The 140,830-nt window shown below is 38.6% G+C and overlaps 17 protein-coding genes, 2 long non-coding RNA genes and 1 pseudogene across 34 annotated transcripts in view; 9 read left to right on the top strand and 11 right to left on the bottom strand.

Moving 5' to 3' along the window:
• Positions 1-1,367, bottom strand: part of LOC121049786 — a 2,407-nt gene extending 1,040 nt beyond the window's left edge. Inside the window, exon 1 of the mRNA XM_040507930.1 lies at positions 1,014-1,367. Coding sequence (XP_040363864.1) covers positions 1,014-1,130 — 117 coding nt within the window. The 5' untranslated portion in view covers positions 1,131-1,367. The remainder of the gene's footprint in view (positions 1-1,013) is intronic.
• LOC112173145 (calcium uniporter protein 4, mitochondrial) lies at positions 189-2,182 on the top strand. Its single transcript, XM_024310715.2, has 2 exons — positions 189-832; positions 1,380-2,182. Exons 1-2 carry the CDS (start codon positions 257-259, stop codon positions 1,851-1,853), a joined length of 1,050 nt encoding a protein of 349 aa, XP_024166483.1. The 5' UTR covers positions 189-256; the 3' UTR covers positions 1,854-2,182.
• Positions 2,183-5,469: 3,287 nt separating this feature from the next.
• LOC112173515 (laccase-14) lies at positions 5,470-8,484 on the bottom strand. Its single transcript, XM_024311151.2, has 7 exons — positions 8,115-8,484; positions 7,739-7,890; positions 7,382-7,626; positions 7,128-7,259; positions 6,381-6,987; positions 5,929-6,290; positions 5,470-5,844 (listed from the first exon to the last, which is right to left on the bottom strand). The coding sequence occupies exons 1-7, from the start codon at positions 8,199-8,201 to the stop codon at positions 5,654-5,656; spliced, it is 1,776 nt and encodes a 591-aa protein (XP_024166919.1). The 5' UTR covers positions 8,202-8,484; the 3' UTR covers positions 5,470-5,653.
• Positions 8,485-9,250: 766 nt separating this feature from the next.
• LOC112169045 lies at positions 9,251-11,359 on the bottom strand. Of its 2 annotated transcripts, none has more exons than XR_005802302.1 (4): positions 11,130-11,359; positions 9,801-9,971; positions 9,584-9,667; positions 9,251-9,418 (listed from the first exon to the last, which is right to left on the bottom strand). It is a non-coding gene; the product is annotated as an uncharacterized LOC112169045 (long non-coding RNA). The 2 variants fall into 2 exon arrangements; XR_005802303.1 differs by having other exon boundaries at positions 9,801-9,935.
• A 20,419-nt stretch (positions 11,360-31,778) lies between these two features.
• Positions 31,779-32,445, bottom strand: LOC112169149 (agamous-like MADS-box protein AGL62). Its single transcript, XM_024306134.2, has one exon. It carries the CDS (start codon positions 32,443-32,445, stop codon positions 31,780-31,782), a length of 666 nt encoding a protein of 221 aa, XP_024161902.1. The 3' UTR covers position 31,779.
• Positions 32,446-51,832: 19,387 nt separating this feature from the next.
• Positions 51,833-58,316, top strand: LOC112172746 (leishmanolysin homolog). The gene is made up of 17 exons (XM_024310216.2): positions 51,833-52,355; positions 53,033-53,389; positions 53,497-53,637; positions 53,859-53,991; positions 54,117-54,230; positions 54,330-54,403; positions 54,476-54,550; positions 55,010-55,102; positions 55,243-55,303; positions 55,624-55,956; positions 56,068-56,194; positions 56,314-56,413; positions 56,590-56,659; positions 56,747-56,899; positions 57,010-57,105; positions 57,306-57,631; positions 57,744-58,316. The coding sequence occupies exons 1-17, from the start codon at positions 52,275-52,277 to the stop codon at positions 57,996-57,998; spliced, it is 2,589 nt and encodes an 862-aa protein (XP_024165984.1). The 5' UTR covers positions 51,833-52,274; the 3' UTR covers positions 57,999-58,316.
• Positions 58,317-58,912: 596 nt separating this feature from the next.
• On the bottom strand, positions 58,913-60,048 carry LOC112174251 (pathogenesis-related thaumatin-like protein 3.5). The gene is made up of 2 exons (XM_024311986.2): positions 59,839-60,048; positions 58,913-59,744 (listed from the first exon to the last, which is right to left on the bottom strand). The coding sequence occupies exons 1-2, from the start codon at positions 59,903-59,905 to the stop codon at positions 59,047-59,049; spliced, it is 765 nt and encodes a 254-aa protein (XP_024167754.1). The 5' UTR covers positions 59,906-60,048; the 3' UTR covers positions 58,913-59,046.
• A 749-nt stretch (positions 60,049-60,797) lies between these two features.
• LOC112169473 (probable 1-acyl-sn-glycerol-3-phosphate acyltransferase 4) lies at positions 60,798-64,721 on the bottom strand. The gene is made up of 5 exons (XM_024306500.2): positions 64,484-64,721; positions 64,321-64,377; positions 63,287-63,886; positions 62,707-62,837; positions 60,798-62,598 (listed from the first exon to the last, which is right to left on the bottom strand). The coding sequence occupies exons 1-5, from the start codon at positions 64,513-64,515 to the stop codon at positions 62,150-62,152; spliced, it is 1,269 nt and encodes a 422-aa protein (XP_024162268.1). The 5' UTR covers positions 64,516-64,721; the 3' UTR covers positions 60,798-62,149.
• Positions 64,722-66,506: 1,785 nt separating this feature from the next.
• On the bottom strand, positions 66,507-67,060 carry LOC112169457 (annotated as a pseudogene).
• Positions 67,061-68,821: 1,761 nt separating this feature from the next.
• LOC112171720 (plasmodesmata-located protein 1) lies at positions 68,822-69,646 on the top strand. The gene has a single exon (XM_024308859.1). It carries the CDS (start codon positions 68,822-68,824, stop codon positions 69,644-69,646), a length of 825 nt encoding a protein of 274 aa, XP_024164627.1.
• Positions 69,647-79,735: 10,089 nt separating this feature from the next.
• Positions 79,736-81,074, bottom strand: LOC112171875 (elongation of fatty acids protein 3-like). The gene has a single exon (XM_024309002.2). The coding sequence runs from the start codon at positions 80,760-80,762 to the stop codon at positions 79,851-79,853; it is 912 nt and encodes a 303-aa protein (XP_024164770.1). The 5' UTR covers positions 80,763-81,074; the 3' UTR covers positions 79,736-79,850.
• Positions 81,075-88,108: 7,034 nt separating this feature from the next.
• On the top strand, positions 88,109-90,650 carry LOC112173165 (E3 ubiquitin-protein ligase RNF185). 3 transcript variants are annotated; one of them, XM_040508109.1, is made up of 4 exons: positions 88,109-88,335; positions 88,825-89,275; positions 89,739-89,870; positions 90,161-90,650. In XM_040508109.1, the coding sequence occupies exons 2-4, from the start codon at positions 88,827-88,829 to the stop codon at positions 90,192-90,194; spliced, it is 615 nt and encodes a 204-aa protein (XP_040364043.1). In that variant the 5' UTR covers positions 88,109-88,335; positions 88,825-88,826; the 3' UTR covers positions 90,195-90,650. The 3 variants fall into 3 exon arrangements, with proteins under 3 accessions (XP_040364043.1, XP_040364042.1, XP_040364041.1); XM_040508108.1 differs by lacking the exon at positions 90,161-90,650 and adding an exon at positions 89,977-90,140; XM_040508107.1 differs by lacking the exons at positions 89,739-89,870; positions 90,161-90,650 and having other exon boundaries at positions 88,111-88,335; positions 88,825-89,684.
• A 2,339-nt stretch (positions 90,651-92,989) lies between these two features.
• Positions 92,990-94,911, top strand: LOC112173587 (probable galacturonosyltransferase-like 1). The gene has a single exon (XM_024311248.2). It carries the CDS (start codon positions 93,320-93,322, stop codon positions 94,460-94,462), a length of 1,143 nt encoding a protein of 380 aa, XP_024167016.1. The 5' UTR covers positions 92,990-93,319; the 3' UTR covers positions 94,463-94,911.
• A 2,728-nt stretch (positions 94,912-97,639) lies between these two features.
• Positions 97,640-102,888, bottom strand: LOC112174116 (putative pentatricopeptide repeat-containing protein At1g19290). Of its 11 annotated transcripts, none has more exons than XM_024311818.2 (5): positions 99,932-102,888; positions 99,528-99,773; positions 99,077-99,214; positions 98,571-98,681; positions 97,641-97,931 (listed from the first exon to the last, which is right to left on the bottom strand). In XM_024311818.2, exon 1 carries the CDS (start codon positions 102,730-102,732, stop codon positions 100,078-100,080), a length of 2,655 nt encoding a protein of 884 aa, XP_024167586.1. In that variant the 5' UTR covers positions 102,733-102,888; the 3' UTR covers positions 97,641-97,931; positions 98,571-98,681; positions 99,077-99,214; positions 99,528-99,773; positions 99,932-100,077. The 11 variants fall into 11 exon arrangements, with proteins under 11 accessions (XP_040364009.1, XP_040364007.1, XP_040364013.1 ...); XM_040508077.1 differs by having other exon boundaries at positions 97,642-97,931; positions 98,599-98,681; XM_024311823.2 differs by having other exon boundaries at positions 97,642-97,931; positions 98,571-98,658.
• A 427-nt stretch (positions 102,889-103,315) lies between these two features.
• On the top strand, positions 103,316-103,955 carry LOC112172229 (probable calcium-binding protein CML41). Its single transcript, XM_024309492.2, has one exon. The coding sequence runs from the start codon at positions 103,335-103,337 to the stop codon at positions 103,902-103,904; it is 570 nt and encodes a 189-aa protein (XP_024165260.1). The 5' UTR covers positions 103,316-103,334; the 3' UTR covers positions 103,905-103,955.
• A 149-nt stretch (positions 103,956-104,104) lies between these two features.
• LOC112172228 (protein DA1) lies at positions 104,105-109,288 on the bottom strand. Of its 3 annotated transcripts, XM_040508081.1 has the most exons (13): positions 109,093-109,288; positions 108,705-108,906; positions 107,915-108,066; positions 107,709-107,799; positions 107,123-107,447; positions 106,692-106,812; positions 106,391-106,474; positions 105,905-106,024; positions 105,563-105,775; positions 105,049-105,111; positions 104,836-104,954; positions 104,675-104,733; positions 104,105-104,585 (listed from the first exon to the last, which is right to left on the bottom strand). In XM_040508081.1, the coding sequence occupies exons 3-13, from the start codon at positions 108,023-108,025 to the stop codon at positions 104,269-104,271; spliced, it is 1,623 nt and encodes a 540-aa protein (XP_040364015.1). In that variant the 5' UTR covers positions 108,026-108,066; positions 108,705-108,906; positions 109,093-109,288; the 3' UTR covers positions 104,105-104,268. The 3 variants fall into 3 exon arrangements, with proteins under 3 accessions (XP_040364015.1, XP_024165259.1, XP_040364014.1); XM_024309491.2 differs by having other exon boundaries at positions 108,705-109,288; XM_040508080.1 differs by lacking the exons at positions 108,705-108,906; positions 109,093-109,288 and adding an exon at positions 108,457-108,523.
• An 848-nt stretch (positions 109,289-110,136) lies between these two features.
• Positions 110,137-112,259, bottom strand: LOC112172918 (type IV inositol polyphosphate 5-phosphatase 11). The gene is made up of 7 exons (XM_024310424.2): positions 112,152-112,259; positions 111,894-112,025; positions 111,489-111,800; positions 111,269-111,345; positions 110,951-111,076; positions 110,613-110,800; positions 110,137-110,526 (listed from the first exon to the last, which is right to left on the bottom strand). The coding sequence occupies exons 2-7, from the start codon at positions 111,929-111,931 to the stop codon at positions 110,218-110,220; spliced, it is 1,050 nt and encodes a 349-aa protein (XP_024166192.1). The 5' UTR covers positions 111,932-112,025; positions 112,152-112,259; the 3' UTR covers positions 110,137-110,217.
• A 1,798-nt stretch (positions 112,260-114,057) lies between these two features.
• LOC121049842 lies at positions 114,058-114,972 on the top strand. The gene is made up of 3 exons (XR_005801438.1): positions 114,058-114,229; positions 114,309-114,534; positions 114,648-114,972. It is a non-coding gene; the product is annotated as an uncharacterized LOC121049842 (long non-coding RNA).
• Positions 114,973-119,615: 4,643 nt separating this feature from the next.
• On the top strand, positions 119,616-122,221 carry LOC112170503 (F-box/FBD/LRR-repeat protein At1g13570). Its single transcript, XM_024307822.2, has 4 exons — positions 119,616-120,133; positions 120,513-121,340; positions 121,442-121,597; positions 121,724-122,221. The coding sequence occupies exons 1-4, from the start codon at positions 120,131-120,133 to the stop codon at positions 121,994-121,996; spliced, it is 1,260 nt and encodes a 419-aa protein (XP_024163590.1). The 5' UTR covers positions 119,616-120,130; the 3' UTR covers positions 121,997-122,221.
• Positions 122,222-123,512: 1,291 nt separating this feature from the next.
• LOC112170502 (protein DETOXIFICATION 33) lies at positions 123,513-126,738 on the top strand. The gene is made up of 8 exons (XM_024307821.2): positions 123,513-123,970; positions 124,294-124,489; positions 124,913-125,258; positions 125,355-125,441; positions 125,532-125,827; positions 125,946-126,064; positions 126,173-126,259; positions 126,354-126,738. Exons 1-8 carry the CDS (start codon positions 123,707-123,709, stop codon positions 126,411-126,413), a joined length of 1,455 nt encoding a protein of 484 aa, XP_024163589.1. The 5' UTR covers positions 123,513-123,706; the 3' UTR covers positions 126,414-126,738.
• The last annotated feature ends 14,092 nt before the right edge of the window (positions 126,739-140,830 follow it).

Below are 140,830 nucleotides of genomic sequence, written 5' to 3'. Positions count from 1 at the left end.
TTCCCTCGAATCTATTACTTTAACAACGTTAGATTAGATTTCCCCCCAACTTGCTCCCTGAAATTACCCAGAGGATACTTTTTTGTGCGCACTTTGAGAATAACCACATATTCCAAAAAAAAAAAAAAATTTAGCTCAATGTTCCCCCTACTTTGGACCCCTATAGCTATATAAACGAACAACTCACCTCAAAGAGTCATTCATACACGCCCATCGAGACCCTCAGTTATCGGAGCTCGAGCTCTCTCACTCATAAATGGCGCTCAGAAAAGCGCTAGCCAAGCGTTCACTCGACGCCGTCAGAGTGACGTCACTGACACCATTCTCCGTGGTCGTTCTAGGGCACCAAACCATTGTTCCACCTAATGCAGCCCAGGCAAACTTCCACAGGGAGTATCTCACCTCATCGGAGCCCGCCGAGAAAGGCTTTTTCCGGCGATTCTTCCACCACTCGGCCACCAGGATCCCGGAGTTCCTGTCCCTGCCTGTCGGAGAGAAGCTCCGTGAAAAGATCAAAGGTGTGAACAGGAACGGAGATCGGCTCCGGCTCGCCGGACTCAGCCCTCCACCGCCGGATCCGGCCACCGCTGAAGAGTCGTTTTACGGAATCTCCGTCAGCGATGTGCGAAAGATTATGAGGCTGTCGCAGGTGGAGAAGCTGAAGGCGAAGCTGAGAGAGGTTCCGGAGAGCTCCGTTTCGTATTCGGAGTTCCGCCGGATCTGCGTGGAAGGTTGCGAGAGCGAAGAGCAAGCAGCTGAGTTTGCGAAGCTTCTCGATGAGTCCGGCAACGTCATCGTTCTCGGAAATGTTGTGTTTCTCCGGCCCGAGCAGGTTGATAACGTTTTCTCTCTCTTTTTTTTTGTTTTCAATAATTATACGGGGAATTCCACTGTAGTATTACATAGATAATTACGGTATGCAAGTTATAATTAGTCTCTCTCTCTCATCTATTTATATCTTACATATCATTAATTACATCATGTGTATAGTAGAATTTTTCAAAATATATTACCGAATTAACCTTGTTGCTGTGGCCCTTGGCAACACTAATCTGTTCTGCCCCCAAAAACTGTGGCGCTCGCCCATCTCTAGGGTGTAACGGTGTGAAACGCGTCCATGGGTTTTGCATGTCTTAGTGAGTTGTCCATGAGTTAGGACCTTAATTTGGCGCAAGAGGCCTCAAAACATGCCGATCTTTGGGAGAATCTTTAGGCTAGTGTAGCTCGTGTCAGGTGACATGTCCGTTTCATGTGTTAGAAAACGAGATTATTGCTTCATATGTTTTGGGTGCAACTGGTGGTTGAAAATGCCAAGTTTTGGAATTGAAGTTTATTTCTAGTTTTGATGAGGTCTAACTTATGTCCCTCTAATCTTACAGGTTGCAAAATCAATGGAGAGCATAATTTGTCAAACCATGGGCCTGCCAAACGATCCAAGGAGGAGAGAACTGGACCAGCTAGAGAAGCAAAAGAAGGTAATAGACCAAAGGGCCAGGGCCTTGGTGCAGGGTGAACTCTACGGTGGGCTGGGTTTTATACTACTCCAGACACTTGGTGCCATAAGGCTCACCTTTTGGGAGCTAAGTTGGGATGTGATGGAGCCCATTTGCTTCTTTGTGACCTCCATCTACTTTGCTATGGGCTACGGCTTTTTCCTCAGGACATCCACAGAGCCCACTTTCCAAGGGTTCTTCCAACGCCGTTTTAAGACCAAGCAGCAACGGCTCATGGAGATCTATAACTTTGATGTTCGAAAGTACAACCAGCTCCGGAAAGTGTTTTATCCGAATTCCGATCAACTGGCGTCTTTAGATTATGTAGAAACAACCCTTGTTGGTGCTTTACATCGATGATGAGTGGTGTTTATGTCCTAGAAGACTCTAGCTAATTAGTTAATAATCTTTAGCACATACAAGAAAGTAGAAGAGAATTTTGGTTGCAATATTGGTCGTTTATCAAAAGACAACCAGTTGTTTCGTTTGGCAAATCTCTTATCTCCATGACGCTAGTACGAATTGAACATATGACATGCACGGTATTTGTTACACACATCAAATGGAAAGGTTTGAAGCCCTTACGAAAACTATTATTTGGACCTATTTGCAATGGGAATTGAGATCCTTTGAAATGATCCAGTTCTCATCTATTAGACCGTACAGTAAATAAATTTGCACTTATCCAACGGAAGCTTTGTTACTAGCTGAAACTTAAAAGTAAAATTTTCCGTTTAATGGTCCTCAACTCGAGTACTCTTTCTGTAAGGCTATTGTGAGTCGAACCAAAATAATGGTGGCCAAATCTAAATATAATAGCATAAACATCAGAATGATCTCGTGGATCAGTTGACAATTTTAAAGTTATGCTCGCTCCATTTGCATAACTGTGAATTCGAGAATCCAAGGGAATAGTACAGGGAGGCATATAAGCTGGAGGGTCGAGCACGCTAGTCTCAGCAGTGCCAATAAGTAAGAGCAGAATTCTGTCAGCACCGGATGCAGAACACACGCATTTAATATTTATACACACACCGCATAAAAAGAACCCATCTAACACCACACTGCCACGTGTCATGTGGCTTAGTTTTATTAATGCATTTTTTATTCTTGTCACTTTTGCCCTTATGGTATTCTCTCTCTTCTTCTCTTTTTGGTTACAGACGTTTATTCTCTTTCTTCATCATCTCGATCCTCTTCTGGAAAAACATCACAATCATGCTCTGGGTTCATCAAATTCATTAAGGAGAGAGAAACAGCAGATGAGAGAGAAAGCTCGAAAGGAGAGAGAACAGATCTGGGATCTGATTTCTCTGTCGGTAAACCGGAGCTCCACCGGCAACACCTACACCAACACTGTGCTCAACGGCCTTCGACGAGTCCAGCCCAGCCTCCCATGACGTCCGGCGACCAGTGTCGAATTAGGATATGGATCATGGATACATGACGAAATAGGACATGAATCTTTGCTTTATTTTGTGGGATCTCCTAAAGTTATGACATGACGATGGAAAATTGATGATTTTTCAAATCCAGGATTTGGGCATCTAGAAGCAAGAACCTACTATTTTGTGATACGAGTCCCTGGTGCTTTAATGGGTTGGATGAGAGACACAGAAGAAGAATTCGCAGAAGAGGAGAGAGGAAGAAGAAAGAGAATGAAGCAGAAGGGCAAAAATGACCAAGAATTTTTTTATTAATTAAGGATTTTGTTTCTGATGCCACATGACACGTGGCAGTGTGGTGTTAGATCCAGACGCACCCTCTACTATCCAGCACTCCAACCGTTGCTGCAGGACGGTCCTTGCATTCAAGCCCTTGTTTTTCTCAAGTAGTTGTTCCACCTATAGCTGTAAATAGATCGGATCGACCTAAATTTAAATCCGTTTACTTAAAAAAAAAATTTGATCCAAACCTGCTCTGTTAATCCGGTAGATTATTGATAGCTTGATCTAAATCGTTATCCGCCAGATTAACTGATACTCAATCTACTAATTCGACCCGTTTATAATTTCAAATATTTTAAATTTTTTAATATTAATTTATATCATGATACCTCATAAATTATTAAAACGACATGACAAGTATCACCAAAAGTAGAATTATATTATCAAAATTCTTAATACTTCTTAGAATCTTGGGTGATAGATTGTCTTTTAGATTTCTGCAAAAAATTTGTATTAGAAATTCTTCATATTTTATATTATATATATATTTTAAATAAGAATATATTAATAAAAATAATATTTTATTATTACGAAAATGGGTTGGATCATTAACGGATCGGATCGACCTAAATCCGTATTTGATCTATTAAATAAATGGATTAACGGATTCAGATCATTAACGGGATCAACGGATCAAAATTTTCGATACAAACCAGTCCAATAACCACGGATCTGGAGTGGGTCCGGATCAAAATCCAGTCTATTTACAGGTCTAGTTCCAACAAACTTTCATAAGTCAAAATCTCCAACAACCTTTCATAAGTCAAAATCTCCAACTTAGTTAACATGAAGAGTAAGTATTTTCTTTGACCAAAAAAAAGAAGAAGAGTAAGTATCTTCTATATACAAGTAAATCGGTTTTGGCTTAAAAGTATATGATAAATAATAGGACCAGAGATCATACTAGGACTGTAGTAGTACTAGTTAGTGTGATTTTCATAATAGGATCGGCTAAATTTAATTAGGACCACAGTTCATAATAGGACTGGCTAAATCTTCTGATCAATCCTCAATAATGTAGTGTGATTTGATCATAGACTTTTGAACAAGTGAAATTGTTTTCTTATAGCTTCCATTCAACACAGAAAGGAAAATTTAAATTCCAAAAAATGAAGGTTGGTACAGAAATTGCAATTTCACACGAATATATAGTACTAGACTACGTAGTGTAGAAGATCGCAGAGTTTCTGGCCGGGGTCCATAGAAGAGTCTACTTATGGCCTCCCTAATAAGTTCTTCTATCATAAAATCATCGAATCAAACGCGTACTACCAGTCTGCATGAGCCCGAAGCTAGCCATGAATGTGCCATTCGTTTTTTCCTCCGAGTTGAAGCTGAAGTTCTTCGCCAAAAGAAAATGCTTTCCATTTCTCCTAAATCTCCCAATTGATTAAACTATATGATGCATAATGTTTGAAGCTAGCCAGGCAGTTATTCACGGCCCGAGATTACAGAAGTTATATAACTTGACCAGCCAAGGTGCTCTAGAGCCACAAACCATTTGAAAAGTGAAAAAGCGTTAGATTTAGAAAGATGAGCATCAGCCACACCAGCTTCTAAGTAAGAAAGTGGGGTATAAAGTTGCGGACCAATGTCAACTGCCTTGAACAAAACTATAATACTAACAAAGTACACAAAACTCCCAGAACAGAAAAGAGAATGGACAATTTTGACAATCCATCCCCTTTTAAGTTTTTAAGCTTGCACTACAAGCCAGTCCACCACCTTCACTCTGCTTGATATGTATTTCCAGATGTTCTTCAATAGAGAAAGAGCTCCCAGATATGATAAGGAACTTAATTAGATAGGAAGAGCACTCTGAACTCGTAATCAGTTTCAAGAATCAATCACCATATTATCAAAATTCTTTCCCACGCCTCACCGTTATAGAGTTTCAAAGTGGGTCTAATCAATCTGATCCTCAACACAGATGAATAAAGCCAAGAAGATAAAAAAGTGGTCTAATCATTCATTCATTCTTGATCAAGTCTTTCAGTAAGGTGTTTGAGTTGAAGCTTAAGTTTTTGGCCAAAAGCAAATGCTTCCCTTTCCAAATTAATAATTCCACAGAAAGGTCCCCAGTCCACGTACATTTCAAATGGAGAGATCAATGTTTGATTGTCAAGTCAATGCAACAACCATTTTACATATAAGTTTGATAAAAATCGAATCGAAAACAAGATCAAATATCTACCATCAGGATTCAGGACATCACAAAATCCAAAAATATGAGATGAATACAGTCACAATAACCAAGGGTATCGAAGATATATTATAATTAGATAGAAAATACCAAGTCTGTTCATCCTCCACATCTCTGAGATACAAAAACTTCAATGGAACATTATAATTAATGATCCGATGACTAATTTAATGGAACAATATTTATTATTACTAGCTAGGAAACGGTAGGTAATGAATAGCTACATAAGTTTACTCAATTTGCTTCTCAATCAAGGCCTCGTAATTTTTGATAGCAGAATCCAATGGAACATCACAGGAAGGCATTTGAGCTGGTGGGGGTAGCATACTAGTCTCAGCTGTGCCTCCGTCCTTGATTATAAAAGCGGCCTCCATACCCCATGTCATATGTCTCTCTACATGACAATGCCAAAACCACACGCCTACAACAAAATCCAAATAATAAGTAATAGATAGATTGGGAGGGTGCTAATTAACTTGGGAAGGTGTAGATCATCAATACGTACCAGGATTATCAGCTACAAATCTTATTGTTAGCCATCCATTTTTTGGAGTAACGAATGTAGCCACATAAGGAGGATCGACCAAATTATAGCCTTTAGGGTCCTTCAACGGGTCAAAGGATCCGAAACCAAATCCTAGCACGTAGAAACTATGTCCATGCAAATGCATTGGATGATTCACGGCGCCTCCCATCACATTAGTCCCTTGGAACACAATCTCAACAGTTTCATTATACTCTAGCACCTTAACCTTTGTAGCTTGGACTGTCAACACTGTAGAAAGCGTCGTCCCTCCATCTGTGAAGTTATAATAAGTAGGCGGCTCGTCTGGAAAATCTGTTTCGTAAATCGGATTGCTTATGTTCCTGCAATGAAAATTTATGTTCAAATTAATTAAAACTATAACAAGCTAGCTAGGTTCCATCTGGTTCATAATCAATGGTTACAAATCTTACTTGTAGTAGGCTTGCAAGATAGAGTCTGTAGTTGGATTGACCCAGCTGATGTTATTGACGCTTGTAGCAAAGCTTATGTTTAAGCAGGTGGGGCCTAAATCTGGAGCACAGTAAAGAGAGTTCATGGAAGCTGTTATGAACATTCGTGTAGTAACTTCACTCTCCTTCGGGACATTAACGGGATATTCTGGTGTGGCTAAGCTTCTAATCTTATTGGTGAAATTGAACGCTTCTGCTTGGGACATGTACATGGGAAGGTGCTCGGGAAATAAAGGAGCGTCGGTTGTGGTATAGTTGCCATTATATTGAAGGATTGCAGTAGCATTCATATGGTCGAAGCCGGTGTCGGATGTAGTACTGAGGTATTGTCTACCAGCCATGTAATAGAGCCCCGGAGTAGAATTTGCATTCAGCAATACATCCATTGTTTGTCCAGGAGTTACCACTATGTATCTGGTATTGATGGGTTTTGTGTAGGCTCCGTCCAGTCCGACCACAGTGAGGTTGTGCTCAGCAATTGCAAAGAAAAACTCTGCATCGATGTTAGCATTCACCAGGCGAAGAAGATAAGTCTTGCCGTAGTCCACCCTACGACGCCATGTTGTATCTGCATAAGAGCATGCAATGTGGAAATTCATTATTCACCAAGTTATTATAACTAGCTAGCTCCTCGCAGATAGATTATCAACATTCATGAGACACGTTTAGTTATATATTACTACTGTTTAGAGTTTAACATATACATACTTATGGAGCATGGAAGAAAATCGCCGGGTTGGCCATTGATGGTGTAAGCATCTGACTGGGGTAGAGTCTCGGTGCTTCCAGGCTGCAAAGATTCCTCAACTCGTTCTCTCAAATTTCCCAGGTACCAAGATCCTGCAATTTGGTGTGTGTGTGTGTGTGTATATAGAGATGTGCTTGTAATTAGTTACTGCATGGTAAGAACTCAAACAACTTTGTCTGACTATACAATGTACAGTTCACAAATGTAGTTATACCGAAAACAATGATCTCCTCTTCATCCGGCTCAGGAAATGGAAACGTGGTTCCAAGAGCAGGCAAAACTACAATAGCACCGTGAACACTGGCTCTTGTCCAGTCACTATGAGCATGCCACCATACGGTTCCTTCTTCCTTAGTCAATTGCACTTGATAAGTGAAATTTGTACCGGGTGCAATTGGACACTGTGTCACATACTCAGGGCCATCAAACCACGGGTTTCTTGGCTGCTTTACTCCATGCCTGAACACATATAAGAGATATAAACGTTTCTGAACGTGTGGGTAGAAGTAGTGTACATTGTATGAGAGGAGGGTCGACAAGGGGTAGACCGTAGACATAAGTACTTAATTACCAATGAATAGTAAAGCCATAAAACCCTTCATTGTAAACATTAACGTATACTGTATCCCCTTTGCGAGCTTGGATTGCTGGACCTGGATAACTTTCGTTTACAACCAACATGAGCTTATTTTCACATAATCTGCTGAAGTTTACCTCCTTTACCTAAATAATTGAAATTCACCAAGAGACAAAGAATTTAGAACATAAAAATACTGATCAATTAAGCTGGACTCCGTGCCGGCATATAGTCATGTATTCAGCGAAAGCTGATTCCCAATTAAAAAGGTTGCGAGCTTATGCATCCATGTGTATCTGGAATGATAACTGAGCGAGAACACAGAAATAGAATAGCAGAAGTGGGAATTAACTAAGAAATAAAGACTTACTACAAAATCATAGTAATGCACTTCGGCTAGAGCCAGAGAGAAAAAGGGCAGGATAAGAACAGCAAAGACTAGAATCCGTGGCGACATTATCGAACTACTACTGTTTAATCGTTGTTACTCGACTCTTCGATTGGTGAAGTAAGGAAGACCACAATGTAATGCATGTATATATGGACTATCGCTATACTTGTTTTCTACATTGACAACTACTTATATTAATTTTGAAGTATATAATGAATCATGCATTAGCAAGATTCAATTAATTTTAACATACTATCAGAATTTTGTTATAAAAAAATTATTGACATGCTGTTAGTGATAGACTTTGCATTTTAACCGAACTTCATACATAGGTATGTCAGTCTTAAAAATAAAATGAAAAGCTCAGTTTCTTTCATTTTGGCCAAGGAATATCAGTTTCTTTCCCAACTGAAGGAATATCAGTTTCTTTCCCAACTGAAAAACTTTCCCAGAAAATCCCACCAGAAGGTCCAAAAACTAAACTTTCTACGTCCATAAATGAAGAACAAGAAAATCAGATAAGAATAGAATCAATATCAGAATGTGAGTCATTTTCAGAGAGATTGATCGATGTTGAAACTCAATACAGTGAGTGGATGAGCTAGGACAACTTTATACGCACGTGAACATACATATAAAGTATTTAGGGACCATTTTAATTGTGTGCGTGACCGGGAGGGAGCCCTATTGTTTTCATGAGGCCAGGGAGCGAAAGAGATTGTTTTCTTACTGCTTTTATATATGCTTTTATATATACTAGTAAGATAGCCCGCGCGATGCTGCGGGTATATTATCAACATTATTCAATTTGATGATATTGAATTTACAAACATTAGGTACAATATATAAATATCAGGTACACTATATAAGTGCGTTATACATCACATTAGACATTGTTTTACATGACCCAAAATCTGGTACTCTAGTCAGATTTGAAAATTGTATATAGTCATATATAACTACACATTATTTTAAATGTTATAAAATTTGGTACTTTAGCCAGATTTCAAAATTACATATATGTTACACATTATTTGAAGTCGGATACTTTACCTAGATTTCAAAACATGCTAACCAAGTAGGTGTATATGTGCATATTACAAAAAATGGTTAAACTTCGCAAAAAACTTGTCGACAATAGCAGTTCAGACTCCTTATCTTTAGCTGGTTCTTTGTTTTTTTTTTTCTTCGCAAAAAACTTGTCGACAATAGCAGTTCAGACTCCGCATCTTTAGCTGGTTCTTTGTTCTATTTACTGCTATCAAGTCCTCACAAATGGTCACCTAATTAGCCAAGACAAAGTAAGAATGCAGCAGAAGGGAATAAGAATGGATAACAGTTGAATATGTAGCAAGTAACGGAAAAACAGAGAATTTCAGGAGCTGTTTCAAACTGGAAAAACTTAATCAAAATTTGTTATATTAGAAACATAGAGAGAGTAGCTATACATCCAATGCTCTTGTTTCCAGTTAGTGTTGTCTTGAGTTCCTTACACCTTCATCAAAGTAGATGGCCTCCATGCCATATCTGTGCTGTACATAAAACATCAAGGCAATAAAGTCAAAAATAGAGACAATAGAAGCTGAAGAATCACTGACAATAAGAGTTGCTAATGCACATAAGCAGAAATACAATTAACCGTATACAAAGCAAAGCAGAACTTACTCAGAAAAATACGTGTTTAGGATGCAGCTGAGCTACTTGCCAAAACTTGGTACCGAACATATTTATGAAGCAATGAATAAGGACATTGCTTGCTGGTGTAGTAATATGTGGTTTGATTCATTACAACTCTCTCATCTGATTCAATCAAGACAGTTGCAAGTGCATAAATTCCTAGAAAGTACGATGACAAAATTAATCCAACTATTTCAGTCATTTGGAGAAAATGAATTGCAATATATATGAAAAGAGTAGTAGACATGTTACTTAGCCATTTCTAATTGCTTGTACACAAATTCATTCTCTTTGCTCTCTATTAACCACCATAACCAAACAGCTTTTCCTGGATTCTATGCACCCTTTCCAAAGCACCAATGCACTCACTGGTAACCCCAAAACCATAAATACTCTGAAACAACCAAATATATAATTTGCCTAAACATACTGAGCATATCAAATTTTTTTTTTTCATACTTTTTGCTAAAATAAACTCTGAGTACCATTGCATTGAGCCAGCAATCAAATATATGGTGTAAAGGCAAATCGATCAACTCTATAATTGTTAAAATTCAATTATTTTTGATAGCAAGCATATCACCGCTACCTTAAGCAATGAACAATCAAACTTAATATGAGCATTTTTCATTTCTATGGCCCAAGTCGTATATAGAACCAAAAAAAATCAAATGATAGATAAGGAGACAACAGCAAAATTCCCTGGTCCAAGTTCTGCATAAAAAGACACTAAACTGCTCTAACAGCTCTTTCCAACAAAAATGGCAGAAGTTAGGCCTTTAGGACATGGTAACTCATTGAATACACAACAAACCAAATCACACAGACGCTGAAGCCATTAGCAAAACTCAGTTCATTATGTAACAACAAAAAAATAATCATGAAACAATAGCATATGGAAAAAAAAAAACCATTGCAAACAATGGGTTAATGAGCAGAAATAGAGCAAAAAATCACAACCTATTGCAAGCCTTAAAATTGAAGGGTATATTAAGAAATAGGTCTTCTCCATCACCTTTTTTTAAGAATCTTTTAAGAATCCTAAATGAGTAGAAATAGAGCAAAAAATCACAGACCTATTGCAAGCTTTAAAATTGAAGCAAAGGTCCTTTTCGTCGAATCTATTCTTGCACAAAAGAACAACATGCATGAAAAAAAAAAAAAACTGAACAATTGTTGGTAAAAACCCAGAATTCGCCCACCTAATTACTTTGCTGATGACGAATCAAAAGCAAACAACTGGAAAAGAAAGACATAGTCAAAGACAATTGGAAAGAAGGAACAAAAGCAAAACCCCGATTATCTGACCACAATTACCTTGATCCAAATCCAAATTCGCAAATCGCAAGCAACAGCTCCTCTCTGCGCTAATAACTGTGGATCAACAAACAAACCAAAGCAGCACTCTTCGCTCTGAGAGAGATCCAAAAGCGTTTTCGGGGCAAATATTGAGAAGGATCGGTTTACTGTTAAGGGATGAAACACATATGAAGTAGAAAGATCGGTTCACTGTTTTGGGGCTCTGATGATGTTGAGACTCATATAGCGAGATCCTTTTCTTTTTTAGAGGAGGATTGATGTCTATCTCTTTTGGGGGCAAATCCGGAAAATCACTGTATTACTATTTATTCAACAGTACCAGAGACATTTTACTTTTATATATGTATAATGATGTTCAAGTGAGAAGAGAGATGTCGGTGGAGCAAAACTCGTTTAAGTACCATTTATCTCAAAACCTTCCTAGACATCATACTCATTTTGGATGAGCCTATGTGAAGAAAAACTAAACCAATGACATTTACTACAAAGTATATGAAAATTGCCTATTACATCTCTTGGAAAAATAAAGACTTACACATAATTGGCGATCTATATATAGACACACACACATTTTTACTTGCAACAGTTTCTAACACATGAATTAAATGATTACATATTCAATATGTATCTTAAATTTGAAAAATACAATTCATCAACAGTTCAACACCATGTATATATATGTGTTTTTGTTTAGTCTCTCCAAGCACAAATTCCTAATTTGGTTACAGGAATGTACGTGATTAAAAAGGTTTGCTATTTGAGTATGGAAGTATACATGGGTTTCTGCCAACTACATTTGGTGGTTGATCTCTGTGTCCTTGTGTATTAATGTGTTGAATAATTGGTGTAAGGTTTTGTGGACATAATTGATTCTTGTTCTCCATCACTTTCTAGATGCCATTGCTTGATCATACTCGTGCGTTTTGTTTTCTTGTTTTGAAAGAGACAACTCATGCACGTCCTGCATGTCTGTATCTTATTTTCTGATCCTGCTGGTAACTTCCGTTCAAACAGAAAGTAATTAATTCTTCATGTTCAAACTCGGACAGATAAAGAAGTCCGGTAAGTTTAATAGAACCTTTTTCGGTGGTCTTTGGCTATATTTCTAGCTAGTAGTGTTTACACATCCAGAATTCCAGATCGATCAAATTAAGGTAAAATAACAAGAGAGTATAGTTGATTGCAGAGTCATAAATTTATATATTAATGGTACAGATCTATTCCACGCAAACTTCATAGTCGATATGAAGACTGATTGTGGCCCAGCTGCTAGGTACAGCGTCGCTCACTTTTCCAGATTTATGGTTATGATCTCATGAATGGGAATAGCCACTGTCCGGCCAGGACGAACATAACTACGTGCACAGAAGTAGTCCTCATTTGTTTTTTCACGTACATGACAAAATCACGGAGCATGCAACATCATACTCATAGCCACCGACTCCCTAATAATTTCTTTTATGACAAAGCCAATGAGTTAAGAGTTTCCCACGTCCATACTACCAGAAGGTCCCGGGCAAACTTAGCGTTCTAAAGTGTACGTGTTGATCGATGATAAATGTGGTGGGGTTGTCTAGAGTACTTGGATGTTTATTATATACTCATTTACATCTAATTGAATCAAAATTACGACATTAACAACAAACTTATCACATTTATTTTACACATTTACACATCATCTTCTGGTATGACTTGGTGGGACACGCCCCCGGATTTTGTTCATTCACTTTATAATAGAGATAGGTCTGGACTTCCTAATTTTCGTTTTCGATAGTTTGGGTTTCACTTTTTGTATGAGAGGTTTTGGTGTTTGTCCCCCTCTCCTTTTTATCTTCTTCAATAAATAACCTCGTTCTTACGAGGGTTAAACCAAAAAAAAAAATCAAAAAAAATTTGAACCAAGTTACTGCATCGACAATAATTTGTTCATAAACTTGTAAAAATAGTAATTACCTGTAATAGAACTAAAATTACCTAAAAAATAACTCTATTTACCACAATGACAACAAAATTATTGTCAGATCTGTAAATGAGTGTATCACATACATACAGGTACCGTAGAATTTCCCACATCATGCAAGCTTATTATATATTTATGCACAACTATTTTGTATCGACTATGAAGTTGCAAAGAATCTTAATTATTTTTTGGTATATGATGTCGGGAAAGAAGTTGAGCCTAAATTGTTTCGGTGTTGAGATATATACTGATTGATCGGGAAGGTAGTGTCACTAGTGTGGACTGTGGACTTCTAGAGGACTTAAAAAGAACGTTTGTGATATATGTAGCTAGCTAATGTATAGCTGGTAGGTAGTGCATTTATCTTCTGAAATGAACTCCAACCGTTAGTTGAATTTTGATACTTTTGAAGTGAAAGTACTTTCTGACGTGTATTTTTCAGTACTGTTGGCTTTTATTTTATCAGGGTCGTCTATGGCACCTTAATATATGTCATACCCTTATTTTTTTATTTTTTTATTTTTCATAAATTAATATAATGGAAACCTATTGAACTGGTTAACAGATTACCCATTTAAATGTTGACATGTGTTATTTTTAAAATAAAATTTACTATATTAACAACACATTCTTTCTTGATATGAAATATTGTTCAGAAACATGTAACAAATATTGTCAAAATAATAAATTACACCTAGTATAACTAAAATTACGATTTATGACGACACTTATTGTGGTTATTGTAATTGAGTGGTCAAAGATTTAAATATCATAGTTAGATAACTTTTATCAAATGGAGAACATTGATTATCAAATGGAGAACCTCCTTACAATACTGAGCACTTACATATCTTTTGGTCTAATATTAATTTTACCACGTTTACAACACAAATGTTGTCGGAATTGTAAAATGGTCGATAATCTTGTAAATTATGTAGTTTTTGAAGTAATTACTACAAATAGAACAAAAGTTACTGCTTTTACATCAATTGTTGTGGGTTCTGGTAAAATGTGTAGTCATTGTAGTAATCATTTCATTAATGATAAAAATATAAAGATTTACCACTGTGTTGTCACACTTGTTAAATTGTCCATAAACTAGTACATTAGTTTAGGTAGAGTAATTACTATAAATAGAACAAAAATGACCGTTTTTACTTCAATTGTCGTAAATTGTGATAAAATGCATGGTCATTGAAGTAATCATTTTATTAATGATAAAAACATAAAGATTTACTACTCTGACAATAAATTGGATGTCACACTTGTTAAATTGTCCATAAACTAGCACATATGTTGTATATGGAGTACGTAATTACTACAATTAGAATAAAAATTATCGTTTTTACATCACTTGTTGTAGTTTGTAGTAAATTACGTCGATTGAAAGTAATTACAACTTCAGCGATGGAAATTACACAATATATTACTTAAATTATGCAAGGGAGAACTTCATTACACCAATGAGGACATACGTGCTTTTAGTCAAAATATAATGGTCTACCTATATGATAACACATTATGGTAACATCTGTAAATTAGTTCAAAAAACAGTAATAATAAGTTGTTCGTGAAATAATTACTACATCTAAAACAAAGATTATCTATTTTTACATTAAGAGAGGTTTTATTCATACCTCTAAATTTGGCATTTAGACCTCCCCACTTAATAGACCTCCAACTTGCTTTTACAAATAACCAACTTTCTACACCTCTCTAATTTTCCTATAATGCCTATCGTCCAATAAAATCAATAAAAGCCCTTTTTTTTTATTAGATTCTATTTATACTTTCAAAAATCAGTAGTTACCTCCTTCAGTTTTTGAAGATTTAGAATTGCAGCAATTTTTTTTTTTGGAAGTTTATCCTCCATATACAAGTAACAGAGGAATGAGCTCGAGCAACTGAAGGAATACCAAAATTTTTATGATCTTCAAGAGGAGCATCATATTAATTAGGCCAGTGATCATTTTGTTTGATATGGGTGATGAGGTATTTTGTAATATGTTGCTTCCAGATTTTGTACATGAGACCTATATGTGGAGTTATGTTTTGCACCTTATGGCGTGGAATGAATCTGTAACTATTTTTGGCCTAGATCATGGTATAACTTCTCATGAATCCTGGGGATTATGGGTGATGGACGACTTTGGTGGAGTTACGGGTTCTTGGATAAAGCAATTTTTTTTTTTTTTTTAAAGTTCATCCTTCATTTTACGAGGGAAGTCAAATTATGAAAATTTTGACTACAACCGTACAACATTAAACAACGTTTGGCGATATATATTTTAAGGTTTACAGTGGAGGAGAGAGTTTTCTCCAAATCGAAGACTATTACTGTTCGTAGAGATAATAAGAGATTTTTTTTTCCTTATTAATGTCTTTATTGGTAATTTGACATGAGTTGACAAAGTCAACTATTACTTAGAAAAGAAAAAAAAAAAAAAAAAAAAGAGGTCCAAATACCAATTTTGGAGGTATGAATAGAAGCTCCCTTACATTAATTATTGCGGTTGTCGTAAAATGCATGAAAAAAGAATCATATTTGTTTAAGAAAACTACTAAAAATGCTATAATTAATTAGTAATAAATACTATTTAACTAATACTAATTCCGTGAGCCTAGTTAGAAGGTTTTTGTTTTTAATAAGGAAATAACATAATTGTCAATTGTATAATTGTCAATTGATAATCAAGCATTAGTCAAACATTAATTGGCTAATGATAAAATTAATTAGTAATAATTACTATTTAACTAATAGTAATTGACTAAGGGCTAAACAAGTTTCAGCCATGAGATCTCTGTGAGGTGGCCGACCTCGTGTTGATAGATGTTGGGATTGACGGTGCGATTTGAATTGGTTTGGCAGCGTCGATCGGGGAAGATGAAATCGAGATGGATTTGGGGATGCAGCTTATGGCGGTGCTGGTTTCGTTGTGTTTCTTGTAGGGGTGTGTTTCACCGGGTTTTTCAGGTATGGCTAACTAGGGCCATCTCAGGGCGGCGGGGATATGATGGAGCAGGCACTGGGGTAGGGCTGCGCTGGTGATGCGGCTTGTTGCGGCAGTGGTTTTGTCATACTTCTTGTGGCGGCGTGTTTTGTCGGGTTTTCTGGCATGGTGAACTGTGGCTGACTCGAGGTGGCGGGATCAGGACGAAGCAGGCAAGAGGGCGGGGCTGCACTGGTGGTTGGATCTCAGGCCATGACATGCTTGCTGGGCCTTGAGTGAACCTTCCTCTTGGGCTACTTGGATTGTAGAATTTTGGGCTAGGGTTTTTGCCCTTGGCCCATCTTTATGTTTTTAGTTAGTCTAATTACAATAATTCCTTGTATTAGGAAACTTGGCATTTTTATGCTTTATGTCTCTCTAGCGTCTCTGAAGTAGTACCGAAAGAGGATATCCGCTATTTCTACGTAGTTAAATGTAAAATGAGTAGGACTATATGTATGTACCACATGTGGGTACTACCACTGGCTTCTTGTTTGTCTATGTCGTAAATGACAGTGGAATGGTATGTAACGGCCTATTCTAACTTGTGAGGAATATAAATGTTGAATTTCATTCAAAAAAAGGGCTAAACAGGTTACCAAATTTTAAATATTTTGGACCATTGGATATATTACTAATCCAATGATCTAAAATATTTAACAAAATAAGTTTATGGCAAGCATCAGGGTACCTAAGAAAATTCCTTATCGTATTTGCCAATCTTCTCTTACTATTGTGTATGATTTATTGATAATTCTATAATTCTTTGGACCATGTAAAGTTTAAAAATTTCAGCAATCAAATTTTGGTCATCCACCGAACTTAACCGGAGACAAGTATCATTTTGCTTCAGGCATCAAAGACTTCGTAATTTCTATTGAGAGAGAGCGAGAGAGAGAGAGTTCCAGTGAAATAATCTCCATCAAGCTCTTATAAAGAGTACATATGATCAATCCTTGTATATATGTAGACTCTATCCATTTCCTTTAAGAGACTAAAAAGTGAAAAGGTATCGATCGACCTGGGTTTTGTATTTATTTATAGGGAAAATTACTGGTCACACCCTGTACTTTGGGTGTGTCGACAGTTCAGTCCCTAACATCCTAATTTTAACAAATAACTCCGCAGACATTCAAATCTCACACAATTGGATCCAAAATGACTATTTTACCCCTCAATTCCTTTTTTTTTTTTTAATCTCTCTCTCTTTTAATTTTGTTTTCTGCTTCTCTCTCACTTTCACACTCTCTCACAATGTGAACCAACGCCCTAACCCGACTGGCGCTCCACCGTCAGGCGGCCTCAAGCAGGCGCACGGGTTTCATTCTCTTTGTCTCGCCATCGCCGACAGTTCTGTGGCCTTGGATCATCCATGCATCAAACGAGGGAGGAGCGAGAATCGACAATCCAAAGCTTGAAATTTTCCGGCGAAGTCTTCTGCGAATTCCGGCGACTCCGGCAGCCGATTTAACTCCATGTGGTATGAATCTTTCTCCCCTTGTCACGCTCTACTTGCTTGTATAAATGGTTTTCGATTTTGAATGGGTGCTGATGAATTTGAGTTTTGGGTGACGTCGTAATTCGCTACGATTCCGGTTTCCGACAACCGTCTGGGTGTCTTCAACTCGTTTTTCGTCGGTCACTGTGGTCCAAGAATTGGCTATGGTGAGCTGACTGCCTCCATTTTGGTAATTAGTAGTCATTGACTTGATCAACTTCGGAATCCACGTTTTGTTGTTGTTGTTTATATTATGATCTAGTGTAATATTCGAGCTTCGATTGCTGTTTTATGTTTCGAAATTGTTGAAGAGGTGGATAGATTAGGATTTGCTTCGGCTCGAATTTCTGGCTTGATTTTGATATTGATTTTTTTTTTTTTTTTAAAGTTCTGTCAAGGAGGTGAAAATAGTTCATTTCTGTTTTGGCTGTGTTGTAGAGTAGATTTTGCATTTTTACGTCATTCTCTGGTTAATGATGCCACTTTGGGTATTGTTTTGCGATTGTGATGATTGGTTGATTATGTAGGGATAGATCGGAGAGAGAGAGAAATTCGGTGACCGGCCGGAGTCGAATTCGATTCGGGCCTCGTCTCCTTCTTTTTTTCCTTTTTCTTTTTAAATAAGGGGGCAGAAGGCTTTAGGCTGGGGTCGAATTCGATTATTGTTTGGGTTTGGTCTTTGCAGGGTCAGTGCATATCTCCGAATGAGGAGATTAGAGAGACAGAGACAGAGAGACCAAGAGCATGAGAGAGAGATTAAAAAAAAGAAAAAAGAATGAGGGGTAAAATAGTCATTTTGGACCTAATTGTGTGAAATTTGAATGTCTGAGGAGTTATTTGTTAAAATTAGAATGTTAGGGATTGAACTGTCGACGCACCCAAAGTACAGGGTGTGACCAGTAATTTCCCCTTATATCATGATACACATGCATGAAAAAAATTATTAAGCTGAGTTTGAATGCATGATGGGGCACTGCACCTGTTTACATGTTGAATGTAATGAACGAAAAGGAGAATTTTGCATGTCTTGCCTTACGAATTTATGTGGTTAGTTGGGTGTCTCTCACTCTCAGGCCAACATCAGGTAAACGCAATTCGTAGCTTGTTCTTCTACTCTTTTACTGTAAGTTCCTGGACTTGGACGGTTTACTCTTTTACTGTAAGTTCCTGGACTTGGACGGTTTAGTATGTATGTTGGCATAGGGACTCCTTGGTGAGATTTTTGGGGGATTTTTCAGTGCCTTGGCAAGTTAAAAAATATAGATTTTCTTTTGCACATTAGCCAATCACTTTGTACTCGATCAGCAAACAAAATGCATGCTTTGCATGATCAATTGCAGAATGAACTTAAGATCGATTAATGTGATAACTTTGTTGTTAATGTTGTAAATTTGATTCAACTAAATTGTAATTTTAGTTCAATTAGATGTAAATTAGTGTATGATAAACATTTAAATACTCTAGACAACCCCTTTGCTACAATGTCCTTTGTAGTACTTGCATATTGTCTGCCGCCCATGTAATAGAGCACTGGAGTCGAATTTGCAGTGAGCAAGACGTCCATTGTCTGTCCAGGGGTTACCACTATGTATCTTGTGGTGATGGGTTTAGTATAGGCTCCGTCCAGTCCGACCACGGTGAGGTTGTGTTCTGCAATCGCAAAGAAAAACTCGGCATCGATGTTAGCATTCACCAAGCGAAGAAGATACGTCTTGCCATAATCCACCTTACGACGCCATGTTGTATCTGCACAAGAGCATGGAATGTGCTTATATAATTCACTAGGTTAATTAATAGTATATTTATAACCAGATACTTGCTGATGGATAATTAACATTCAATGTTAACTAATATAAATATACATATATGTACTTTTTCCCTACATCATTTGCCTCCGAGGAGCTAATATCGTTTAATCCCTTATTATTCAAAAAAAAGAAAATCGCTGGATTGGCCATTGATGGTGTAAGCATCTGATTGGGGTATAGTAATTCCCCACTGCAAAGAATCCTCAACCCGTTCTCTCAAATTTCCCAACTACCATGATCCTACAGTTAATTGGATCACCGTAAATGCATACGGAAAAATTAGGTTAATATATGCTTGTGGACTTGTGGTGAGTTAGCTTTTAGGTATGAATTCTAACTAAACAAATTAAGTACTTGAAATGTTTGTAATTAATTAGTACCAAATGCAATGACTTCCTCTTCATCAGGCTCTGGAAATGGAAACGTCGCTCCAAGAGCCAGCAAGACAACAATAGCACCATGAACACCGGCTCTTGTCCAATCACTATGAGCATGCCACCATATATATAGTTCCTTCTTCCTTGGTTCATTGGACTTGATATGTGAAATTTGTCCCCGATGCAATTGGACATTGGGTCACATACTCTAGACCATCAAACCATGGATTTCTTAGAGCAAGTCCACCCGTTGAGGTTGGCAGGTCAATACTATTCACTGTTTTTTTCCTTTCATTTTCACTATTTAGGTTGTTATTTCAGATACTGTTCACAAAAAGTCACCGAATGTCAGTTGGCAGGTCAAGAAATTGACTCAGAAAGTGACTTAGAGTGACATTTTGTGAACAATATCTGACCTGCCAACCTCAATGGGTGGATTTACTCTTAGTTTCTTTACTCCATGCCTGTATCATCATATTATATTAATCTACAGGAAAAGATCCATTGTGAGAATGTGGAGTAGAAATAATGATTCAAACATGTAAGTATATATCTATAAGAGACGAAAGGCATGATTAGTGGTGATCAAACATGATCAATTAATTTACCAATGAACAGTGAAACTGTAGAATCGCTGTAAATCTGTATGTAATTAGGATTTTATTTAATTAAAATATCCTGTAATTATGGAAAGATTGTTTCCTATTAGACTTAGACTACTCCTTTGTATTTGTGTATATATATATATATATATCCCCATTGTGGGATGAATAGATTTATCGAATTAACCCTGAATTGAAGTATTCTTTTCTACTTGGTATCAAAGCCTAGTTCAATCCTTTAAACTTGCGCTGCATCCTTTGAATCCTGAACCCTGAATCCCGAAGAATACCACAAACCGCTGCGTACCACCACCGTTGAAATCAAACCATCCTGAATTTCAAACCACCATCACCCTACCTTTTTTTCCAAAACATTCATATCCATCTTGAAACCCTTGAAAATCCAATCCTGCGAAAATCATGAATTTCTCAATGATGCAATCAGAGAAACAGGCTATGAGGCATTCGGTAACTATCGAATTTTCTGTTATGGCCCAACGCAAACAGGGTCCTCCTCCAGGCTTCTCAGGACCTTCTCCACATCGTCCTCTAGGTAAACCAAATCCATATGCAAACAAAAGGTGCATTATCTGTGGGGAATTAGGTCATAGCAAGGAGCGGTGCTATGAAGTGATTGGTTACCCTGATTGGTGGGACTTCACCAAGAAACCGCGAAAGAATCTGGGCAAGGCCGCTGTTGCTACTAAAGAGGAAGTTTACCTAGACAATGCCTCCACTAATGTAGCGGCAGTAGCGCAGTCAGGTATGAAGGGTAAGGTTACTTTTAATAGTACATGGATAATTGATACAGGTGCATCTGACCATATGACCAATGACCCAAGTCTTGTGAAAAACCTTAGACTTTCCCCTCAAGACGTTGTCTCTACTGCTGATGGTACTCCAACTCCGGTCACCGGAGAAGGTTCTATTGCTTTATCTGATACCTTAACCCTTGAATCTGTCTTAGTTGTTCCATCACTAGCTTATAATCTCCTGTCTGTTGGTCAAGTTATTTTAGCTCTTGCATGTATTGTGACCTTCTATTCGTCTTTCTGTGTGTTTCAGGACATTCTGACTCGACGGATTCTTGGTTATGGTGTTAGAAGGGGGAAATTATACTATCTGGATCTGACAGAGACTGGAAAAAAACAGAAGCATCTTTTGGGACAAGCTAATCAGATCAACGGGGTAGAGAATGCGAAGGAAGCTGTATGGTTATGGCATCGCCGTTTAGGTCATCTATCCTTTCGTTATCTTAAGAAGCTGCAACCTCAATTGTTTTCAGTTGTTAGTGATTTGGATTTCCACTGTGACATCTGTGAACTGGCCAAGAGTCACCGTATTTCATATTCACCAAGTCTTAATAAAAGTCTTGTTCCTTTTATGAAGATTCACTCCGATGTCTGGGGTCCTGCGAAAATTTCTTCTCTTTCTGGAGCTCGGTATTTTGTAACATTTATTGATGATTGCACTCGCATGACATGGGTGTCATTACCGAAGAATAAGAGTGATGTATTTGGAATGTTTACCGAATTTCACAAAATGGTGGCAACTCAGTATCAACAATCCATCAGAGTGTTTCAGTCTGACAATGGTAGAGAGTTTGTGAATGGCCCTATGATTGAGTTTTGCCGGTCACATGGAATTCGTCATCAAACCTCCAATTCTTATACTCCTCAACAGAGAACAGGCAGTTGATGGAAGTTGTTCGTGCTTCCTTGTTTGGCATGAATGTACCTCGGTCCTATTGGAGCGAAGCAGTGAAATCAGTAGCATATCTTATCAACTGTACTCCTTCCCGGGTGATTGAGTTTCAGAATCCTCATCAGAAGCTTCATACACTTTTGACCATCCATTCTATGCCTAATTTGGAGCCCCGGGTGTTTGGGTGCACAACTTATGTTCATATTCCCAAGTCTCAACGTAGCAAGCTTGATCCCCGTGCCCGTAAGTGTATATTTGTTGGTTATGCTGACTTCCAGAAAGGTTATCGATGTTATGATCCTCTTACTGGCACTATACATATATCTCTTGATGTCTCATTCCGTGAATCAGAGCCATATTACTCAGGAGGAACTTCTCAGTCTTCCCTTCAGGGGGAGAGAGGTTATGAAGGGAATCCTTGTTCTATTATTGATTTTGATGTCTTTGAAGACTTGGAAGATTTGGAGGAACGATTTGAAGGTAGAAATTCCGAAACAGAAAATGTGACTGCCGAACGGAGTAATGCGACTGCTGAACGGAGTGTTATGAATTCCGAAACAAGGAATGCGACTGCCGAACAGAGTTGTAAATTCTGAAACAAAACATGCGACTGCCGAACGGAGTGTTGTGAATTCCGAAACAAGGAATGCGACTGCCGAACAGAGTGTTGTGAATTCCGAAACAGAGAATGCAACTGCTGAAACTGCCGAACAGAGCGTTGTGAATTCCGAGACAGAAGAGACGACTTTTCTGGATAATTTGAAACAAAATCAAGACATATCTGAAGCTCACACACAAGATATTCCCCCTTCTGCCTCACCAACTGAAGATCCCAGTCAGAATGATCCACCTCAGGTATCCCTAAACTTTAATGAGTCTTCTGGGTTAGAAAGTGTCGAACCTAGGAAATCACAAAGGGTTACCAAGGGAATTCCTAAGAAACAATATGAACCAGATATCAAAACCAAAGCTAAATACCCTATAGCTAATTTTATGTCTAACCATAGGATTTCTGGGTCACATGCACTTGTTGTTGATCAATTATCTACTGTATCTATTCCTAATAACGTGCAGGATGCATTGACGAATCCAAAATGGACCAAGGCGATGAATGAAGAATTGGAAGCTCTTCAGAAAAATGCAACATGGGAGCTAGTACCTATGCCGGTTGGAAAGAAGACTGTAGGAGGTCGTTGGGTATTTACTGTGAAGCTTAATGCAGATGGAACTATTAATAGATACAAAGCAAGGTTGGTTGCCAAAGGATATACACAACGCTATGGGATTGATTATAAGGAGACTTTTGCACCTGTGGCAAAGATTAATACTGTCCGGATTCTAATCTCACTTGCAGCAAACAAAGATTGGCCCTTGCACCAGTTTGATGTGAAGAATGCATTTCTTAATGGGAATTTGGAGGAAGAAGTGTACATGGATATGCCCCAGGTGTTAAGAATTACCCAAGTGATGTTGGCAAGGTGTGTAAATTGAAGAAGTTTTTGTATGGCCTAAAGCAGTCTCCAAGAGCTTGGTTTGGAAGATTTTCAAAGTCCATAAAAGCCTTTGGATATAAACAGAGCAATTCTGACCATACCTTGTTCATCAAGCGCAAGAATGCTAAGATTACAGCTCTTATTGTGTATGTTGATGACATGATTGTTACAGGAGATGATCCGAAGGAGATAAATGAATTGCAAAAGTATTTGTCAAAGGAGTCTGAAATGAAGGATCTAGGACAGCTAAAGTATTTTTTGGGTATTGAAGTTGCAAGGTCTAAGAAGGGGATTTCACTTTCACAGAGGAAATATGTTCTTGATTTACTTGCTGAAACGGGGATGCTGGACTGCCGACCCATCGAGACACCCATTGAGATGAATCACGGACTTGCTATCTATCCTGATCAAGTGCCAACTGATAAAGGGAGGTATCAACGTCTTGTAGGAAGGTTGATTTATCTTTCACATACTAGACCTGATATTGCTTATGCTGTGAGTGTTGTTAGTCAATTTATGCATTGTCCTAGTGAAGAGCATATGGATGCAGTCTTTCGTATTTTGAGGTACTTGAAGAGGGCGCCAGGTAAAGGGTTACTATTTCAGAAAAAAGATGAATTGGAAGTTGTTGGGTACACAGATGCAGATTGGGCTGGTGATAAAACGGACAGACGTTCTACATCTGGGTACTTCACTTTTGTTGGAGGGAACCTTGTCACTTGGAGTAGCAAAAAGCAAAAAGTTGTTGCCAGATCAAGTGCAGAAGCTGAGTTCCGAGGTATGGCACATAGAGTATGAGAAATATTGTGGATTCGTAATGTCTTGAAGGACCTGGGTTACAAGCTTAAAAAGCCTATGGATTTGCATTGTGATAATACAGCTGCCATTGAGATTGCACATAATCCAGTTCAGCATGATAGAACAAAGCATGTGGAGGTTGACCGTCATTTTATTAAAGAAAATCTTGATAGAAAGGTTATTCGCTTTCCATTTGTAAACTCAGAGGAGCAATTACCTGATGTTCTTACTAAAGGAGTGTCCAGGAAGGTATTTGACAGCTCGGTTGACAAGTTGGGCATGATAGACATCTATGCACCAACTTGAGGGGGATTGTAGAATCGCTGTAAATCTGTATGTAATTAAGATTTTATTTAATTAGAATATCCTGTAATTATGGAAAGATTGTTTCCTATTAGAGTTAGACTACTCCTTTGTATTTGTATATATATATCCCCATTGTGGGATGAATAGATTTATCTAATTAACCCTGAATTGAAGTATTCTTTTCTACTGAAACCATAAAATCCTTGATTGTAAACATTGACATAAACTGTATCCCCCTTGCGAGCTCGAATGGGTGGTCCTGGATAACTCTCGTTTACAACCAACACGAGCTTGTTTTCACATAATCTGGTGAAGTTTACCTCCTTTACCTAATAAATCGCAACTCACCAAAAGGCACAGTAATTAATAGAACGCTGGCGAAGATAGATTAATCAGTTCATGACTTCTTGTAGATATCTTCAGCAACTAATAAAGTTTCCAAGTAAAATGTTTACAAGCTGATGCATGTATGCTCATATATAGTCTGGTATCAATAACTATTAATCTAGAGTATTAAAAGAGATCTGAACTTCTGCAGTCGGAATTAAGAATAATTGAAGTACACTGCTTACTACAAAATCATAGAAATGCACTTCTGCTTGAGCCAGCAAAGAGATGAAGAACTGCAGGATAAGAATAGCAAATACTAGAATCTGTGCTGACATTATTAATGGACTACTCTTCTGGGATTTCATAGTCATCGACTTGTTGTTACTCGATCTCTGATTTGTAGAATATCTAATGTATGTACGAGCAGTGGCGGATCTAAGATCTGAAAATAGGGTGGGCTACGTATTCATGTGTCTCTTTGGGTGAAGCACAAATTTTTTTTAGTACAATTATGCACAAGTGTGTGAATGCAGGAGCGAGAAGATAAGAACCTAAGAGTTCAAGTGTTCAACAATTGAATTTAATCTTGAATTTATGCCTTTTTAGGAAGAAGAAGAAGACGAAGAATGAGAGTTTGTGATAGACGGAGAGAATGGAAGAGCCAGAAAGGAGTTTGACTTTGATAATTCGGGAGTTCGAGTGGGATTCGTCAAACAAACATACATACAAACAAAGAATATATATCGTATATATAGGTTTTTTTTTTCAACCCAAAAGTTTAAGGAGGGCTTGAGTTCTCCCACCCTTATACCTAGATCCGCCACTGTGTACGAGGTCCATGAGATCTATTTATACACTTGCGATTTCAGAATTGTAATTCTTGCTTAGATTCATTCCCAACAAACTTTCACATGTAACTGAGAAAACTATATGTTAATTGTTGACATTCAGATTTTAAAATTCCCACTCTAAAACAATGCTAGCCATTATTGAGTCAAATTTTAGCTAAAGTAGCTAAAAAGTCATTTTGGCTAGCCACTTTAGAAATATGTCTGTATCAATGCTCTATATTTTATCTAATTTTGAATTTATATTATTTTTTAAAGAAATATTAAATAGTTTAAATGTATTTATAAATTATATAAAATAACTCAAAATGAATGGTTTAAATTATAGAGAACCTCATCTCGCTCTCTATATTTAGGAACGAGATAGCTAAAAGTTATAATAGAGAGTCACTTAGAGCATTTTTAGCAGACTCTCTATTTTGGCTCCTTAGCTATTTTAGAGAGCATGTTTAGTTTTTTATCCATTTTAGCAGCTGCACAAGACTCCTAAGAGCTTCTTTAGCAATGCTAGCCATTTTTGAGTCAAATTTTAGCTAAAGTAGCTAAAAAGTCATTTTAGCTAAAGTGCCACTTTAGAATTACGTCTGCATAAATGCTCTCTATTTTAGCTAGTTTTAAATTTATATTATTTTTTAAATGAATATTAAATAGTTTAAATGTATTTACAAATTACATAAAATAACTTAAAAGGAATGTTTTAAATTAGGCCTGGGAATTCAAAGCCGAGAAACCGATACCGATCCCGTCCGACCCGCGCCGAAACCGATCGGCTCGGTATTGAAAGGAAGTTCTCCGGCATCCCGATCCGAACCGTACCGAAAACTATGTAAACGGGTCGGCACCGGTATGGGTGTAATACATACCGAATTGTCCAAGCCGAGCCGAAAGCAGATCATGACCTCCGGAGCTCCGCTGCCCGTGGAGGTTCTGTCTCGGATTGAGTCGCTGGGATTCGTGGTGAGCCATGGGTACGGTTTGACGGAGACGGCAGGGGTGGTGGTATCGTGCGCGTGGACATGGTGGAGCTGCCATGATTGGTCTGAGACCAATTATTGAGGCCCATGGGTTGATTCTTCTTCTTCTTCTGCTGCTCCTTTTTCTTCATCTTCTTCTTATTCTTCAACTAATAATTATTAATTCCCACATCTCTGTCCCAATCCACGTCTGCACCTACAGCAGACCCACCTTCTTCCTTGCTCCAACCCACATCTCTTTGTCCCAACCCACCTCTGCACCTACAACAGACCCACCTTCTTCCTTGCTCCACCTTCTTCCTTCTGCCTCTCCTTCACCTTCTTCCAATCCACCCTGCACCACCAAACCAGGAACCCAGTTCACGAAGTGCGTTCAACGATAAAAATGTGGAAGATCCAGATCGTGAAAATGAAAATGTGGAAACCGATTTGGACCGAAACTGTACCGAATCAATCGGTTTCGGAACCAATCGGTATCATCGATAAAATTCCGGCATCCCGAACCGATCTGAGCCGACTATAAAGTCGGTATCGGTCTCGGTATAGCCTCAATCCCGAGCCGAGCCAAACCGATCCCAGGCCTATTTTAAATTATAGAGAGCTTCATCCCGCTCTCTATATTTAGGAGCGAGATAACTAAAAGTTATAATAGAGAGCCACTTAGGAGTCTGGTGCAGCTGCTAAAATAGATAAAAAGCTAAACATGCTCTCCAAAAAAGTTAAGGAGCCACAATAGAGAGTCTGCTAAAGATGCTCTAAGTGGCTCTCTATTATAATTTTTAGCTATCTCGCTCCTAAATATAGAGAGCGAGATGAGGCTCTCTATAATTTAAAACATTCATTTTGAGTTATTTTATGTAATTTATAAATACATTTAAATATTTAATCTTCATTTTAAAAATAATATAAACTCAAAATTATCTAAAATAGAGAGCATTGATACAGACGTATTTCTAAAGTGGCTAGCCAAAATGACTTTTTAGCTATTTTAGCTAAAATTTGACTCAAAAATGGCTAGCATTGCTAAAGATGCTCTTAGAAGTCTGGTGCAGCTGCTAAGAGTATCTTTAACAGACCCTCTATTGTGGCTCCTTAGCTATTTTGGAGGGTATGTTTAGTTTTTTTTTTATCTATTTTAGCAACTGCACCAGATTCCTAAATGGCTCTCTATTATAAATTTTAGCTATCTCGCTCATAAATATAGAGCGGGATGAGGCTCTCTATAATTTAAAACATTCATTTTAAGTTATTTTATGTAATTTATAAATACATTTAAACTATTTAATATTCATTTAAAAAATAATATAAATTCAAAACTAGCTAAAATAGAGAGCATTGATGCAGACGTAATTCTAAGGTGGCTAGCTAAAATGACTTTTTAGCTACTTTAGCTAAAATTTGACTCAAAAATGGCTAGCATTGCTAAAAATGCTCTAAAATAGATAAAAAGCTGAACATGCTCTCTAAAATAACTAAAGAGTCAAAATAGAGAGTCTGCTAAAAATACTCTAGGTTTCTAACTCTAGAAAGTTGTTCTATTCCTAGAGACTAGAGAGATCAATTTGCGTACGCTAACACGTTGCTAGCTTTTGCGAGCTACCAATTCGATTTTGGTTTGAAATTTTCCGTGTGACTAGATCATAGCCTCTATCATAGGCCACCGACTCTCTATAATTTCTTCAACCACAAAATCAACATATTAAATGCTCCAAAAATCCCACCCGAACCAACTTTTGATCAGTACGGATTTCCATATGCTTGGTTTTTGGTTGCTCCTTCGAGTTGAGTTTAGTTCGATTGAAACAAAGTAGATTTAAATTCGTAAGAAAACCGAGTAAATTAAGCTCAAACTCTTGTAGAGCATCTCATATATAATATTCATAAAACAACTTTAGTTGGGTATATCTTTTCAAAAGATTGAATTCTTGGTTGTTTAAGAAGAAATCTCAGTCTTTCATCAAATGATCAAATACCGAGTTCCCTAAAGAGGAAACCCAGGAAAGTATCCCCGAAGTACTAAAGTAATCTGCCAAGTCCAAAAAATTAATTCTGTTAGAACTCAAAATTTGAAAAAAGACCAAGTTAGATCGAGTAAAGGCATCCAGGTTCGCCTAAAAATATAGAGCCAAGAGTTCCATCATAAAGTTCAATTTGGTCGACATGCACTCATGTCTATCATGAATTCATGATATCTAAAACCTAGGTCGATTGAAAAAGGAAATCAGTTTTGTCATGTCAATATAGAATGTCGCGTTTGTATTTGTTGATAATCCTCTACACATGCATAATGCTCAAATAATTATATTTTGGTCTAGCAAAGAAATTATAACATGTTCCCGAATCATAGTACACGTGGTGGTCCGGGATGATATTATTGGCTCATATGACTTGTAGAGTCGTAGTTATATGTCATTGGTCTTTTAAATTATTTTTTTTTCACCCCCATATATGGTCCCCACCAAATTCTAGTGATATTATTGGTTTGGACCACCACATGGTAGTACCACATAATAATTCCTCATCAAATGGGAAGGGTAAATTTCAGTCCTCTAAATCTAGTTCCTAGTTTTCTTTGCATTTTTGTTTTGGATTTGAGTTGTTGCATTTTTCTTTTTGGATTTTAGTTTTTTTGCATCTTCCTTTTGGATGTTAGCCTAACTATTTGTGCAATCAGTTGAGTAACGAATGTAATGGGTGACCTTCGAATTCGCCATTTTGACCTTGTATGGTCGTATGATATTTTAATCACAGGAATATATCTTCCTTTCCCTTAAAAAAGATGGTGAATTTTTAATCTTTATTAGTGAGGAATTATTCTGTAGTCCCGGATTACCACGTGGCATTGCATATTTCATTTTATAGTATTTTAACACTACATTTTTACAATCCACACTACAAAAAGAAAAAACTTAAGATACTAAAAAATGAAAAGTACGTGGAATGTAGATTGTAAAATGAGGAGTGTGATTTTCACCCTCCTAAATTTATTCTAAAGTCTAAACACAACTCTAACTTTCCGCATTTGTCTTGAGTAGTTTGGGGCCTAGAGACCATCTTGGTGTACCCCACCACCAACCACTGCAGTGAACAGCCTTGAATTAGAATCATGTTGAGTCCAGCCCATAACGAGCCCAGACCAAGCAAGAGAGAGGAGGAAAAATGGGCTAAAGCCAACCAAGTGGCTCAGCCCACTCCCCCCTCACCCTTGCATCCCGGATTTGCTAGCGCCGGAGCTTCTACTGCCACACTAGAGAAGCACCTACCGCTACCATTCTAGCAAACGACCTTGATCTTTAGCCATCTTCTTTTGTTATTAGGTTAAACTATGAAGTAACTATACCCGAACCAGAAAGATTAAACTGTACTAAACCTAAAGAAAAAAAAATTACAAAGCTGGGCCAATAGTTAAATTTCAATAGTAGCTATAGATCTAAGTTGCAATAGTTAAATTGTTAAATTATATATGTCGAAAAACATTTGTTAAAGGGTGGTTTTAGTTTGACCTACAAATTTGATATTTGGACCTCCATATTTTTTCAATTGTTATTAAACTTTGTCAACTCATATGAAAAGACAAATAAGGACAAACAGAGAAAAAAAAAACAAAAAAACAAATACTCTTCTTACCTCCCCCATATAAGTTACCTAAAATAATTAAGTAAAATATTTAATTTCTTTTTCTAAAAATTTCTATACATGGCCCCCCTCATTTGATGCAAAAGTAAATTTGAAACAATCTGATTTAGAATTTCTTTAAATTAAATACGTTGAATATTTTTGTGTAGTTATTATTAATTAAGATTCAAGGTCAACTCCTTTAATTAAATTTAATCAATATATATAATTTGTTTGAGAACCAAAGTCTTTTTCAAAACCATCCATATTTCAAAATATATATATATATATATATATATATAAAACTATGATTTAGATTAACAAAAAAAATTCTTTATACTTGCCTAATTGTTCGGCCTCCAAGAATCAATTTTTGGTTCTCCTATTGGATGAAAGTACACCAATGGTATAGGCAACTCCCTTACAAAAAATTTTGTGGTTAAATTAATAGAGATAAAAAAAAATTATTGAAGATACATATTTAATTGTTCAAGTGTGTTTTGGTAAAATTAATGAGGTGTACATAGCTTTTTAAGTATTCAAAAAAGTGAATAGGAGTTTTGATGAGTAAGAGAGGTCCAAATATCAAATTTGGATGTCAAACTAGAACCACCATTCATGTGTAAAATTTTCATTATTATCCTTATATTGCAAAAAAAAAAAAAATTATTTGAGAAAAAAGAAAGTGGGAAGTTATCTAATCATGAGTGGTTATTGCGGACATTGATAGTTAGTTGTCTGAAATATTATTTATTTTATTTTTTATATGATTTTAAATTTTGCTATTTACCATACTGCCAAAGTAATATAAGGTTTAAGAGTTGTATTGCCTTTTCACACTCACTTTGGCTAACAAAGCCTCTTCTTTTAAATATAACTAGCATTTCTCTACACATGCTATGCATGTGCAAGTTTTTTTTTTCCTGAAATAAAAAAGAAAACGGTTATGGGAGAGAAAAGTGGGTTGTAGGTTATATTTTTATTTTATTTTTTAATAAGATATATTTTGTAAATGTCATAATTGTCCTTGTGATTTAATTAATTCTCAAAGTTAATTAATTTTCTAGAGTCATTTCTGTCAAAATTTTAAATTTTGGCTAACAAACCCTATTCTCTTATCTATATATAGATAAGAGTAAAGAAAAAAACTACATTAAAATTAAATAAATGTTTCGAAGCATTATATCATAAAAAATTCTCAATAATTTATACATAAAAACATAAAATTAACATATTACGCGCTAAGAGTATGAGATGATGAAAACCACAAGCAAAGAGGTATTTTCAATTGAATTATTAAACTAGATCTCAAAGATTCTTTCAAAATGAACGACACAAACCTACCTAAATCCCAAAACCATGGTTCCCATATTGATCGCCGAAACCAGTACCAAAACAATTATTGGGTGTCATCATATGATAGAGTCGATGAACAGCCGGAACTGATGTCTCGGCAATAGTCCCACTCAAAATTTTCTTGTGATGAGCCTTATCAGCTACCTTGTTCCTCAAGGTTTCCAATGCCATCATGTACTGCTCCCTCTCTCGCTCCTCCAGCATGACCAAATCCACCGGCTCATCCCACCAAAACCCCTCACGCACCTGATTCCCGCTCGTGCTCATTTCCATCATCATCTTCTTCTCATTTGCCTTGGCTTTCATCTCCGCCATCTTCTTCTTCAACTCCCCTTCCTCCTTATGCTTCTCCTCGCACTCTTTGTTGTACTCCGCCATGAGAACCTCCTGGGCCTTATCATCAGCTCCGACTACAGAGTTGAGCCCATTTTGATAACTCTCGATCACTGCATGAATGTCTGGGTGCCCATAACAGAACACCTTGTTGGCACTAGAGAACACGATGACTGCCATGTGCGCGCCACATAGCACGCTTAACTCGCCAGCCTTCTTGAATATGCCGGCGCGGCGCTTTGAGAAGGTGACTTGTTTATTGCTCGAATTCTCTATCCGCTTAATCTCGATTTTCTTCCGGCCTTGGGTTTTCTTGGACATGGCGTGGATCACAGATGATTACAAAGCTAATTCTACACGGATGAATAGAGTATATATATATATACAAATTTAGTTTTTTGATTGGCCTAAAATCTTGGCTATTAGATAAAAATGACGATACTTGATTTTTTCAATTACCCAAAAATCTTGGTAAGAGATTCTAATACCAAATGAGAAGGCTGTATTAACCAATTGATATCAATAAATAATTATACATGCAAAATTTTGCCCATTACTATGGTTTTTGCTGTAATTTCTATTTGAAACTCTTCACAATCGATCAGTACGATATTAAAGACTACAATTTTCTAAGCCAAATAATAGTAATCAACTCTTAAGCTTGTAGCAAAAAATTAGGAATATTGAGACAATCATTCCTACACGTTTTAGGAAAATAAATAATAAAGATTGACCGTATCGGTGTAATAATGAGATATATATTAGAGTACGTATTGATGCATAGGATCACATTATCTCAAGCTAATTAATTAGAAAGATTTCATTTGATTATATATCATATCAACTTCCTGAAGTTAATTAACAAAATTAATCTGAGCTTGTGACAGCTTTGGTAATAAATTTGATATTCGGCATCGAGTATTGAAAAACTTCTAGTGTTCTAACCCACCCTCTCTCATGGGCCCAGGATCCCACAATGCAATATTGATCGACTAATAAAGCTACCAGGTTGAATATTGGCCCACTTGGTAGTTTCTACTTTCTAGTGACAGCATCACCTTCCGGGGCTTTTAAAGTTCATAAAAGCCCGTCATAACTAGAAAGCTGTGAGTAAACTAAGCCCAGGAAAGATTTAAAATCTTTACTCGTCTTCATTTTCTCCTTCGTTGGAGATTATAGAATCTAGAACAGAGGGAGGGAGAGGTGAAGGTGGAGTGAAGCAAAGCAGAGAAGAGAAGGTGACCCCGAGTCCCCGTGATTAGGGACTGGACTACACTACTCACTATTGGAGTGTTAGAATCAATTCCACATGGCCAATCACTCATTACGTACTGTCTCTTCAAAGACAACGATGTTCCAACGATCTTTTTATGGGCCTCCTCCTTGCCCCACTATGGTTAGGATTTGGTGTGGTTTGGTACCCACTTTACCCTGTCCGTGTGAGCCGTGACCTTGAGTAGGATTACAGACACCTAATTAATTAATGGAACACTGATGAAACACATTTGGTTAATTCAACCCTACTCCATAATACCATGAGATATTTTTGCCCGATCTCTTTCAAAAAAATTAGAATGCTTCCGTTCAGTTTTTTTTTAAGGGATTTGGTCCGCTCAGTTTGAACTAGGTTTGAATTTGTAATACACTAATAATTTGTAATACACTAATACAACTAATTTTACTAAGGTCTAGAAGATTTGAAGTCGGATTTTTAGGTGCACTCTAATTAACTTCTAAAGTGGGGATCCTTCCATCATTGTGAATGGACGTGATGCAAGACTTGATGATCGGGTTGAACCTTCTATGAATTATTGCAAAAGGTATTTAGTGTTGCAAATTAAACTCACCTGCTCCATGATTAAGTATGGTATTGACCAGGAGATGTATATAGATGTAAACTATGAAGTCTGTTATTGACTAATATATATATACCGGTCATATGTATACGTAATAAATTGACAAAAAACGAAATAGAGGATGATTTCCCATTCTTAGTTGTCACGCGCTTGGACAGATACGGACACAGCCTTGTTCTGGTTCTACTTTTGCATGCAGAATTGCTGATCGATCACATCAGACCTAGCTACCTGCCTACCTCCATATGTACCGGTCTTCAAGGACAGTAGTTGTCAAACTAATTGTCTTTCTTTTCCTAGCGCGCTATGTATTGGTCCATGATGAATGATATATAATGCACTATCGCAGTTACACAAAATTGATTACATAATTTGTACTCGATGATGATCTGATTCCCCATTAAGTTAAAACAAGCCTACGTGATTGCTTTAATCTGGTATCAAAGAAAGGCAGTGGTCGGCGTATATGCATCATATATCAGTCTCTGAGAATTAGAGACGCGATTGGGATCTAGCTAGCTCGGTCGATTAGGAATTTTTTAAGTCAGAGTTTGGCAGCAACACAACAGTCGGATTAGCTAACTGAGCTCCATGCGTGCATATTTTCTTCTGTTTGTAATCTTTATCAATTATATACACATCATCTCAACGATTCCATCACCTCACCGCTTGTAGTATATAGCTTAATAGCTTGGCTTCTGTTCTATAACTGGCTACTAGAATTTTGTTCATATACATCAGTCCAGAATGATGTAAAACAAAAATTCGACCGATGTCTTAATGGGTGTAGAGAAAGATCAAAAAATTAGACATCGGTTGGAAACAAATGTCCAGGATCACAACGCACATCACTTTTGAAACACAAATCGATGTATAATCGTTATAATCATCATAATTTTGCATGTTAACTATATTTAAATCTTTATATTTTCAAATTTCATGCTTAAAAAGTATATCTCGAACAATACCTACGTGAACATTTGCATCAAATTCTATTTCAGAAGTGATGTCTTATTTCCTTCTAGACATCAGTTACCATAAATTATTGTTTGTTCTTGGCCATTTTTACGTGTAGCTTGCCACATTATTTTCCTAGGAACGATGTCTGTATCTTTTGACGTCATCGGTTTTTTTTTAGAAATGATGTTTCCTTTCACACAGAATATTGCTTTCATTTGCGTAAAAGGATGCCCAATGGCTTTATATACATCGCTTCCATTTACGTAAAACGATGTCCAATAGCTTTATATATATCGCTTGCTGTCACATACACCAATGTTTTGTTCCATAGTAGACATCGCTTTTTTTTTTTTTTTTTTTTGCAACTGACATGCTTGGTTTAATGGTACATCGGTTTACTTTGTGGCATGTGATGTGTACGTTGAGAATAGATTAGGTTTTTGAGTTTAAAAATCGATGTGCACTGGTTTTTAGTACATCGATTTTCATTTTGGTACCGATTTCTAATCTCTCAATTGACTTCGTTTTCCTTGGCATTACTGTTTTGTTATGCTTTCATATACATCACTTCATTTTGACAAGAATTGATGTGCAAAGTTTTGCATGTAGCTACTGGTGGGAAAAGAAATGCATTACTCATCATCAAAAAATTGGGGCTTTCCATTAATTTTCTTTCCAAATTCTCCAATTCAACATAATTCACAAAATAAAACCCCACAACCTACATAGGCTAGCCTAGCAGCATATGAGCAACAATATACAAAAGATCTACACCAAACTTTGCTTCAAAGCAAAAACTAGCCTTACTAAAAAATCATCTTGGTAGTCAAAAGTACTCCTACACCAAACTCTGTATATAATCAGCTACTTCAATGCGCACCTCGTCGATTTGATTTTGGCTATATGATTTCGGCGTCTTTACCGCCCACTAGAAATGTATAAACAACATATAAGTCACAATGATTGGGTAAACAAGCATATATATGTAATTAAACAAAAATGTTCTTTGAAATATAATGCATATATCTTGGTAGAAAATGAAAGTGTCTCATCCTCTATAATCTCTTTCATGTATCACATAACATAATAGCCACACTCAACTTCACCCGATTGTTTAGGTACGCCCTATTTATTGAAGGTATTCAATTAGACAGACATTGACATACTAGATCTAATGTATTATCCTAGCCAAACACATGTATAAGTCTCACCGGAAGCGATTTCACTTTAGGCAGTTTGTTGACCCTACCAGTTTCAGCATTGAAGGTTTTGACAGCACTGCACAACCATTGTCACTACCCAATTTAAATGTTACTTAGTCGGATATGTTAAAGAAAAGCTCCATATATATAATATAGTACTTACTTTATGACCGAGGTCTCCCATACTTGATAATGGACTTATTTTGGCAACGGATTCATGATGTAGATTTCACCCTCCCATTAGATAGTTAATATCCAATACTTTCTGCAATAAAAATCAAGCCCACATTGTTAAAAATATAAAAGCAGCTAAATAATATTAAGTTTACTAACAATATTGCAGCATTACCCCGGATTGTAAGGCATAAAGAAAATACGATCAGATTTTTCCTCTTTTAACCGATCAACTAAGTACCATACAAAGTTCGGTATTTCATAATTATATGTCACTGCCGGATCAACAAAAGCAAAGGTGTCCAATGCATCTCTTTCCGTAAGAAGTTCATGCAAGTACCTGTGGCAAAAGGTAAGACATGAAATTACTTGCAAATGCATTTCCAAATGCAACAAAATCCCATAATCCCATATCACCTTTCCGCACATAACCATTTAGTAGACTACAATAAATATGTTCTAATACAGCCACATATAACCATTACCAAGCTGTAGAAGAAAAATAAAATCATTAACTCAATGTCTTATAGTTGAAGCTTATGGATATGCTGCTATAACTCCTTGGCCAATCCACTGCATTTCTAACAGATCAATCACATTCTCAGTCAAGATAAAGAGTTGCTTGGGTAAGCCAAACACTTGTTCAGAAAACACTGTTCTTATTGAGGTGCCCGTTTCTTTCATGATAGTTGTTGCATGTTTATACAACAACTTGCACCGCTTCGGCACCCACGGATTAAGCTCAACTTGATCAAAGAGTGACTTAACAAAGTGCGGACTCTTCTTCTTTTTCTGTTGGGAAATAAAATCAACATATATCCTTAATACCACAACACCTTTTTAATTTCTATAGCTAACTAACTTCTGTCATAATTTTTACATACCCAATTGAACTATCATTCACATGCAACAACCTATTTGAGTAAACTATAGCTGCACCTTGCTTTCTAGGAAAAGATAAAATAATACATAACCCACCATGCATGTTCTGATTAACCTGAGAAAACTTTACTGATTTATTTGGTTTTGCAGATTCAACTTGTTCATCACATAAACCAATACTTTCAGTTTCAAGTGCTAACAATATATTCATTCAATCTACATATCGAGACACAGCACAAAGCACACTCCAACTAAAGAGCATATAATCATTTAACAATTTCACTTGACTTCTCTAGGTAAATAGGACGAAAATCAATAAACTAATCATAAAAGATCTAGCATACAGCTCTTAACCCAATCATGTAATTTAAATTGAATGGCTCCAGTAACACAAAACTAACCGAAACACAAACCCCATCAACCAAAGTTACCTTCATCATTGTTTGGATAATAAGATCCTCAGGCCAAGCTACGTGACTCCCAATAACTTTCCTAATGAATTCCATCTCACCCTTGATGGGGAAAGGAAGCAGTGCATCTGATTGAAGTATACCATCCACAGATACACGAACAGCTCCCTCCTTCAGTGGAACTCCATGCAATGTCTTGCTTATATCCCCCTATTCGAGTTCCGAAAGCCACTATATTGTTGATGTTATCCACTGCTAGCTCACATGATCCGGCACCCTAGCAAGGATCACTTAAACCGAACCTAGCTTTCAAGTTATGAAGTTGCACCAATGAATCTAACTTAGTACGTTCACTGTTTTCAAATAAAGGTCTCTCGGCATCCTCAACAAACTTATTAAACTCATATGACTCCTCATCATAATCACCCTCATTGAAGGCTACTTGACACATATCAACAGTTTCAGACCCAACTTTATGGTTTTGGGACAGGCCAAAACCACCAGGCGCACTAGCACAGGAGGACAAAGAGGGTTCTTCATGCCATATCCAGGTTGTGTAGCTCAAACTAAAGCCGTAATCATACAAATGGCCCCTAATAATTGTAATAGACTTTTTTTTTTAAAGTTTACACATCTTGAACAAGGGCAAGGAATTCTTTTACGGTTACTAGCATTTTCTTAAGCAAAAATCAAAAAATTCTCCACACCCAATTGGTACTTTAAAGTATCCCTATCTTTATTAATCCAAGATTTATCCATTGCTGAAACATCATAAAAAAGTAAATTAATTTAACCAATCAAAACTGGACAGTAAACCAAAGATGAATTACAATTCATTCAACACTTCATATACAAATTCAAGACTGATTTTCAACTTGCCATACTGTTTATGCACAAATGAAAGACTCAAAATCATCACTTCAAAAACTTCATACACAAATCATCAACTGAAAATTAGCTAAACACTTCACACAGTTTATAAACAAACTAGAGCATAAGAGTTGGGTTACTAACCTGAACAGTTGGATTTCAAAACTCAACACTAGTTTCGCCTTGAAGACCCGCTCTTAACCTGCTGCTCCTTCCAACCAACTTTGTATCTTACAATTTATTGAGATAACCAAGATCAGATTATTGTAATATTGAAATTGAATAGGACTTTACTACAGCGACATAAGATTATGGAAAAAAAAAAAAAGAGTCCAATGATAGATCAATTCATTCTTTTAAGTGATAGTGCACCTCTATATACTACTCAGCATATTTATTCATTACTGGGCAAAATTGACTTTGCTTGGGAAGTTATAAGTACCCTAATACCTCAACTGAATTATAGGATAGATATAAATTCCAAAACTGACCATGTCTAAACTAAACAGGAACCCAATAGAACTAATATGATCCCAAGTACATAGATTTCATAACCATTATCTAGTTGTAAGTTTTAAAACAAAAACAAAGATTTGAGACCAGCTCAAGTAAAACGAGATTTGTTTGATACTTTTGGTTCAACCTAATAAATGAGACATGTATTGGGTTACGGATTAAAAAAAAAAAGTAGAGAAAAAGTAAAGGCATGTGTACACAAAACAAATACAGCAACATTCTTCTCTTTATAAGGCACCAAGGATCAACATTGAATGAAGGCTTACCATCAATACGTGCAATGGTTGCTTCTCATTTATGTAGGCTTGACAAAGGGTTCATCCAAGTTGCCTTGCCTAATGCACGCTATTTCAATTCTTGCACACTATGCCAAAAACCTTATCAAACGACGGGCGAAAACTGTTGTGTGATTTGGAGTGCCACCGTTGTAGAGCGAGCCGTTGTCTGTTGAAAATTCAGACAACGGTGGAACACAGTTGTCTGAGAAACACATAGACGACCGGTATGTGTTAAAAGTGTTGTCTGATAGCTCGGCAGATGGCTCAGCAGATGCCATGTAGCAGCTGCGACGCTGCCTTCAGACAACAGAACTTGTTTAAGTCCGTTGTTTGTTAAGCTTTTCAGACAACGGAGTTCTAGTGTTTTCTGTTGTGTGAGAGTTAATTAAAAGACTTTATTTTTTCAAAGAACCATTGTCTGATGTATGAGAAATCTGTTGTATGATCATTTAAACATCCATTTACCTAATGAACAATAGTGATCAAATGGAAATAAAATTTAATGCAAACCATCAAATGAACTAGCAGTACTTTAACCCATACTTTAAACTTCAAAATACATTGGATCCACCAAGATATATACATTTGTATTAGTCATTGTTCCACAAATTCATGAATCAGTGACAATTTATTGTCTTACATTGCATTAGAGACAAAAACATAAGTGTGCTAGATATGGATACAATGATTATTGGACTATTTATGATTGCTTGCCCACTTCGTCCACTGCTAATGCCTGCTCCTGCTGCCCCTCTTTTCTTTCTTCTACTTCTGCCACCACTGATGCCTGCTCTTGCTGCTCCTCTTTTCTTTCTTCTACTTCTGCCACCACTGATGTAATGTTAGTTAACAACCCAAGGGAAGGAAACCTTTAAAAAATTGACTTGAGAGAATAAATTAACTTCTCTGCAATTGAATAATCTACAACCACAAACAAAAAACAACAACTTATTTCAAGAGATAGCATGCAATATTCCCACATCAAAAGCCATACTACACATGAGTTGCTACACGCAAGAAGTTGCAGGAAAAGAAAAAAGAAAAAGACTTGCATCTACATCTCTTAATGCAAACCCCATTTTGGAAGGCAAGTGATCTTTCAAAACACAAATTGTGGGAGAATCAGTTCAGTAGCTTTAACATTTTAATATTCACATTGCTGCACAATATTCCTGAAACAATAATTTAAAGAGGCTAAGAGTACATGACTACAATATTTGCAAAATAGTATGAAAGAAATTACAAGCTAATAACCAACGTATAATATATTAGACTTCAAACTCTGAATGGACATATCAAGAAGGACGCAAGTACGCAACCAAACTCAGGAAATTTAAAAAGAGAAGTGAATCTCACGTGAACTAGAAGAGGAATAAAAATTTCTGTAAAATTCAGTTAGAAACTTGTTTACTAGAATAAGTTACATAAACTGGGTTACATATAGCATCCAAAGTTTCCCATATGCTAGTAATAAGTTAGTAAAAAGAGGGGTAAAAAGTTTGTCATGCTTAACCTGAAATGACGGAAATGCAAAGTCTTAAATTCGTTTGGGTAAAAACTACTCATCACATGATGATAAACATCTATATTTCAAACATAACTTTATGTGTATTAATAGTAACCTCTGCAAATGTTCAACCAACATGACTTCAAGAAGATCAACACATGCCATGCAGTCCTCAGTCAACAATTTTGAAGTCTGTGGTGCAAGCCATACATGTTCTCTATCAGGCACTATTAATAGAAAAAAATTAAAAATAAACAAACCACACATTTTGACAACCACCAGAGCTTTGAATACCTACCAAGGATATTGGAAGAAGTGATGGCTCATTTTGAGATATCACATACCACATCTTTTCCTTCATCACGGTCTCCTCTGAGTGTAAAAAGAGAGAAATGAGGAAGACATCAAGTTGAACATGTGCACTAGATGATGAGAACAGAATTCCAAAACTTTCTTAAAATTAAATGACTACTAAGGAGTCTAAAAAAGATTGAGACTTGCTTTGGTGCCAACTGCTGCAATTTTGCCAACTAATAGCAAGGCATATATACCATTCAAACGCTGAACTCCTTAAGTAAAACCAGTTTTGACAAGTTGAATGAGACTGGATTGGTGTGATGAACAATAATTTGGGTGCAATTCGATATATTAAGCACTCAAAGTAGATGCAGATCTCCGTAACCATGAAGGACCTTGAAGCTTACGACAAAATAAAACATAGTTTTCTCCAATATCATATTATAAACTTGTCATCCAACCAAATGCAGTAAGGCAATCCACATTTTAGAAGTCTTCTCGCCACCATCACATGTCATACCACCATGTTTTATGGTGGATGCCCTCTTAATGCAAGATTTTGTTGAACAACTAATGAGAAAGGAAATAGTTTGGGTTCATTATGTTAAAGTCTGGTATTTATCCTCATTAATGAACATATTAACTATAAAAATAAGAGATTGGTTCTCCAAAGGCCAACATGTGCAGCCCTACACATATCGTTTGCTGGAAGCTATTAAATTTGGAACACCATCTGTTTAGTACTCATAGCTTACAAATAAATAACATTTTACACAATTTTGTTTTTATTGAGCACCTAGGCCTCAAATTTAAAAACAAAATGACAAAAATTTAAAAGAAAAAAGAAACAACAATAAAAAGATAGTTGAAGTACCTGATGCTGCAACACCAACAGCAGAAGAAGTATTGGGCATTACCCTGATAAATTGGCTATGACCGGCCCAATCCTGAGGAAGATCGAACAAATTGGTTAGCAAAATACAACAAGCCTGAAGGTCAAAGACTTGAAATTTCATACATTTGTAAGAAAGATTGAGAGCTCAAAGTCATATGTGAAACTTAAAAAATAGAATTAAACACATGAACCACGAGACATAATGGAGATTGAAATGCAGAAGAGAGTAATAGGATGGTGAAAGTGAGAGAGACCTGGAGATCTTTCAGTTTGACTCCAGCTGCAATGGAAACAAGTAGCTTCTTTGTGGAAAGCAATGACCTCGGTTGCAAGACTACATCTTTAACTACATCAACCATTTTAATTAATTTTCACTAAACAAAAACAAAAACCCAAAATTAAGAAACATTTGTTTACATACCAACTTGAGGTTTGACAGAAAAAATGAGGATATCACTCGCAAAGTCATTCATCCTTTTAATGCCAGCAACCTGATTCATTACTAATTCGTAAAGCATTAATTCTCATTCATCATTTTACTCGTCACTACTTCAATCTCAACTTAACAATTAAACTCAAATATATACTTGTCCGAAAACACACATTTAGATATGCACTTAACAACAATCAAAAGATCATGACATGCGTAATTCACATGGCTAAAGACTCAGCAAACTGAAATCACACATTTGCACTAAGAAACCAAACAAATCCTACTACAACCAACTAACAGAGAATGACCTCAGAGTTTAAAATTACACATATCCTGCTGCTTATAATCAAAACAGAGTTCAAGGTCCCTACCAATTTCCGATTTCAAACTGACCCAGTAACTTTCCCTTCTCCAACTTCTATTATCTAGATTCCTCAAGCCTCAACTGCTCCAAACTAAACAGCATGACATTAGGGTTTTCCCAATCCAAATCAAAGCAGAGACCTTAATCAATAGGGAGGTGGGTGAAGGGTGATGAAAACAGGCTTACCGGACAAAAAGAATAAACTGGTGGCATCCCCAATCCCCAAATCCATTTTAACTAGAAAATCAATCAAACCTAAAACACAATCGATTTTAAAAACATGAAAATTAGAGGCAAGAGAAGTACCAGTTAACAAAACCCATCCTTGGCCACCACCGTACCACCGTGAACTTCACATCACCAGAAACTAGCCGAAACGGCGCCGATTCGAGGAGCTTGTGGACTTTCTGGTGGAGATTCCGATCAGAGAACTTGGAATCCCAGTGTTGCTCGTCGGACATCATCTCGTACAAGGTATAGGACTGGCTCATCCGAGACAAGTGTTGATCGACGAGGCAGAAAACGGAGGCGGCAGAGGGAAAAATGGGGTTTGGAGTTGGGGGATCTGGAGGTGGGGAATGCTAACTACTTCCTCTCATTCATCTTCCTCTCCTCAGTAACTACGTATACTTCTTTGGTTCTTTGTAGAGGCAAGAATTGTGTCTGAGTGCGGTGGAGTACGAGGGGTCGCAAATAAGTTGGAGAGAGCGAGTTAGCGTTTCGACGGCTGCAGAATTTTGGGGTCAAGAGTTGGAGGGGTTGATGATTAGGGATCAGGGATGCAGAGATGGTGAAATCCACTGGATTGGATGCCCGATTTGCATTTGAGTCAGACACGGAGGTTGGTTGTAGATGAAGATGAAGGTACTTGTCTTTGGGGGAGAGAAGAAGACGGATGATGTCCTTGTTCTTGTCCGACCACAATGCTTGGTCGGCGTCGACATTTTGGGTTTGGCAGGGGGAGGGCAACATCGAGTTGATAAAGGGTAGCAGCGGATGTCATCTCGTCGTAGTGGGAGGCGCGTAAGATGAAGGACTGGATGAAGGAGGCAATCGACGAGGGTAACAATGGCTGCGAGTTCGACTGAGCTTAAGGGTGAGTTTTGGGAGGACCTCGAGTATGGGTTCAGAATGGAGGTTCAGATCGAGTCGAGACTGAGCTTAGCTGCTTAGGGTTTGTGTTTTAGTTTTGGGGTCGGGCGGGGTGTTTTTTCTTTCTGTGAAAATGTTAAGTTTTAGTACCCGCGTCATTGAATTCACTAAAACACTTAGCGCGTCCACCAAAATGAGGTTCCCGCAAATTTTAAAACAAAACTTTTAACACCGGTTATTTTAAGAACCGATGTTAATGGTATACATTTAAATCGGTATTTTTCTAAAACGATGTTAACTGACTTTTTTACATCATGTGCAAGTCTGACCGATTTAAATGATGTGATGTCTATGAACAGAATTCTAATAGTGTATTGTTCAGCTACAGTATGATTTAACCTAATCTTACATATCTGACACCAAACACATATGTAGCCGATCGATCAAACCTTATTTTATAGATTGGTTTAATTTGTGTCGCTAATTACGTAGTAGTTTAGTGTCGTGCGTAGACCGCTATATGTATTGCCACATGCTATATATATCAGCATACATGGAGATGAACAACGAGGACATCTGGCACATATACGCAACAAATAGGCGAGCTACCTAATTAACACCTACAGATGAGGTAAGAGAGAAACATACTTCAATCTGGACACTGGACAGGGGGGAAAAAACCAAAGAAAATTATTGGGGTTGTATGGTTTGATAACCTAATAATCAGTAAGTAGATTCCCAAGATCAAAAGCGATGCAGTGTTTCCCAGAGCAGCAGAAAATGATATTGATTATTGAACGACCCAATTGCATGCTTTGTTTTGTTTAACCTCACCAACATGCAATTTTAAAATCATACATGGTTGCTAATTGTTCAACTTTTTCCGCATGGGTGGACTTCTATATCATTACGCCTCGAGAGAGAGAGATTTCCTAGATCGAAACATAGATTCCATGACCTAACCTTTTTCATTATACACACACAAGCCATATGATCCCTACTAAATATGCCAATCATGCATTTTGGTTGAAATAACATGGACGACATGTAAAAAGAATCTTTTTAATTCCTTCTTCGTTGTTTCTTTCTTTTTTTGGTTCTAAATGTAGTTCTATTCTTAACCTAATTAGTAAGCTTCTTAAAACCACACTTTCATACTTCCAAAGTCCACCCATTACCTCCTGGACGACTTCTGATTCAAATCCACCCAACTCTATCATAGTAATCGGATAAGACTAGACTATCTATAATAAATATCGTAAAACCTAACTAAATGTGCGTATAGACTATAGATTGTTTAGAATTGCAGCACCATCACTTTGATGGATATACATGCATCACAGGCATAATAGTCTAATTGAGTTAGCTTAATTAGCTCGCTATAGATTAGGCCAGGGCAGTAGATCGACCTACCTAATTTTTGAAAAGGGAAATTTTGCACCATTATATTTCTTTATTTTTTTTGTTAAACAACTTGGATCATATCCGTGCCGTTGGGGTTTTACAGTCCTGGATCAACACCCGATACAAACAGAACATTATATTTAGTTTCCAATATGTAATTGGGTTGGATGAGCTGGTAAGCTGGTTTCTAATTAACTAATTATAGTATCGGTAAGCAAGCGCTTTTGGAGACAATGATGGATTAGTTTTTGCTCCTCAATCCTCACATCATAAAATACTCAAGGAGACCTAATTAAGCGCTAATTATAATAAACAAAAGGCAAACAGGGTCAAAGAATCAAGAATTTAAATAAGTATATATGCTTAAGGTGAGATGATGTAGGTCAGCAATCATATATACCAAACCTAACTACCTGTCTCATTCCATAAATATTTCTCTAATATTTGAATGCGATTGCCCAAAGAAACTAATTCATTCCTACCTTGTTTCTTGTACTTCAAGTCAGAGTTTCTCTTTGTTTTACTTCTTCCATGATTCCATCCCATTAATTCAGATAATCTGAGAATTATTCCAAACCAACACCTACATACAATGACATTCCTTGTTCCGTGCCTGTGCAAACACTGAAACACTTATACATGCCTCTATGGCAAGATCGATACGATCAATCAATTGAAAAGTACCTTTTGCCCATTCCTTTTGCTTTGGCTTATATATCATTGACAAAGTACTGAAGATGACAATAACGTTGGATAGTAGATATCTCAAAGTACATAAAAAGGTAACATAATCTTTACCAAAACTTAAAGTTGGTATAGTTCACTATATAGCTAGTAATGGCTTGAAATCCAAAAAATTGAATTTCTTACCCGATTGAGAATCGGTTGCCCATACGGTGGCCAAATTTATATAAGTATTATATGTAAAATTGCAAATAATTGGTACGTTTATGATTATAAAATTTTGCATTAAAGAACTGAGATAGCAATTCAAATATACAATTGTTAGGTTACTAGCACTACCCAGATCAATAAAACATTTTGAAATAAAGTAACTAGAGGAAAAGGTACTGATCAAGTTAATGAGAGTGTGGGTCACGAGTTAAACCCCACTGCTGATATGTAGCTCGGGAATAAATATTCAGAGCAAGCACTAAAAATGCATCTGTCTATTTGCATTATGATCTCCTAGTCACTCTTCGACAAACTATCAAATGCCAATTAAATCAAGTAAAAAGACACTTTTTTTTTTTCAATAAAACCTCGTTAAAAGAATAATAATTATGTTTTTTAAGTTGTAAGCAACCAAACACATCCAGAATAGTGTATTATTCTATCCTACAACAATACTACAATACATTCTTTTAATCTTTTTAATTTTATAATCGACTCGAGCTTATTCTAAAGGGTACACTGCTCTATTACTAACTCTCTTCTATCTAATTCTTATCCAACTCTAATGCTCTGGAAACAAAAACAAAATCTTACGTCCCAGCTTAATTAAGGATAAGAATCCATTAATTAATTTTTGCATTTCCTAGTGTTTACAATATAGAAAACTGGATAGGAGTCAAGTTGAGTGGGTCCGATCGACCTCCTTATTTTGTTCCCAAGAAACCTGCTGCCTAGCCCTAGCCAGGACATCCATCATGCCCATGCACTGGTATAATAATTCTGAGGTCAATTAACGTAAACTCTGTTATTTATGAAATTAATTATAACAACTTAAAGAAATAATCGACCCGTCTGTGGAGGATTGGCGAAGAAATGGGCTCGTGGTTTACATGTGGATCTTTTCAGGAATTAGAGGTGCTTAATATGCCTATATAATTATATATATAAAATTTGAATTAGGGTTTATCTGGTGCATATATATATATATATATATATATATATATATATATTGCGACTGTAAAAAACATACTGCTGCATATGCCTGCAGAGAATTGTCAGAATGTTTTGCCTCTTGCTCCAAACTGTATATTCATTCATTATCATTTACCATTCTCACAGTATAGTTAAAGACTTAAAAAAACAAAGAAATTGACAACATAAAGTGATAAAACTGGAGGAGCCAAACAAAACCTCATTTTATGCACCCCTTCATTATGCAACCAAAAGAAATTGCATACTGAAATACTTTTAAGCAAATATACGCTAATAATAATCATGAATCATGATGGGAATATATCCACTAGTTCAAATGTCTATTGGTATTTTAATTGAAGGTCTGCTCTTTAAAGGACTGTGAGGGACAAATAAATCTGACAGTTAGAAATAAATGCACAATTTGAAGTTGTTTTTTTTTAAAGGGGTTTGATTTGAAGTTGATATAATTTATGCATTTATATTTAATACATGCAGTTGAGATGCATTTGTCCCTCACAGTCTCTTAAAACTGTCCCTTAAGTGACCAAACCTAATTTTAATTGATTGTACAATGATAAAATGTATTTGAATTAATATCAAGAATTTGTAGTTGAGCTGTGGCTTGTTGGTTAGCTAGCCTAAGTAACACTATGGAGGTTATAGGTTCAAATCTCACTGACATTAGCGGTATGGTGGGGTGGAGAGATACACTGTCGTCCAAAATAAATAAATAAATAAAGAATTAGAGCCAGAATTTATTTCTTACGTATTAAACGATAAATGACTCTTGACCGCCAATGCCTAATTGCCTATCAACATGATTCATCCATGTATATATTTATATATATATTGTACGTACGAGGTTTTTTTTTTTTTTTCCTTAGGAGAATGAAAGAATTTTTTATTGATAAAGATTATATTACATCTCATGAACATATCAAATGTATTTTTATGTGTACATTCTTGATGTGAATTTGTCAAGGTTGCAAAATTTTTTGGATTGTGGTTAAATCATAAGGGCCATGAGTATTTATACGTCTCCTCATCTCTCTCTCAAAAAAAAAAAAAAAAAAAAACTCCGACGGTGTGTTTGTTCTCTCCCAGTCGAACTTTGTTGGCGATCCAGCTGCTGCGTTTTGGCCGGTGAGAGGAAGTATTTTCTGAGTAGTGGAGGGGTTTCAGGGCAGCGGTATGGTCCAACCAGGGAGGGAGGATGGGTCTTTGTTTCCGAGTTGGGTGGATCGATCTCGATATGTCCCTCTTGGATCGGAGGTGATGGCAGAGGAGGAGCAGCGACGGAAGGCGGTGGAATCTGACACCACCGATCCTACGATTTGGGCTGTAGCTGATCAGATCGAATTGCGGTTGTGGCGATCCTAGAAGGGATCTGTCTCAGCTTCGGTTTGGGATTTTGTTGGGGTCGTCAGCTTGGTGGTAGGAGTTGTTTGCAGCGTGACAAGGCGGTGCAGTGAGGAAGGGATTCGGCGCGACGGCGTATTGTTCCGGGGGGGGGGGGGGGGGCGCGGTGGCGAAGGGGCTCTCTGGAGGCCGGAATGGTTGCCTGCTACGCTTTCTTTCTGTTGGGGGAGGTGGTGTTTGGGCTGGGCCTTTGTTCTTGGGTCTCTTTGGTGGTTTTTTGTTTCCGGTTGCTTTGGTTTTCTTTGTTTGTTTTTAGTTGCTGTCTTGTTGAAAATAAGTCTCTCCTCTTGTGAGCGAGGGTTTGGGTTTGGGAGTTTCTGTGTAGTGTCGATGCCATTGTTATGGTGTCATGGTCGTTCTGCTGTGTCATGGTCTGGTATTTGGTTGGTGCTTTCTGGTTATCAACGTGATGGTGAATTACCCTTACACGTGGTCTGACTATTTTGGGACTTGGTGTCTGAACGGGTGAAAACAGTTCATCTTAATGTTTGTGGCTGAGTTGTACCGGTACAGGTTTGGTTGTTACTCATTGTAGCTCGCGGGTATGGGCGTAAAATTTGGTTAGGAGTTGGGTCTTTTTGGCTCATAGAAGTCACTTATGTTGACAGTCCCGTAACTATACATCCAATGCTTTGTAATCTGTTTGGTTATTAATAGAATATTCATCTTCTAAAGAAAAAGGGCCATGAGTATTTAGATGCCAACTGGCCAATGACCAGGAAAAAAAAAAAAAAAACAAGAAATTGCCATATTTTTCCTTAATACACTGACCCTGTATCAATTTGTCATATCCATTGAGTAGGGTCAAAAAGCTATTTAAAAAAGGGTCATTGACCCAAAGCACCAAAATGAGCAATAATTATCTCACTTACCCCAGCAACAGATTTTTATTCCCACTAACCCAATTTATAGAGAAATGACTATTCTGTCCTAAACTTAATTAATGAATTACACACTGCCACTCACTCATCTTTCTCATCCCGATCTCTCTCTCTCTCTCTCTCTCTCTATCCTCGTCGCTCCACTCTTAGTCAACGGCTTTCTTCACCGGCGACGGTGACGAGAGCCTCCAAATCTAGATCGAGGCTCCGCTCCGATGGCGTCAACCTTCTTCTGCAACCGGAGGAAGGAGCTGGCCTCGTCGCTCCACTCTTAGTCAACGGCTTTCTTCACCGGCGACGGTGACGAGAGCCTCCAAATCTAGATCGAGGCTCCGCTCCGATGGCGTCAACCTTCTTCTGCAACCGGAGGAAGGAGCCGGCGACGTCAACCTCTGGACGACGAGAGCTGGCAACATCAACCTCTCCCTCCCCGGAGAAACTTCACCATCGAGCCCACTTGAGGCAATTTTCCAGTGAGATCAAGCACGTCTCCACGCTTCACACTCTCTAAGGTCGAGCGCAGAGGCCTCGAAGTCTACGATTTTGTCGAAGAGGACCAGTTTTCGGACCCGATCGTGAAATTTTCTAGCAAATTCAGAAACCCTAGCCGTGAGGACCATAGGAATTTGAAGGATGAGTTTCTCCAACCTGGTGAGTGTTCTCCTCAGTGTCGAATGCTACTGATTTTGGATGCATGTAATGATAGAGAGAGTAGTCCCTGGAAGATGGATCAAAGCTCAGTAATTTGTCTCAATTTTGATGTTAATTCTTCAAATTATGAGGTTGATTTCAGATGTGGATTTTCATATGAAGCTTGTAAATTGTAATGCTCTTTGGGTGTTATAGTCACTGTGTAGTGAGCCAAGATGGGAATGTGGGCACTGGGCATCATTCAAATTTCAAGTTCTGTGCCTATAACTAATTGCTCATGTAGAACTATTTGATTTATCTAAACTTTTTCTGTTGATTTCTTTTCTCAGTCGTTGTGTTCTTTAACACTTTTGTTCTAAAAAGTTTGGAAATGTTCACATCAATGCTATGAAATTTTGATAATTTGGCAATTGATTTTTGAAATAGCTGCATTTTTGTTTAGTCAAGTGAGATTCATATTTTAGGAAAGGGTAAAGCAGGCAACTATAATTGATTTAGTCCACGGCTTTCTTCAAGGCTTCACACTCTTGAAAGGACGACATTTTTTTTTTGTTGGGGTAAACTGGGGGCAGAAAGTCAAGAAGGAAAGAAAGCAAGGGAAAAAAAAAGTTTTATTGAGGGGCAATACATGTCTATTGGAGGGCAATAGATGTCTGTTAAATGTCTATTGGGGGGCAATAGACGTTTTGAATTGATGTAATCTCCTCGTTTTTTTTCTTTAATTAAAGTTTTATTTGTGTAATTTTAGGAAGCTTGGTTCCCATTTCTGTATTCAAAGCTTTATTTGTCTAAATTTAGGGAAATTAGTTCCCATTTTGGCGACTGAAAGTCCTATTGAGGAGCAATAGACGTCTATTGGGGGCCAATACATGGCTGATAGTCGTCTATTGGGGGGCAATACATGGCTGATAGTCGTCTATTGGGGGCAATAGACGTCTATTGGAGGCCAATAGACGTCTATTGCCCCTCTATTAGGGGGCAATAGATGTCTATTGGGGGCAAAAAAAACTTTCCGGTGGGTGGTAGCCGGTGACCGGATTCCGGCGAAAATTGGTCGGATTCCGGCGAAGTTGGCCGGAATCCGGCGGCCGGTGACCGGAATCCGGCGGCCGGTGACCGGAATCCGGCGGCCGGTGACCGGAATCCAGCAGCCGGTGACCGGACTCCGGCGAAGTTCCCTATGGTTTCTCTCTCTTCCATTCTCTCTCTCTCTCTCTCTAAGTAACAAAGGTGAGGGTAAAATGGTATTAAAAAAATAATAAAAACAAAAAAAAAATCTTAATGGGGTATTAGGGAAGACCTCCTTAGAGTGTTTTGGGTAAGAGAGAATTAAAAAAACATAATGGGGTAAGTGGGAAAAAAATCTATAAAAATGGTGTAAATGGACAAAAACCCTTTAAAAAACAAAAACAAAAAATGCGTAGGGTCAAAAAATGAACATCATAATTAATTCATGCATTGATTCAAGAAAAGATAAATTAATTTCATTTGTTTAATCTTCATACCGCGGTGGTGAACCGGCATGAGTCATGGACCTCATCCCCTGGAAACATTATCAAAGCAATGTTTTCTCTAATTTTCCAATTATTTTCAATCTTTGAATTATTAAAACGGAGGGATTCGATTAGCAACGTTCAATGGGCTTAATGTAATTTGACCCAAAACGGAGGTCATTCCCCTCTATATCCAGCTTTTCCTGCTTCAGAAAAAATAAAAATAAAATGTTTTTGGTAAGCAAAATCTGAAAGCAGAAGATTAATAAAATCGATCAGCTGTACCCACCCCCACCCAATCCATATGATTTTGGGGTCCTTCCTCTTCTTCTTCTTCTTCTTCTTCTTCTGCGGCTTCACTGTCACTGATTCGCAGAACAAAGCTACAGCGACCGTACGAGCCATCAGGAGCTCTCTGTTTGAATCAGTCTACGCAACAAACTAGCATTTTTTTTCTTTGTTTTATTGTACCCTCTCCCTCTCTTTCTCAAATCGAAGAAGAGGAAAGGGTCTCTCTTTCATATTTTCTTCTTTCGATAGGAGAAAATATTCATATTCCTGGGAATTAAATTTGAGAGAGAGTTTGGAAATGCAGAAGAGCCAGCGATTTTTCTGGGTTCTAAAGCCGATCGGAAAATCGCTGGCGATTTGATGGAATCGATGCGCTTTGTGTTGTTAGAGCTGTTGTCCACATTTCATGGAGGCAATGTTACGGTGTACTCCATGTCTCGCTCTCAGATTCGGCTCTAAGCTGCGACTCGCCGTCGTTGTCCTCCAGGTGAGCTCTCACTCTCACCACACCTTTGTTAATTTCGTTCCCAGCCTTTTTCTTCTGTTTACAACAAGATTTGGGGGCTTGGAAATTTCAGTGTTAGGGCTCTGGGTTTGTGTTTTGGTTGCTGAGAAATTTGGGATTTGGGGACTACTGTGAGTTGTCAGGTATCTAATTTCATATCTTTTTTTTTCTGGGGTAGCAAACAGTAGGTTAGGGTTTTCCTACTTTGATATGGTTCAGGGAAGCAGCTGTTTTTAGTAAGCAGCTGTTTACTTTTCAAAGCTATTTGCTTTTCTTTGTTGTAGTTTCCGAAACTTTCTACTTTCCTTTTTGGGTAGACTGTTAATTAGTGCTTGGGGGCGAAAGCTTCTGCCTTTAGTTTTTCTTGTTTTGAATATTGAGAGCATTAGATGATCCGTGGGTTGGGTTTGGGCGTTTGGTGAAGAGATTGTGTTCAGGGTTGTTGATTTTGAAGCAGATTTGGGTTGAAGCCAGGCCATATTGTGGCATTCCCTTTTGTGTTCTAGATTCAGTTGATGGGATTTGCATTTGGTGTGTCGTATTAGCTTCTGTGAAATGATGTATAGAATGGTTGTCTCCTATAATTGGGGCATTTATTTTGTTTTGAAACTTCTGGTGTTAGATTTGCCCAGTTTTTCATATGAGTCTCTTTGCTTCAGATTGTATTGCTATTTACATGGTTGGAAGCTACTAATGCACAATCTCAAGAGATCATACTGGGAGGGCAAGGCCCAGAGAGGTCGTCAGAGAACATTGTTTCTCACTCCTGCATCCATGACCAGATACTCAAACAACGAAGGCGACCTGGTCGCAAGGTGTACACTGTTACTCCACAGGTGTATGAGGCTTCTGGTATCTCAAAACCCCTTCACCAAAAGGGTAGGGCATTGCTTGGAATTTCAAAGCAGTCTGTACTGCAGAAGGATGCAAAACTGCCCATTAGAATTTATCTAAATTATGATGCTGTTGGTCACTCGCCTGATAGGGACTGTCGGAATGTCGGGGATATTGTGAAGGTGAGTTTTGGATTAAATTGGTAACTCTATTTGTATTCGTGGTCCACAGCTACGTGTAACTGATATAGAAATTGCTTTCTTCTTTCAACTCCTCCCTCTCTTATCAGCTTGGTGAGCCTCCTATTGGTTATCTTTCTGGCTCTCCTTCCTGTAATCCTCGTGGGGATCCTCCAATTTCTGGTGACTGCTGGTATAACTGCACTTTGGACGATATAGCTGGGAAGGACAAAAGGCAACGCCTTAGAAAGGTTAGAATGTTACTGTACTTTGTTAGTTCTCTAGTCTTATTTCGGCAAACTCTTACTTCATGTAACTGTGTTAAGTGTGAGTTTTGCTTGGCAAACATTTGAATGTTAGTTCACAGTAAATATAATGTGAACAATATTTATGACTTTAAGAGTGTTGATAAACTCATAGCAGGTAAATTTAAATTTGCATGAAATTGATTTGTAGAGGTATTTGAATGCAGGCTCTAGGACAGACAGCAGACTGGTTCAGGAGAGCCTTAGCTGTTGAACCTGTGAGAGGGAACTTGCGGTTGAGTGGATATTCAGCATGCGGTCAAGATGGGGGCGTACAGCTGCCACGTGAATATGTTGAAGGTAACTACGTGCAAATTCGCTGTTATTCTCCAAGCTCATTGCTACTTGATCCTTGGTTGTCGTAATTTTGTCCTGTCACATACAACAACAGTAGTTAAGTAACAATGATGTTGTTCTTTTTCCAGAGGGTGTTGCTGAAGCAGACCTCGTTCTACTGGTTACAACAAGACCTACCACCGGTAATACCCTTGCATGGGCAGTGGCTTGTGAACGTGATCAATGGGGTCGTGCGATTGCAGGTATTCATTCATTGACACTGTCTTATATTGGATAGCCTTACCTTGCCTGCTATAGCAATCAGACTGACAGTTCCTTTTGTTTTTTTTTTTCTTGGGTAGGACATGTAAATGTTGCTCCTCGTCATTTGACAGCTGAAGCAGAAACTTTGCTCTCTGCTACTCTAATACATGAGGTCAGTTGACCTTCCTGAAAGTTTGAAAAGATGGGATGTACTTTCTTACTGATTAGTTGTGTAATCTTCCAGGTCATGCATGTTCTTGGTTTTGATCCCCATGCCTTTGCTCATTTTAGGGATGAGAGGAAAAGACGGCGTAGTCAGGTAACTAATGCATCAAAGAGTTCCTTCATGACCTCGAGGAATATATATTTTCGTTTTAACTTATACCTTCACATTAGACATTACTGCAAGTTGCAGTTTTGGTATTTGAAAGACATTTAGTGTGTTTCTTGTGGGTAGTTTTGGCAAAAAAAAAAAAAATGCTGTTATTTCTTTCCCTTAACTCTATTTAATGTGGCAAAATGGGTTCTTCTTCATCCCAAGTGTAAGCCTTTCATCTTCTGATATTTCTCAGAGATTTCTATCTCAAGAATTGTGTCGAGTATGGGAGCTTTATATAATTCCCTTCTAGCTTTAAAGTTTTCCTCCTTGTTTGTCCTCTCAGACTAATAATGACTGTGATATATATATATATATATATATTTGTTCTTCATTGTTGCCAGATTGTGGAAAGTTTATTGACATTCTGGCATCAAAATCTTACTTGTGATCCATTTGCAGGTTACAGAACAAGTCATGGATGAAAAGCTTGGGCGGATGGTAACCCGTGTGGTGCTTCCACGGGTTGTCATGCATTCACGATATCATTATGCGGTAAAGGCCAACTTTCTTTTTTGTGAATGGAATTCTTGCATGGCTTATGAAAATATACGTATACACAATGTTGCTTTAAATTGCTGATATCCAAAATCTAGGAAATAAAAAAAAATGGATGATGAATGATTTTCTCGCAGGCATTCTCTGAGAATTTTACTGGTTTAGAGCTAGAAGATGGGGGAGGGCGCGGCACATCAGGTAACACACATGAATACAATATACCATGTATTTACTCTTAAGTTTCTGTGTGTGTGTGTTCGCACAAGGGTATTAATACATAAATGTACACAATCATATGTATTAGAGGTTAAAACCCAACATCCTGTATTCGGTATAGTATTATAAAAATATAATACGAGCAATGATATTTGATACACTAAGTTTAGGGAAGCTAAAGATGGATATAGAGAAAGATTCTTAATCATTGATTTGTAGCAGATGTTTCTTCTGATTCATACCAATAAGTTGTGACACTTAGATGTGTGATAATGATTTTGCTTTGCATAACTTGTTTGTAGGGTCGCACTGGGAAAAAAGACTTCTAATGAATGAAATTATGACGGGTTCAGTGGATACAAGATCCGTGGTTTCAAAAATGACATTGGCCTTATTAGAAGATAGTGGATGGTACAATGCTAATTATAGTATGGCAGACAATCTTGATTGGGGTCGCAACCAAGGAACTGAGTTTGTTACTTCCCCTTGCAACGTCTGGAAAGGGGCATATCATTGCAACACAACACAATTGTCAGGATGTACGTACAACAGAGAAGCAGAGGGGTACTGTCCAATTGTAAGTTACAGTGGGGACCTGCCCCAGTGGGCACGCTATTTTCCACAGGCTAACAAAGGTGTGCTATTGTGCATTTGTAATTTACTCTATTGTCTTCGTTAAAATATCTACCAAACATATTACTTGGTTTGAAGCTTGATCGAACTCTGTCAACATATGATCATTGCAGGTGGACAGTCTTCGCTGGCTGATTATTGCACCTATTTCGTAGCTTACTCTGATGGATCATGTACAGACACTAACAGTGCACGACCACCTGACAGAATGTTGGGTGAAGTACGAGGGAGCAACTCTAGGTAAGATTTCAAAGTTGATTACTCCTTACTAACACTTTGACAGAATTGCTTTCGGATGGACATGTTCAGATTTAGTGACACAGTTAGATCTTGCTAATGATTATTCTTGTCAATTGTAGGTGTATGGCCTCATCATTAGTGCGTTCTGGGTTTGTGAGGGGTTCTATGACCCAAGGAAATGGATGTTATCAGCACAGATGTGTCAACAACTCGTTAGAGGTATGTCACGGAGTCTTGATTTGTTTTTTTTCCATGAGTTTATTTATCAAATGCACTCCAGGTGTCCTAATCGACTCATCAACCAAAAGTAACCAAGGGTTGTATTTGAAACCTGCTTCATTTTTCTTCTCCTGTACTCTTCCTCATCAGTGTTGTATTATTCCATTCGTTTTCAGGTTGCTGTGGATGGGATGTGGAAAGTATGTCCTGAAGCTGGTGGACAAATTCAGTTCCCAGGATTTAATGGTAATTGTGCTGTTCTATCTGATTTTCACTTTTTGTCATATCTATTTGTCAACCTTGATCACTAATTAACAAATGTTCTTTATTTAGGTGAATTGATATGCCCGGCGTACCATGAACTCTGTGGTACTGGGATAGTTCCCGCGACAGGGCAATGTCCAAATTCTTGTAATTTGAATGGCGACTGTGTTGAAGGAAGATGCCACTGTTTTCTAGGGTTCCATGGTTCTGATTGTAGCAAACGTAAGCTTCTAGTTCCTATCCATCCCTTTATTATCATCACACAACAATCAACACTCAGCAAGTGTCTGAGCTGCCAACTTAGAATATTTTTGAATTTATGTTCGATGCAGGCTCCTGTCCCAGCTACTGTAGTGGACGTGGAAACTGCCTATCTAACGGGATATGTGAATGTAGAAATGGGTACACTGGCATTGATTGCTCCACTGGTAATGCTTTTCTTTCTTGTCTGTTGTTTTTTTTTTCCTTTTTAACGATTTTGTGTTTGTTTTTGTTTTCGTCATCGTGAAGATTTATTTTCACATCAAGTAATTGTTATTTTCCTCACAAAAATGGTAATGCTAGTGTTGTACTTGACAGCTGTTATTAGTTGATCTCTAATAACATTGTGTTTGGATATGGTATGCAGCTGTCTGTGATGAGCAATGCAGCCTTCATGGAGGTGTCTGTGATGATGGAGTGTGTGAATTCCGCTGCTCTGATTACGCAGGCTACTCATGCCAGAACAGCACAATGCTTCATTCTAGTCTTAACGTTTGCAAAGATGTGCTAGAGAATGTCAAGTCTGGTGCTGGTCAGCACTGTGCCCCCAGTGAACCAAGTATACTGCAGCAGCTAGAGGATGTAGTTGTGATGCCCAACTACCACCGTTTGTTCCCTGGTGGTGCCAGGAAACTCTTTAGCATCTTCGGCACCAGCTATTGTGATATGACTGCGAAGCAGCTGGCTTGCTGGGTAAGTAGCTTTGCCTTCTTTCCCTGTCTTTTGTATTTTGAGTACTGTATTGCATGCTCCTAGCTAATTTGAGTAGAACCAAGATTCTGACCAAGTGACTACGAATTGCCAGATCTCAATTCAAAAGTGTGACAAGGATGGGGACAACAGGCTGCGGGTATGCTATTCGGCTTGTCAATCATATAATTCAGCGTGTGGAGCTTCACTTGATTGCTCGGACCAAACCCTGTTCAGCAGCAAGGATGAAGTAGAGGGTCAATGCACAGGGTCTAGTGAGATGAAAACATCGTGGGCTAGCAGCGTACTTAGTTGGTTTTCAAGTAATGATTCCTCCAGAGGAATGTCTGTAAAAAATAGGCAGCTCTAGTTTTTGTTTAATTTTTTTTATTTTTCAATTTTCTGTTTGTAATTTTTTAGGTTTCCATTGTAGGAAATGTTGGCCTAAAAAAGCCAGCCCTAGATGTAGGTTGCCTCTGCTACCCAACAATCATTAAAAAAAAAGTTGGGTAGGAAGATGAGTTGTGGCTTTCAAAGATGAAAGGCACTTGTAGAGAGAATTGGAAATGTTAGGAATGCAAGGACCAAAAAAAAAAAAAAAGGGGGAAAGAAATCTTGTTTGCACAGTTTGTTTGGCCGAAGGCCTTGAAATTAAATAGAAAGAAAATGCCTTGCATTTCCTGTGTCCCTTTGTATCTTCTCTCGCATTTTTTCTTTTCTTGCTCGTTATATTCATGAAACCAGATTAAAAAAGGGTTTCCACTGCTCCATCTGCCAACAGTTAACAACTAAACAAGTACTACATCTGAAGTTGAGAAAATTGTACCTTTCAATTGGAAAGTGAGTTGCAGACTAGTAAATTCATTTTCTGGTTTTAGAATGACTCAAAATGGTCGGGAAAGATTCACAGATTATTAAGAAAATGACATGGACGGCCGATTAATTAAACTAATCCCTCCCTTTCCTCTAAAACTCCAGCTATTAGCCTTAAAAAAAATTTCAATGTTAAAAAGCCTCTTCAACTCTTTAACGATACCAACAGATCTAGATAGTTTAGCCGAAATATTATGCACCGGAGGAAGCTTCAATACCTCAAGTTTGAAATTGTGTGCAAAGATCTCAAACAAGCTCAAGTTTGCATGCTCTTTGCAAGTAAGCCAAGCATATGCAAATAATCGAAAGAGCATGAAATTTAGTTAATCTGTGGATGGTTAGAGGTGCTAAGATTCTTTCTATCTTCTTAATTGTTTGTTGCCATTTCCTATCTACAAGAGACGGATCTAATGAATCATAATGAAACGAATCATATATTGATTACAGCATCACAACAAATTACGTACGTCAACTAACTAATTAATCAAATCATTACGTAAAGTTAATAAATCCCAAGTAATTAATTATTCGTCCTCCTCCTTAGCTCACGATGACCCGGTGGGGCAAAATGTGATCAAGTAATCCGACCCGGTACAGGTACAGGTGCTTGAAGCATCATCATAAGCGTAGCTATACGCCGCAGGACACGCACTCTTGAACATGGCGGAGTACTGAGTCGGAGAGCAAGTCTGCGGGGTGGCGTGGTCGCCGGTGCAGCAAAACTCCGGCGCGTTGAACGCCTCGCACGCGCTCTTACAAGCCACCACAACACCCGAACCCGAATCCGTGACCCGCAACTCGGGCGGGCAGTTGGCGTTCAAGTCCGTCACGCACCCCGCGTACTGGCAGTCGCCGTCTCCTCCGGTGGCCCTCAGCCCCATGCCGACGTTGTAACCGTCGACGAGGCTGACGTCATAGAAGTCCTTGTCGGTTACGCTCGATCCGATGGTGAACTCAGCCAAGGTGACGGGAGGTGCGCCGCCGCCGGTGCATTTTAGCAAGCCGCAGTCTCCGGTGAGGCAGTTTCCGTTACCGGCTTCGTCGAAGTTGCAGCCGGTTCTGGCCCAGAAGCGGCCGGACCAGCCGGCCGGGGCTGTGAGCTGGACTAATGCACCGGGGAACATGGCGAAACCGCCTTCGCCGAGAACTGCGGCGCCGTTTCCGGAGAGTGTGCCGGGCCAGACTGTGTAGGGGCATCGGTTTTGCAGCGTAAAAACGGTTGCGGAAACTAGGTTTGCTGTAGCTGCATTAATCACGTGGTTAATTAGTTATCAATACATGGAGGAAGCAATGCAATCAGTATGAAGTGGTGTAATATGAAATCAAAAAGTGGTTACCTAATGATGCAATGATCAAAGGAAGAAGATAGAGATTGAGCTTGTTTGAGGTCATGGTGGTTGCCATTAGAGAGAAACTGAATCTTAGAAGAATGGTGGACTGAGTTGAGCAGTTGTGGACGGAAGAAGTTAATCGTTCGTTGATGTTGGATTTGGTGAATGAAGAGGGAGATTTGGTAGGTATTTTATAGTTGGATGCATGCAAAAGGTATTTAGAGATTTGCACCCACCCTGCTCATAAACATTGTTTTCCACTCTTTCCGTGAACCACTAAAAGATTAGTGGGTACGTGTAAATATGCGGGTGCACGAGTTCGTCATCAATCAATTTTTATGAGAAGAAGTTATGTCTACTTTTTTTTTTTTTGAGAAGAAGTTATGTCTACTTTTATTTACGTGATAGTGAAAAAGAGAAGTAACATATGTGCCTGAATTAATTAATTAATTAAGCCACTTGATCCGGTAAAGCCGTAAAGCTTAGGTAATGCATGATGCAGGTCCCTAACGGCTAATGGTTGCAGGTGATTAAGGTCACGTGACTGAGGAGGAGACAGAATCCAGTAAGGCGCTGACTCCCTGCCTCGGCTCCGCTCCGGGAGGAGGGAAGGAGAGATGATCGGAAATCTCAGAAAAGAGAAGAGTGATCAGTTGGGAACGTGGCAAACATCAGCACCTCCTTCCCACTCTCACACGTGCACTCTCTCTCACACGTTCTTAAACCATAGCATACCAAAACCAATCTCTTTTCTTCCTACTTTAATTCTCTGGAGTGACATATCACATTTGACTTTGTCATTCAATTTTGGTTATTTTTTTATGTGAGTCTTTTATGTGGAGATTAACTTCAATTAAACATTATGATACCAATTGAAAAAAAAAAAGAAAAAAAAAAAAAGAACAACTTGCTGTCTCATCACACAGATAGCATGATGAAAGCATCATAGCAATTGAATCCTTGCCTCCTTGGGCCAATCAGGATCTTGTAATAGATTAAGCAAGCTCCAATTTCAATGAGTAAATGCTTGTAGCATTGTTACATCGATACATGAGTACATGACACAATCTTTTCATGGGTGCTAGATAACTCTTCTTGTTTTCTTCTTCAGGAAAATGCTAATTAAGGGGATGGTGTAAAACTGTGGCCTGAGAGAAGAATTAATGAAGGCAGTGCAGGATGGATGGTGGATGGTCTTCATTAAAATGAAGGCATGCAGCTTCCTAGAGACCCAGAGCGTTTAGTTTACTCATTCAGCAAAAGGAAACTTACACTTGGACGCCATGGTATGTTTTGCTATAAACAGGAAAAGGGCATCATTTACAGTAAACAATAAATGAGGCTAGGCAGATGCAATACATGTATGTCTGTTCCTTCATTGTTTTGACTTTTGACAATGAAATGAAGAGAAGCAGCTCAGGTTAGGTAGCCAGGCCGTGTCTCTTCATAATTCCATTGCCTCAACTCGATCATCCCATCGATTGAAGATGCGATTCTGTTTAACTGTCCCAGAAATCGTACAAGATTGCTTCACGTACCCTATTGATTAATCTAGACAAAGCAGTAGTTGATAGCCTACCTATATGAGGTGTCTTTTGGTTTTCTGTACGTTGATATAATATATGCTTGTTTACACATTACTTCATACGATTCAAGAATCACCACTCAACTTGATTCAATTTCAAGATAGACAACATTCTCTGGAGTCACCAAATGCAGCAACAAGAATGAATGCCATGAATGAGAAGTAGGCAAACATAAAAGATATGAAATTTAGGCGCAGAGAGTAACCTGATTCTGATCTAACAAGTTTGAACTTCCCTCTAATCAACAGCATAAGGAGATCTAAGGTTGAGAGATATCATTACAGATGACCAACACTGAACTAGTGCCAGTATATTCTTCTTTACAAGTGGTCTCTGTAAATTCCCTGTCCATCTATATGCATGTAATTCTAGGGACTTAACAACTTTACCCTCAATTTATTTTACAGGACAAAGAGTGAACCTGACCATGATTATGCACCGTAATGATTTTTTTAAATATTTTTTTTCCTTTTTCCAATTCCATATATCTCACAATAGCAGCAAAAAAGCTGCACAGAGAACCCATAGCTGGCATCTTTCCTTCAGCGCAACAACCGGGACCTGAGCCCTGTTGTATGCATGACTGTTTTCGGTTGTAGTCACTATATATACAGGTGCGACAGGTCCATTATAGAAGCACTTATATCCACAGTAACAATATATGAACATAACCAGAAGAAAAAGAATACTAAACGTTGTAAATTGTAAAAAATGTACGTATCCTGTAAATGTTATTCACATCTGAGTCTATTGCAAACCAATGTTGCTTTAACAAAGTCTAATACTGGCACCGGTTGGATTTCAAAATATGTTGCGGAAGCAAGGTATGCACATGATAAACCGATGTATATTTTAAACCAGACCGATGAAAAAATGGTAAGGTAAATGATAACCACTGTCAAAATAAGTATCAACATAAAATTTACCAAACCCTTGAACGCAGAAATGTCTTCTTCTCCTCCTTCATTAGGAAAATGGCCTCGAGTATGGAAATCTGACAGCATGTTGTCCTTGAGATGGAATGTGTCCACTAGCCAAGATGCAGCATCTGTGCTAGACTCCGGGATATCTTCCATTGGGATACGCCGAACATGAATGTGTACTTCTGAAGGATCTACACCAAATGCATTGTCCATAAACGAAGGGCATTGATTCTTGTATGCAATTGTCAAGTCATAAACTGCAGGCAAATGAAGAATATGAAGGTATAAGTTTAACCGAAGGAAATCTCATAAGAACTTACCATCTTGGAAAAGTTACAAAATGGAGCCTTGTATAAATTCATTACCTGCATCCAAAGAACCTCTTAGGGCTTCTAAGCAAGCACAAAAACCTTTAGTCCTTGGAAGTAGCACATGTGACAGCACAGGAAGTCCATTTTCAGCAGCAAATGTCTGGCTCTTTTTGCATTTTTCTTCACTGCACAAGAAACAAAACGAGGGAATTTGAATGAATAAACACATGATTTAATCTGCGCTATACAAAAGTTGCAAGTATGTCAATATGTGATGCAACCAGTATACTAGTAAATGTGACTGGAATATCGAAATTGGGTTTGATCAGTTACTTGAATAATCCTTGCAGATATTTGCAGAAAAAAATGTTGCGCTCAATGCCTGCAATTTGATAATAACCTACACAGCTGAATCTGATATATCCTTTTAACTTTACAAAATTTCAATAGTAAATTTAAAAAGTAATTGTGATGTGGTAAATAAAACTGATTACTATGACTTAAATCATCCTACTCACTTTTATCTCACAAACATATATTTCTCTTCCTGTGCTTTATCATGAATCTGAAAGTACATAGTGCAGATGGATTAATAAGGAAGACATATAGAGGAGGTGGGGGTAAGTAGTAGTACTCGTAATCAGTTCCTTCAGGAAAAATAGAAAGCCAGAGAGGGTCCCGAGGATCAGCAAAACTTAATAGCATTTTCCGGAGAATTGGTTCATCAACTTCCCACTTCCTCTTCAAAGGAATGAACTCCAGAACGTGGAACCCCCAACCGAAAACAGGCAGCTTCATCAAGCTGCTCTTGAGCACATATTTAACATATCCGAGGGACCCTTTTCGCAATGCAAGATCCCACAAGTACATCCAATCCACCTCAGTTTTATGATTCGCAATAATCAAAATGCGCTCTCTAGGTGGGACAGTATCGCCCGAAAAAACCACGTTCGTCCCGTTGATCTTTTCAAATAGAAAGGGCCAGAGAGCCAGCCACCTAGCAAATAGAAAGGATGTTGCTTTTCTGCTGTAATGTATGCTAAAAAGTCGCAACAAAACAGCTACCACCGGCGCAAAACAGACTAGAATGGTGAAAGCAGTGGAAAGAAACACCACCAAACATAGAACACCCCTTACAACTCTAAAAGCATTCAAGGGCTTGTGCTTCAGTTTACTATCAGATTTTAAGGGACTGCAAACGTCCACCTCCTTCCACGAACCGTCCTCAATGGAGCTGCAGTTCATATTAATCTTGATCGTCAATCAATGTATCCCAATTCATCTACTTGAAAATATAATTACATGCCCTAAAAATAATTAACACCAATACACTACACATATACACATCCCTACTACCAATACCACCTATAGATGAATTTTTGAGGTCTTGTCAAGCCAAATCACAAAATTTTGAATTCTCTTTCCTTTAGAATTCAAACAATGTGGTTAACTATCAGATCCCAATTAGAATTCCATGTTTCAATCAAACAGTATCCGACTAGAATACAAATGAAAAGAAAAAAAAAATTCTGTGGTCGGATGCTACATTACCAAATCCAAAGATACAAGAATACAGAGAGCAAATCTCAGATTCCGAAAACACAAAAGAGACAAACGTAAAGATTCTTGACTCCAATTGCTACAAGATCAAAATGAATTGACACTAACCATTCTTCTGGGGTTGCCGCTACCCGTCTGGGACTGGCGCTCTCTCTGGCCTGAAGGCTTTAAATAAAACATACATGTTCTTTCAGAATTCATACAAAACCAAATACAAATGCCATTGTTAATCTGCAAATAACATAAACAACGTAAAAATGCATGTATTTACCTCATGGCAATCTTTTTCGGTGAAGATCTCATGCCAATTTCGAGTCAGAGAGAATTTTACAGGAGATGATTTTAGTTGTTAGGGGAAAGATGATATGAGTTCTATGTTGTATGAAATACGATACAAGCTGATAATGATGGGAGATAAGAGATTGGTGTTTGATAGTGATGAATATAGATATAAATATAGATTCTAAAAATAATGAGACCACCGTGAGGCGAATTCCTATATAAGCAAATGCAGAGCAAGAGTGCGACGACAAGTGCAGCAGGGTAGATTACCATTAGTATTAATGGGATGATGACAACAAAATAAATTGAGAATGGGTCAAACCAACCTAATAAAAAGCTCAGTTTTGTCGGATGTGATTTGATTGGTTTACACAGTCCACCATTCAGTGCAGTCTCTCAATTTGGTGACGCTAGGAGTCTGACGCAAGTCACGCTACTTAGTTGGGTTTTAGCTTTCTCACAATTATCATACGGCTTTAGTATTTTAGGTTCTGAGTTCGAATCTCTCATCTATTAATATGTCTAATTAAGTAATTATTATATTCTTCAATCTCTTTATTAAGTAAATCGGAATTTGCAGTCTCTTGATTTGGTGACGCTAGGAGTCTAACGCATGTCACGCTACATAGTTGGTTTTTAGCTTTCTCACAATTACAATTACATTTACTTTATCCTTTTAAGACTTGAGGTTTTGAGTTCGAATCTCTCGTCTATTAATATCCCGAATTATTATTATTATATATATATATATATATATATATATTGTTCAATCTCTTTATTAAGTGAATCAGAATGAATAAAACCATCTGAGTGTGATGGATTAGCAGCTTACTATGTTAATCTCATTGCTTGTTTATTTCGAGTATTCACGAATTGTTCAATCTCTTTATTAAGTGAATCAGAATGGATAAAACCATCGAGTGTGATGGATTAGCAGCTTACTATGTTAATCTCATTGCTTGTTTATTTCGAGTATTCACGAAAGTGACGAAACAAATAAGCAAAGAGATAGATCGGTCCACATCTAGCCCAACGCGATCTAGAATGGCAGATTATTATTGTACTGTTTGCTCTGTCGATCCGCATAATTAATAGTTTTTTTTGTCAGCCCCTTTGGGACATGTTTTTTTTTTTTTTCTTTTCTTTTTAGAATGAATGAGATCCGGGAGATTCTAGTTGGACCTCCAAATCTGCTATTTGAACCTCTATCTTTTTTCAATTTTTTTTTGACTTTGTCGACTCATATGAAAAGACAAATAAAGACAAAGAGATAGAGAAAAAAGGCAACAACAAAAAAAAAATCTTACTTCCACGACAAATCTCTTCAGTTTTTCTTTTCACTTTCAATGTACAGTCTCTCTTCAATCTCTCATGCTTGAATTCGAGATGATACCTTTGTATAAATTTTCAAATTGTTATTTTTTCCGATTATAGTCTCTTTTATGAAATCATAGAAGCATCTAACTTGTTGCCCATCTTCTTTAACGTTAAATCATGAAATAACATTCAAATTCAAAACCCTAGAAGAACATTCTACGTTAAACCCTATGGAAGAAAGTCAAGATGCAACAATGGAGAGTCAAATTATCACGACTGAGCCTCAGGAGGTCTAAATAGCAAATTTGGAGGTCCTTTTGTTTAAGGATATTTTGGTAAAAATAAGGAGGTCTACTTAGCCTTTTTAGTATTTAAAAAAGTAGATTGAAGGTGTACTAAGTAGGTGAGGTCAAAATAGCAAATTTGGAGGTCCAACTAGAACCTCTCAATGAGATATGTTATTATTGTACTGCTTGTTCAATTACATAATAGATGACATTTTCTCTAAAAAAAAAGTGTGAGATATAAGTAGGACAATGATAAACAGAAAATTAATTCTCTATCTTTTTTTTCCGAGATTAAATTTTAAAATGTCAAAATACAAAGGATGATCCTTGAAAATTTGAAATCAAAAGAAGATGAAAAAAGAAATTGCAATTTGTTGACAAATCTTATATGAGATGATATTGACATATCTATTTGCACCTTGAGAAATAAGTTTTCCCCACATACCCACCGGATATAGCCCTTCTTTTACATTAGACGCAAACTCCTCTGGATTGTCTCTCAAAACTTCAGCTGCATCATGATTTAAGGGATTTTCATGATTCGGGTCCGTGAAAAGATGATACAATCCATAAACAATGGTGTTTATGTTAAGCACTGGCTTCCAATCTTCTCGTAGGATGTTGAGGCAGACATTCCCTTCCAAGTCGATATTGGGATGGTAGACCTTTGTCATACACTTAACTTTTGGTGCCTCGTGCGGATAGATATCCGAAATCTGGAAAGAAAACACAAACTTACCACCTGTGTAATATCCTTCATCTGGTCTAATCGAAACCTCATAAACTTTGAGGTTGCATGTCCTTGCCATTAGGGAAGTATATAACACAAGATTTTGGTAAGTTCAGCTCAGTTATATCTTTGTGAAGGCGCAATTCACCAGCTGATTGCTTCTTGACATGTTTTCCTCCATTGGCTTCAGCAAGTTCTCTTGCTTCTCCTTAACTTTAAATAGCCTGATCATATCTCCTGTTTTTACTTAGTTGGTGACTGATCCTTCTTTTTTTTCTTCAGAATTGTATTCGATGATTTTGTTCTTCAAGCCATATTGGAGGTATTTATAGAGTACATAACTGAATCAATGTTTGACTAGTATTAGGATCTGTAAGTACATTGGACTATCCCTATTCAACACATGACTTTCCCAAAGCCACAAGGAAATCAGAAAATGCAAAGCACTAGGAGAGTATCTCTCCTACTTGTTCGGAGGCTTAAATAAAATCAAAGAAGTCTGCAAGATCGGATCATCAAGAGGAAATCAAGGAGGATCACTCTCACTGATCTTGAGTATAAGTGGTATTCATTTCATATCATGCTAGATGATTTAAATTGATATGTATGTCGATTAAATTGATTTGGTATACACATTTGCATTAAAGATTTTTGACATGCATGGCAGATAAATAGGAAGTATTGATTTCAGTTTTAACATCTTTCCATATTTATCTTATTTGATAATTAAGAAAAGATTTGATTGAGGGGGAGTTTTCCTCCCTTATAAAAGGTTTCGAAACTGAAGTTAGATGTAGGGGTCTTCATGCATAAAATTGTCCTCTCTTGAACTGCTCGTTTTTGTTCAAATCAGTTTTTGAAAACTCTCTCTGCTTGTTTCATGTATTCTATTGCATAATCTCTCACGTTCATAATTCATTCTCAAGATCAGTGAGACGTTGAGATCAAGGAAGATTGGTTGATTGGCTCTTGTTGATAGAGTGATGATTAAGTAAAAGTTAGATCAGTTATAAATCAAGTTAGCATTTGTTGCTAAGTGAATGTGTTTGTTATGAACAACACTACTTGTATACTGTAAACTCATTTGATTCATATTGGATTGATTTTTCGTGTTGGCCACGTTAAAAGCCACGCAGTGAAGTTTCCTCAGTGGAGAGGTTTACACTGCGTTAACAATTTCTGTGTCCTCCTTGATATAGTGATTTCATTGTTAAGCAATTCTATTGATTATAGTACAATATTGTTCTGTTTGGTATTTTCAGCATCAATTAATCAAAAAGCGCGCCTTAGGGCGTGGGGTGCTATTGAAACTGAGTGTGTTTTGCTGCCGAGGCGATCAGGCGCCAAAGACGTTGGTCAAGGCACCAAAAGCGCAAAAGGCACAGCTCAAGGCGTCAGAAGCGTACGCCCAGAAAGGAAAAAAAAAACCCTCGGATACGCCTTAACGTTTTCAAATATTGATTAGGATACACAATCCACCTAAGAATGGTTATTTTTAGCTAAATCCCATTTCCACCGCGTAGAAGGAAAGTAGAGAACCTTTTCCTATGTCTTTGAGGAATTTACATATTCCTAGTTTGGTTTAGATTTCTTTCCTTGCGCTTGCAGATTAAAGGTTTACTTTAAGATGTGAAGAACCAGCCCAAAAAGTACAAATGTCAGAAGTGTTGGAAAAATGCATAAATTTGGCAAGTCCAGTTAACTTGCCCCGTGTTTCCACTTAGTATTAGGAAAGTTAGTATTCCTATTGTTTTAAGGTTTATTACATTATCGGAAAGTGTATAAATAGGCCGCTATGTTGTTAGATATCTGTAATTAACTTCTTCAATCAATATCGGTTTGGTAAGACTATTACATACTCAATCCAACAATGTTAGTACAATTTGTCCGACGTTTCTCAAAGATGAGTTTGCCCACCAAAATCAAGCCATTGCTATTTCTTTGGTGTCATCTACTTATCTGCACATTCCTTTTCACTTCCCTCCCCCTCGCTATGGGCACTGCTTCGGATGATTATACATCCTTGGTTTTCAATGGGTGTTCAAAACAAATGTTCCCAAACAATGTCTACCCGGAAAACCTCAAACCCCTCATGAACTCGTTGGTCTCAAACTCTTCACTAGAGACTTTCTTGGCAGCCACAGCCACCTCTGGCGATGGCACTAACGGCATTAACGGTCTGTACCAGTGCCGCGGAGACCTCTCCCCCGCCGAGTGCAACACCTGCATAAGAAAGATTCCACCTTTAGTCAGCCAACTCTGTGGAGAAACCAATGTAGCAGTCCGAGTCCAGCTCCGCGGGTGCTACTTACGTTATGAGATTGCTGACTCAAAGCCATTTGATGCAACAGAATTTCTTTTCAAACGTTGTGAAGTTAATCAAGCAAGGGCTGCTGGGCTTGGGGAGAAAAGGGACACGGCTTTCGGCATATTGGAAAACGATGTCAAGAATAGTACTGGTGGAGTTGGTGGCTTCTACACCGGTGGCTATGACACAGTGAATATTTCAGGACAATGCGAAGGTACCTTAGTGAACCAGGATTGTGTGGCTTGCCTGCAAAGTGCTTCTCAGAAGGCCAAGACCGAGTGTGGCGATTCCGTTACGGGGCAGATTTATCTCTACAAGTGCTCCATTAGCTACAAGTCTACAAACTCCTCGAATGCCAATGCCAATGGTGTGCCATATTCGCGTAAAGTCGGTGCAGGCTCTGGGAATTATCCAGCAGAGATGGTAGTGGCTATTATTGTGGGAAGTATTATAGGTTTGATATTATTAGGTGCTGTTGTCATTTACATTATAAAAGAGTGCAGATCATGAAAAATGTAAGCAGATCACTCTAGCTAGGAACATGAAAGCAGTATGCGAGTCCGATGTAAAGTACTTTTCGGCATGAAAAATAAATAGGGTAAATTCCTCCTATGGTACCTGAGGTATTGCTATTTGGACAGTTTGATACCTGATGTATTAAAGGGGACAGTTTAGTACTTGAAGTTAGACTCCGTTTGACACTTTGGTACTTCTGTTAATTTTTCTGTTAAATGTAAGGATAAAATTGACATTTAAAATATATGTATAAAAACATAATAAAAAAATATGAGTTTGTGGGTTGATTTTCTTCATAATTTTATAGGTATAAATTAATGCTTATAGGTTATGTTGAAGGTGAAATATTCGAATTTTATGTTCAAGAAATATAGTAATCATATAGTGAACACCCCTGAGACTACTCCATTGAAACTAGTCTCGTACAACTAAATTTTTTTAAACATAAAATTCAATTATGTCAACTTTAACATAACCCAAAAATATTAATTCATTTTTATTTTCTCCTAAATGACCCACAAAATGATGAAGACCTAAAATAATACCAAATAATATTATCGCATTGTGTTTATGAAGAGGAGGAAAAATCCAAATTTTGGAGGAAAAATCAGTGGATTCATAGAGAATAGTACAAAAAAATGATTATTATATTTATTAAACATAAAATTCGAACATTTCACCTTCAACATAACTCATAAGCATTAATTCATACCTATAAAATTATGAAGAACGGCAATCAACCCACAAACTCATGTTTTTTTATTATGTTTTTACAGATATTTTAAATGTCAATTTTATCCTTACATTTAACAGAAGTACCAAAGTGTCAAACAGAGTCTAACTTCAGGTTCCAAACTGTCCCCTTTAATACATCAGGTATCAAACTGTCCAAGTAGCAATACCTTAGGTATCATAGGAGGAATTTACCCAAATAAATAAACTACGTTGTATTAGCCTTCTATAGAGTATTTTAGGTTCTTAATTGCTTTTAGTGTTGGGTATGTATAATGGTGAAAGGCTACATGCCCAAATACCCAATTCATTTAAACAAGAGAAATTTGCAATTGCCCGGAAATCTTTTGGATTTTTCAGCTGAAATGTTAATGGGTTTAAAGCTGATGGTATTGATGACGTGCACACAAATATCACAATTAGTTCAAGGCTTCAAGGTTAAACAAGTCCTACTTATTTTTTTCTTTCCATTTACTATTTATTTGGCTGTTGAAGCAGAGACTACTTTACTTGATGCTGCTCAAATAATAAAAATAAAAAATCAAAAGACTTTTTGGTGATACAATGATACTAAATAATATGTTTTTGTTTAAGAAAAACTGAATTAGGAGAGAATTGAATCGTGTTTTCATTGATAATATGAGTCTCTTTATATAGAGGATTACAAACATAGAGATAGAGTTGTACATAGAAACATAATCGTACATTGATTGGATATCTCCTAAGATTCTCCGAGAATATCTCTAATATAAACCATATTTCAACTAGAGCAAGTAACCTCGAGTAGGCCTCATCATATGGCCCTCGGGCCCAAAGCCCGCCCGGCCCGGCCCTTCCATTAGGGCGGGTCGGCCCTACCCTTTTTAAATTAGAGTAGGGTATGGGTCATACAAATGAAACCCGGCCCTACCCTACGGCCCGGCCCTAACCGGGCCCTAAAATTTAATATTATATTTTTTTATTTTCTATTACAATATTACATGTGTGAAAAACTATAGAAGTTTTGAAGAATTGTTTGAATTTGTCATATTACAAAATTGGTCTCTTAAATTGAGTCTGTGTGTTTAAGGCCCAAAGGCGAAGCCCAACTGTCCAAGTGACCAAGTCCAACTCAAGTAGGCTACTATCGAGCAATAGGGCAAACCGGCAAAAGCAAAACCTAGACAGCGTCATCACTCATCACTCATCCCACTATCGAGTCTCTCTCAAAGGCCGCCTCTCTCTGTCTCAGACTCAAACACCCGTCTCTTCCTTTAGAGTCCAGACCGCCTCTCTCTCAGCCACCACCTCCGGCGATTTTGGACCAGCAGAGACTGGTAGACCGCGTAGAGCCGTAGAGATTGTTCTGGTACGCTTGCGACGAGTCGGATTGAAGATCGAGGAGGAGTAGACGGAGTAGGCGATGCGAGATTGCGACGCGAGCTGAGGCTATGAGAATAGATCCTTGGCTGTGAGAATAGATCTGTGGGTGGGTGAGCTGAGGCTGTGAGAATAGATCCGTGGGTAAGGCTGTGAGAATTATTGCGACGCGAGATTCTGACGCGAGCTGAGGTAGTGGACTGTGGAGTAGGCAACGTTGACGCACAAGGTGTGACTTCGTTTCTGGTTTTTGGCATGCATCCACCGCCGATGCCTAAGGTGAGGACTGAGGACCTCGTTCCCGATTTTTGTTTGTTTTGGGTTTGAATCTCTCTCTCTCTCTCTCTCTCAAACTCACAGTTCTTCCTTGATCAATAATTCTCAGAGCGAAAACAGAGATCGGTGATCTCCTTAGAGCTATAAAAATGGTGACGTCGTCGGTGGTCAACACCTATCCACTTGGTGAGGTATAATCTCATTCCCGTTTAGTCATACACTTGTTGATGTCGGTGATGTTATGTGTTGACTATTGAGTATTTGAGACTTTGAGTAATTGACTCTGGTATGTTTTGTTTGTCTTCAAATTCTGGTTTTTTTGAAGGGTTTGCGACTGCTGTGCTTTATTTTCAGTCTCTGTTAAATCATTGAATATGTATATATATATATATATATATATATATGTGTGTCCTGTTGGTATGTTTTGTTTGTGTTTTTTTTTTGTGAACTGAAATATGTCTAATTTCTAAATTATTTATATGTTTTTGTGCAGGTTCTGTGTTTGGTGAAGACTTGATTGTGCAAAGCTTTGGAAGTGTTGAATTACAGAATTGATGAGGACTTGATCAGTTCTTGTATCAAATTAATTTTTGTAGTTTTTGTAGCCTTAGTGCCCAAGTGCAATTAATCAGTCAGAATGTGAGTTTCAAACTTTTTATGTGGGATTTGTAATTAACTCAGGTTATGAAATCAGGTTCTAAAATGTGTTCGGTGAATGTGTTTTTTTTTTTTTTTTTGGTTTAATAGTTGACAGAATTTGGTTTTATGTGAGTTAGACAAAAGCTCGGCCCGGCCCTTTTGGCCCTTGCGGAATGGGCCTTAAGGGGCGGGTAAGGGTTTGCATTTTGAGGCCTCGGCCCGGCCCGGCCCGACCCTAATTTTTGTTGACTTGGTCAAGGTCCGGCCCGGCCCTACTCTAAGCCCTAAATTTTAGGGTAGGGCTGGCCCTAGCCCGGCCCATGATGAGGCCTAATCTCGAGTTTGGGCTAGACACATATTCTGGATTTACTTGAACACTCCCCCTTGTGTCGCTCAAATGTGGTGCTCCTCTCGCTGCCTCATTAAAAACCTTGCCGAGTAACAAAAACCATATGAGACAAAAATAACCTCGGTCGAAAGGGAAAAAGAGCACAACACACCTTTCACGTTTCAATACCATACATGTAGACATCTCTCCTTAATGACAACGGTCATGAGAGTTCGGATAACTTCCGCAAACGATGCTACCAACATGTTTCTCGAAAGTGGAATTTAGGCAATGACTTAGAGAGCAAGTCTGCCACACTATCCTCAGATCGAACCTAGTTCACTTTGATCTTGAGGAGAGTCTGTTGTTGCTGATTATCCTTGATGTTGTCGCCTTTGATGTAGCCTTGCTTCATTTGTTCAAAACAAGCAGCATTATCCTAAATGCTCGTAGGCTCATCTGTGGTAGACTTCAAACCATAATTTTTCGAACATGCATAATTATGGATCCAATCCATATACATTCACCAACCACTTCATGAAGAGCAATGATCTCTGCATTGTTTGAAGATATAGCAACTAGGGTCTGTTCTGTAGACCTCCAAGATATCATGGTCTTTACCCATGGTGAACACTTAACCAGTTTGGGAATGACCTTTGTATGGGTAAGAGAGATACCCAATATCAACAAAACCTTCCAAAACACATGTCGTTTTGGGATGAGGATAATGGACGCAGGCCAGTGTTGGCGGCGTTCCTAGTGTGTGATGGGTCTGAATCCATTATCTCTCTGTAGGGATAGAACAAGTCCATATCAATCGTATATCTCAAGTATCAAAAGATATCTTTTACACCAATCTAATGGTGTCGCGTTGGCGCAAAATTATATCCTAGCTAACAAGTTCACTGCAAATGAGATGTCCGGTTTTTTGCATTGAGCTAAGTACAATAATGCGCCTATTGTACTTAACTAGGGCATTTCTGCCTCTAGCGCATCTTTGTCATCATCCTTCGAACGAAGAGGATCCTTTTCAGGATCAAGACTACGTATGGACTATCACGGGGGTGTTTGAAAGCTTGACCTTGCCAAAATGCCTAAGAATCTATCAACATGATGCTCAAGTTCCAAACTGAGACATAATCGTGTTCTCCCATAATCCTTCATCTTAAAATCGGATTTCAAGTGTTTAGCGGTTTTCCTGAACTCTTTAAGGGCTTCTAATGAAGATCATGTCCAACATGAACCGCGATAGAATCTGGAACTTGTTATGAAAACGCGCGAGCATATCCCTTCTCAATCAAGTAGTCACTTTAGTGAGCGTTTCAACTTTATTGTAAACGCGCTCCCTGGTCTAGAGCCACTTGACTTGGGTAAATGAAGTTCACTATGAATTTTCATGTATATTCCATATCTAGATCCCTATAGAGATACGTAGTGACCACATTTGTAAGCAGCATGTTCAGTTATTCAGAAACTACCAAACTGACAGGGTAGTAGAGTGCACTGACATCCATTACGAGAGAATATGTCTCATCGTAGTCGATTCCAGGGCATTTCGTGAGAAGCCTTGCTCCATAAGGTGAGATTGTCATCTCTTTTTCTCATCACGCTTTCTAATGAAGACCCATTAGTCAATAGATTTTATGTTAGGAGGTGTTGACATCACTGGCTTAAAAAACCTTCCTCTTCGGTAGAGAATCCATCTTAACTTAGATCGCATCTTTCCATTTAGGCCAAATTTCTCTACGTTGGCATTTATTCATCAACGGAGCGTGGTTCGATATCATCATACTCAACAAACTCATGCGCAACTACATCATCAATTATGATAGAGTTTCTATCTCACGTCTCATGTACACTAGTGTAATTTTCATAGAGCTCTATGTTCTCAAGAATAAGGTCTGACGTTAAGGCGTCCCCTAACGATAACCATAATCCGGAAGATTTTCATGAGACGGATTTTGAGTGTCGATGATCAAAGGATTGGGTTGTGCCAAAGCATCCTTTGAACCTATGGGCCTCCCACGAATCCTAGCTAGGGCCATGACCTGTAACGCCAGAGTGCCACTTTCTTTGGCGTTGGCGCCATGCCTACCTCCGTGTAGGGTGGCGCTACGTCTTTTCGTAGGGATGTCCATCCTTACAGGCATGTTTGCAGCATATTTGTGTGATCTCGTCACTTTAATGGGGATCAAGATGAGATATAGTGGGGACAGACCACGACAATTCCTGTTGTTCCTGCTGAACATCTGTGTTCTTATCTCCCCCTAATGACTGGAAGACTGTCTCATCAAAGTGACATCCGCAAATCTAGCGGTAAGGAGATCGCCTTGCAAGGGCATTAAGTGGCAGATAATTCTTGGAGTCTCAAATCCAACTGAGTTGCCTATTCGTCTGTAAGGACCTATCATAGAGTACTGTGGTAGCGCAATTGGTGCATAAATGACTCACTCAAATGTGCGTAAGTACGATACTTATACCCAGTCACTAGTTGTAACGCAGAGATAGATTGAGTGGCTGTAGGTCGTAGAAGGATTAGCATAGCTGCATGCAATATTGCATCACCCCAAGAGGATATAAGGAGATTGGTGCGCATTACCAATGTTCGGACTACCATCGTAGTCATTTCCACGAGACCATTTGGGTGTGTTCATGAGAATATGATGTCCAACATCAGTCCCAATGCAATAACCATCGAAAGTCTTCGATGTAAACTCTCCAGCATAGTCAAATCCAATTGACTGAATATGATGATTCGGGGAGTGAGCCCGTTGTCATATGATATGTGCTAGGAGTGTAGCATAAGCAGCATTACAAGTGGATAATGGCACAACATGTGACCAGCGTGTTTGCGTGTCAACCAACATTATGAGATATTTAAACGTCCGCAAGTTGGGTGAATCAGTCCACAGAATTCCTATGGATTCTATTTAAGAACATAATGAGTATTTTCATATCTTTTGCATAGGACGGTCTCAGTCCTAATTTCCCTAAGGAACGGGCTTTGTAAAATGAGCAAGAGGCTTTACAAGCAACCAATGAAAATTTTGGTTGGGCCTGAGCGTCTGAAACGCTATTTGAAGCAAGTTGATGATTGCAACATCACCTAGGGCGCCATCACCATGATGGACGCTATCCATGGCGTCATGGATAGGGACTGCGCTAGCCCTAGGCTGGTGGTGGACGGAGGAGGTGCCCTAGGCAGTTGCGTCGGTCACACTTAGTCCAGAAATTAACTTTTGATTCATGCTTCGTTTCGCTCGAAAGAAATGATGTCCATATGAAGACTTTAGTAGACAGATCATCATATGATGACTAGGATGATCTATCTTGTCATGACAAAGCCAATATGTGTCTAAATCTAAGAGATCTTCTCTCATAACTTTTATTGGATTAATGGCTCGAATAGTGACATAGAGTCCACTAGAGAGACACATAAACTTCTCTAAGATGCGCCTTTATTCGCAATCATTAGAGGTATTGTAAAGGAACTCATTTCTGTTCTCTACATGCATATTCGCATGAAATCCGTTTGCTACTCAAAGATGCGATTTGCCCTAAGAGCGTAGAGAGTTTTTGCGACAGTAATCAAGGTGCCTTTTGGCAAGGGGAACTTGGGCTATTCCATGTCCTTGAATTAATATTGATGGCCCAGCCATCGTAGTCACAAAGTCATATGCTCAGAATCAAAATGGAGTCATAATGAAAAGAACTTGAAATTTTATTCATAAGCCAACGGAGTTATATCATTGTCTCTTTGACCAAAGAAAATCTAATCCAAAATGCTAGCTAATGTAAAACAATGGTAGTCGTCTAACTACTTTCGATACTTCCAAAATAAATGTGACCAAGTGAGTAGAGAGATGTCGGTGGAGTAAGGCTCGCTTAAGTACCACTAATCTCAGAACCTTCCTAAACATCACACTTATGTTGGGTGAGCCTACTTTGAAGAAATACTAAACCATTGGCATTTACTACAAAAATATATGGTAATTGCCTATTACATCTCTTGGAAAAATAAAGACTTGAACAGAATTGGCGATCTATTGATCTCAGCCAGATTTGTAGTCTTTAACCCTTCACTCTAGATCATCTTCTTGATCTTCTTATCACATAGTGAGCTTCTCTTGCTTCATAATATGCTTTGTAGGCGGTGACAATTTCTTCACGAGCTCTACAAATGGGTGCCCAATGACCGGATACTCCACATTGAGAACATATATCTTTTTGCTCAGACCCCATTGATTGAGGCACTTTGAAAGTGTCATTTAGATGGCTCTTAGTGTTGGTGGAGCCACCAACATGGCCAGAGGCATTGCCTCCCTCTCACTTTCCACGTTGACCTCTTCGGTTCCGTGTTCACCTATTTTGACGGTTACCTTCCCAAGTAGAGCGATTATATGGACCAGAATATCCAGAAGTATCCCTAAGATTAGGGTTTCGCTCTTGGGGTCCTCTCTTAGGAGCGCGACTATAATTGGATTATGGAATATGCTCTGTTTCCACGGATCTCGAATTATAGTTCTTCACAAGGATGTTGTCATGCTTTTCAGCAACATTCATAGCTCCAATGAGCTCATGAAAACTTGTGATCTGTCCTGTAGTAACATCGATTCGATAGTTCTTAACAACCATCAATGCAGAGACGGGGCAGGTAGAGAGAGTCTTCTCAATCAACATCGCATCTGTGATCTCTTTACCACAAAATTTCATTAAGGATTTAATGCGAAGTGCTTCCGAGTTGTAGTCAAGAACTGACTTGAAATCACAGAAGCGAGGGCTATGTAGTCTCACTTCTAGGTCAGGAAGCAAGGAGTCACAAACGTTGCCAAATCTTTCTTCGAGTGAGACCCACAGTCTTCTGGGGTTTTCTTCATTTATACACTCGTACCGGAGCGAATCATCCATATAACGAGTCATTGGGATGATGGCTTTCGCCTTATTTGCCTCTAAGGCTGCTCTATTTGCTTCCAATGTTTGAGCTTGCTTAACAGTTAGCACGTCTTCGCTAGACTCGAGAATCCTATCTAGGATTCCGTCGGCCTTGAGATGCTGGCGGACATCACGAACCCACCTGTGATATTCAGAGCCAGTTGTTCCCAATGGAGCAAAGTCCAATTTGTTAAGGTTACTTATCCTGAAAGAGAACAAGAAATTAGGGTTAGTTTCGAAGCGGAAAATGCTACCACCAAAACAAATAAAATTTATGAGCGTAGTTGCTTCCAAGAAATTAGGAATTTCTGAGCGTAGTCACTTCCAAGAAATTTGATTCCAAGAGGGGTTGGATTAGATCGAAAGAATGATGTTTGCGGTCGATCGTTTCATCTCAACAAACTCCAAGTTTGGAGGACTCTACAAGCTCCAAGCTTGGAGTGAGCACGAACCCCCACAGTTTGGCTTAATTTGGTCTCTCATATGATTAAGAAAGGGGGGGGGTAGAAGAAGGGAGTTTGCAAGTCCCCGAGAAAAAGAAGAGAAAAGAAATAAAAACTCAAAAACGGGAACTTTTAGTAAAAAAATACCTTGAAATAGGTCGCCGGAAAATTTGGCCGAAAAAAGTCACCGGAAAAGTGACCAGAAAAGTGGCCTAAAGTGGTTGACCGACGGTGTTGACCGAGCTGCTGACGTGGCAGTCGATAGCTTAAGTGGCGGATCTTTGCTGACTCGGCGAAGCTGACTAGGTGATGACGTGGACACTGACGTGTCGTGGCTACAGGGCTGACGTCAGCGGGCCTGAATCAGTGGGCTTCTGGGCGGAGGCTTTCTTTTTCTTCTGGGCCGAAAGCTGTCTTCTTCTTCTGGGTCGAAGACTTGTTGGCATCTGGGCTGTTGACTTTGGGCTTGAAGGCTTTTGGGCTCGGCTTGGGCTGCCTCCCCCTTTTTTTCTTCTCTTTTTCTGCCGGTTTTCTGCCAAAAAGATTGGCTGCCAGTTCAGCAAGTTATAGACCGGTTTTTGTGATGTTTCTTCTTGTTCCTGAATCTTCAGTTTGAGAGGTGTATGCTGACAAAATTTGGTGGAAATTGGATGTTCGGAAGATGGTGAACCGGTGGAATATTTGTTGCGGGTTGTATGGAGCTTCCGGTGGCCGGTTCGGTAATTTTCGGCCGGTTCTTGGGGTGGCGCTGCTGGTTCTGGACTCCTGAGGTCGAGGGCTTCAAGGTGTGAGGTGGAGGTAGAAAAGGTTTCAAGGTTTTGTATTCGGATTTAAGGTTTTTAGCTTCTTAAATCAAGGTTTGGCTATTTGTTTCAGGATTAGGACTTCGTGCTGATAACGTGTTTAAGAAAAACTGAATTGAGAGAGAATTGAATCGTGCTTTCATTGAAAATAGGGGCCTCTTTATATAGAGGATTACAAGCATAGAGATAGAGTTGTACATGGAAACATAATCGTATATTGATTGGATATCTCATAAGATTATCTCTAATATAAACCATATTTCAACTAGATCAAGTAACCTCGAGTTTGGGCCAAACACATATTTTGGATTTACTTGAACAGTTTTGATTTTGATGGGATTACAAACTTTGTCTGGTTTAAGTCACACACACACTAATACAAATAGATTAGAAGGTCATATTAGATGGTTTTTTAGAAACAAGGCTTAATATTTCGTAAAAGAGAATCTCTTAAAAACATAAAGAGAATGGCAATATCATTCTTTTTTCATGATATATGACTTAAAAAAATCATCCCCGTCAAATCCATATTTAGATATTTATCCCCCGAAAATAAAAAAATCAAGACTCATCAGGCAAGAAAGAGATCATATTCACAATGTATATTCCCAGTAAAAAATAAAATTACAAAGAAAACAAATAACAAAACTCTCCTCCTGCCTAGTAACCAACTCACCTGCTCTTGTCTAGTTCTCTTTAACCTCATTGTTTGACTCCAAACCAGATCCCCAACGTGTGGAACTACTCTCTTCTTCAACCTCAACACGCACCTTTGAATTCTTCAAATGCGTTTTCACATAAAACTTCATGAACAGCAAAAGAATGGCGGCATTGAGCACAGAGTTGAACACCCACGCCCCAATTCCGTTGCACCCGCCTTTGAAAACCTGAAGCAACAGAACGCCGACGTGGCAGGCCAAGTTGCATACCAGCAACGCCACCTGGCAATTCACCACGAGTGGGAAGCACGCGCCGCGCAACCCGACTCCGATCCAGAACCGGTACCCGTAGACCACGGAGTAGAGCAGACTGGAGGAGAGTATGGCCAGGACCTGAAACGATTGAGAGAACTCGAGCCAGAGGAAGGACGTGAAGATGAGGATGGATTGGTTGAAGAGGTGGAAGGAGGAGAGTCGCCGGCGCCGGAGGATGGTGAAGAATGTGCGGAACAGGTGGAGGAACCGGGATAGGTAGAAGACGTAGGACCAGAAGAAGACGCGCCCGGAGGGGCGCGTGCCGAGAGGGAAGCAGAGGAGCCACTGGAACGGGGTGGTCTTGGTGCGCCGCCAGAGCCACCGCGTGTCGCGAATCTCTGCGGCCGAGGAGAGGAGGATGCCTACGAAGATCACGGCGGAGATTAAAGCCATCAGGAGGCTGTGCGCGGCCGGGATTGGGCCGAGCGGCACTGGACGGCGGCGGCGGAAGATGGTGAGGATGAGGTGGAGGGTAACGGCGACGGCGAGGTAGGCGGGGATGACGGTGAAGAGGAAAGACCACGTGGAGCCCCATGATTGGGTGGAACTCCACCGGAAGTTTACAATGGTAGGGTGCTCTGTTAGCCAGTACTTGATGATGTGTAACGTCTTCATAAGCTGCATCGCATATGTTCGACGAATTGCCTCAAAGAAATTATAGCGATGACAGATAATAATATCGTTCCGATGATCTGTCGAAAGGTAAAATGGACTGTAATGGTGTTTATCAATGGTTATGGTTTATGGTGGTCAGCGGATTGTAAAGGGATGAGAAATGGAATACGGGGTGGACTGAGTGCGGAAGTTTCTTGGAGTCCTATTCTTTGTTTGTGTTGGTATTGCTTGGATTTTTTTTAAGGCTGGGAATGGACCGACGCCAAAATTAATTGAAATACCGACTCCTCCTCGGTATCTTGGACCTCAAGGAGCTTTTGGTTGTTCAGTAATATTTAAGGGCCTGAAATGTAGTTTAGCATCTAGAAAATGATGGTTGGAGGGTGGTAATTGGACGGGTGAAGGAAGCTGGTCCATCATTAGAGCGCGTCACTCTCACATGTGAAACATGACTTGCATGAGCATTTTGACCCTTTCTTTTTCCCTTTTCTCCTCCAATTGATTAACTCAGCTTCACTTATATATATATATATATATATATATATATATATATATTATCATTCATGGCTTGATGCCTAAAAAGGATGCTTGTTAGAGTGTTTCACCTGAAAATGCCTTTTTCTTTTTGGTGGATCATGGATGCTTTGACATCATAAGTACTACAAGTTTTTTTTTTTTATTTGAAAAACAAATATATATATATATATATATATATGTATACAGATCCTATCTAGAGTGGAGCTCCGCTTTGAAAATTAACGTGTGAAGTTCGAGTTTTTGGTCACTTTTCGATCGCATATCCACATCTCGACCGTTCAGTTTTTATGTACTAGTGTATAGATCGTCCCTGCAAATTTTCAGCCAAAATAATAATCGTTAAGACATTGATAATTGCCTTAAAGCTAGTACGGTTCAGGTTGACAGATTTAGTTGGTCCATTGGTTTAAGCGAGTTAGATACCTTAACGATCATCAATTTGGCTGAAAATTTGCAGAGATGATCTATACACTAGTACCTAAAAACTGAACGGTCGAGATGTGGATATGCGACCGAAAAGTGACCAAAAACTCGAACTTCACACATTAATTTCAAAGTGGAGCTCCGCTCTCCGCTCTCCGCTCTAGATAAGATCTATATATGTATATATATTATATATAACTCGTGTATTAAAGTCAAACAGTATAAATACATTATTACTTTTTTAACACACAATAGTTTTCTCAAAAAGAAAAGAAAAAAAGAACACAATTGGTATTGACAGATAGATAGGGGAAGTAATAGCGCACGTACGTCTCGATGGGGTTCCAAACCTCCTTCAAGCTTTCACACACTACATTGATTATACATAATCATGTATCAAACTAGAAAAGAAACTCATACAATACAGAGAAAAACTATTTTAGTCAAACAATATAAATACAAAATCACTATTGATTATTCATAATCACTATTTCAGTCAAACAGTATAAATATATTACTAATTTTTTCTTTTTTTTTGTTGAGAAAAACATTATCAATTAGGTGAACACACAATAGGCATTGGCAAAAAGATATGGGAGGCACCGAGACAGTGTTGGACCTATATTTGCCGTCCAGACCCCTTCAAGTTTTCAAACACTACAATGATTATACATAATCATGCGAGTCAGCTAGGAAAGAAAAAAGTGCAATATAGAAACAACAAAAAATATAGGTATTTTTATCAAAGAATTGAGACCCCACTCCTCGAACCGGACAGAATTATAATTGGACTTTCAAAGTGATCAAATAAATACCTGAACTTCTAAAATCACATCAGTAAGGTGCTTCCGTCTATATTTCGTTATTCCTCTGTTAAGTGTCGGGGTAAATAAGACATTTTACTCAAATTGACCACTAAAATGACTGTCATAACCTCATATAACATAAACAAACACATTTCCTTCATTTCTATCTTATTTTCCCTCCCAACTTTTCCCCAACACTATTCATGTGAAATTTTTCATCAAATTTTACCTTCAATTATTATCTCCCGATAAATAATAACAATATCCAACATTTCAACATCACGGTTTCTTGAATAATTTTTACCGTTCTTCAAAAATTAGCCCAAAATTACAATTAATTTTTACAAAGTAAAATTAAGAAACCAAAAAAAAGTGATTATACAACAAAGTATTCTGGAAAAACGAAGTATAAGGGTAAAAATTAATTGCAATTCTGATTTTAGTGGTCAATTTGAGTGAAATGTCTGATTTGCCCCTGCACTTAACGGAGGAATAACAGAATATATAGGGAAGCACCTTAGTGATGTGGTTTTGGAAGTCCAGGTACCTATTTAATCACTTTGAAAGTCCAAGTATCATTCTGTCCAGTCCCTAAAAGTTCAGACCCCACCTATGATAAAAACCCATAAATTAATTAATTTTTTTCTTTATCTTTTGTTGCTGAGATATCTTTCATTTGTAGATTAATTAATTAAATAATATCATTTATATTTTGAACTCTCTATTTTAAAATCCTAATTCCATCCCTAATCAGAAAGCTCAAGAACTTGAGAACAATTTTGTGCAGTTTGGTTCTTAGCTCTGTCCATTCTAAATCTTTTTTGATATATATTACTAGCAACAAACTATGTTAACTATTTTAATGTGTGTTAATGTCTAAAAGTTCAGCGGTAGCTGGACTTCGGTTAACACTGATCCAATGGGCGGACCGCTACTTGTGATATTCGGAACTTTCGTTTACCTGTCAAGTAAAACACAAAGGGCGTCAGAGGGAGACCGCTTTGGGTGGTCTTCTCTTCTCTGATGCCTAAGTTAGTCAATGTATTTATGTTGACAAAGTAACCGTAAGTATGTAGTAAATGCGTAATTAATGAAGAGAGAGAAGATAACCTTTTATAGGTGAGGAGGGAGCTGATCTTCTCCATGTTTTCGATGTGGGACTGATGTGCTTTAGTCCCCAGCTTTTGGAGCTTCTGATGCTGTCTTGGCGCGGCGCATGGCAGCGTGTCGAAGATGATCTGGGGGTAAGCCGGGGCTTAGGCGGTAGGCTGCTTGGCTGTGTTCCCGTTGGTCACTCCTTTGGCGGGAGTTGGTACCGCTAGCGGTACTATGAACGTGGTTCATTGTAGCTAATTATGCTTGCAAATGCCTATGTAAGTACAATGTGTTAGGTCGGAGGGAAAGTGGTTACATGTTTATATATCCATGCATTGGAGCAGTGGTTGGTAGTTTGTCTACGTTTCGTGTGGAGAGGGCCATGGAGGGTGTGGTAGACTGGTAGAAGTAGTAGAGCATAACATTTAACTCATAATTGGCAGGCTTTACATAATTTACTTGTTATGCAACATTACTTCTTACACGTTTTTCTACCATCTCATGTGTCGTAAACTCTTGCCGAATAGGTAACACAAACTATACTAGAGTGGTCGTGGACCTCGTGGTCAATCATATATATGAAGAAAAAACCACCGCCCAAGAAAGGTCCCTGCTTGTTTATGTAAGTTGGTTTTTTTAAGAGAATCAGTTATCGATCATCCATGTTTCAGAGTATTACATATATCTTCCTATTGAATTATATGTGGCAGAAACGTCATGCTTATTCGACCTAAAACGTAGAGTAATCTATTAACAAATATCACCAATAAATAGACACTTAGAAGAACTCCCTCATAAAACATAACAACTCTGTAGCCTAACTCCGCAAACCCTGCGGTCGCCCATGGCCACGCTTAGGTTCAACCTTAGAGTTTACGTGCACCTCGACAATCCTATCGTCACTACCGTCCTCTGCAAACCCGAAAGCCTTCAAAGAAAGAGATCAAGTCCACCAACAGGAACGACATCCCTTGCCCATTTAGGAGCAATATCATTTCCTTCCTCTTCAGTACGCTGCGCGCTAACTAAAGAGGTAGGAATAGGCCTCAGTACAAGACATCGACTAGTTAGAAAGGGACCGACCGATGAGGGAGGGAAAAACAGTCGAATAAAAAAAGTGGAAATTATTTTTCCTTATTCTCAAAAATCAATTTATATGGATTCCCAGACGGGGAGAGTAATAATTTTTTTTTTGTTTTGAGGGGAATGAAAAGTATTCTATTAATATAAAATTATATGACCATACTTGGTCAGACTATACTCACTGTACTAACCCAAATGCTTACTAGGAATCATCATAGCGTTGAAGCCACAAGTCGGCCAAACCAGAAACCACAAAGTAAAGGGTACTCAATACAAATAACATGATCAATTATTCAAAGACTAAACAATCCAAAAACAGAAATGAAAAATAATGCAAAAAATAAATTACTCTCGCCCTACAACAAACCCAAATCCTAAACTTGTACCCTAATGAAGGCACCTAAGAACATCGTGTTGTACATCAACAAGAGACAAGTAAAAGGAGTGTCGCCCTTGAATCTATTGCTAGTTTCCTAACCCACACGGGAAAGGAACTGCTTTTCCAGAAGCATAGCTCTAAAATATTGGTCGAGGAAACCTAACCTGACATTCCAACCAGACTAGATCACTGATGGATGGCTTGACCCGAACCCTAGCATATCCATCTCTTATGCCTCTTTGATTCACCTGCAGAACCGGGCCAATCTTTTCCCCCACCAGACAAAGAGTATCACTGGTCAGAAGCGCCAATGACATACCTTGCATAACCACCCAAATTTGGGGGGCACCATCGTGATATCAGGAAAGCCTTCGTAATCATTCAAGAGAATCATGGTGGGTTGAAAGCACCAGGGTCTTTGGTAATGTTGCACTTGTTGGAGAAGGTGAACAGAAATCTGTCCGTCCAGGATTGCACGTCACTGTGCCGTTCAGCCTCCATATTGATTGGACCGCACTCCAAAACGAGTCGATGTTAACAGGTCTGCAGGAGTTGAGCCTTCTCACCATGAAATGATTTGAGAGAGGTAGCTCTTTCCCTGACTTTGGAGGTTTCCCAAATCCACTGTGGGAGACTGATCAATTTGAAAAAACAATAGGACAAAAAATAAACAATACTCAAGTCCAAATAAATTGCACAGAGCGTGCCCGGTTAAATTAATTTTTTTTAATTAGTGAAAACTCACTCTCAAACAATACAAGATTCCTCTAAAACATAAAATTTTCTAATAAATGAGATTTTTTTTTTTTTGAAAAGTCTAGATAAATGAGATGGTTTTTTTTTTATTTTTTATTTTTATTTTTTATCAAGGAAATAACTTTATAGATAGAAACTCAATAGAGTTGAGTTACAATCATATTGTAACACATCCAGATAGCATTCGTGGAGTGTTATCAAATTTCTAGAAATTTGTTTTAGCCTAAGGCCAGAGTGGCCATTACATACCCTTCCACTGCCATGTACAGACAGAACAAGAAGATGTGGTAGTACTCACAGTGGTACATAGAGATAGGTCCACTCATTTGATGTTTCATGCTCCTTCATTATAGAATAGCTTGAATCCTCCTTTAGTACTACTATACTCCAGAAGATCCAATAGTATCACTGGTGCTAAACATACTCGGATTCTGTTTGAGTAAACCTCCAGGATCCCAAATACGATACCCTAGAGAGTTAGAGTCCATCAATTGGGCCCATGAGATAGCCCGAGTCCAACATAGAGCACATAGCTGAGTCCACTTCCATGCCCATCTCCAATCAGGCCCCAAAACTGTGCTATGTTCGGGGCTTCGGGCACCCAGATTGGTTTGGGCCTAAACAAGGACTTGGGCCCCAAAACTGATTTGGGCACCCAACCACAAAAAGGGCACCCAATCTGCAGCCTCATCGTCGCTGCCTCTCCCGTCCGCACACCGTACCTTCATTGCCACTACCACTGCACGGTCAGACTCGTGGGTCGGCTCAACGCTCTCCTCCATGATCTGCCTCATAACCTCAGGCAGTAGATTCATAGCAAGATCGGCCTGCCATTCCATTGTCGATGTCGTCAATCTTCTCACTGACCCTGCAAGACGTTGCACACCCCCTGTCACCACCTTGCTCTCAGTTTACGCATAATGACGCGCCGCCTCATCCATCAAGCTAGCCCATACGAATCCGACTAGATCTCCATGCCCAGACCACGGAGACTTGAAGGTTCCGTTGTGATCGATCGAAGATTTGAGTCGCCCTCTCCTCGGTCTGATTCGCACACCTGGATCCCAAGTGTGTCAATTCCCAATCTCGATCAGATCTGCTTGGCAATCCCCCTTATTCTCATCGAGTTTCCATGATTGAGGAGTTGGGCGTGGTTGAGCAATCATTGGAAAAAAAAGCAACACTGGAATGCAGGTACTAGACTGCAAAGCGTGGAGAACCAGTCGCCACTTAGGGCAGAGACCAGAGGCGATCGCCGGAATGGAGTACCATAGCCCAAGCGGCTAGGTTTTGGAGAGAGCCACAACATCTTCTATGACCTAACATCAATAAAGTACAAAATCAATAAATGAGATGGTTCTTGTTGTAACCTAACATCAATAAAGTACAAGATATATGTGTGTGTGTATATTTGTTTTGTTTTAATAAAGTACAATTTTCATGAGGTGAAGATTTACGGGAGACAATTTTTCTTGTATCAGTTTAGGGGTCATCATGGGCCTGGTTAGGGCCGACCCTACCCTAAATTTTAGAGCTTAGGGTCGGGCCGGGCCGGGCCTAATCAAAGTCAACAAAATTTAGGGCCGGGGCTTAAATATGTTAATCCTTACCCGCCCTAAAAGCCCAATCTATTAGGGCCGAAAGGGCCGGGTCAGGCCGACCTTCCGAATAGGGCCGAAAATGGCCTTATTTTATTTAATAAAAAAAAAACTTACATTATTTTTTTTTCCTCAAAATGTGACTCAATGGTTATATAGGTAATATAAGACATTATTTTTAGTTGATCATATTTAATATGTGTGTGTGGGTATGAATTAACTTATAACATTTATTAATATTAGTTAAGGTAGTTATATTCAATTAACTATCTCTCTAAATCTCCTAATATTAATTGTTATGTAACAAAGAAAATAAAAAACTAAAGAAAACAAAGCTTAAGAAATCAATTACAAAGAAAGTGATAAATTGCATATTATAGAAAAAAGAGAAATATAATTAAAAAATAGAATAAATAGAAAATTATTAGGGTTTATTTGGGCGAGCCTAAAGGGCTGGGCCGGGTTTCATTCTCATGGCCCATACCCTATCCTATTTTAAAAAGGGTCGGGCCGGCCCGCCCTAATGCAAGGACCTAGTTGGACTTCGGCCCTACGGACCGGGCGGGTTTAGGGCCTAAGGGCCAAATAATGACCCCTATACCAGTTGTATGGACGTAGACAGTAACACTGTTGATGAATTCGTTGATTTATATAAGGAAGGCAAAATCTATGAGACGGCTAAACGTATGAAGTGAGGACCAGAATATTATCCACCATTAAAAAATTGCCAGGTGGGAAAGAAAAAACAATTTCCCTCCCCGGAGATCTCCAAGCGCGTCAACATTGCTTCGCTTCGCATCTTGACCAATCACCAAACCCAAACCCTAATCTCTCCGTCGACCATATTCTCTCTCTCTCGCCCCTACTCTCGTTTTGACTAGCTCTACTCCTCCTTCTATGTAAAGGTCAGTAGTTCATCTCCTTGATCCGATTGTTTGATTTCTATTGCTTGTTTTCAATTTGTTTCTGGATTGCTCATGATTGGATTCTGAGAATTGACGAAAAGTAAATTTCAAATCGATTGCTGAGACGTTGTGTTTCTGCTCGCATGCTGTAGATCTTTGTAGGCTGAATTCGTAATATTTGTGATCATATTCAGGAAGAGAGAAAATTGAGATTTAAGTAAAACCATTCGTTGATTATTCCCAGTACTTGTAACTAAATAGAATCACCAGAGTTCGCATCATTTCGAAAGAATAATTGATTTTGGATCCCATAGTATTTGGTGGGTGAAGTTTGTTCAATTGTTGTGTAGGGTTTTATATTTTCTGGGTAACTAGGGCTTGCCCGATTATGTTCTTTTGATCTAGTTCAATGTAACTGAGATGTTGCAATGGCTGTTGTTGATATACTGTATGATATATGTGATTCGAGTTTAAGAGGTTGTCCTCCAGGTATGGCAAGTGGTTTTGGGGATTCAGCGAGCAGGCCATCCCAATCACAAGGGCCTTCTTTCTCCAGCAGTAACGCTAATAACGGGGATGCTGGTAATTTCGAATGCAATATCTGCTTTGACTTAGCCCAAGACCCAATTGTTACCCTATGCGGCCATCTTTTCTGCTGGCCGTGCCTTTACAAATGGCTCCACATTCACTCCCATTCTCAGGAATGCCCTGTTTGCAAAGCCGTCGTGAAGGAGGAGAGTTTGGTCCCCTTGTATGGTAGGGGAAAGACATCTACTGACCCAAGATCAAGGTCAATTCCTGGAGTTAATATTCCAAATCGTCCAGCGGGGCAAAGGCCTGAAACAGCTCCTCCACCAGAACAAAACCATTTCGCCCAACGTGGGTTTGGATTCATGGGAGGTTTGGGAGGGTTTGCTCCACCAATTGCAACCACAACAAGGTTTGGCAATTTCACCTTCTCTGCAGCTTTTGGTGGCCTTTTCCCATCTTTGTTAAATTTTCAGATGCATGGATTTCCTGATGCTCCCGTGTATGGTACAAGTGCTGGATTTCATCATGGGTTTCATAATACAGTTCATGGCCCCCATGGACATAGATACAATTTGCGACCGGGTCCTCGTGTGGGTCGTCCAGCTGCAGTTCAAGATTATTACCTGAAGATGTTGATTATGTTTGTTGTAGCTTGTGCTCTTATGGCTCTTTTGTGGCAATAGATTGAATATGCTATCCATTTCAAACTGGATGTTTAGGGTGTTTGTATATTTGCTAGTTTATATTTATTGTTTCTGACAATGGGGAAACTGTTCATATTTTACCATTTTCAGTTTTGTTGTAGCTTGTCATTTGTATGTCTCATTGGCATGTCAGTTATGGCTTACATGATATGATAATTGTATTTCCAGATACTCTGCTGCATTTATTTCTCTGTCTCACACACACGCACACAGAGCCTGCTCTTTTCTGCAACATCGCTCATGGCATCAGCTCTCTCCACACAATGCAGTAGTGCGGAGGCATGGAATATGTTGCAGCAGGTAAGAATGCACTTTGTAGTCACAATTTTTCTTTCTCCTGCATAGTCTTTGTTTTTCCGAATCATTTGGTTGCTGAATTTTTTCTTTGCCCTGGCATTTTCTTGAGGGTGTGGTTATTATGCCTATATAAGGGGAATAGAGCACTATGAACTACATTTGTGCTGTTAAAGTATCATATTCTTAGTGAACTAGAGCATTTTGTATGACTGACGAGAATTTTGTATACAAGTGAATTTGTATTCAATACAAAGACAATTTGTATTCACTTTCCTCATTTTGAAAATGATCAGTATTTGCCTAGCATCCATAAACCAGATGCATTAGGAGGACTGCTGAAGTAGTTGAGGTGAGTTCCTGTTTTCAAACAGTAAGTGGTTTATTTTGTTTTCAAGTATGGCTTTGAGGGAGCATTAGATTGGATTGTCATGGAATGTCTACCCTGACGTATGATACTTGTACCAAAGTTGTCCTAAGATGCATCGTTTATTTGCTAGTAAAGTTTTGAAATTGTTTTCAATCGAGCTTTAGTTAATCTTCCGAGTGATGTGATCAATTCAGTCCAAAGAAAAAGAGTGATGTGATCATTGATCAATGCTTTTTAAAAGGTGTTGCTTGTGGCCCCTTGATTGGTTGAAGTGTTGAACTAATTATAGGCTGGCGACATTAACCTTTATGTGAGCATGTGGATTGATCAGCTGTTGGGCATCTACTCTTTTTCCATGTGCAACTCTTGCATGTTAGCTTAGGCCACCTCCACACCCCATTAAGGTGGCATCAAACTTTTTGCTTCTTGTTCTCTTTTTGGTGTCACCAAGTATAATTTGTTTTTTCTTCACATCTGAACTGACCTTTGATATAAAGAGTCTTCATTTGTTGAGCTTTATTGTGATTGAGGCGGTGGGCATTATACATTGGGTGTGATAGAATGCGATGAAAAACGTCAATGAGTCCTGAAAAAGGAAGTTCCAGGGAAGTTTTGTGGACAACAGTTTAGGGACCAGCCTCTTTCATCAACTCTCCCACAGCAAGTTGGTTCTTTAGTTAATTAGTTTTGCATAAAGTAGTTGAGCATTGTCATCGAAACCAAGTGAAGCCATTAGTTTGTTAAGAGTGAGACTATTTATGAAAAAGACCCCAAGATATCAAGGACATTGAGACATCCTTCGTTTTCATGAAGTTCATAAGGAGAGTCTTCGGTACACGGCGTGAAGATGCACGCACCGCTGAGATTGGACGGTTTTGAGTGATAAATAACGGACTCCACATATGGACGATTGAGATTATATATTTAGCGTATGTGAACTTGTACCGTCGTATATAGAAGAATTTTCGAGATATTTCAAATGTGGTTCTTGTAGTTTTGGATTCCCACGTTGTGTATTTGATTGGTGTGTGTTCAAGAGTCAGAACCAGAAAGAAATAATTCAAGTGACGTGCTCAGCATCACATGGGACAGATCGAATGAACAAGACACGTCCAGAAGAAAAAGAGCAAAATACAGGCGAATAATTGGGCCACTGGAGCCTCCTTAATTGGGCCTCACTCGATGAATTTAGAGCTCTATCTATAGGTAAATTCTACCACAAGGTTTTAATTTTTTTTTTTAGACAAAGCACAAGGTTTTAACTTTTAACTTTTAAGATATACAAAACAAGACGAGGCATGAAAGACTGAAAGTCAAGTCAGACCACTGGAATATTAAAAAGTTTGACTTTGAAGTCGTATTTGAATGGTGCAGTGCACACGATTATTGTATGTACCGAGCACCGACGTATCTCTCATCATCTATTTCGAAGTCTTTGTAGATTGTACTTGTATATATTTTCAAACGACGAGATATAAACTTGGGAATCCAAATAAAAGTATTTTTTGTACCAAATAGATGCCTCTATTAGATAAAAATATGTGTTGTTGACTTAAACCTATTGGCTATTGCATCAAATTTGAAAGAACTAAAAACATCTATTGAAATAACTAATATCTTAGAACCTATAGATTAAAATTTTATTAACATCATAAATCGATAGAGACACATAAGATAAAGAGGTATTCTAAGAAAATACGGAATAATAAAAAATAAAAATAAAAATTCGAACTGGTGGGATATGCTAGTAATGATGCTAACGTCATGGCTAGCCATGTGCATGCATCTTAATTCTTAGTCTCTAGTCTCTGGCTAACATGTGCGAGGTGACCTTCATTTAAGTTTCCCCTCATGACCCACACCACCGTATATATGGCCGTATGGGGATGTCGGTGATCAACCGTGGTGTCCACCGTACTTATGAAATGCTGAACGCAATTAATTCAAAACTGATGATCGGGTTGAGATCTGAATCTTGTTTGCGACGAGATCATTTTGAGTATGTGCAAAACCATGACAAATGTTATTAATGATGATAATGACGCAATGAACATAGACTTTTGGGGTGACATGTCATGACTTGATAGCCATAATCCTAGTCCTAGCTACTTGATAATGGAGCATTGAGCAAGCAGTACTAGCTAGACGCGTAAAGCTATCGTTGTTTAGTAGCCCGGATGAAACAAATCCCATATGATCGATCGATTCACAATGAGGAAACATCAATTACTACTCTTAACACACTGTATAAATCTTTGAAAAACAAGCAAATTAAACAAGCATATCTCTGATGATTCGGCCATATAAGTAGTTCAATTAATAAGCCTTATTTTTCAGGGCTTCCATGACTCATTTAGCATATGATCATAGTGATATATTTCCACTATATCTAATCTTTAAATTTCATATAACTTGGTTTCGAAGCATGAACCTTCTTTTCTTTTCTTTTCTTTTCTTTTCTTCTTTTGGTTCCTTTAGGTTTTTAACTGCTTTGTCTTGGTTGCTCAGAAATAGTTTTCCCCGACTGCGATGCTTCAACATTCGAGAGAGATCCTTAACCAGAAAATAAGTGAAAGCAAAGGAAAGTGATGAGCAAGATCCCTAATTAATCATCTGCCTCATGAATTAGAGCACGTGCCTACGTTGATCTGCAATGTCTTTCACAAGTAGAAAATAATAAAACATGGTTATAATTATTCCACCATTAGGGTCCAGTTTCTATATGGCTACAAAAACGAAGAACCCGATCACTTGAGAGAGGTGGGAGGTACAAAATGAACCAATCTAGAAGACAGGTACTTACTACTTCGTCACCATTACTAATGTGAACCCACCAACTACAAATATTCTTGACCAAGCTAAGCCATTCCCATTCTCTATAATCAATTCCTCCATGCCCTGAACCCTGCAGATCCAGGCGGCCACCCATATAACCCAGCTCACCTATTCCCGTTCCCATTCCCATTCCCTCTTCCTTTTCAAACGCGTCTTCTTACTTTAAAACTCTCCCATGTATTAAACCTAACCTACAGATCTCACTCTCTCTCTCTCTCCCTCACTCCTTCTCTTTTCACTTTTCAAAACCATGCCCACGCCTAATCCCAAGCTACCTCTCCTTTTCATTCTCTCTCTCATTCTCTTTCCCATTCACTCTTGCTCTACTCCAACCAATGTAAATACCAACACCACCGCTGCTGCTGCCGCCGCCGCCGCCCATCATTTTAGAGAAGCTCCGCAGTTCTATAACTCCCCCGACTGCCCTTCCATCACTACCGTCCACGACGACGACTTCGACCCCGATGAAGAAGACGACAACAACAATAACAACCACCACCACTTCATGATCTGTTCCCGCCAAGCCGTTCACGTGGCAATGACTTTGGACACCGCCTACATCCGCGGCTCCATGGCTGCCATCCTCTCCGTCCTCCAACACTCCTCCTGTCCCCAAAACGTCGCCTTCCACTTCGTCGCCTCTGCTGCAGCCAACGCGTCCCATCTACGCGCCACTATTGCTTCCTCCTTCCCTTACCTCACCTTCCAAATCTACCCCTTCGACGACTCCCACGTCTCGGGACTCATCTCCACCTCCATCCGCTCCGCCTTGGACTGCCCTCTCAACTACGCACGTAGCTACCTCGCCAACCTCCTCCCCCTCTGCGTACGACGAGTCGTCTACCTCGACTCCGATCTCATTCTGGTCGACGACATTGCCAAGCTCGCGGACATTCCCCTCGGCGACGAGAGCACCGTCCTCGCCGCCCCGGAGTACTGCAACGCAAACTTCACTTCGTATTTCACCACTACATTCTGGTCCAATCCTTCTCTCTCGCTCACGTTCGCTGACCGAAAGGCCTGTTACTTCAACACCGGCGTGATGGTGATCGATCTGGATCGCTGGAGAGGGGGTGACTACACCGCGAAAATAGAAGAGTGGATGCAGCTGCAGAAGAGAATGAGAATCTACGAGCTCGGTTCGTTGCCGCCATTTCTTCTAGTTTTTGCCGGGAAAATAGCGCCTGTGGAGCACAGATGGAACCAACATGGTCTCGGTGGTGATAACTTCCGGGGGCTTTGCCGGAATTTGCATCCTGGTTCGGTGAGTCTTTTGCATTGGAGTGGAAAAGGGAAGCCGTGGGCGAGATTGGAAGCTAACAGGCCATGCCCTTTGGACGCGCTCTGGGCTCCTTATGATCTCTTGGAAACTCCATTTGTTTTGGACTCTTGATTTCAGAGAATCGGAGATGGATCGAGGATGAAATGTATGTTTTTTTGCAGATTGAAGCCGAAACAGTTCGTTTTGGGCGTGTGATCTGTCATATTATTGATAAGCTACTGATCGATATATCAGTCTCGGATGAATCTGATTGAAGGTAGATCATGGAAGAAGAAAGATCATTATTCATTTGTAATGTCGTTTGTAGATTATACAGGTACAAACTCAACCATATTAAAATTTGTGTCAAAAGAAAACAAGAAAATTAGTCCAGAAAAAACAGAAGCAATAAATGGACTAATTCATGAACTTCTGCCACCATTGTATTGTGTAATATACTTCAAATTAATTGTATCATATAGAGTCTGTAATCAATCCCTGTATAGAAAATGAGCTATTTTTGGGTGGCTTGACGAATTCATGATGTTTGGTAAATAATATCAATCAAGTTTCTTAATGTACGTAGTTTTACCGGTGAAGGTGCGTGTGAACATTATTCAATTACTATATATTCAAATTGATGATTATTAAGTTATTTATAACTGTAATTTACAATTATAAGTTGACAGTTCATATTGGACATATTTAGTTCATCCATTGATTTAATCTAGTTCGATACTTTACGGTTATTAATTTAGCTGAAAATCTGTAAAAGTGATTTACTCATATAAACATAAGAACTGAACGGTCGAGATCTCAATATATGATCGAAAAGTTGATCGAATAAGCAAGCCCTTAAAATGACCAAAAATAATGAATTCCTCACGGAAAGGTATCTATACACACACACACGGAGGCGTTCAGAAGCGGACTTCCACAAAAAACAGAAAAAGTGCAGACATCCATCCTCACAGCTGCATCAGGCGCCGACGGCGGTGCTGCTCTTGCCAAATAGAGATTATGGGTATCTCGGATGGCGTCACTATGAAGATGAAGCCCACGGCGATCGAGGTCTAAAGATTGGGCGGCGAGCCCTTACTCACCATCAAGGTCAGCTGTAAACTAGCTCGTAGCCGACGAGTCCACCGGCAAGAAGAAGCTCAAGGTCGAAGCTTGGTCTCTATCAGGCAAGAGTATCGCAGCCGTCGGCGCTTAATTGAAGCGAGAGGATGGACGACGGCACCTAATCCGCACCTATACAAAATCATAGTATCATATATAGGCCGGCTAACTATCAATCTGTGTTAGATAGCTATGAACATCAAAACTTCAGGAGGCCTAGGGTCATAACTCTTTCATTAGATTTAGAAAGATGTTGTAGTTTCAACTGAGCAATCAGTCACAGTCAATACTAGACTAAGCTATTAATTTTTCTTATCAAACAGTGTTTGGTTTGTCTTTTGATATTTTGTCTCCGTCGATAGTATGTAATTAAGTGGATTCAAAATTACCTGTTTGCTTTCAAAGTTAATTTGCAATTTTAAGCGTTCTAATTACTCTGATTGCATTGATTTGAGTGTAATACCATAAACCAGGGTTTTGATTAATTTGAACTCTAAATATAGTCAAATAATGTAATCTCCATATTTTGCTTGTTTGCTTAAAGTGCACGTAGCAGCTGGAAAGATATTTGCCAGCTGATTTGTTTGATTTTATAACTAGAAATAAAATTATAGAGGTATTAGGTTGCCATTATTAATTCAAAGATTAATAGTTAATTAACTAGTTGCTTTTTACTAAAAATAATTGTTATTGAAGTAAATGAATGAGTTTTGATCGAGCACTGGGAATTAGTCAATCAGAACACTATAGCCAACTGCCCAAGTGCCCAGCTTTACCAAGAGAATTTCTAACAGTGACGAGTTGTATTATAAAATCACTCTTATTGAATGATATTCAAATAAGTAATCAAGTGAAATTGTCAACTCGTAAGTTTTAATCACCAACATTTCGTAGTTTAGAGTTTAGACTACATACTGGGTTGTCGGTAGAGCAAGAAAGGTCTGTCTTAATAGAAAATGGTACCGTATACGGTTATACCTTATTGGACTTTTAAACGAACCATAAGAACCAAATTAGTCAAATAATATGCACCACGGTACTTCCATTTGGACATTGACATTCATATTCTGAAATCTGAAACTATGATGATGCTGAATTGGTTCGTTTCAATTTTATACGCATCATCATCTTCAATTATAGTTTAGGTCAAACTATATTCTGCTGGTGTTAACTAAATCTGCAACAAAATTATTCAGACTCATTTCTTCATTTTAAAGTAAGCAAAGACATGTAGATAACTAAATTAATGCCAATATGCCATTCACAAGTCACAACTACCTACCCTTAAACCTTATACCTGGAAAAATATTCCTTTTCTCACTTTATTATTATTATTATTATTATTATTTTTTGGATAAAGGGCTGATGCGGCTGTCCTCAAACTTTGATTAATGAAACTGCCGAATACAAGGGAGGGGGACGTTTAGCCTAAACTCCTGATTACAATTAGCATCTAGAGTATGTCCTGAAATGATATCAGAAATCTCTACAGAATACATGTATTCTAACAAGAATCAACTAATAAAGAGTGCTCTATTGGCTACTCCATTTGCTTTGACACAGCGGTGACATAACGGAAAAATAACTCGATATGTAACTCGATTATAACGTAGCAGAATTACCAATAGCACTGCTTTCCTACTATGCATCTCACTTTATTTAATTAAGAAAAGAATTGTAAATGACTTTCATGATGATATTATTGTAGATAAGTACTCTTCTAGAGCAATCATGCATGATTGATTGATTGATGATTATCATTTTACCGACGCAATTCTAAATCGCCCTTTCAAGAGTATAAGATCAAAAAAAAAATTATAGAAGTCTCTGAGAAACAACAAAACGTTCCAATTAATTTGACGAGAAAAAATTGAGATCGGTATAGATCCAAAGAATTAGGGTTCGGTAGACATCAAGAGAAATTGATCACTGAGCCGTATGAGGTTGAGTAACCACGACCGGACCATGGTACAAGGACCACTTGTAGAACTAGAAAATTGAAATGATGCTTGAATTGAAGTCTGTGGTGATACTTTGGTTGGTTTAGGTTTATAATGACGATTCAGAAAATATCTATAGCGACAATTCATACAACTTTGCCTTCTACCATGAGTCCATGACCCATATATGATCTATGATAAAGTGGGATGCCATCATTCCAAGAATCCAAGCCACAGGTTCAGAACTAATAAAAGTGCATTCAAGAATACCATGATACCAAAGTAATTAAACATTTTCAAGTCGCCAAAATATCCAAAGGACAGTCTTATTACATGTCAATTTGCTGCTTCACCAAAACGAAGCTGAAAGCTTTATAGACCATCTAACAACCTCACTCAAAATGCTGTTTACAGTAGGACTGGAGTGGCAGACCTGAAACTAAATAGCAATTCCCTTTGTTTTTTCACATGTAAGTGTCCCCATATCAATACGCAGAGCTGAATGCCAATGCGGGATGTGACATAACTTTAATTCCTGCCTGTCAATTTCATGAGGTGCCTGTAAGTCTACGCCTTTAAATGAGGCATACTTCACACCAATAATTAAATAACTAAAAGATGCCACATAATTATCTTCTTCTTATTGTTTTTTTTTCCCTTTGAGAATGAAAGCTTATACTATTAGCTGTCTTGATTTGGTGTCAATATTTTTGTTTATCCTAGTTAAGAAAGTTATGGCTTCTGATGTCACGATGAATTCATGGAAGCACATTTTCATGAGGTCAAGAGGAAACACCAGTCTACTAAAATTAATTTAGCTTTTAACATCCGCATACTAAATCAGAATAAGAAAAGAAGATTTAAAAAAAAGAAAGAAGAAAAAAGGAAAACCAATGACCAACTCACTTTGATAGAAATACTTCCACATAGATGATAGAACTCAAACGACAGAGCTCAAACATATACCCAATCACAATTCACAATCGACTGTAAATCCTATTACACTTCTTCTGAAAATTGTTTTACTTCGACAACAACACTTTGGACCTAAGCGTGTTTGTAACCCATTTGACCATATAGCAGAGAACACTTGTATCAGAACTCAGAAGTCACATTGAGCTCCTGTAAATAATGCAATAAAAGTACACACACACACACACATATATAAATGAACATACCTTCAGGCTTCAGGGGTTGACATCTTACCGTTCTGCATGAGTCATGATTGCAGAGTCCACATACTTCCCACTTGACACAGTAAAATTTCTGGACTCAAGATGGATGGTGTTCTAAATTCAGTAAGATTGTTAGGGCTTATTGGAAATCTGGAATCTATCAAAGATGAACTACAAAAAACGAAGACCAACCAAAAATGGACTATATACTTGAAGGAAGAGGAGATTAATTGGCATCTCTAAATTCTAATAGTTTGAAACAGTAGCATCTATACAAACTTTCATAGATCATTGATTAGATTCTTTATTTAGTGAAAGAGATAGGAAAGAGATGAGATGGTTCTTATCAAGGCATTAATTCATAAACCTAAGCCCAATCAGTTTATGAAAGATTAGAACCAATTACATATAGTTTGTACGGACCAAGAATACATTGCCTTGAAAAAGTTAACATATTTAAATAATTGAATTATTTAAACCGGACTAGCTCAAAGGAGTAAACTTTTTACCTTGTAAATCAAATTAGCAGGTTGCATTACAGCAGGAGACATTCTGGATGTCAAACTTAAGTCAGGCAGCTCGAATGTTGGTCAAAACTTACCTCAGCATGCACCCAAAAGATCAAGGACACTCTTTGCTGATCTTTCCTGCATAAGACATCATTATAATACATATAAAGGATAGTCCCAAATGGGAAACAAATGAAGTTCTAAAATGAATGATACGATGCAACATCAGGCAATTTTGATTACAGAGTGATCACATGAATCAGGTCCAACAAAATAGATTCAAAGTATATTAGTTGAAACATAAGACTGTGGGTCCAAGGAATCAAACCCTTGAGGAATAAAGGTGAGAAATGGGATTGCAACATGTTTACAGTTGACAGTTGTGAAAGACTTTACATTCATGGTTAAGTATCAAAGAAACACCAAAGATGTCAACTGGATAATCATATACCTTGGGATAGGAAGATATGCATTTCTGTACTGAGGAGGAGATTCCACATTCAGACCTTCTGGTATTCCTCTGCCAAGTAGTTTATCTTCTTCCAATTGTGGGTTCTCACTTCTTGACAAAGTTCTAATAGAAATCATCTCTAAGTTGCAAATGTGGAGGTAATCTATAACTCACATGACAATGCTCTTGCACTACTTTGCAGCTAAAACTGTCAAAAACTCTTGCAGAGCCTACCCATATCGTGGTCTGTTAAAATCTACTCATAGTTAATTTCTCAAAAAAAAAAAAAAAAAAAAAAAAACTCACAGTCAATTAAGTTTTTAATTGCAATTGATGCAATCATCCAAGTGAATGCATTGTTGGAAACTAAAATCATAGATGAGTAAACTTATCATGCACATTACCTGGACCACTTGGTCAGGAATTATATTGAAAACGCAAACAGGCTTCCAAATTGCAGTGGTCAGAACTCCAAATTGGAAAGCATAAAGATGCACATTCAACAACAAGCTGCTGAAGTTGGAAGATCAATAGCCCAAATGTAGTGTTATCAACTAAACTGGAGTACATAACTGACTAGGTTTTGTTGCACTCCAGCCTTGATCATTTGGCTCAAAAGCTTCACAGATTCTTCCATATTTCCTTGCTTATAAAGACCATTGATCAATGCAGAATAAGTGATTATAGAGGGAACAATCCCTTCTAGAATCATCTCGTCTTTAAATTTAAAAGCTTCAACAGTATTGCCAGTTCTGCAGTATCCATCAATCAATATATTATAGGTAACAGCATTAGGAGCTAACCCCTTCTTGCAAAGTTTATAGAAAAGCCTCTGCGCTCGATCCAATTCTCCTACTTTGCACAAGCCATTTATAAGAGCATTATATGTGGTAATGTTAGGAACAAGATTCCTTCTCAGCATTTCATCTCGTAAGCTGAAAGCCTCGTTCACATTACCAGCAGCAGCAGTGGCATGAATCAGGGTACAATATGTGAAATTGTCTGGAGAAAAGCCACTAAGTAACAAAGCTGATAAAAATCTTCTTGCATCACCAACCTTCCCCGATTTGCAGATTCCAAAGATGGCAATGTTGTACAATACATTGTTGGGAAGACAGACACTTATAGCACTTTCATCAAGAGAATCTGCAAACTTTTGAATTTCGCGTTGTGTAATATCACCTTTTTGAACTGGAAAAGGATCATAATGTACTAACTTCTGCAACAGAATACTTGCTTCATCAATCCTTCCAAGCCTATACAGAGTACTGATAAATTTGCTGCAAATAAACAAATTGGTGTCAAACCCTTTGTCAATCATCTCAAAATATGAACTAAAAGCTTTATCCAGCATCCCTTCATTGCACCAACCAGAGATAAGGGCTCCATATGTTACAGTATTAGGGGATAGTCCCCTTGTCTGCATCTCAGCAAGAAGATTCATCACTTTACTTATATTTCTAGACATAAAAACACCACTGATGAGAGAATTGTACATTTCAATCGAAGGAAATATTGCCTGGCCTTCCATCAAAGTTTTAACTCTGAAAGCTTCTTCAACATTCCCAAGTTTGCAGTACCCATCACTCAGGGTTCTATAAGTTATCTCATCAGGTAAATATCCTAGCTCCTTCATCTTATCGAAGATCTCCTCCGCTTCAACCAATTTCCCCATCTTGCATAACCCATTAATCATTGTATTGAAAGCAAACCGGCTTTTGGTAAAACCCTTTGCCAAAATATCTTTCCACAGAGTTATAGCGCCGTCAAGATCTTCCTTCTTGAAAAACCCATCAAGCAGAGAACAGTAGCTAACCTCATCAGGAGCCAACCCTCTTTTCAACATTAAATGCCAAAGGTGTAAAGCATCATCAAAAGCATTTGCTTGACATAAACCCTTGAGAATGGTATTATAAGTTACCACAGTTTGATGGATTCCTCCCTCAGGCATCTCATCGAAAAGCTTCAATGCTTCACTCGTCTGACCTTTCCTACAGTAACCATCCATCAGGGTATTGTAACTATAAGAATCTGGCTTTAAGTTCCAAGATCTCATACGCTGCAATACTCCCTCTGCTTCCCAAACTTGACCAAGCTTACAATACCCGTTGATCAAGGAGTTGCAAATGATAGTATTCATTTTCAAACCAATCCTCAACAACTCATCATGTATCCTACTAGCATCATCCATTCTGCCAGCTTTACAATATCCATCTACCAACACACCATATGCACGCTCATCCACAACCACTGGCTCCTCCTCCTTTATACCGCGAAGCACCTCCTCCGCTTCCTCCATCTTACCTTGCTTGCAGTAAGCCTTCATCAACAGTGTACAACTCACCACATTTCTCTTAATTCCCCTTTCAGACATCAACCTCAACACCGATTTCGCTCCTCCAACATCTCCCAGACCAGCATACCCATCAATCAAACAATTGTAAGTCACTACATTCAACTCAAAACCCGAACTCTCCATTTCTTTCACAAACTCCGCCGCTCTGCTCACTCTCCCCTCTTTACAATATGCTCTCACCACTATCGAACACGTATAAACATCCGGAACAATCCCCAACCTAACTATCTGCTCATAAACAAGCAATGCAGTGTGACATTCACCACTCCTGACTAAATTACTCAACAAAGAATTACAAGACCTCAAACTCGGCACCCTACCGCACTTGCCCATATTATCAAAGACATGTAACGCATACTTTGTCATGCCTTGTTCAGCAAACACCTTGAGAATCATATCGAAAACCGTGGGAGAAAATGTAAACTCCCTATAAACCCTAACAAGCTCATTCCAGACCACGAAAGCCGGATAATTACTCTTACAGAGAGCAACCAATTCATTCAAATAGGCTCTGGTTTGATCGTGCATTCGAGCACGAGACAAAATATGAACAATTATACAGTAGGACTTGAGATTGGGCCTGAATTTCTGTTGCTTCGAGGCCAATTTGAAAAACTCTAAGCAGGCGTTAGGGTTTAGCTTCAGTTTCCGGAGAACGGTGTTGAGGAGTTGGTCGGAGAATTCAAAAGAGAGGTTGTTAAGGGCGTCGTACCGTTGGAGGACGAGGAGGCGGGAGATCCGGTCGAGCAATTCGGGTCGGGTCAGCTTGTACTCGTCCCGGGGCTTCCAGTGGAGTCCGGTTCTGGACACGTGGAGTCGTCGGCGGTGGAAGCAGTAGCGCCTGAGCATTTGGTTCGGAGAAGGAGAGTCTGTGCCGCCGGAGTTGAATCATAGCTGCGAAATTACATACTTGGCCATGGAGATGGAGCTCAACTGTGAACTGTGAAAGTTTCCGAGTCACTGCAACACTGAGCTCAGACAAGACTGGGTTTCTCATTTTCGAAGGAGAAGAAAGGCCCATTTCACTAGATTGCCGTGGCCCATGGGGAATACAACACAGATTTGACCCGGCCCACTAAACCTAGTTACAGACTCGGCTCTGGCTAGTTGATGACTTGATTCTGTAGTCAACTGTTTTTGGATTTAGATCTCCAACGGCGAAAAATAATAAAGACGGTTGGAATGCTCATTATTTTTCAGTTTTTGACCTATGCTGCAGCTTGATACCTCTTCAGTTGCACAAGGAGTCATTACAATGAAAATTCCTGTAAATTCCGATGCAAGTGTACTAACTTCAATGTTTTCGAGTTTCGATCAATTGCGCACCTCCGACAGAAACTACGCTGCACTTTCATGTGGCATGCAGATTTATATATAACGTCAACGTAGGCACTGGTGAGCTGCAAGAGATATACTGATTAATTATCAACCTTTGTTTCTTCTGTTTAGAAATGAAGATCAAGGAAAATGGCTCAAAGCCCTACAAATGGTTTTTCACTGCTAAGAGTATGTTTAAGCTAAACCTCTCTTTCCTTGGTTCAAAACCCAAAAGCCATAGCCCCCCTTTATCTTCATCTCTTCCTACTCAAAGTTACAACTTTGTCTCAAGAAATGAGGAGCTTGCAAAAGTTTTTGGTCATTTTGACACCAACAAAGACGGTAAGATCTCAGGCGACGAACTTCAAGCTTACTTCATGTCAATTGGGGAACCCATGTCCACTCATGAGGCTCGAAGTGTGATAAAAGAATTGGACAATGATGGTGATAACTTGTTGGAGTTTGATGACTTCGTCAAATTGATGAGGCGAGAGGATATTGATAACAATGAAAATGACGATCTAAAGAACGCTTTTGAGATGTTTGAAGTTGATAAAGGTTGCGGATGCATAACACCAAAAGGATTGCAAAACATGTTCAATCGACTAGGAGATGCCAAATCCTATGATGAGTGTGTATCCATGGTCGGTGTCTTTGATCTTGACGGAAATGGAATGGAGTCCTCGATTTCAATGAATTTCTGAAGATAATGATTTCAACATGAAATACTGTGTGCTTGTGTGTTAAAGATTCTGTTTTCAAGTTTCTTGGTTTGATTTGTAATTTATTAATTGAGCCATGTTGAGTTTATAATGCAGAACGTGAATTTGATCATCTTGTAATCGAGTGGCATCATCAGAAGTTCTGTAAATACGGTGACAGGAACACAATGTAAATCAAGTCATCAAGTAGATGGGCAACCGCCAAAATCATAAAAATGAGCATTCAATCCATAATTCTCTTTCGAGTCAATTCCTATCAACTTCGGCCTTGGTTTCTAATATGAGAAGGTCCGGTTGTGATTCTGTGGAAAGAAAAGAAGAACCACAGTATTCAAGGACTGAGTCCTCAATAAGGAAAGGTCCCTGTCATTTGAATATGGTCTAGGGTCCTTCTAAGCCCGTATTTATTCACTGCCTGTTGACCAGCCCTATATCCGTCTCCATATACTGGGGAAATATCTACTTCGATCTGGTGCTTAAAGAACTCACCAATCTTCTTCTCAAACTGAGATCGTGTACCCTTCTTTGATGAATTGGAACTGGAGGACGATGATGATGTAGATGCAGAATTCCCTTCTGAGCCAGACATAAGCTCAGCATCTAGCCACATGTGAGCTATAACCTGACAGATACCTTCTTCAACATCTTGACTGAGTCGATAACCTTCAAGAAAGAGTTAATTATTAAGTCATTGCTTTGCACTTGTTAAGAGGAAGAAAAGAAACAAACAAATGGACTGATCTGAATAGTACCTTTAAGCCGCAGCCATGCATGCATCATTTCATGTGCTAGGATAGACCCAGTCAGCAACCTACATGCAGAAGGTTCCAGTTATCATCCTCATTATATATCCAGGAAATGCTAATACATGAGGTGTCAGAGGCCTGTATGTCATTATGGATCGAAGATGTACCTTGGAAGACCATACAATATTAGAATTGCTGTCACCTCACAGAGACGAGTTAGTTTGTAGGGCTCTGTTATCATGTCCGTAGCTCGGTTTCCTGCCCCAAACTTTGGCCGCCTTGAAATCTGGTGGTTCTCAGATAAGATAACCAACAAAAAGATATCAGTTTGGAACCCGACCCAAATAGAAACAGAACAAAGTATTTTAAAAATCTCTTACTGTGCTAATAGTCTGTTCCTCAGAAAGGCAGAGCCCTCTGGTCTCAGGCATGTGATAATGGCCCTGAAAATGACCAGTTCATATAAGTCAGACGTAATATTGTAACACTTCGGAAGAACAGACTTAACACATAAATGATACATGGACAAAGATGTAAGTGTAACATTTGAAACATACAATCATAAGAAGCAATTCCTAAAATTCTCAACAGACTTGTACACGTGATATTTATATGCATGTTGAACAACCATGTACACGTGATATTTATATTCTCAACAGACTTATACAATCTATGAACTAACCATGTCAAAATATCGCATGATATTTATATGCATGTTGAACAATTAGCAATGTAAGCTTCAAATGACAAGGTGTGACTTTGTAAAGGGACTTATAAAGTCATCAGAGACAATTGGAAATGTCCCATATTAACAATGTCTGACTTTCCAAATCTAACTATGGCAAACTTTCTTACTTATCATACTAAAAACTGATTAGAACTGATTGCCCTTACATTTCTTTCTCCTTCTCTCGCTTCATTTAGTGCTTCCCTTTCAACCAAGAGTAATGGAACTTGCTGCTCCACTTTCATATTCAAACCTTCATAAAATTCCTGTATATCAAGATATAGGGGTTGGCATTCGCTGGTATCCATGATTGCAGAGTCCAAACACTCTAGACAGAGCTTCCGACCATCATTTAGATTTATATATGCTGTGTCCCGTGCCTGCAGGTAGTGTACATATATACATCTTATTTCTCTCTCTTTTTGATGGTTTTGAAATAATCTGGTCAATTTTTCTTTTTTTTCTCGTACAAGAACTTTGGTGCAGTGAAGTAATTTATTTCAACTGACCTCCATTCGCTCACAGCTGCAACACCGAGGAGTATTATCATGTTCATGAGATGGGCAATATTTTTGAACCCAAAATGGATGTGCCCTATATTCAATAAGACCAGCAGGGTTTGTTGGAATCTGTCAAAAGATATATATTACAAAAGACGACAACTCACAATTAATCAAATAATTGAAGGAAACAAATGTCAGATTGGAATCTTTAAACTATATTGTTTGAAACATAAGCCTCGCTGCAAAATCAAACTGAAGGAGGTCTGTCAAATATATCCAATCTGGCAATCCCGTCATTTATCAATGATGTAGAAATAGCAAGATGTACGCACTTGACATTAAAATTGAGCTGGTATATTTCTTTTCTCAGTTAGGTAATTCAGCAATCTTATGTATTGGTAAGAACAGAAACGCACTAACAAGAACTAATTCTTTGGTTTTATACGTTCTGATAGAACCAATGGAAGATTTTATGGATATTGGGATACTTACAAAGTGCTTGCAAACATCACATTTTGGATGGTAGCTCTCCTTATAGCAAGATTTGTGGTAAGGGTAATTCCCAGATGTAGAAAACTGCATAAGATGAAAAATAGTAAGCTTATTTAAACAACAAAAAATAATAAGACAGTGCTGAATGCAAGAAGAAGACCTAAGCCTCCAGATAAGCATAAGCATAGAAATAAAATCTACTTTATCACTTACTTTATTTAGGGATTTAGTTTATCTTTCTTTTCATTTAGTGTTGCTATTGTTTATTGTGAGATTCCTGAAGTATCCCTAAATATCATACCTCGTAATCGGAAATCGGTACATTGCATGCACGGCACCGGAAGCATTCTGGATGCCAAAATGCATTCAGGCAATTCAAATATCGTCCAAAACCAATCTCAGCATTGCAACCGGCACAAATCCTACCAAAAAGAATGAAAACACTCTATGATCATATTAAAGTGAAGCACAAAACTAAACCAGAATAAATCAAATAATACATAATCCAAAGTTGAAATTAATGTGAACTTCCACAAGAAATTATCACTGCATCAACAGGCAGCTTGCTGTTCTTTGGTTGATGTAAAGAATGCAATGACATTCCCAACTTCCATAATTTATGATGAATAGCTTGTTAACAACATCCCATCAACTCAAGTTTCTTTCTTTTTCATTCTTAATCAGAATGCCTTAACCTACACACTACACAATTAGCTCAAGAGAAATCCATACCTGGACCCCATTGGATAGTACATGGGGATAGGTGGATAAGTATGTCCATTTCCATATCGAGGAGGATATGCATTTCCGTTTTCATATCGAGGAGGAAGTGTATTTCCATTTCCATTTCCATTTCCATATCGGGGAGGATGTGTATTTCCATTCCCATATTCAGGAGGATATGTATTTCCATTTCCATATTGAGGAGGATGTGGATTTCCTCCATATTGAGGAGGATGTGTATTTCCATTTCCATATCGGGGAGGAGAGTCCACATTCAAACTTTCTTGTAAGGCTCTGGCAAGTTGTTCATCTTCTTCCAACTGAGAATCAAAATCTAACCACAGGTATAAAATTCCGATTAATACGTATATTTGTACCATTTGACAGCAAAATGATTGATTATCAATAATCTTCATGCAATACATAATTCAAAATGCCAGTGGACAGATTATCATATACTCTTTACACTGAATTGCAAAAATCTTGTTCATCTCTAAGATACAGAAGCCAATATATACCATTGAAAACCGAGAAACATATAATGCCTTCAGGATCAAACACAAAGAATCACGCAATGTGTAAACCATTCACTCACCAATCACATTTTTTCCTTTCTGATTTTCTTCTAAAAGAGATAATGCAATAGCACGGTCTATATCTTCATTCTCATTTTCTGGCCAGATGTCCTACATTCAGTATTCCCAAGACAGTGTATGTTAAAGAACTTCAAGCAGATTAAAAGAAGACTAAAAAGAAACATACTTTTCCAACTAAGACCAACAAACTTATAGATGGTATTACCCCTGAACAAGAAGGACCATCGGTATTTGGATCCCCTCCATCGTTCTCATGACAATGCTCTTCTGATATTTTGTGGCTGGAGCCTTTGAAAATCTTGCTAAGCCAACCCATTATGTGTAATGTTATGTGCTCATAGTATATTAACTTTTTAACTGCACACAAAGCAACCGTCTAAGTTGATGCAATATAAACAACTAAACCAACAGATGCTGTACAAGTTCAACATACAGGAAAATCCATAACATTTAATGTAGTATTGACCTCAAAGTAAAGAAAAAAAGAAAAAACTATTGCGTGGATATTGGGAAAAACAGTTCATACTATCAAGGAGAGTTGAACTAGATGCAAAAGATTTCAAGTAAATAAATATATGCTGGCAAGCAAGACGTATTCAAATTTCAAACTTTATCACCTAAAATTCAACAAACTGGGTTTTACAAATGTTGCACTCCCAAACCCAACAACTGGGTGCTCAATGCCATTGAATTCATCTTCAAAAAGCATACAAACAAAGACTAACAGAATCAAAGCAATTCACCCACCGCGCATTTCTGCAACCCCAGAATGTTCCAGCTAAAACTTGCAAATTCAGAACTAAAGGTTTCTCAAGTCAATTATTACTCAACATCTAGATATATATATATATATATATATATATATAGAGGTGAGGCAGAGAGAGATTCTTCCAGTTCAACTTGTCCATAAATTAGATAGACATATTAAGTTTAATCTGAGGTAAAAGAACCAAAAAAAGAAAGGTAGAGAATCAAATAGTGGAGAAGTGACTCACCTTTAAGAAATCAATGAGGGTGCAACAATGGTGAGAGCTAGCAGAGCAGACCCAGATCAGATAAGATCCCAACTCGATCAAAAGCAACCATTTTTACAGCTCATCATCACAGTTTTTTGTTTTTTACATACACAAACTCATACAAGCCCTTTTCTTTCTTCCTTTCTGTCTTCTTTTTCTTTTTTGGGGTAAACAAAATAATCTATACAAGAAACAAAAGCAAAACAAAGAAAGAAACTTTAAAATTCAGAGGAGAATCTGAAGAAAATGGGGAGGAAGACAATTCAATATCCCATTAACGTGTAAAAGGACTGCCCCAAAATATGAACAGTGTATTAGAAACAAAGAATGGAGGAGGGTATGAACTGTACGCAAGATTTCAAAGTACCAAAAAAAAAAGAGGCGCAAGATTATTCGAACTTTAATTGACTTTTATTGTCTTAACCCAAAAGGGTTTGACGAAGCTTCATCAAACCCAGTCGGGCAATCAAGAATTCTGAAGCACCCCTCCCTCTTTTTAACTGTTCCACCAGAAACACCCAACAAGGTTCTTAACTTGAAGAATAATCGTAAAATAAACAAGGGAATTGCTTTTCTTTTTTTTGTATTTTCTTTTGTTTCATGGTTGAATTTTTGTAATTGTTAAAAGGTTTTGGGGCCCTTTGGCGAATTGGCGTCGTGTCGATGAAGTGAACGGACGTGGGTTTAGACTTTTAAGCCAAAAAAGAACAAATTAGCTGAAAAGTTGGATTTTTTATGATCCGAGCATTATGGTAATATAACAAAGCTAATGAAAAAGTGGAAAGAATCTGAAAGATTGGATAAAAGAAGATGATTCCAAACTCACCTATTCCTCCCATTAACAATCTTGGCATCAAAGAGAAAAAAGATAAAAGTAAATCCGAGGACATAATTATAGACAAAATGATAAGTTTCTTATATGCAATGCATGATCTTATTGGTTTTTTTTCTTTTATTTTGGGTGTGAATCTTGTTATATAGGTCGCTGTCCATGCCTGTTTAATTTGCTATCTCATATTAGTGACTCATTCATTGAATGCATTGTTTGACCTTGTTTAGTTTAATTTGTCCCTAATAAGATAATTAATATTTCAAGTGTGAATATGGAAAAACACGCGTCAATTTCCCACGTGTCATTTGCTTTCATTTTGTTTTGTTCTATTAACAACTGTGACCCTCTGCCACAAAAAATGAATCATTAACAAGTATGACCATATCAATCCGTAGAATTGATGTTCAGCCAATCAACCATTCATTTAATTTAGTCCTTAATGTACTATTAATTTGTCGCAGAGTCTGTTTTCTCTGGGGCAGATGGAAATGAGGGTCAAATGGTCGGATCGATTAATTAATAGTGAAGTAATTGAATTCGATATCTTTGCTTCTTCTTATTTGGGAAGTCACCAGAATATGATGTCATGATCGCGTAATTGCAGAAAAAGTCGATGTTACATTAAACACGTAGTTGATTTGTACAAGCTAATAATCATGGTCATGATGGGTTTGGTTTGTTTAGTTTCAAACAGATGTGAGCTTTGACTGGCTTATGATCTGAACTGTGAATTTCGTCCATTGATTCGTAAGAGTGTAGTGTCGCATGGAACTCGTCTATGCCTTCCTCCGTCTTGAACAGAATCCGATCGGTCCACGATGGCACTCTCACCTTATAACTTGTGTCGTAGTTGCTACTTCCAACGTCGTATTTGTAAGTGGGTTTGAACGTTATCGTCCCCTCGTGGTATCCTTCGAAGATCTCTCCTCTTTCGGCCTCTTGTAGTAGTTGGTCATTGCTGGTTAGTAGCTGCGCGCATCAAGTTAGGTGTGCGAGTTAATATCAACATGTATTCATAATTTGGGAGAGAATTAATGAAGTTGAGGAATATTTACTCCGTGAAGATCTTTGTTTATCAGTTTTCGTACGGAATCAGTTTCAATCCCTTGTATTCTATAGTTCAGATCTCCCAACCAAACAATGATTTTGGGAGGTGAAGCATAAGGGTTCAAGTTCTTGGAAAAAAGAGATTCTGATACGCTCTTGTATTCTGAATTCCTCTTCCCCACATTGTGAGCATGAGCTGAAATATACATCGGACAAAAATAACTAATAAATACTTGCGCTAACAAAAACAGGGAGGGCCGGCAGACCTATTTTCAAGCACTAAAAGCTTTTAGTCGGAGATGGATCGAAGGAAAAACAGTGAAACAGATCAGAAAGCCGTCGATACCAGAGAGATGGCAAGAGATGAAGACCATCGGAATGCCTTTATAGTTGATGCGGATTCCCACAGCTCCTTTCTTTCTCCCAATTAGCCCTCCACATCCCCCTACTGAAACCTTATCGATCTTCATTTCTGTGTATACGCCATCATCATCGTCATCGATATGTGCATCAATCATAGAAATATTTCAAAATTAACTAACTAGCTAGATCACAGTGATTAGTACACTTCTACCTAGCTAGCTACGAGATAATAACAAACTCGTACCTACGTACGTATATATATTATATTTGATCATGACCTACGTCTCTAGTTCTAGCTCACCTCTGAGGAAGAAATCTGAGCCCTTTGGCCCAAAGATATACAGGTGTATTGATTGCATAGTGGCTTTTCCTAAAAAGCTGTTTCATATCAGAAAATAGGAACAAAAAAGCCAACTTATAGTTAGGTACGATGCACATAAGTATACGTAGACAACAGCAAAAACTATGACCGAAATAAAACACGTACTACCGTTATCTGGCCGGAATATTGATCGACTTACATGTGAGAGTCAAGAAGCGCTGTCTGCAACAGTCGTGAAATATTTTTCCGGGGCACTTCTTGCAGACCGATAACCAGAAGATCGAACTTGCGGTTGTTCCCGGCAACCATCTCCTCCAAATCTTCGTAACTCACTTGACCATTCATGTTCCAAGTAACCACGCAAATGCATAGATCCGAATATGGAGAGAAATCACAAACGTGGTTGTCCGCTCTTACACTCTTTATTCCTTCATGATAATCATGATCATAACCTGCAGAACAAGTTACACCCAGCTGGTTGTGCTTTCTCTTCGAGTGCTTCAATCTTCCTCTGCAATAACGTACATATTACAAATTAATTAAATAATACCCTGAAGTTTGAGGAGGGAATTATGAAAGAAAATTACATATAATAAGTACGTACCCTTCACTGCTATGCTTAATGGAGCTGGAATTTCCCATATTGATGATTATTACATATCTGCCTTATAGGTTCATATCCCTGACTGATTCAGCAACACAGTATGTACTTTCCTTTTCTGCAGATAGCTCCAAACTGATTCGAAACGTACAGATGGTGCTCAGCTAGTTAATTATGCTAAAATTGGGGAAGAAGGGAGCTCGAGAGATATATATTTATTATTTGCATTTACTAAAACATGTGTTATTGATCTGGACTTACAGAATGCATGCATATATATAGAAACCAACTGGCATGGATTGGATATCCATTGTTTGGCGGTGCCATGTCTGATCTGAGAAAGGAAAGTCAAGCTTGCAAAACACATTTGGATATGATATCTATGGTTAGCTTGTTAGTTTCTCCATGAGTTAGGTTAGACGATGTTGAAAATGCAGACAAGTTACAATCAAACTCGAAAACGACCATATATTACGTACCTTAGCATATGATATAACTCAACGTCATCATTGGATTACCTGAAGGAATATATACACCCTTCACACAATGGCCATTGACCGGTAGCCATTTTTTGCGAGGATGTACTTATTGGAAAATGCCAGATATTTATGGCTTTAGAAGTTCCGACTACTCTAGACCGAATATTCGGGTTTCTTTAAAATGAATTGGACTATTAGGCTGTGTTTGGTTCCCAGAGCCTTGGGAAAGGAAATTCATTTCTTTCCAGTGTCTTTCCGCTGTTTGGGATTGCAAAGGAAGGGAAAATGATTCCCATATGAAAGGAAATTGAGGGGGAAAATGCTTCCCGCCCGCCCGCCCCAGGATCCACTTTCCATCCCTATTAAATGACTAAACTATCCCCACTGCCCCTTGTTATTTGTCAGTTTGATCCACAATACCATCTAGAGTTATGTGTCAAGCGTGTGTTTTCATGACTTTGAGTCCTTTCCAAACGCTATGTCAGATAGCACGAAGGACTGAAGCACACACTACCAAAATTCATTGTTATCATCTTCCTCGCACAGCAGCTTCCAAGATTAATCTTGTTATCATCTTCCCATCTTCCTCCCGTAACAGGTTCCAGGTATATATATACACACACACACACACACACACATATATACACACACACACACACAATATGCATTGTGCATTTGTTCATCTGTGGTTTTGGTTTTGATTTCATTTGTGATTGGATCTATGGTTTTGATTATTGAGTCATCTGCTTTTGGTTATTGATTTCATATGTGCGTTTGTGTGTGTGTGTGTGTAGGGGTTGTTTAGAGTATTTGGATGTTTATCATACACTCATTTACATCTAATTGAACCAAAATTACAATTTAGTTGAACCAAATTTACAATATTGACAACAAAGTTATCACATTTGTTTTACACATTTACATATAATTGAACCAAGTTACCACATCGACAACAATTTGTTCATAAACTTGTAAAAATATCGTAGGTGGAGTAATTACCTCTAATATATAGAACTAAAATTACCCAATAAAATAACTCTATTTACCACAATGACAACAAAATTGTCGTCAAATATGTAAATGAGTGTATCACATATATGCAGGTACTGTAGAATTTTCCTATATATATATATATATATATATAGTTTGTTATAGATTGATAATACTGTTCTTTCATTGATCGATGCTATTATTCCATTGATGTGTTTGGTTGAAGGATTGAACACCTTGAAACTGGATGATCATATAAAAGCGTTTCAAATTTTTCCTATTTGACTGTCTGATATATGTATATATATATATATATGTTAGATTTATAAGATAGAGAATTTGGTGGCAGTTATGGCTCGTAGAAAGTTGTCGAAGACAATAAAGATTCTTCTAATGCTGGACAATATTAAGGATTTGCTTAACTTTGTCGTCATGCTATGCGTTATGATGTATATCATTGCAAAACAACATTATCGGAAATATAGATTGAAATCACCATCTATTTATGATGCTTTTTCAAGAATTGGAAATTTTCAATGAATGGTGTATGCAAGCGATGTAAGATGCATAAACAGTCTCCGCATGGATAGGCATACATTTAGCATATTGTGCTCTATGTTACACACATCTGGTAAATTAAGAGACACAAGAAATGTAGCTGTAGATGAAATGGTGGCTATGTTCTTGCATATTCTTGCACACCATGAAAAAAACATAATCATACAAGATAGATTTTTGCGTTATGGGGAAACAATTAGCAGATATTTTAACACGGTATTAAGAGCAGTCCTATGTCTACAAGGATAATTGTTAAAAACACCAGAACCTATTCCAGAAAACTCATCTGATGAGAAGTGGAAATGGTTTAAGGTACACAACAATCTGCTATTTTTTTATTACACTATGAAATTAAAGAAGAAAATACATTCTAAGTTGTTTATTATTGTAGAATTGTCTTGGGGCACTAGATGGGACATATATTAGAGTACATGTGCCAAAAGCGGACAAGCCTAGGTACCGAAGTAGGAAGAATGAAATTGCTACTAATGTCTTGGGAGTATGCTCCCAAGATATGCAATTCATTTATGTATTACCGGGTTGGGAGGGTTCGGCTGCAGATTCACGAGTACTACGTGATGCCATTAGTAGGAGACATGGGTTCCGAGTCCCCTATGGTGAGATGAACTGAAAATTACTTTTTTTTTTATGTCATTACATAATTGGCCTTCGATCTTTATATTAATTTTTCATGAAAGTATATATTTATATTTTTCACTTTATTCGATAGGATATTACTACCTTGTTGATGCTGAGTATCCAAATGGGGAGGGGTTTCTTGCTCCATATAGAGGCCAGAGATATCATTTAAATGATTGGAGAGAAGGATACCAACTTACCACCCTCGAAGAATTTTTTTAATATGAAGCATTCTTCTGCTAGGAATGTGATAGAGAGATGTTTTGGGTTACTTAAGATGCGATGGGCAATTCTAAGGAGCCCTTCATTTTTTCCAGCGAAGACGCAGTGCCTAATTGTTATAGCATGTTGCTTGCTTCACAACCTTATAAGAAGGGAAATGGCAATTGATCCCTTAGAAAATGAACTGAATGCCATTGTGAATAACCAAGATGATGATGATGATGATATATATATATATATATATATATATATATATATAATCAATTTTATCGACTCATCAGAACAATGGAATGATTGGAGAAGAGAGTTGGCAACACAAATGTTCAATGAATGGAGAGGAAATAGGAACACAAGATGAAAAACTTGGATGGAGAGTTCATCATCAGACCAAAAGAAGAAGAACTGGAGACTTAATTGATTGTATATATTTTTACTTTTACTTTCTTCTTTTGGAGTTGTACGATGTGCTTTTTATTTGGTTTGGAGCTTTTGTTCTCAAGTTGGGTAGGCTATGATGTATGCAACTTTATTTTGTTTGGAGCTTTTGTTCTCACCATGGTGTCTGTTTTGTTTTGTATTCTTTACTGCTTCTCTGTAAAACATATATATATATATATATTAATATATATATATAACTTTATTTTGTTGGAGCTTTTGTTCTCAAGATGGTGTCTGTTTTGTTATGTATTCTTTACTGCTCCTCTGTAAAATACACACACACACACACACACACACACACACATATATATATATATATGATCTGATGTCAGAAAAGTAGTCTAAAACCTAAGAAATTTCCTACTGTTAATTGACTGACTTTAATACAACTCTAAAGATAAATTGGATTTACTTCTTTTACTGTAATGTATGTTCAGCTATTTGTCATAAACGTTAAGTGCATGGCCTCCTTTTTTTTTTTTTTTTTGTCAATGAAACCTGACCACTCTTAAAACTCAATTGTACTGGAAGAAAAACATAAGGACCACCTCTTTAATAAACGCAGAAACTCTAAATTATAACTAGTTATAGAAAACTTATATGAAATATGGCTAAGTTTTGTCATGTTGAGGTCAGTAGGTTTATGAACAATAGAAGTTACAGTAGTTAAAATTTAATGTCCACTAGTCATCCTTCTTAATTCTACTATCTAGAAGTTACAGTAGTTAAAGTTACATGTTGCTTTGGTTTCCCTCCCTAAATCGTTGTTGTTTTGCCACTGATCTTTTATTGTCCATTGGTCATCCTTCTTAATTCTACTAGATAGTTTCTCTGTACTGTTTATACAGCATATATACAGACTGATTTTGTAACGCTCTATCAGAAGAGTGATTTTCTTTTCTTACCACAAGAAGATATGTTATTCATGGGGTCTGTTTTCAGCTTATTAATTCTCTATGAATATTTACTGATAAGTAGAAGAGAATTCTGAAAATATTTCACATCTCCCTGCTTGTTGTCGAGTTACTCAGTCTTAAAAGTGTTTAAGAGGAATCTCACATGCCCCCTGTTTCCTAATACCGTTCTTTTATGTAGGATGGATTTGCAAGCAAACTCAAGGTCCTCAACTAGTAGAAGTGGAAGAAATAAAGAGAAGCAACCATCACACACTTGGACCCCTATTGAAGATGTAGCTCTAGTTGAGGCTTTGACTGAACTTTGTGTTTCTGGGATCTGGAAGGTTGACAATGGATTCAAGGCAGGATATTTGGGACAACTAGAAAAAATTATATAGCAAAAGCTACCAAATTGTGGATTAAAGGCGAATCCCCACATTTAGTCTCGTGTTAAGACACTAAAAAAACAAACGCTTTGCCATATCTGACATGATTGCTAACTCAAGTGGCTTCTCATGGGACCATGAAAATAAAATGGTTGTCTGCGAAAAACAAGTGTATGACGATTGGGTTAAGGTAAGTTGTATTAAATTTAAATGCAAGTTCTTAATTTCAAATGTGGTATCTAATATCTAATTGTGTTTAATTTACAGATTAAAATTTAACCTTGATATCTAGTTATGTTGTATATGACAGGTTCACAAGGAAGCCAAAAGACTAAGACTTAAACCATTCATTCATTATGATAGTTTGGTTAAAATTTAATCTTCTTATCTAGTTATGTTGTATATGACAGGTTCACAAGGAAGCCAGAGGACAAAGACTTAAACCACTCATTCATTATGATAGTTTGGTGGAAGCTTTTGGGAGAGATAGAGCCAATGGGTTAGGAGCTAAAGGACCTACTGAAGCGAATGAAGATTTGAATAATGATAATGAATTTGTTGATCTTGAAGGAGATGGTTTGCCTGAAAATATTGTTCCTACACCTGCTACTCGTACAACTTCTTCTGCTTCTAATTCAACTCAGACTAGAAAGCGAGCAAGGGACCCTTATGCTCAATGCTTGGGAGACATGGCTAGCACACTTCGCTCCTTTGTGGATGTGACCAAGACACACTTGGAGACTGTTTCTGGTGGCTTTCTTCAGGTACCTCACTCAGAATGCTATACCGCCTGGGGTACCTATCCAACTCCTTGATCCTGTATCAGGAACACAGCGTTAGAGGGATAAACCGTACCGGACGGTTTATGCCCCTCTGATGCCTGAGTAAGATATTAATATATATATTGAACTATACAAATAGTGGATGAAGGAGTTATTACCCGTAAAAGGTGGTTGTGTTGATGCTTTAATACTCGAGCAAGGGAAAGGGGTTTCCCCTATCTTCAATGTGGGACGCCTGTTGTCCCCTTGCAGCTATATCAGCCTTCTGGTGTATATTTAGATGGACTACGTTGATCAGGTCCGGACCCCTCTGTGCCCAGGGTGCAGTCCCTGACGCGAACCATCCAGGTGGGATGCGAACCTAGCCCGTGGTCTGGTACTTGGGTCTTTCCTACGGGCCTTAGTTGACTGCTAAACCTAGTGAACTATCTAGTAGTATGTACAGAGACTATGAAAGAAGTACTTTTGAATGACCATGCAACATCTACAAAAAGAGGTAAACTTGTCGAAGAGCTTATGAAAATTGAAGGTTTGAATGATTATGATGTGCTTAAGGCTGCTGCTACAATTATTGGCGATGATTCCAAAATTGAGCTCTTGTTCAGCTTACCTGACAATTTAAAGAGCCAATGATTTACAAGCTTCTTAACCACTAGAGAAATTGATGCTCAAGACTAATGTTGGCCTTAAAATTGCTTTTGTTTTTATTTTGGTGTGTGGATGATCAAATTATGGCTCAACATAATGTTATATTTTGCTCAAACTTCTGTTGGAAGCTATTGTGTAATCTGAATTTTAAGGGTTATTATCACAAATGGTACCTGAATTTATCCTCTATTTTATCGATGGTACCTGAACTTCAATTTTGATCACAACCAGTACCTGAACTTTTCGATTTCATTTTAAATGGTACCTAAGGCCACATTCGGTCACTATTCCAGCCAAATCTAAGAAAACAAAAAACAAAAAAACAAGTTCAAGGTAAGTCTATTACCAAAAAATCATCACTATATATGATTGCAACCCTCGAAATCATCAAAAATCATCACTATGATGGCCTCCTATGCCGTTTTTAGTCGGAATAGTGATCGGAGGTGGCTCTAGGTACCATTTAAAATGAAATCAAAAAGTTCGGGTACTAGTTGTGATCAAAATTAAAGTTCAGGTACCATCAATAAGATTGATGTATAGTTCAGGTACCATTTGTGATAATAACCCGAATTTTAATTATGTTGTGACATTAGAACTTAGTATCTATTATGCTTTCTGTTCAAGTACCTTTATTTTGTACTTTGTCTCTTGTTATGAAAATGTCTATTTAAGCATATGGAGAGCAGGTTATCATTTAGGCAATTGAGAAAAGGCCATGGTATCCAGACACATTCAGCTCTTGCATATGTTCCCAGCATAAGCTTATGATTGTTCTAAGTTTACTACAATTAGTATGAGGGTATTATTGGAAAATTTATAGGATTTTGTTTTCTTTCCTGACGAGAACCAAACACTGCAATGGAAACTAAAATGTGTATTCTGATTACATTCCAAGTCTTACCAAACACTGGAAAGGAAAATTGATGGGAATTGCAATTTCCCATGCCCATGGAAACAACAAGGAATTGATTTCCTTTCCTTTCCATTCCGCGAACCAAACACGGTCTTAGAGAATACAAATTAGGGATCTACTCTTACATGTAAAAATAGGCCCAAACAAGAGGGGATTGGTATTATACATGTGTACTTGATGTCTATTATCAATTCAAGTTGTGTTACTAATTCAATCAGCTTCAATTTAATATTAATGAATGTTATTTTGGTGTTATCAGGTCTGGGAAATACTTTGTGAGAGAACCGATATGAAATGACGGTAGGCAAAAGGATGAGTTTGAAACTGATCTTGATGGACCTGTAAAATAAGAGGCATAATTAGAGGAGAAGCCGACTAAAGATCATTTGATGCTTAAGTTAGTTGAGTAATGTTGTTGGCAGATTAATGATGTTAGAGCCTAAAATTATACATAATTTGGGCGATGTGACACCAATTTATAAAAAATAAACTGAGAAGATGTATTTGTGAAAGTCTTAATATTATGGCAGGTCATTGTATGAACGAGAGACATTTTCTGAGTAATGTATGCGAGCCACCGTAAAATTCAGTCGATATTCTTGATAGTCCTGGGCAGCGGCATGAGGTCCTTTCCTGCAATACTACAACATATGGTTCTACGTTAGGCCTAACTAGTCCCAAGTAGGCTGAGATTAGCTCTGTAGGTGTTGTCATCTATTTGATTTCAGCGAGGTACTCCCATAGCTTGTTTCTAGAAAAGTGTATTGGCCTGGGATAGGTCGACGAGTGAGTTGTACTACACTAGTTCCAAATAAGCTGAGATTAGCATATAGTCGGTGTAGTCCAGTCTCTGTTTTTCTGGTGTGATGCTTAAGTGTGCCAGCTGGGGAGACAGGCTTCTTAGGGACGAGTGAGTTGTACTCCACGAATTTTCCCAAACACCGACTTTTTCTTTTGGGGTCAATTTTAAAGCCCAATACGAGGCCCGGTGATGATAGCAAACCGAATCAAAATCCCTGCACTTGTTTTCTAAAACAAGACCAAATCAATGCCTTCAACTTGAGCAGTGTCCTTCCTTTTTCGCGTTTATAGGGGTGAAAAGAAGTCAAGAGTGGGTATCTCTTAGCTGCTATGAAGGTTATCCGCTGTCTACTGAGCTGTTCTCGTCATCTCTACTGAACAAGAGTCTTCCAACTTCTCTTTCATTCCACAGAGCACCCACCGCTTCTGATCCGATCGCACTGCTGCCTACGATTTCTTCAATTTCGGAACAAAAGCCTGCTGATATGGTAAGGTTTCTGTTCTCTGTTTCAATTGTATTTGATTTTCCATTAGATTCATCCGTTCAATCGATAATCCAGCCGCAAGACTTATTCTTTTATCTCATTTTGGCTTGTGAATTGTTTTGCTTTCATGGTGGAGTGAAAGGAATTAGCAATTCTCTTTCTTCCATTTGGTTCTTAATTGAAAGCTGGTAGCTTTTTAGGATATGGAAAATTGGAAATGCTGGTTTTACATTTCTGCAGGCATCTTAGACAGAATGTTTATTATCGTGAAATTAAAACTTTGAACTTTAATCTCTCTGTGCGGTGTCTAAAAGTTTTAGGAAACCGTCGATCATTTGTATGAGATTATTTTTGATTCTTTTTCATTACTCGAATGTATCAGAAGCAAAGAGACCCACCCAAGTCCCATTACAAGTTGGATGTCGAGCTGGATAGGCTCAGCAATTTACCATGTCATATTATAGATCAGATTTTGCAACATATGCCTATAAAGGAGGCAGTGAGGACGAGTGTTTTGTCAACCAAATGGAGGTACAAATCATCTGCGCTCGGCCATCTTGTGTTTGATCATCAGTGTGTCTCTGGTCGAAACCAAACAACCTTTGTGAACATTGTTGATCATGTTCTCTTATTGCACACTGGTCCCATACACATGTTCAAGCTTTCAAATCGAGACTTTCTTGCTACTAGTGACATTGACCGCTGGATTCTTTATCTCTCAAGATGCTCTGTTAAAGAGTTCATACTTGAAATCTGGAAAGGGCCTCGCTTCACAATTCCTTCGTGTTTGTTTTCTCTACAAGAAATGACTCATCTGGAGCTATTTAATTGTTTACTAAAACCATCCTTGACATTCAAGGGCTTTAGGAGTTTGAAGAGCTTAGATATTCAGCATGTTACCTTGGCCCAAGATGTGTTTGAAAAGCTGATTGTTTGCTGTCCTCTGCTTGAGAGATTGACTTTGATGAACTTTGACGGTTTCACTGATCTCAACATTGATGCTCCGAATCTCCAATTCTTTGACGTCGGAGGTTCTTTTGAGGATGTTAATTTTGTGAATACCTTGAACCTTACTGTTGTTTCCATTGCTTTGTACGAGCATGGACCCAATCAACAAAGACGGTCTCCTCGTAATTCTGGCAATTTGGTCAAGGTTTTTGCTCAGCTACCTCATGTTCAGAGGCTTGAAATTCAGAGTCACTTTTTAAAGGTAATTAAAGGATTCTGCAGCTTTATACTTTCATGTCATGATCATTTATGTGGCTCTAGGAATTTTAGCATATCAATTGACTCTCTTGTTTTCCAATCCAGTATTTGGCTGCTGGTGTTGTGTCAGGAAAGCTGCCTAAACCATGTCTAGATCTGAATTTCCTTTCTATACGCGTTTACTTCAGTGATTGGGAGGAGGTTTTAACCGCTGTATTCCTTCTGCGAAGCTCCCCTTCACTGCAAGAACTAGAAATTTTGGTGAGCTTTATTGTTGCATGCTAGATTTTTCTGTTCTAATACCCAAATGAAATGGTTCAACTCTGCTGGAGTGGAGTTTCAGAGATTGTGTAATATGTTCAAGATTCTGATACCACACACTTGCAGGTCCGCCCTGATGAACAGCCTGCTGCTGGAAAAACCAATTTTTCAGTAAATGACAACTGCAATGGCCCATTTGCCCAACTACGACTTGTGAAAATTAGCGGCATCTCCGATATCGAAATTCAGGTAGATTTTATCAGATTTCTGCTTTCTAATTCACCCATGCTTGAGAAGATGATTGTTAAGCCTGCTTCTGTCAATTGGGAGCTGGTAAAAAAGTTGCTTCGATTTAAGCGGGCCTCAGCCAATGCAGAGATGATTTACTTGGACCCATGATTCATCAATTAATTTGGCAGCTAGGAGTCCTTGCTAACAGAATTGAACATGAGTATTGTACTAGTCTTTGTGATGTAGATCCTGTTTTCTGAACAATGTCTCAGATATACTAAGCAACAACCTCTATATGGTATTTGTAAACTCAGATGTGCCTTCACTTACTTGGCATTAACATGCGTAATGCATAAGTTTTGGAGACAGTATTTGCAACTGTCAAGCAGCTAAGTTTACAACATGCATACCCAATATTCTTGATTACTAGCATTCCCTTTTGTGCATTTCTCAGTGTGGTTGTATTGTTCATTCTCTTTACAGAAGATGTCTGCCTAACCAAACCATTGGCAAAAGATTAGTTGTTGATTCAACACGATATGCTCAATATATGAAGCAAGAAACTGAGTGGAAGTCTAACCCTTATCATCATGGTCTGAGTGTTTCAATTTTCTAGCTCCATGATTCTTGTTGCCTCGAGAACAAATTTGAATTGACCAAGATACTATATTGTTTTTAGACTCGTGGGAAGTAAGATAATGAAGAAAGGTGGTTGTTAACAAATTTGGGATTTCTTACTAAAGGTACACAATTGTACAAGTATCTATGTGATGGTTTTTCTTGTGTTCAGCTGGAGAAGAGTACATTGGCAACAACCTTTGGCAGCTCAAAGGAAATGAGATCTTTGTTGGACAGATTTAACCTATTGAAAGAAAAATCTCTGTTCTCAATTTGCTTTGATGGTAAAATTCACATGACAATAGAATGAATTTTAGCACAAGCATGTTCGTAATGGATTATATAATCGATCACATCAGACATGGTTTTGGCCAAAGTGATCTGAACCTCAACCAACCCTTCTAGTCAAACGTGAACAGCAAAATTAGTTAACCACCCTCTATTGTCAGAGATAGTTATTGAATGAAAGTAGAAGACTCCGATTTTGTTCACAGCGTCTTCTCTGCTTTCACTTTTACAGCAAGTCTTACTCTGAAATCTGAATCAACACTTAGTAAAATATAGCAAGAGTATGACGGTAAGTACCAGATGAGAAAGTATAACAACTCCCCATCCTCAACTTAGAACGAGTCCCATTACTAAAGCCGATACCTACCAACTAGTTCCGCAACCCAAAACCAACTCCAGGCGGAACGATTCTCAAACACCAGGCAGGAAGAAGCGTGGACGTGCACACACTTCTCCAAAGGGCAAAGAAGTTTCTTCAGGCAGGAAGATTATTTGTTGGCAGCTAACAATTCGGCTGATGAAGTATGTTTCCTCTTTTACTCTTCCAACTAAAAGATCTTACGGTTGAGAGACAAACCACCGGTTCGATCTTGTACAACACCTAACAAAGTAACGATGGTTCAAATTAAACTAAAATGATTAACCGGTAAATGACAAAACAACTTCAAAACGGCGCAGTTTTGGTGGACCTACAGCATAGTTGGCACACAATGGGGTTTCCTTGTCCAAAAGTCTATTTCAAAACGTCGTATATTAACCACCGTTCAAACACGGTCACTGTTACTCAGGCATTCCTTACCAACCTGGCAAAGCCAAGGAAACACAGACCAGCATTTCTCCAACCACCGAAAAGCCCTAAATCTCTTCCCAACTAAATAAGTAACTAGTATAAGACCTCACTCTTAGCTAAGTCTTGAAAGCATTGCAATACTCCATCACTACTAGTTAGCTAGCTAGCTTCTCTCAATAGCCATGGGGGGCGTAGTAGACGATACTCCACTTCTGGTAAGTAACCACAGCGGTCATGAAGACGAAAAGGAACTCGGGTTTATTCCCAAGTTTCGGATAGAGTCGCAGAAGCTATGGAAGATTGCTGGCCCTGCAATCTTTACCGCCTTATGTCAGTACTCGTTGGGTGCTCTGACTCAGACCTTCACCGGGTTCGTTGGGGAGCTCGAGCTCGCTGCCGTCTCCGTCGAGAACTCCGTCGTCGCTGGCCTTGCCTTCGGTGTCATGGTAAGTAAATCTCCATTTGGTTTGTCTTCAAAGTTTGTGGTTCAAGTCGTGCAAGGTGGCTGTATCTGACCATCTGTAGTTGCGTAGTTGCACTAAACACCAATGTCCTGATTTTCCAATTTCCACAAAAAAAAAAAAAAAAAAAAACCACCATTGTCCGGCTAATTAATTAGAAGTTTTGTTTAGGTGAATATTTATTAGTTGTAATTAGAAATAACCGTGTTTTGGCAACGTGGACCGTTTTTATCTTTTTCTTAGTCACTTTAACAATTAATTATTAATTAATATCTAATTATTGAGTTTTTTGGTGGAGAAAATGACAGTTGGGAATGGGAAGTGCATTGGAGACGCTATGTGGGCAAGCATACGGTGCGGGACAAATCAGAATGTTGGGGGTGTACATGCAGAGATCATGGATTATTTTGCTGACCACATCTCTATTCTTGGTTCCGATATATGTTTGGTCTCCTCCCATTCTTGAGCTCATTGGTGAGACCGACGAGATATCTGAGGCCGCCGGTAAGTGTTTTCTATTGTCATTGCTTTTATTTTTTTATTTTTTTATTTATAACGCAACAAGTAGTAGTTCGACTCCTTAAACAAAAAAATAATAGTTCGTAAGTCGAATTTATTTAATTGTTAAGCTTTAGCTGTAATCATGTAACATATCGGTGAATGTGTTGGGTACACGAACCTACGTCGAGAAAGTTCAAATTCAAAATTCAAATGACTTTACCAAAAAGGGAAGGGAATTACTTCTTTGTGCTTTTCCAAAAAGTAAAACCTGCAAACCTTTAAATAAGAAAGATGCGTAATGATGAGTCTGAAAATCCAGCACGCTAATCCGTTCCCTTTCAAAAAAAAAAAAAAAGTTATCCGTTTTTCTTCACGTAATGGGCTAGCCCAAAATTCTTACAAATATTATTGGGCTTTGTGGTGCAGGAAAGTTTGCTATATGGATGATTCCACAATTGTTCGCCTACGCGCTCAACTTTCCCATACAGAAATTCTTACAAGCACAGAGGAAAGTGTTTGTGATGGCCTATATATCAGCTGCTGTGCTAGTTTTGCACGCCGTCTTCAGCTGGTTGCTAATTTTGAAGCTCGGGTGGGGATTGACTGGAGCCGCAATCACACTCAACACCTCATGGTGGCTCATTGTCATTGGCCAATTGTTGTACATCTTCATTACCAAGTCAGATGGTGCCTGGAGTGGCTTCTCCATGCTCGCTTTTGCCGACCTATGGGGCTTCGTTAAGCTTTCTCTAGCTTCTGCTGTGATGTTGTGGTACATTTCTTTCTCCAAAACATTTTTTTTACCTCTGGTTTTTTACTTTTTGAGTTTGAGTATCACAGTAATTAATTAGTTCGGTGGTGATTGCAGTTTGGAATTCTGGTACCTGATGGTGCTTGTGGTTATAACCGGCCGGTTGGCGGACCCTTTGATCCCGGTTGATGCCATCTCTATTTGGTAAAGTGCTTAGCACTGTGAATTCAGTTTTCAAGTCTTCCATGTTTTGATGACCTCATTTCTTACACTGGGTTATGTATATATATGCAGCATGAACATACAAGGATGGGATGCCATGATTGCACTTGGGTTTAATGCTGCAATCAGTGTGAGGGTGTCAAATGAACTTGGAGCTGGAAATGCCAAGGTAGCAAAATTTGCGGTGATAGTGGTTTCGATCACTTCTGTGTCTATAGGAGTTGTTTGCATGGCCATAGTTCTTGGAACAAGGGATTACTTCCCTTACCTATTCACCAGCAGTGAGGCTGTTGCTGAGGAAACTACCCAACTTGCAACCTTGCTTGGCATCACTGTGCTTCTTAACAGTCTTCAACCAGTCTTATCTGGTAAGATAGAAACAAAAACATACACTAATTAAATCTTGCATATAATTTGATTGAAGTACGTCCATGAAGAAAGTTTAGTGTTCTTAATCATTCGAATTGCGTTGATTTGTTTCTGAAGGTGTTGCTGTTGGAGCTGGATGGCAATCTGTTGTCGCGTACATCAACATTGGGTGTTACTATATTGTTGGATTGCCAGCTGGAATACTTCTGGGATTCACATTTGCTTTTGGTGTTGAGGTATATAATCTGAGCAACTCTTTGATCTCTATTGTTTAATATGCTTAGTTATGAATTACCATTATATTGATCTTCCCCCCAATTGAATTTTGGGTTTGTTTTTCATAGGGTATTTGGTCGGGAATGATCGGTGGCATTTGCTTGCAAACCATAATCTTGATAGTTGTCACTTCCATAACCAACTGGAACACAGAGGTCAGTGCTAGTCCTACTCTCTCTCAACCTTCATATCCATTATTTCTAGCCTTATATACAGTACTAATTATGTTCTGGATTATGGTATATGCAGGCTGAACAAGCCGAGAGCCGTGTCCTCAAGTGGGGAGGAGGAAGATATGGAGAGCACTAAATCGAAGTCTAACATCTGGATTAATCATCGATGCATCATTGTGCTGCCAATACAAATTTTGATGCTTAAACTCCTTTGTAGTGGAGTGGATTGGACAATACTATTAGTATGGTACAACTTAAATTTGCCAGTGTCCGCTGATCATGTCCCAAAACTAAATTGATCAGTAAAGAACTTGAGCGGGTAGTAGTGACACTTCGATTTTGTTGTATTTAGGAAAGGAATGGTTTGGTGATTTAATTTTTGTACTAAGAAGAAGTGGATTTCCTAGTTCAGCAGCATTTCTGTTAGATAATGCAGTTGCCATCAGTAACTTGAAATGCTATTTTTCGCACATCAATTCTTGTTTGATCAGAATGTTCAGCCAATTTCTCTAATGACCGATATAACATGGGATCAAAATGGACCTTAATTGCTGCAAATTAAGAGTCCTACGAAGAAAAACTTGCAAAAAGTATGGATTATAATCATGCAGAGAAATAGGTACCAGTACTTGTAGCCTATAAATACCCCAAGCTGGCAGTCCATTATGCCTGGAATGAAATAGTTTATCATGAATTGGAATCATTTTAATCAAGAACATCATCTTCCTAGAAAGAACAGTACACCCAGTTTACTCTAGCCATTAAATTTTGAAACAAAAACTATATATGTCCAAAATGCTTCTAAATTCCAAGACTAGCTAATCCACAAGTACTCAATTTATCTAAAATGTACTCTTATCTAGCTACATCAAAACATCAAAATTGTTTTAGAGAAACGGGAATTGAGAGAAAATTGCTGTATATTCTCATTGACAATATGAGTCTTTTTATATAGAGGATTACAATACATAGAATCTTAATCGTACAAGAAAAGGTAATCATACATTGAATGGATATCTCTAAGATTCTTCGAGATTATCTCTAGTTAATAACCCTATTACCACTAGGTCAAGTAACCTAGAGTTTGGGCCAGACACAATTTGGATTTACTTAAACACTTCCCCTTGTGTCGCCCAAACGTGATGCTTCTCTCGTTACCTCGTTAAAAACCTTGCTGAGTAACAAAAACCCTGTGGGACAAAAATAACCTCAGTCGAAGGGGAAAGAGCACAACACACCCTTCACTCTTCGAGACCATACATGTAGACATTTCCCCCTGATGTCTGCATCTCCCCCTGATGACTACGGTCATGGGAGTTCGGATAACTTCTGCAAACGATGCTACCAACATGTTCCTCGAAAGTGGAATTTAGGCAATGACTTGGTGAGCAAGCCTGCCACACTGTCCTCAGATTGAACCTAGTTCACTTTGATCTTGAGGAGAGTTTGTTGTTGCTGATTATCCTTGGTGTTGTCGCTTTTGATGTAGCCTTGCTTTATTTGTTCAAAACAAACAGCATTATCCTAAATGCTCGTAGGCTCATCTGTGGTAGACTTCAAACCACAATTTTTCGAACATGCGTAATTATGGATCCAATCCATATACATTCACGAACCACATCGTGAAGAGCAATGATCTCTGCATTGTTCGAAGATATAGCGACTAGGATCTGTTCTGTAGACCTCCAAGATATCACGGTCTTTACACATGATGAACACTTAACCAGTTTGGGAGTGACCTTGGTATGAGTCAAATAGATACCAAATATCAGCAAAACCTTCCAAAACACATGCCATTTTGGGATGGGGATAGTGGACACAGGCCAGTGTTGGTGGCGTTCTTGGTGTGTGATGGGTCCAAATCCATCATCTCTCTGTAGGGATAGAACAAGCCCATATCAATTGTACATCTCAAGTACTGAAAGATATCTTTTACACCAATCCAATGACGTCGCGTTGGCGCAGAGCGATACTTTAGCTAACAAGTTTACTGCAAATGAGATGTCTGGTCTTATGCATTGAGCTAAGTACAATAATGCGCCTATTGTACTTAAGTAAGGCACTTCTGTCTCTAGCATATCTTCGTCATCATCCTTCAGACGAAGAGGATCATTTTCAGGATCAAGACTATGGACAATCATGGTGGTGCTTGAAGGCTTGACCTTGTCAAAATGTCTAAGCATCTATCAACACGATGCTCAAGTTCCAAACTGAGACATAATCATGTTCTCCCCAAAATCTATTATCTCAAACTCAGATTTCAAGTGTTCAGCGGTTTCCCTTAACTCTTTAAGGGCTTCCAATGAAAATCATGTCCAACATGAACCGCGATAGAATCTAAAACTTGTTATGGAAACGCGCGGGCATATCCCTTTCCAATCAAGTAGTCACTTTAGTGAGCGTTTCAACCTTATTGTAAACACGCTCCGTGGTCTAGAGCCACTTGACTTGGGTAAATGAAGTTCACCATGAACCTTCACGTATATTCCGTATCTAGATCCCCATAGAGATACGTATGTTGGGTCATAATTCATATACATATTTGTGCCCTAAAACATGAAAATTACTTGTTCTAAAGTCCAATTTAATGTCGACTAATCTAATTTCATTATTCTCCTAATCTTGTACTTTTACTTAACCTTTGTGTTTATTTATATATTTTTATTATGTTTTCCTTATCATGCTAGGAAATGATGGAGAAGCTTGGAAATGCACTGAAAAGTCAACTTTAGCACATTTTCCTACTCCGGCTCTGAGAAAGTGAACTAGACAAGGAAGGAGGGGTAGCAGCCTGACCAAACGAACTCCAAGTGAGTTGAAACTTTCCAGATGCATTCTAGACATACTAAGGATCATTTCTTATGAAGAGTGCAAGAGTTAGTTCGGAGTTTAAGGCCTTCAAAAGATCGATCCAAGTTTCTGACTAAAAGACAAAAAAATGGCAAACAAGACCTATAAGGATTCTGGCAGCTTTTTCGGCCAGACCACGGTGAACTAAACTCTGAAATTTTACCAGGATGATCTACACTTATCAAGGAACATTTGGTATGAGGAGTCGAAGGCCAAATTTGAAGTCTCGGTGGAGATTCAATTGAAGGAAGCTTCGGAAGTAGAAAACAAAGTCAAAACATGGCATTTTGGCCTAGAACCTTCTTTGGACGGATTCTTGTGCATTTTTGGAAGATCTATGATGCTGAAATTATCAAGGAGAGCCCTAGAAGAATCCTACAAGAATATGGCAAGATTAATCCATCATATTATCTTTTGGATAATATGCATCACTTTCACACTTTCACACTTTCTCTCCCATGCTTGTCACCTTGACTTTGGTGAGCCAAAACCACTCCAACACTCTTCATTTTCATGTTTCCCATGGACAACAAAGAGAGCAGCTGCTCCTCTCTTTTCCTAAGTCATTTTTTCTACTCTACACTATCATAGCTCATCATTACTTCCCTCTTTTTACTCCATCTCTTCCATACCTCTTTCCCTTGTTTTTAAGATCTATTACCACTCTCATACTCCACCTCCATGCTTCTTACAATGCTAGAGCTGCTCCTTTTTTCTTCCATTCATCATTTTACTCCTCTCTCTCTTCTCTATATAAGCATCACTTCATTACACTCTTAAGGCACCACTCATACCACTCTATAACATCTTTTTCTCTCTATATTCTCTACACAATCCACTATCATCTCCTCCATAAAACCTCTATCACCACTACCATCAATTCATAACCTCCATTACCACCACCACAACCTTCATCATCTTTTCCATCTTCCCATTCCATTTCATAGACAAAAAGCTTCACTACTCCACCATTTCACCACTTGATCATCTCTACGTCTCATATTTCATCATCAATCTTTGAAGAAGAAGGAGAGGAGTCTAGCATCACTTGAGGAATCATCATCACCATCACCATTTTCACCATGTCAATGTCTTCATGAGTTCATCTACACCATCCTCAACTTGATTATCACGAGTCCTTTCTCTATCCCTACTTTTTAGTTTGATGTTCATTAACATGTTGAAGCTTATGTATTTGATTATGAGTGAGTATTTAGTTTGTTGGGGCCTGGGTTGAAAGCCCTAGCCAAACTTGTAATGAATTGATGTTTGAGTCTTATTTGATGCATTTTCCATGATCATCTTCACATGCTAATTCAAGAAGTGAATGCTTGTATTTGAATCTAGCTAATTTGAATATGGACAAATTACTGTTCACACCATGTACTTTGGGTGCGTTGACAGTTTAGTCCCTAACATTTCAATTTTAACAAATAACTCCCCAAACATTCAAATTTCAGACAGTTTGGTCTAAAATGACCATTTTACCCCTCGGGGGGTTTTTTTTTTTTTAATTCTTCTCTCCCTTTTTTGGTTATTTTTTCTGCTTCCCTCTCTCTCTCTCTCTCCTCTCGCCAACTCGCGTAGCCTCCCTCGTCGTCCCGCCTCCAACTTGACGCCATGGAAGCATAGCAGAAAAAAATAACCCTTTCGACAGCCGCACGGATCAGAACGATGTCGCGTCGAAGATAAAGGACCAATCCGATGAGCTCAGCGACTGAGCCGGCGGCGACGGTGGTGGTGAAGAAGGAGGAGGAGGTTCGTACACCATCATCAGGAGATCGAAATCCTCGACCGTGGCCGCCGGAGAGTACCGGAAGGACCGCGAGGAGTGGAGCGACGACGCGATCACTTGCCTTCTCGATGCTTACAGGGACAAGTTCGCGCAGCTGAATTGGGAAATCTGAGAGGCCGAGATTGGGAGGAGGTGGCCGTGATCGTGAGCCAGATGTCTGAGGCAAACCAAGAGCGTCGAGCAGTGTAAGAACAAGGTCGATAATTTGAAGAAGAGGTACAAGCTCGAGAGGCACAGGATGACCAATTCTGGAAATTCGCCGAGTCATTGGCCTTGGTTCATGATAATGGAGCAGATCGTCGGCAATTCTCTTCCGGCGAAGGCCACCTCTGATGATGACAAAGGCATTACTTCCTCCGGTGCCACGCCTAAGAAATTAAAGAGGTTCAAAAATTTTTGATGTTTTTTTTTTTTGGTGCTTTCTGTTTGATGATGGTGCAGTACAGTTGGTCACTTTCTGTTTGTTTTTAGCAGAAATGCAAGTGCAATTACTAGTCCTGTAACTCAGATAAATAAGCAGCCGAAAATTAGTCTTAAATGGCGAAGAGTGGTGTTCAAAGTCAGTGGTGCTGCTCTAGCTGCCACTGCTACTAACAACATTTTGTATATATGCACTTCCATTAATTTGTCAAGTGAAATATGCACGATCATTGTTAATAGTCTGTTTTGTTGTGTTAGTTCCATTAAATGAGTGTCGATATGTGTTTTGTGATTGCACAGATAACAATGCTGATTGCGAGAGAAGTTGTAATGGCCTACCGCAGTGGGGTGGAGGTAATGATTTATATGATTGTGATCTGCGAGTTTCTGTGCTCAACCTTGTTTTTTACTTCTGTAAATGTTGCTTGGTGAAATAGGTTGCAATTGTTGTTGGAGGTCGCAACTTTGGCTGATGGGTGTGGCGGATTTGGGGGTTTGGGCGGTGGGGTCGGAGTGGAGGGTCATGGAGATTGCGATGGCGGCGAGTATGACGGCCATGGTGGAGTAGAGTATGGCGTGCCAACGGTTGCAGTAGGAAGAAGAAGAAGAAGACGCCATTGTTGGTTCAGTGAAGGTTCTGGTGTGGTTGTTGAGAGAGAGAGAGAGAGAGAGAGAGAGAGAGAGAGAGAGAGAGAGAGAGAGAGAGAGAGAGAGAGAGAGAGAGAGAGAGAGAGGGAAGCAGAAAAAATAACCAAAAAAGGGAGAGAAGAATTAAAAAAAAAAAAACCCCCCGAGGGGTAAAATGGTCATTTTAGACCAAACTGTCTGAAATTTGAATGTTTGGGGAGTTATTTGTTAAAATTGAAATGTTAGGGACTAAACTGTCGACGCACCCAAAGTACAGGGTGTGAATAGTAATTTGCCCTTTGAATATTTTGCATTTGTCATTACATGAACAATGTTTAGAGAATAGCTCGCTTTGGACATTGAAAGTATGATAGCACACTAGGTGTGTATGTGAGAGTAGTGAGTTAAAATCACCTAGATCTAGGATTGGTTTGCTTGCTTGATTATCTAAACTCAAATCTTTATGTATCTAGGAGTAAGGAATTGATACTTATCCGGTAATATAACTTGTTCTTGGGTAGTTAGTTTCACACTTATCCGGTGAAAATTGATAAAATAAAAGGAGTTTAGGCCTTAGTAGTCTTATCCGGATGCTAAGAGGGTAATTGGATATTTGGGATTGCATTACTTATAGTTTGAAGTTTGAACATCAATGCATGCAAGGGAGGCTATGTGATGCCCGAAAATTCGTATTTATTTTCCGAGGATTTTCCAGAATCTAAATTCTGATTTTTGGACAATTTCGTGGCTCGTGGATGGAGCGGAAGTGTTTTGGGAGAATAATTATTCGAAGAATATGGTTTTAGGGGGGTTGCAAAGGTTGACTTTTTCTTCGTTGGGATTCTCAGAAAACTTCTTTCACGAAAGTCGTAGAGCGTGTCGATACGAGTTCGTGGACATGCGGAACGCGTCAATCGGAGTTCGTATGAGGAAGTTATGGCCATTGCAAGAAGTTTCCATTTTGGTATAAATAGAAGTTTCCCAAGTGGGAAATTTACTATTTTCATTTGGTTTCCATTTCCGGAAACTGATATCCTTTCTCTCTCTCTTCTCTCTCAGCTGCATCTTCAGAAACGAAAATATCCGACTGACCCAAGCCGGAACCTGGAGATTCGACCCGGCTTTTCCACCCAACTCCGGCGACCTCTACCAGTGAAACTCTCCAGATTGGTTCGCCATCTTGCTCCGGTCGTCCCTCTGGCATCCTCTTGCGGCTATTCTCTGTAGTGGCGACGATCAAAGGCGGCGAAGTTTGAGGATTTCGGACCCGATCGGTTCTCCTATCTCCGCCGTCGGCGAGGCTTCAAACCGAGCTTGGGGAGCTCAGAGCAGCCTCCTTGATCAATCATTGGTGGTTGTTTGGATCGATTCACGTGAAACTTGGTTCAACTCGGATTGAACAGTAATCCACAGCTTGTGAGGTAGTTTTCGATCCTTTATGCTTGTTTTCTGACTTCGAGCTAGTTATGAAAATTCACAAGCATGCTTAGATGAAACTTTTTTATGTTGGGAGTTTTGTGAAATAATGAGTTTTGACCGACGGAGGTGCGCCACCGCCTGTGGCGGCGTTCTGGTGGTTTTCCTGCCATGTAGGGAACTGTTTTTGGTATTATATATGTTCTACTCGTTGATACGAGCGTTTTGATATATAATATGCAAATTTTGGAGTTCGAATGGATTTGTTATGATTTTTACTGTTTCATACCGGTTGATTTATTTGATCCGTGAGGATTCGAGCTTCCGATCGACTTGTGGTTCGGACACATCGATTGTGGAAGTACTCTGGAGACTTAGGGAGGTCTCGGATGAGGTTTTACCTCGATTGGCATTACTCATGGGGATTTAGTTCAAAACGAGGGTTTCGAACTTTAATTATTTTGTGATTCGTGCACTGAATCAAAACCCTATGTGTTCAGGTGCTTGTTGGACTTGTTGAACAGATTGCGGCAATTGTGCTTGTTTTGGTTCTCGTGTGAAGACGCAGCGGGATTGAAAGGTGAGTAATCTCACAAGGTTTATTAATGAACGGATTACCTTTATCGTTTGGTGAGTAAATCTCACGATATTTGTTATGAGCATGATCGATATTTGTTATGAGCGAGATTACCCTATTGTTTTGGAGTTATTAGGTTAACTACGACTATAGTTGGTATTAGTGGTATTCCTAAGTGAATGACTACGTGTGTGTATATATATATATATATATTTACGTGAAATATATATGTATTAATGAATCTAGGTGATGATTGCCATGTTCAACTTGTGTAGGAATATTTGTGTAATGAATCGATGACATCAGTATGATGAATCTTTGTGATGATTGTCATGTAAAGCTTGTGTAGGAATATTTGTGTAATGAATCGATAACATCAGTATGATGAATCTTTGTGATGATTGTCATGTAAAGCTTGTGTAGAAATATCTGTGTAGCTTGTGTAGGAATATTAGTAGGATGGTTGATATCTGTGTGATGACTAGCCATGAATCTATGTGATGATCGCTATCTATGTGATGACCAGCGATATCTGTGTGATGATTAGTAGGATGATTGCTATCTGCGTGATGACTGGCAAAATCTATGTGATGATCAGCTGGGCAATTGCTATCTATGTGATTATCCTTGAAATCTATGTGATGATCAGTAGGATGATGAATATCTGCGTGATGATTGGTGAAATCTGTGCGATGACTGCTCGGTAACGGAGCTGAATTGTTATTAAGTTAATAAAGATCGAGAGGACTGCTGTGATGGTTGGGGCTACCTACAGACGTCAGGGTGTGGGACTTCGATGACTACTTTGACTTGAATTGCTTGACTTAATGTGACCTCATGAACTAAATTATATGCAGGGGTTACTATGATTTGTCTTGCTTATTTTGATATGTGATTGCCTTTTTCTGCTTGATTGTATTGATTGATGGTTTGATTTATATTAAGAGCCATAGTGGTGATGAATTGTACTCTGTGGTGAGGATAGGAAGGTGATTCATTGTTTTTCACCTTGATGTCATGTTGATGACAAAAAGCTCCTAGGGGGGAAAGGGAATGAGTGAGATTTGGAATTCGCCGTAGTGCGTTAGGATGGCATCAAACATTGCTTGAGGAAGTCTTGTTTGACCAAAATTTGTGTAATTGGATGCTAGAATTGAGGTTCTGAGCATGAGGTTTTAGTCACCAGTTGACTTATGTAAGCACAATATGGAAGGATGTGGAATGGATGGTTGTAGGTGTGAGATGTGTGCTTATCGTTGTTAGGTTGAGGTGACTTAAAAATGTGTTTTGCTTTGTGGTTTTGAGTTTACTCATACGAGCTTCATAAGCTTACCGGGTTTGTTGTGTGGCAACCCGGTACACTATTCAATGGAATGGTGTAGGGGTTAATCCTGCAGGTCAGGGAAATAGTGGCTGAAGCTGAGGTGACGCCTTTGCAGCTTTACGGTAGGAAGCTATCTTTGTGACTTTACCGTTGATAAGGACTTCCGTTGTATAGTTACTTTGAGCAGCATTTACGTTTTATTTTGTTGTTGACAATTTAATTCGTAAGCATTGTAATATATGACTCTGTGGAGCGGGTCAATATTGACATAGTGGGTTCAGGGCATCAATATGTACTTGGGTTAAAAGGGAAAAAGTTTCTAGGTATTTTGTATTGATGGCTGAACGTTCACGCATATGTAATTATGAGATTATATATATCGATTTTCATGTGTGTAAAATCAGGAGCGTGACAGGCTATGGTGAAAAACCTAAAGCTCTAACTTCCATCCATTTTATCACATCTAGTTTAACATAGCCTAATTTACATTTCAAGTTTCATTTTGTGTTTATTTGATTCGAAACCATTTTCAAAGCCAAAAATCAAACCACTACACCATCTTACATATATTCACCATGAACTTTGGTTCACTTGTGAGCTCTTTTTTATGACTTGTACATTTGCATATTCATCTAGCATCCTCTAGGTTTTCCTTAGCTAGAGTGAGATTTTCCAATCCCTTGGGTACGATATCCCCTACTCATAATCCCTACACTATAACTTGGCCCTTATACTTGAGGGTGACTATTTGGCGAACAACGTAGTGACCACATTCGTAAGCTGCATGATCAGTTATTTAGAAACTACCAAATTGATAGGGTAGTGGAGTGCAATGACATCCATTACGAGAAAATATATCTCATCGTAGTCGATTCAAGGGCGTTTTGTGAGAAGACTTGCTCCATAAGGCGAGATTGCCATCTCTTTTTATCATCACACTTTCTAACGAAGACCCATTAGTCAATAAGTTTTATGTTAAGAGGTGTTGGCATCACTGGCTCAAAAACCTTCCTCTTCATTAGAGAATCCAACTTAACATGGATCGCATCTTTCCATTTAGGCCAAATTTCTCTACGTTGGCATTCATTCATCAACGGAGCGTGGTTCAATATCATCGGACTCAACAAACTCATGCGCGACAAAATGGGCAACTACATTATCAATTATGATGAAGTTTCTATCCCACGTGTCATGTACACTAGTGTAATTTTCAAATAGCTCTATATTCTCATGAATAGGTTCTGACGTTGAGGCGTCCCCCAACGGTAACCTTAATCCAGAAGATTCTCATGAGACGAATTTTGAGTCTTGATGATCAAAGGATTGGAATGTGCCAAAGTATCATTCGAACCCACGGGCCTCCCATGCATCCTAGCTGGGGCCATGACCTGTAACGCCGGAGTGCCACTTTCTTTGGCGTTGATGCCATATCTACCTCCGTGTAGGGTGGCGCTACGTCCTCTCGTAGGAACGTCCATCCTTGCAGGCATGTTTGCAGCAGATATGTGTGATCTCGTCACTTTAGTGGAGATCGAGATGAGACATAGTGGGGACAAACCACGACAATTCATGTCGTTCCTGCTGAACATTCGTGTTCTTATCTTCCCCTAACGACGGGAAGACTGTCTCATCAAAATGACAACCCGTAAATCTAGCGGTAATGAGATCGCCTTGCAAGGGCATTAAGTGACGGACGATTGTCTGAGTCTCAAATCCAACATAGTGGCCCATTCGTTTGTAAGGACCTATCATAGTGCGTTGTGGCGGCGCAATTGGCACATAAATGGCTCACTCAAATGTGCGTAAGTACAAAATACTTGTACCCAGTCACTACCTGTAACGCAGAGATACATTGAGTGACGGTAGGTCGTAGACTAATTAGCATAGCTGCATGCGATATTGCATCACCCCAAGCGAATATATGGAGATTGGTGCGCATTACCAATGTCCTGACTACCATCGTAGTCGTTTCCGCTAGACCATTTGGGTGTGTTCATGGGAATATGATGTCCAACATCAGTCCCATTGCAATAACCATCGAAAGTCTTCGATGTAAACTCTCTAGCAATGTCAAATCCAATTGACTAAATAGGATGATCCGGGGAGTGAGCCCGTTGTCATATGACATGTGCTAGGAGTGTAGCATGAGCAGCATTTATAAGTGGACAATGGCACAACACATGACCAGCGTGTTTGCATGTCAACCAACATCATGAGATATTTAAATGTCTGCAAGTTGGTTGAATCAGTCCATATAATCCCCATGGATTCTATGTAAGAACAGAATGAGTATTTTCATATCTTTTACATAGGACGGTCTCAGTCCTAATTTCCCTAAGGAACAGGCTTCGTAAACGAGCGAGAGGCTTTAGAAGCAACCAATAAGGATTTTGGTTGGGCCTGAGCTTCTGAAACACTATTTGAAGCAAAGTTGGTGCTTGCAGCATCACCTAGGGCACCATCACCATGATGGACGCCATCCATGGTGTCATGGATAGGGACTGTGCCAACCCTAGTCTAGTGGTGGACGGTGGCGATGCCAGAGCAACAGCGACCGACACACTTAGTTCGGGAATCAACTTTTGATTCATGCTTCGTTTCGATCGAAAGAATAGATGTCCATGTGAAGTCTTTAGTAGACAGATCATCATGACTAGGATGACCTATTCTGTCATGACAAAGTCATTCTGTGTCTAAATCCAAGAGATATTCTCTCATAACTTTATTGGATTTAATAGCTCGAATAGTGACATAGAGTCCATTAGAGAGACACATAAACTTCTCTAAGTTGCTCATTTGTTCGCAATCGTTAGAGGTATTGCAAATGAACTCATTTCTGTTCTCTACATTCGTTTTCACATGGAATCCGTTGGCTATTCATAGGTGCGATTTGCACTAGGAGCGTAGGGAGTTTTTGTGACAGTAATCAAGGTGCCATTTGGCAAGGGGAATTTGGGCTATTCCATGTCCTTGAATTAATATTGATGACCCAGCCATCATAGTCACAAAAGTAATATGCTCAAAATCAAAATGGAGTCATAATGAAAAGAACTCGAAATTTTATTCATAGCCCAATGGAGTACATCATTGTCTCTTAACCATTAGGAGAATCTAATCCAAATGCTAGCTAATGCAAAACAAAAGTAGTCGTTTGACTTCTTTCGGTAACTCCAAAATAAATATGACCAGGTGAGTAGAGAGATGTCGGTGGAGCAAAGCTCGCTTTAGTACCACTTATCTCAAAACCTTCCTAGACATCATACTTATTTTGGATTAGACTATGTGAAGAAAAACTAAACCAATGGCATTTACTACAAAGTATATGGCAATTGCCTATTACATCTCTTGGAAAGATAAAGACTTAAACAGAATTGGCGATATATTGATCCCAACCAGATTTGTAGTCTTCAACCCTTCACTCTAGATCATCTTCTTGATCTTCTTGTTCCACATAGTGAGCATCTCTTGCTTCACAATATGCTTTGTAGGCAGTGACAATTTCTTCATGAGCTCTACAAATGTGTGCCCAATGACCGGATACTCCACATCGAGAACTTACATCTCTTCTCTCAGACTTCATTGATTGAGGTGCTTTGAAAGCGTCATTTACATGGCTCTTAGTGTTGGTGGCGCCACCAACACGGCCAGAGGCATTGCCTCCCTCTCTATTTCCACGTTGACCTCTTCGGTTCAGTGTTGGCCTATTTTGGCGGTTACCTTCCCAATTAGAGCAATTATATGGACCAGAATGTCCAGAAGTATCCCTAAGATTAGGGTTTCGCTCTTGGAGCCCTTTCGTAGGGGTGCGACTATAATTGGATTCCGGAATATGCTTTGTTTCCACTGATCTCGAATTATAGTTCTTCACAAGGATGTTGTTATGTTTTTCAACAACATTCATAGCTCCAATGAGCTCATGAAACCTTGTGATCCGTCCTGCAGTAACATCGATTCTATAGGTCTTAGTAACCATCAATGCAGAGACGGGGAATGTAGAGAGAGTCTTCTCAATCAACATCGCATTTGTGATCTCTTTACCACAGAATTCCATTAAGGATTTAATGCGAAGTGCTTCCGAGTTGTAGTCAAGAACTGACTTGAAATCACAGAAGCGAGGGCTATGCAGTCTCACTTCTAGGTCAGGAAGCAGGGAGTCACGGACGTTGCCAAATCTTTTTTTGAGTGAGACCCACAGCCTTCTGGGGTTTTCTTCATTTATACACTCGTACTGGAGCGGATCATCCATATGACGAGTCATTAGGATGATGACTTTCGCCTTATTTGCCTCTAAGGCTGCTCTATTTGCTTCCAAAGTTTGAGCTTGCTCAACAGTTAGCACGTCTTCGCTAGACTCGAGAATCCTATCTAGGATTCCGTCGGCCTTGAGATGCTGGCGGACATCACGAACCCACCTGTGATATTCAGAGCCAGTTGTTCCTAATGAAGCAAAGTCCAATTTGTTCAGGTTACTCATCCTGAAAGAGAATAAGAAATTAGGGTTAGTTTCGGAGCGTAAAAGGCTACCACGAAAACATATAAAATTTCTGAGCGTAGTTGCTCCCAAGAAATTATGAATTTTTGAGAGTAATCGCTTCCAAGAAATTAGGAATTTCCGAGCGTAATCGCTTCCAAGAAATTCAATTCCAAGAGGTATTGGATTAGATCGAAACAATGACGTAAGTGGTCGATCATAAATTTTCTACAAACTCTAAGTTTGGAGATCTCAACAAGCTCTAAGCTTGGAGTGAGTACGAACCCCCACAGTTCGGCTTAATTAGGTCTCCCCTATGATGAAGAAAGGGGGGTAGAAGAAGGGAGTTTGCAGGTCCCCGAGAAAAAGAAGAGAAATCGAATAAAAACTCAAAAAACGGGAACTTTAAGTAAAAAATACATTGAAATAGGTCGCCGGAAAAAGTCATCGGTCGTCGGAAATCTGGCCAGAGCTGACGTGGCAAAATCTTTGCTGACGAGGCTGTGCTGACTGGCATGCTGACGTGTCGGTGGGCTCGCACAATGGGCCTGGTGAGGTCAGTGGGTCGAGTGGTTGCGTCAATGGGCTGCCCTTCTTTTTTTTTTTTTTTTTTTTTTCTTCTGACTTGGGCCCGCCTCTCCCTTTCTTTTCTGCTTCTGGGCCGTGTCACTCCTCTGGGCTGCTTCTTTCTTTTATTCTTCTTTTTTTTTCTTTCTTTTCTTCTCTGGTTTTTTGTTTTTCTCTTTCGCAGGCAGAGATGCTACCGGTCCGGTCATGTTTTGGCCTATTTTTGGATATCTGGTCCCAGTTCCTGGATCTTGGGGTTGAGTCGGCTTTGGTGGCAAAGTATGACCGTGAAAAGATGTCTGGAAGCTTGTGAACCAGGCAGGGATATTTTTCTCTGCTTGGAGTGCCGGTTCGGTACTTTTTCGTCCGATTCTGGGGGTGGGGCCGCTGGTTTTGGGGTCCTGGAATTAAAGGCTTGAATATATGTGGCGGTGGTTGCTAGGGTTTGAAGGCTACGAAATTAGGGTTTCAAGGTTAGGGCTTCGTGCTGATAACGTGTTTTAGAG

The sequence above is a fragment of the Rosa chinensis genome, chromosome 6 (genome assembly GCF_002994745.2).
Source record: "Rosa chinensis cultivar Old Blush chromosome 6, RchiOBHm-V2, whole genome shotgun sequence".
NCBI classification, from domain to species: Eukaryota; Viridiplantae; Streptophyta; class Magnoliopsida; order Rosales; family Rosaceae; genus Rosa; species Rosa chinensis.
The sequence above is the reverse complement of the archived record's forward strand: the minus strand, read 5'-3'. Positions and strand labels throughout refer to the sequence as shown.

Bases quoted from the DNA above. Each gene is read 5' to 3' on its own strand.
- LOC112173145 (XM_024310715.2), top strand. From the start codon at position 257: ATGGCGCTCAGAAAAGCGCTAGCCAAGCGTTCACTCGACGCCGTCAGA. The intron at 833-1,379 runs GTTGATAACGTT...CTAATCTTACAG, and splicing joins TGTTTCTCCGGCCCGAGCAG to GTTGCAAAATCAATGGAGAG.
- LOC112173515 (XM_024311151.2), bottom strand. From the start codon at position 8,201: ATGTCGCCACGGATTCTAGTCTTTGCTGTTCTTATCCTGCCCTTTTTC. The intron at 7,627-7,738 runs GTAATTAAGTAC...ATATGTGTTCAG, and splicing joins TATGGCTTTACTATTCATTG to GCATGGAGTAAAGCAGCCAA. The intron at 7,260-7,381 runs GTATAACTACAT...ACCAAATTGCAG, and splicing joins AGAGGAGATCATTGTTTTCG to GATCTTGGTACCTGGGAAAT.
- LOC112169149 (XM_024306134.2), bottom strand. From the start codon at position 32,445: ATGTCCAAGAAAACCCAAGGCCGGAAGAAAATCGAGATTAAGCGGATA.
- LOC112172746 (XM_024310216.2), top strand. From the start codon at position 52,275: ATGGAGGCAATGTTACGGTGTACTCCATGTCTCGCTCTCAGATTCGGC. The intron at 53,390-53,496 runs GTGAGTTTTGGA...CTCTCTTATCAG, and splicing joins ATGTCGGGGATATTGTGAAG to CTTGGTGAGCCTCCTATTGG. The intron at 56,900-57,009 runs GTAAGCTTCTAG...TGTTCGATGCAG, and splicing joins TGGTTCTGATTGTAGCAAAC to GCTCCTGTCCCAGCTACTGT.
- LOC112174251 (XM_024311986.2), bottom strand. From the start codon at position 59,905: ATGGCAACCACCATGACCTCAAACAAGCTCAATCTCTATCTTCTTCCT. The intron at 59,745-59,838 runs GTAACCACTTTT...TGATTAATGCAG, and splicing joins TTTGATCATTGCATCATTAG to CTACAGCAAACCTAGTTTCC.
- LOC112169473 (XM_024306500.2), bottom strand. From the start codon at position 64,515: ATGAGATCTTCACCGAAAAAGATTGCCATGAG. The intron at 63,887-64,320 runs GTTAGTGTCAAT...TATGAACTGCAG, and splicing joins GCGGCAACCCCAGAAGAATG to CTCCATTGAGGACGGTTCGT. The intron at 62,838-63,286 runs GTACTACTACTT...TTTCTTGTGCAG, and splicing joins CCTGAAGGAACTGATTACGA to TGAAGAAAAATGCAAAAAGA.
- LOC112171720 (XM_024308859.1), top strand. From the start codon at position 68,822: ATGGGCACTGCTTCGGATGATTATACATCCTTGGTTTTCAATGGGTGT.
- LOC112171875 (XM_024309002.2), bottom strand. From the start codon at position 80,762: ATGCAGCTTATGAAGACGTTACACATCATCAAGTACTGGCTAACAGAG.
- LOC112173165 (XM_040508107.1), top strand. From the start codon at position 88,827: ATGGCAAGTGGTTTTGGGGATTCAGCGAGCAGGCCATCCCAATCACAA.
- LOC112173587 (XM_024311248.2), top strand. From the start codon at position 93,320: ATGCCCACGCCTAATCCCAAGCTACCTCTCCTTTTCATTCTCTCTCTC.
- LOC112174116 (XM_040508075.1), bottom strand. From the start codon at position 102,732: ATGCTCAGGCGCTACTGCTTCCACCGCCGACGACTCCACGTGTCCAGA.
- LOC112172229 (XM_024309492.2), top strand. From the start codon at position 103,335: ATGAAGATCAAGGAAAATGGCTCAAAGCCCTACAAATGGTTTTTCACT.
- LOC112172228 (XM_040508080.1), bottom strand. The intron at 106,813-107,122 runs GTATGGATTTCT...TCTTTTTGGTAG, and splicing joins TACTATCCAATGGGGTCCAG to GATTTGTGCCGGTTGCAATG. The intron at 104,734-104,835 runs GTACATCTTCGA...TTCTGCATGTAG, and splicing joins ATATTGTATGGTCTTCCAAG to GTTGCTGACTGGGTCTATCC.
- LOC112172918 (XM_024310424.2), bottom strand. From the start codon at position 111,931: ATGGGAAATTCCAGCTCCATTAAGCATAGCAGTGAAGG. The intron at 111,801-111,893 runs GTACGTACTTAT...ACGTTATTGCAG, and splicing joins ATTAAGCATAGCAGTGAAGG to AGGAAGATTGAAGCACTCGA. The intron at 111,077-111,268 runs GTGAGCTAGAAC...GCGTATACACAG, and splicing joins CTCAGATTTCTTCCTCAGAG to AAATGAAGATCGATAAGGTT.
- LOC112170503 (XM_024307822.2), top strand. The intron at 121,341-121,441 runs GTAATTAAAGGA...TTTCCAATCCAG, and splicing joins TTCAGAGTCACTTTTTAAAG to TATTTGGCTGCTGGTGTTGT. The intron at 121,598-121,723 runs GTGAGCTTTATT...ACACACTTGCAG, and splicing joins TGCAAGAACTAGAAATTTTG to GTCCGCCCTGATGAACAGCC.
- LOC112170502 (XM_024307821.2), top strand. From the start codon at position 123,707: ATGGGGGGCGTAGTAGACGATACTCCACTTCTGGTAAGTAACCACAGC. The intron at 125,259-125,354 runs GTACATTTCTTT...TGGTGATTGCAG, and splicing joins GCTTCTGCTGTGATGTTGTG to TTTGGAATTCTGGTACCTGA. The intron at 126,065-126,172 runs GTATATAATCTG...TGTTTTTCATAG, and splicing joins CATTTGCTTTTGGTGTTGAG to GGTATTTGGTCGGGAATGAT.